Source organism: Lemur catta, chromosome 18, assembly GCF_020740605.2.
Source record: "Lemur catta isolate mLemCat1 chromosome 18, mLemCat1.pri, whole genome shotgun sequence".
NCBI lineage: Eukaryota > Metazoa > Chordata > Mammalia > Primates > Lemuridae > Lemur > Lemur catta.
Window position 1 is genome coordinate 9787933 of NC_059145.1, and position 143724 is coordinate 9931656.

At 48.8% G+C, this 143724-nt stretch overlaps 1 protein-coding gene across 1 annotated transcript; it reads right to left on the minus strand.

The window, feature by feature from the left end:
• Positions 1-17463: 17463 nt before the first annotated feature.
• On the minus strand, positions 17464-78498 carry LMCD1 (LIM and cysteine rich domains 1). Its single transcript, XM_045530981.1, has 6 exons — positions 78257-78498; positions 48796-48884; positions 44247-44502; positions 35955-36290; positions 19836-20051; positions 17464-18117 (listed from the first exon to the last, which is right to left on the minus strand). Exons 1-6 carry the CDS (start codon positions 78296-78298, stop codon positions 17959-17961), a joined length of 1098 nt encoding a protein of 365 aa, XP_045386937.1. The 5' UTR covers positions 78299-78498; the 3' UTR covers positions 17464-17958.
• Between the last annotated feature and the right edge of the window lie 65226 nt (positions 78499-143724).

Below are 143724 nucleotides of genomic sequence, written 5' to 3' on the forward strand. Positions count from 1 at the left end.
TTTCTGTCCTGGGAACCAGGGCTGTGTTTTGTGGGGCTCCCGGAGCCACTGGACAGTGAGGGTGGAGAAGTGGACAGGAGGGCTGGAGAACAGGAACCCCCAAATTCCTCATATTCTCCCACATGCCTGTGGCTGAACACTGAAAATGCATGTGCAGGGCAGATGAAAGCACCTGCTAGTGAAGGTTAAATAAAATCAACTGTATTTGTATATATTGGCAGCAAACAATTAAAAATGAAATTTTAAAAAATTACACCATCAACAACTTGGGAATAAATTCATCCGAAGGTGTCCAGAACCCCTACAATGGAAGATATCTACAAGGAGAAGAATGAAAGAAACCTAAATAAATGGAGCCATATATCACGCTCATGGACCAGAAGACTCAATGCTGTTGAGATGTTCAGTTCTTCCGAAACTGATCAGTTGACACTACACAATGCCAGTCAAAATTTCAGCAGGCTGTTTGGTAGAAATCGAGCTAATTCTGAAGTTTATGTGGAAATGCAAATGACCTAGAATCAACTAAGACAATTTTGGGAAAGAACAAAGAAGACTCACACTCTCTGATCTCAAGATGTACGGTGAAACCATAGCACTCTGGCACGTGTGGGGTATTGGTGAAGAAAAGACATACAGGTCAGTGAAGCAGAGCAGAGAGCCTGAAATAGACGTAAACACAGATGGCCAACTGATTTTCAACAAAGGTGCCAAAGCAGGTCAACGGGGAAGAAGGATCTTTGTGTTTTGTTGATGAAAGCAGGTCACAGGGCCAGTCTAGAGTCACGGAGCTGGGAAATAGACTCCACCTCTTGATGGGAGGGGCAGCAAACTCAGTCCACGGCTCACGGAGACCGGGGGACAGGAAGAACTGAGTCTGTTTTGGACTCTGCCACCTGGGGAACCTATATGAGCCTGGGGCCACTCATCAGGCCACTCTGCTCGTCCATCCTGGTCTCAGCTCAAAGTCCTCCTCCTCTGAGAACCCTTTCCGGATCACTCTACCTGAGGTGACCCACAATCCCTGTATGTTACACTGTCGCGTTCAATTCCCTTCTAGCTCTTCTACAATCTTGGTCATTTGTTTCTTCACTTGTTCACTGTCTGTCTTCTCCATTAGAATATAATTGCAATTCAAGAAGGCTTTGCAGGAAGTGAAAAGAAAAGAGGCTGGAACAGTAGCCAGAGGCCAGACCGTGAAGGGCCAGAACGTCCCAGTGAGAAATTTGGACATTATGTTGCAGAGAAATCAAGAATCCTAAGTTCAAAGCAAGGGCGAGACTTGGTGGAGTTGGTATTTGATAACAAGGTCCCCGTGGCAAGGGCACTGGAGTAGACTTCCCTGGGCCCCCGCGGTAGGAGGAGGTGTGAAGGGAGGATGGAGGACAGGGACAGAGTGGAAGTCCTCTGGAGACCGCTGTCACAGCCTGCGTGAGCGTGGACGGCCTGGCTGCACAGCGCGGTGGGAATGGGAGGGAGGTGCCTGAAGGCTGGTGTGGCTGCACCTCCTGATTTTTCAACACAGTATGGACGCAGATGTTCTGTGTAGACTCTTACAACTTTTCACTGCTGGCAACTAATGAAAACGTTTAAAATATGTTGCAGAGAGAACTGTGGCTTGACACGAGACAGCCTTGTAAATCTGGTGGCCTCTCTGATGACCATGCTAGAATCATGATCTCACAGGCGTTCGTTGTACCTTGACTTGAATGCCTGGGATCCAGGTCATTGCTCTGAGTGGCTCGTGTGTGCCGCCCCCGCACAGCAGCCAGGAGGCCCGAACAGGAGGTGCAGAGGCAGGGCCAGGAGCGACAGGGAGCTGTGAGCCCCGTGGGGAGGTGAGGCCCAGCTCCCTGTCCGCACTTGGAGGAAACCTGGATTCTAATGCGGGACAAACGGCCAGGACGCAGCTCCGCCTCTTCATAGCTCTGCGGGCCTGAGCAAGCCACTTCCTTACTCCTTGGAGCCCTGGTTTCCTCCTCTGCAAATTGAGAATAATAAGCCACACTTTTCAGAGCTGGTTGGTGGAGAAGACAAAAAAAATGCAGTTGCTTATGTGGTGATAACTGTATACCACGTGCAGTTCTATGCCCTTTGCCTGAACGAATTCACGTAATATTCACAGCAATTTTGCGAGGTTGTTATTATGTTTTCCCGTTTCATGTGGGCAAACTGAGGCCCAGAGAGGTTAAATAACTTGTCCAAGTCTACATAGCTAGAAAGTAGAAGATCCAGGATTTAGACCCAGCTTTTAAAATCTGTGGTTCCACTCACTACAGTACGGCCCCAGATGTGAAAGTTCCTGACACTTAGTAGGCCCTCAGTGAAGCCATTTGTTTATTCAACTGGTATTTATTACGCACCTACTGTGTGCTAGGCAGTGCGCTAGGCCTTGGGGTAGACTGGTGGCTCCTACCCTCCTTTGATCTTGGGGGAGTGTTTGCTGAGTGCCAGGCTGTGTGCTGGGGGTGGGAGGCCACATTGAAAGGTGGATTTTATTGTTATTCAGGTTTGGCGAGACCCGTGGATCAAAAAACTGTCTGTTACTCACGGTCCCACGAGGAGGCGCCCTCGCTGGGGGGAGGCAGAGGGCTGAGGGGGGGAGGAACAGGAGCCTGGGGAGTGGAGTCCGGACCGCAGGAGGCTGACAAAGCAGGCAGATGGGGACCCAGGATTGGCTGGTTTGCGTTCAGAGGTGAGCCTGCAGGCCAGGACTTCCCTGTCTCTCAGAATGGGCTGGCCCTACAGGGGGCAGCCCCCCCCTCGGTCAGCAAGTCCCCAGATGCCAGGGTTTCAAGAACACAGAAAATAAGAAAATATAGCTAATTCAGAGACACATTCTCTGGCACAAAATGCTTCTGCCCTTGAGAAATTTAGAGGCCAGCTTGAGAGGACAGTCCTGTGGGTAACGAAGAGTGACAAGCTTAAAAACGGGAATTCTCTCATTCATTCCTTTAGCAAATATTCATTCCCTCATCTGGCACGTATTTATTGATCGCCCACTACGTGCCAAGCACCTTTCAAGGTACTGGGGACTAGGGCACAGGCAAGGCCCCCGCTCCATGAAGCTTACCTTCTAGTAAGGGAGACAATTAATATGTCCTATCTTGATATGTTTCACAAAGAAAACAAAGCAGAGGGATGTCATGAAGAATGACTGGGACCAGCCTTTCAGATACGGTGGTCACGGATGACCTCTCCGAAGAGGTGACATCGGAGTTGGTCCTGGATGGCAAGAAGGCACCAGCCATGTGACCATCCCATGTGATGATCTGGGAAAGGAAGGAGCATCCCAGGCACAGGGACCAGCATGTGCAAAGGTCCTGAGGTTGGTACAGGGTTTGCCTGTTGCATCTCAGACACAGGAAAAAGGCCGTGTGGCTGGAGCACAGTAAGTGAGGGAGGGGGAGGGGGGAGATGAAGATGGAGAGGTTTGCAGGTGCCAAATCTTACAGGCCACGGTAAGGAGAAGGGATTTTATTCTATGGGGAGACATCACAAACCGGGAAGTAGAAAGACTGGAGCTGATGCTAAACATTAGCTTGTGGGGATAGGTCATAGGAGGCCAAGAGTGGAGACCAGTTGGGAGGGAACTGAAGTCGGCCAGGTGAGCAATGGTAAGTGTCTTCTGAGTGCCTAGTGCCATGCAGGGCAGTAAAGGTACCACAGTCCTGGTCCTCAGGGGCTCACAGTGCAGCAAACAGACTGCCAGGAAATAGCCCCTCACCTCACTAGGTCAAACGTGGGCAGCCTGTCTTCCCCTGGGCCAGCTGTCTCTCAAACTAGGCCATGGGTTCTTAAAGTTCCCAGCTTTCCTGCAGAGCTCTCCTGCCGGGAGAAACCAGCAGTGCCTCTTTGTAAGTGGCCCCAGCAGAGCCTCCTTGAGGACTCACAAAGCTGAGCTCTGCCTTGCAACGCCAGGGTTGCCTCTCCCCGGAACAGCACATGGCAGAAGGTCCTCGGCCCCGAGCTTTCCCCTCCACTGCTGTCTGGGAGAAACGTACAAGAATCCAGGGCCCGCAGTGTGTGCCTTGAGTCTGGGTCTTGGGCCATTGTTTTCCTGCCTCTTGTTACAGGTTCCCACTGGAATACTTGGCTTGGAAGTATGTCCCCAGCCCAGTCAACGTTTTAGTGTGGACATATGAGATTGGAGGTCTCATTTGTCTCTTGTGGCTCATCACACCACAGCCAGATTCTGGGGAACAGGGATGCTATCAGCGGGCAGAGACCAGGCTCGATATGCATTCAACTGATTGAGGTGGCAGCGTTTTTGTTTTTACGCTGAGAACGAACAGAGGGCCAAACTGCACTGCAGGCAGAGTCTAAGTGAAGAATTACAACAACACAACAAGAAAACGAGTGTTCAGAATGTTTGTTCTTTGCCTACCTACCTTAATTAAATCCTCCCACGAGAAGAACAGCACAGATGCTGATGATAGCACCATTAATACTTGCTGCGTGTCTCGCTGGTCCCACCACCACTCTTAACAGGAGTGACATAGACAGAAGTCAGGAGCGGGAACCAGGGCCACTGGGATCCAGCCCCAGCTCAGCTCCTCCGAGCCACGTGGCCTTGAGCAAGTCACATCTCACTCTGAACTTGTTTCCTCATGTATAAAAATCCCTCAACACACCTTACGATCTGTGAAATGCAGGGATCCCTTTCCTGTCTGCCGGCTGTCCCCCATGTGACCTTGGGCTGGCTACCTAACCTTTCTGAGCCACGGTTTCTTCATTTGCAAAGAGAGGGTTAATTGCACTGCTTCTTCCACATGGGCAAAACACGGCCACAGGAGGTCCCCGGGACACCCTCTTTCTAGGCTGCACTACTGACAGTAACTAACCTACTGGCTTCAACTGTCCTGACCCTTTCCCTCTTAGAATTTTCCTTTGCTCCACACTGAATACGTGGGGATCTCTGATGACGCAGGACAAGGATACAAACACAGTTGTTTTGAGCTTTGTTTTCCCAATGCCATGGGGACTGTCAGTTTGGGGAGAAAACAGGACTGAGCAAGTCCTCCCCAGTTGTCTAAGGCCAGGAGCTGCAACAGATCGTTTTTCATGTGTATGATCTCTGTCTCCCAGGCGGAGTCAGTTTGGTTGGGTAGAAGCGATCACCCCAGGGTTAGCTGGTTCTCTCCCTCCCTGACATCGGCATCTTGGGTGGGACAGACACCCATGTCCTCTGTCTGGGAGACCCTGAAATCTGGTCTGGAAACTGGCAGCTCCAGGGCCAAAATACTGCCCCGTCTGGTCAGTTGCTTGGTTAAGAAAAACAAAGTCGGAAATTTCCCCAGGTTCTTCTCCTATGCATCACCGCGTGGGCTGTTTGGACAGAATGTGGGTGGTGGTTGCTCTTGCGTCATGTGTGAAGAGAGGCTGGGCCGGGTGGGACTTGGAGGAGAATAATCAAATGTGCCTTGACGGTCTTTGCCCAAATCTCCAGCCTCATCTGTAGCCACTGGACTGTTCGCCGGCCCCCCAAGCTCCCACTGACACCCCCTTTCCTGCCTCTCTCATTTGAACCTCGCTGTCAAGTGCCTGCTGTCAGTCCCACCTTAAGGAACTTGCGGAGGGAGGAGGGCCTGGCAGGCCAGGGGGGACAGGGAGCTTCTGCTCCTGTCTCTGTGCATGAAGCAGTCACCAGCCAGGGGTGGGGGTTTCGGGCATGATCTGAGCTAGAGCTTTTCTCCTGGTTCCTGCGGGCCCTGGGGGTCTGTGGAGAGGCCTCAGAAGCTTCCAGGAGAGGTGGATGAGTAGGGGTGGGGGGAGTCTCTAGCTCTCTCTCCCTGCTAATTCTTTTTTTTTTTTTTTTGAGACAGAGTCTCGCTCTGTTGCCCGGGCTAGAGTGAGTGCCGTGGCGTCAGCCTAGCTCACAGCAACCTCAAACTCCTGGGCTCAAGCAATCCTCCTGCCTCAGCCTCCCGAGTAGCTGGGACTACAGGCATGCGCCCCCATGCCCAGCTAATTTTTTCTATATATATTTTTAGTTGTTCATATAATTTCTTGCTATTTTTAGTAGAGACGGGGTCTCGCTCTTGCTCAGGCTGGTCTGGAACTCCTGAGCTCAAACGATCCACCTGCCTCGGCCTCCCAGAGTGCTAGGATTACAGGCGTGAACCACTGCGCCCGGCCTCCCTGCTAATTCTTGCAGCCCTACCTCTATTTACTTCATATGTAGAGAGACTGTAAAATTTCATTGATATTAACAGTTCAAAAAATGTTTGAATGTGCCCGAATTAGCCCGTTAGTGCTGCTGAAAGGATGCCAGTTTCAAACCAGTTCACGGGAGCACCGATGAGCAGACGCAGGGACAGGGCTGTCTGCAGTTCACGCAGCTCTTGGCTCTCACCTGTCTGGTTTGGTCCACCTGAGACATGGGCGGGGGGATGGTGTCGTCCCACCTCACAGGTGAATATTGAGCTTGAGAGCCTCCTCGTGACTTGCCAGTGTGTGGCAAAGCTCAGATCCGAGCTCAGGCTTTCTGCCTTCTTGGCCATGGCTTCTTTTGTTTCATATCTGGAGCCCCCAAGAAGAACTGGGGAGCCCTGGGAGGCTGAAAGGGGACCCTGGCTAGGAAAAGCCTAAGCTACTATGCTGGCAGGGCCCCCTGCCAGGGCAGCGACAGGATGGCTGCAACGAGAGAGCATCAGAACGGTGTCCTGGTCTTCAGGGACCCCAGAAAGTCCCTCTCTCTAAGCGACACCCGGACTTCTCTGATGGGTCATTTGGTGCTGGGCTACAGTGTCTTCCATTTTTTCCTTCTCATATACCTTTTCCTGAAACACCGCCTGGAATGTGTGCAGGAGGGGAGGGGAGCCCAGATGTCTGGCCTCAAGTTAAGGGGTGCGTGTGTAACCCCACTTTTCCCCCAGAGAAAGGAGGCCTGAGGCTACAGGAGTCTCTAGCAGAGCAATCACCAGCTCAAGGTGCCTGCAGATGACTTAGCCTTTTGGGAAAAGCCACCACTAGGCAAAATAGCTTTGATTGTGCATCATAAACAGAACAGACAAGATCCAGATTACTGCCTTTCTTGTTTTGTTCTGTTTCCTTTTGCAAAATTTCCTAGCATGGAGGATGCCACCTTGTGTCATAAACCTTTGTCTGGAACTGGGTTTGCCTTTAAATCTTTGAGGTGGAAAGAAGTTTCCCAGAGTGAATGGTTCCCTGACCACTCCCCCCATGTGAAATCAGTCCCCATGTCACCCTTCATAGGAAACGGGTGGCCCTGGCCCGTAAATAGCACCCCATGCACATTCTCATGCCAGGGGATTCCTCTGCAAGACAATAGAAAGCCATGGGGATTGTGACAAAAGCTGGAGGATCTCACTCTAACTTGTGGATGAACAGCTAACAAAAACCAAACCAAAAACAAATGCAGACATGAACCTCATCAGAAGGTGCTTGCTGGTGACTCAGAACAGGAAAGAAGAAATGAAAGTCAAAGGATGCGCAGGCATGCTGAGGGCCACAGTGGGCTGCCAGGTGTTTTCCGACTTGAACGGCTGTCTTCTCACTGGCGACAGTGGCTGTCTCTGGAGCTACCTAAACCCCGGTGCAGTCGTTCCACAATACGGTGTTTTAGTTTTAGGCCGTGGGTGTTTCATCTATAATCTTCTCCACTTTCTTCTAGGCCTCTATTTTAACAAAACTTTCTTTTAAAAAAAAATGCTCTGTTTTAAGAATGTGAGTACACAGGTAGGCAGGTGTGCAGGTGCACTCCTGGCTCGCAGCCCACGCACCAGTTTGGAACCTGTGATTGTTCGCCCCTGCTGGACTGAGCTCCGAGAGTGGAGCTGCCGTCGTCGTAGTTGGTGCCCAACTTCTGGAAGGAAGCAGCAGTTTTCTGTCGCCGCTTGCAAGTGAGTCCCGGCCATTCGCCGGAGCAGGCCACGGCGTCTCTGCTAGACGGGAAGGCGTTGGCCGCCCTGACTTTGAATTCAACCTGTCGTATCCTGTCACGTTGCTGACTGAGAAGCCGAACACCAGGCTCCCTCCCGGAGGAGGCTGGTCTCTCTACCCAAGTGGCTTCACATTGACCTGACGTCTCTTCACGGCTGGCTTTGCGCCCGGCTCTGCACGCCACCCACTTGAGTAACAGCTCTGTAGGGGCCGGGGGAGAGACGCTGCCATGTTGAATGTGCAGTGACTTCATTTAAAGTCTACTTTGGAATTGAAGAAACAAGACAGTTAACTTCTGTCCTCCGTTTAACTCATAGAAGACAACCCTTTATTGACCTTGACAGATACAAGCTGTAGTTTTAAAATACTATTCTGTAAGTTGCACTTTGTATACATACAGACCACATTCCCCCCAGTTTGTCTAATGAGCCAAGGCAGGGGTCAGCAAACTGCGGCCCACTGGCCAAATCAGGGCCGCCTCCTGATTTTGTATATAAAATTGTATTGGCACACTGCCATGTCCGATCAAGTCTGTGTCTCCTCTGTGTCTCTTTCACATTACGACAGCAGAGTTGAGTAGTTGCAACAGAGGTCATGTGGTCTGCAAAGTCTACAGTATTTACTACCTGGTCTAAGGTTATAGGGGTTGCAAACTGGCTACCCAAAGGCCAGGTGTCGCCTACAGGCATGTTTTGCTGGTGTTTCAAACAGTGCGCTGTGCAAGCAGCCGAGCCCCTGCGGTTGGCAGCCGCTGCCTCCTGCACTCACCACCCTGCCCGGCTCCTGGCGGCGCTGGGACCCGACCCCTGGGTTAGCAGGTTCAGAACGGGTGTTGGCTTGGGTGTGAGGAGACCCGGGTTGTGTTCTTGGCTCTGCCTGGAGCTTGCCGTGTGATACTGATAAAGCTACTTCTACTCTCTGGCCCGCAGTTTCCCCACTTCTCAGGGGAGGGGTCAGATAAGCAGCCTTCTGACTAGCCCTTTCCACTCTAATGTGCTCCGGCCCTGCTCCTCCAAGCCTGGCCCTCAGACCACCGCTTCGGCGTCACCGACACCTGCTGGATCCGCATCTGCACTTCGGCGGGCTCCCCAGGTGGTTCTTACAGCCACTCGGGTTTGAGAAGCACCTCGCTAGAAGGTCACCTTCCTGGAGTGATGTTAGTGGCAGATGCTGGTCTCCACTTGCTAAACCGGAAGGCTTTGGAGATTTTAATTTCTGAGTTTTAATCCTAGGGTGAGTTAGGTGAGACATAAAACATACGGTCCTACTAGTATAATGTTTCCCCAGCCCCCTCCCAGGCAGTATCTTAGGACTTTGTGGGACCCTTTGTGGCTCTGAGGGTCAGTGCAGCCACCTGCCATTCTTCGAACATGCAAGGCACAGACACAGGACAGGCAATGCATGGCTTTGAGAAGGCAGGTAGATCTCATCAGGAAAGACAGAGCATGAGCACTCACACTCGGGCATGTGTGTGGCAGGATGCTGAAATGTCTCCGCGGGAAGTAATATTTGGGCATTTTCCAGAAGGTCTCAGAGTAAAGAAATAAATTGCGGAGGAATTTTGCTGATGGGCTTTAAGAAACATGCACACAATTTGTAATAAAATAGCTGTTTCCAAGAGTAGAGGAAATTGCAATTGAGTCATCTTCTTCCAGGGTTCCCTGCTGGGGAACATAAACAACAAGGCTAATAGCCAGTTCTTACTGAGCACTTACTATGTGCCAGGAGTTCTAAATTTTTTAATGTGCATAAGCCTATTTAATCCTCAGAACAACCCCATAAGGCAAAACTATTACTACCCCCATTTTATAACGGAGCAGCTCGAGAACAAAGTGACATGACTGACCTAAGGTGCCACGGTAGTCAGGACTGGAATTTGAGGCGTCTACACCCCATTCGTGCTGCTACTGATGAGGTTGTGCTGCCAGACGTGTTGGGTCTGTGTGGTGAGGACGTGGGGAGACCAGACCTGTGGTGCCTGTTTGCAGGAGGCTGAGTGATGCCTCGGGAAGGAACATAAGCTGGGATTCGCCATGTCTGAGTAGATAATTGTCTATTTGTTCTCCGCTGATAGATTGCAACCCCTTTAGGGCAGGAGCCACGTCTGCCTGGTCCACTATTGTATGTCCAAGGCCCGGGACAATGTGTTACTGAAACTGCAAGGGGGTTTCAGTCTAGGTTCAGTCACTTGTTGCACAAAGATCCAATTACTGAGACACGAGGATTGCCAAGGAAGAAAGGAATGTTTTAATACAACAGACATCTTGTCAAGAGACGCTGCCTCAAATCCGTCTCTCCCACGAATGGAGGCCATGGGCCTCTGAAGCAGGGGCCACGAGCCTTGGGGCCAGGTGGTGGGGAACTGTGAGTCGTCAGGAAGCCTGCCCACTGGCCTCAGAATCTGCGTGCCTTTGTCTTGCAGAAAAGCCACCATTTCTGGGAAACTAACCACTTGACTAAACAGGTCAAGCGGTTAGTTAAGGGACAGCATTATTTGGGGGTTATTGAAATTTGTTCAATGCGGGGGGCAGAGGGGGTGCTGAGTAAATACTCAGAATCAACTAGTGAGTGAGTTGCCCATTGTTTGGAAAACAAAACACAGAATCTGAGATAAATACAGTCTGGCCACAGATAAAATCCATCACACAGTCATTTGAGACTCTGAGAACCTAAAGGAGCATCTGCAGGAACCAGGGAGGGCTTCCTGGAGGAGGGAGAGCTAGTGCTGAGCCTGCCTTGAAGGCAGAAGCAGCTAGAAGGAAGGCTTTTCAAGCAAAAAGTTCAGTGTTTGTATGCTTTGGCCCAAGATGTCACAGACACCTTCACTGTGGCAGGGACCACACAGGCAAGGTACTGAACAGACAAACACTCTTCTGCTTGGCCTGCGGCTTTGGCTGAAGCACATTCTTCCTCGCAGCTCTGGCACCGAGGGTTCCCTTGTGTCGGCCAAGGAGGCCTGCCCATCTGCTCCTTCTCCACGTCCCCTTATCAGCTGGAGATGAACTCCACAGAGCTCTCCTGTCAGCTGGAGCACAGACCATTCCCTTGTAGGGCAAAGGCTTGCAATTCCTTGTAACAATATTTCATAATTTATATATTTGGTTAAAAGCCAGGACTTGTGCCAGCAGCCTGCATAATCTAACATGCTGGGATCATTAGCTGCCTGTGTCACTCTCCTATTTTAAAACTTTCCATATTTGAACTCATGGAAGTACATCCTTCACATTTATTAAACTTTTCCCATAAAAACAGTTTAGTATGTCTCCATCATCTTTCATAGAATTAAAAACAAAGGGCCACGATAAAACCCTTTAGACGTTGCCTTCAGGGAATACCATTTGATTCCGGCCTTTTAAAAACATTTGTCTTATCTTGCTAGTAATTTTTAAAAAATCAAGACAAATGAGAATTTTAGTGGCATTGTGATTACTCTGAGACGAGCTCTGGGCCTGGCTTTCCTCCCGGCCCTTGCTGCAGCTCTCCCCAGCCTCCTGCGGGAGCCTCCGCTCCCCAACCCTGTGACACAGTCTCAGTCTCTTAGATTCCTCGGGTTCGTTCTCCTCTAAGGCTGCACCTTCTCTGTGCTTGGCTCCTGTCGTTTTAGCTCCCTGGAATGCCCAACAGCTCTTTGGAAAGCTGAGCCAGGGCCACCTTGCACAGAAGGCTTTTCTTTTGTTACTTCTGGCTCTACAGAGGGCCTTTTTGTAAGGGGCCTGTTTCCTGTAACTGGGGTGTGGCTGTCTTTTCTGATTCCTCCCCCTCCCCCACAGCGGTTGGCCAGTTGGCCCAGGATCAAGGCATCGGCAATCAGAGTACCCCAGCCCGCTGGGCACAGGCTGGTCAAGGGCTAGGCACGTGTGATCCATGTTGAGCCTGTCAAAGTCATCTCTGGAAAGCCCCAGGAAGAGACATTATTCTCTGGGCTCACTGGCTGCAAGGGCGAAAGTGAGTACAGCTGCTGCTGGCGGCTGTGTTTGCAACAGCCGGGTGAACCTGCCTGAGAATGGAGCCATCTTGGAGGAAAACAGAGGTGAGAGATGGAAATAAGGAGCAGAGTTTGTTTGTTTGTTTGTTTGTTTGTTTTTCATCTTTAAACTCTTGTAGATTTGGAGAGTACAAGTGCACATTTGTACAAGTGCAGACACAGATATATTGTGTAGTGGTGAAGTCTGGGCTTTTAGTGTACTATAACCCAAAGAGTGTACACAGTACCCCACTGGTAATTTTTCATCCCTCACCCCTCTCCCACCCCTTCCACCTTTTGGTGTCTCCAGTGTCTGCTATTCCACTCTGTGTGTCTGTGTGTACCCACTGTTTAGCTCCCACGTATAAGTGAAGAAGCAGAATCTTAACTTATAATTTGAAACTGCTGGATCCAGCTGTTCCTGAAGCTGACACTTTTCTTGAACTTTCTGACTATAAATAAAATAGATTGTAGAATGCAGATGCCTTCTCATCTTTTCTTTTTTGTTTAAACTGGCTTGAATTGGACTTCCCTCATTTGTGACAGGAGAGACCTGGATAATATTTCTTCTGTCTGCAAGTCTAAATCCTTTCTGTCTTTCAGGAACCAATGTTGTACCAAAGTCAGAACAAAGAAACAATTTATGCTGATACTTGCAGTTTCTATCATAAAGAACTGAAGAAATCAGACAAGAGATCATTTTGCTTCGAACTGAATCTGACTGATGGCAAATTACCTGTTGAGAAAAACGAGAAAATGTATTTCTTCCCTCAACAGCATCACCCTAGTGTTGGCTGGTCAAAGGCAGAGAAGATGCCATTGTACAATGTCATCTTTCATGTAACTTTCTCATATTTGAAGCCAAACATTTGGAGCCAAAGTCTGATAACCCAGTGAGTCAAGCATTCATGTCACTCTTGCTTGGGTCCCCATGGGACAGACTTGATTGAAAATTGCTAAGACAGTAGATTTTAAATGTTCTCACCACACAAAAAAGATAAGTATGTGAGGTAATGGATATGTTAATTAGCTTGATTTAGCCATTCCACAATGTGTATACTATAAATACTATAGTGTCGTACACTATAAATATATACATTTTTGTCTGTCAATTAAAAACAAATCCAAATAAGCTAGGAAGTGTCATGGCTTCAGAAATGTGTAATTCACCCAAGCTACAATGTGAAACGTCTTGGTATTAATCCCACTGTTTTTGGCTCCAATTAACAAAATCCCCACTAATAAAAAACTGTATGATGATGAAATATATTAAGCAACAAGGAAATGTATTGCCCTACATCAATTATAAGGAAATCAATTGTCTCATGTAATAAGAAGTCCAGAGGTTAGTTCACTGTCTCCATAACGTAACCAAGGAGTGGGGAACCTGGGGCATCGGGGCCACCTGTGGCCTTCTGGATCCCTGAGTGCCGCCTTTTGACTGAATCCCAATTTTATAGAACAGATCATTTTAATAAAGGATTTGTTCTGTGAAGTTTGGCGGCGGCTGGCAAGGATAACACAAGATGAACCCGGAGCACTTTACTGTGCCAGAATGTAAAATGTGCTCAAAGAATGACGGGACTTGTCAAAAGGACATAGCAATCAGCTTAAGGAGCTTCCTTTGGCCAAATGTGGGGACAATTTAAGCATTAAAATAAATAAGAACAGTAATTGATAAGGACAGCATTAAATTATAAGCAATTCAACAAAAACTGATATAAATAAATGAATTAATAAATGGGGAGAAGATAGAGCTTATCCTTATAGTAGAATGCTAATAAACATTGAAGGAATGATTGAATTAGAAAAATCAGCATTTGGCTGTTATCATAGCAATAATTAATTCAATCAAGAAACAGCACTGGGTACTAAGCATCAATGGGTGGGATTTTGATGAGGAGTACTTACTAAATACAAAGGAAAAAAGAGTAAGCTTATAATGGAAAAATATGCAGATATTAACATGATCAAATGTTCAAAATTAATAACACTAATGGAGCAAAAGCAAATCCTATAACATCTGATTATATGCAATGAAAACATCATACTTATGTGGTATTCCTACCAAAAGTGCATAACTTGGATCTAATTATGGGGAAATACCAGACAAACTCAATTTGAAGGACATTCTACTCAATAACTGGCCTTTCATCTTTTAAGATGTCAAGGTCATGAACATTAAGGAAAGAACAAAGAACACTTTCAAATTGAAGAAGACTAAAGAGACAAGATAACTAAATGGACTGTGATCCTGGACTGGATCTTTTTGTTAAAAAAGACAGTATTGGGACAATTGGTGGCACTTGAAGATTACATGGTAGAAATGTAATCACCGTTAATGTTTATTTCCTGATTTTGATGGTTGAACTGCGGTTATGTAGGAGAATGTCCTTGTTTGTAGGAATTACACACGGAAATACTCAGGGATGATGGGGCATTGTGTCAGCAACACTGTCACATGTTTCTTTGTTCTCTTCTTGTAACTTTTTTTGTAAGTTCTTTTCAAATTCTACCAAAAGAAAACCAAAGTGGGAAGCAGAGCTATTTCCTCCAGAGCATCTCTTTTCATTAAGGAAGAGAACTTCTAAGTTGCTCCCCAATGGAGAAGCCCCATTGGCCAGTGTGGAGTCACATGACCACTCTCTAGCTGCAGAGGATGCTGGGAAAGCAAGTTTATATAGTGGAAAGTGAGTTTATATAATGGAAAGTGAGCTCTTCCCACAGGAAGGAGGTAGGGGTGGAGAATGGCAACGTGTAGGCAGCCATCGTGTGTGCCTCAGTCTGAAATTGTTATATTTGATCTTGACCATTTTGGAACACAGTAAGTGCCATCAGCAAAAGTGAACCATCCCAGAGCCCTCGGTTTATTCTTTCATTTAGTTGCCAGGATTTGTGCTAAGGGTTGGGGAATCATCCTTAAGAAGTTCAAAGGTGGAAGCTTGCATGCACAAATAATTATAGCTCAATAAAAGCAGTGCAAGAATGACTGTAAGCCTGGGGTATTAAAGCTTACCATACAGGGCACCTAAAACACCCCAAGGGGAGGGAGAGGCCAGGAGGGTCTTCCTAGGCCGTGGGAGTGGCAGGAACCACCCCTTTCCCTGCCACACAGGGAAAGAATCATGCCCGAGTTAGCACTGTGACATGTGAAAGCCTCATCCTTCTGATCCTGGTGCAGAACCCACTCAGCCACGGGGCCCCCTGGACAAGGCAGCACTTAAGCACAATGTGGTGAGTTCCAGGACTGGGAACAGCCTGAGCATTGGCACAGAGGCAGGGAAAGCAGGGGCACATACAAACTATCCATTTGGCTTCTGAGAAGGAGCAGGAAGGAAGGTGGGCTGAGGCCAGGAAAAGTTAAGAGACTTGATTGCGCAAAACTGTTTCACATTTCTCCTGTGTGTGCAACAGGGAGTCCCTGATTGTTCTGGAGGATGAGAGTGCACCAGGAGACGTGTTTCTGAGCAATTCATCTGGAACCAGTGCACGGAGAGGGTGGGTTCCTGGCAGGGAGACACCCTAAGAGACTCTTATCAAATTAGCCAGAAAATGTTCAAGGTGCGACATGACCTTGGTGATCGAGGGAGAGAGAGGATAGAGAGAAGGGATTGGACTGAATGACCCATCAGATAAGAAGCGGAGTGCTGGAGAGGATTTGGCTGCTCCAAATGCAAGGGGGGGGGTGTTATGCCTCATGGGATCTGTTGTGGGTGATCACGTCCACCCATGATGGTGTGACCCAGTGGAAAAAGTCAACCAGGCATCACGCTGGGGTTTCAACAGAGAAGAGATTATGTACCTGGTAATCTCCCAGCCATCACTAACTACTGCTTAAATCTATGTGAAGTGTTCTCATTGCTCCTAGGACAGAGACCAGACTTTCCTGTTGTTGCAGCAGGCTGGCCCTGCCCACCTTCTATGCCTCAGACCCCATCCTCCTCATCATGCTCTGCTCTTGCCACACTAATCTTCTTTCAGTCCTGTCTATGGGACATGCTCACCATTGTATCTCTCACAGTAATAGGCATGGAATAAACTGGCGCTGCTTCAACCACAGGGCCTTTGCACATACCATTCATGTATCCACCTTTAACCATTGTCCTTTCCCTCGGCTGACTCAGGGTCTACTCATCCTTAAGACATCAGTTCAAGTGTCACTTTCCCAGGGGCACCTCTCTGGACGTTCTTGACTAGGTCTAATTTATGTGCTTTATATTATGGTAACATGAATCTGTTTCATAGTATCCACAGTAGCTATAATTTTACATTAACTTATGGGAGTATCTGCCTGAGGCCCACTTCCCCCACAGACGGTAAAATGCATGGGTCAGGGGTCATGGTTCTTTTTGTGCATGCCGTACCCCCTGAATTCAGCATGGGAGCTGGAACTCTCTGGTGCTCAACGAATACCTGTGGAATAAATGAATGAATGATGAATGAGTGAATATTTCACTAGTGCTTCAGGGAAGGACCAGAGAAGCAGGCAATGCTTGAGAAGTACCTTATAGGATGAAGAGAATTTGGACAGACAGAGCTGGCCTTCAGGTCACCAGCCCATAACCAGCCAAAGCACAGGGGAGGGGCTTGAGCAAAGGGAGCTTCTGTGTGGCCAGGAGAAATAGGGAAACGGAAATCTAGGGAAATAAGGGTTCTAAGGCCAGACAGACACCCAAGCCAAGTTCTGGAAGGATTCCAGCGTCAGAGTGAGGACTTTGTTCTTAGCTCAATGGGCAGCGGGAGCTGTGGAGCTGAGTGAAGGAGAGGACCCACTCAAAGATTACCTCCAAGATGACATGACAGGGTGGCTGGAGAGGGGAGCTGGTAGCAGGAGGCCGCCACCTTAGGAGGACATCGCAGTGGCTTTGGTCAAACTTGGAAAGCACACAAAGGGGGTACTGTAGGTAAGAGACAGTGAGGGCAAAATTTGGGTGGCGAAGTTAAAGAAACTTGGCAGCAGATGAGGACGTTTAAGAAAGAAAACCACCGGTGACCGGACTGTGAGCTCTAGGACTTGTGTCTTTTTCATCCTTGTATCCCCAGTAGAAAAGATACAGTTTTTTTTCTTAGAAACTGTGGGAAGGAAATTAATTTGAGGGCTGAAAATGCTCAGAGAGACCTAAAAGGGAGATAAAATCTGGCCCAAAGATCTATTCTTTTTGGCTTATTCAATGTTCAGTTAGCAACATTTAAAAACTGAGAGATTTCTCAAGACAGTCCCACATAGCACTCAGTGGTGGAGCTTAGGTGGCCCTGTTTGGCAGCCCCCCGACACTGGTGTTATTCTCAGAGGGGTTCACTCATGACCTGCCTGGGCTCTGAGGACCGCTGAGTCAGGTCCCTGGAGGCCACTTTTGGGTGTACCATGAAACGTGACACGCATGTTACACCAGTGATCTGGGAGTATCTAGAACGAGGAGACAGGAGGAAGGTTCTGCCCCGAGGGCTGCGGTCCCACTGGAGTCTGATGACACATGGAGGGAGAGACTCATTAGCGTTGACGGTCTTTTCTGCCAGCACCAACATTCAGGGTCATGGGGTTAAATAGATGTAAAATCACTGCCATGGTGTAAAAACTCAGATAAGGGTGTATGTAGAATTCACAAAACTTTTATTGATATGTTTATCATGCCACAAAAAAGTTGTTTATTTAAAATTCAAATTCCACTTGAAAAAGAGGCAACAAGTGATATTTAGGATCCCAGCCTGCTCTCGGAGGAGCTCCACGTCCACAAAAAAGCACTCACATTCTATAGCTATGTGATGCGATCACTCAGAACTGCATTCTGGGAAATTCCTCCTAGAGCTCCCTTGCAGGGTGCCGTTTGTGTCTGTAGTTGGTTGCAGATGGGGAACAACAACAAAACCAAGAAAGCACTCCATCCTAAGACTTCTTAGAACATTTCTGGTTTTGAAACTACTGACCCTCCGGGATCCACCACCACCCAACCTAGAATATTCCCGCTGAAAAACAAATCGCTGTTTATGTTGCTTGCTGGCTCTTGCATTAGGCCCTTAGGATGGGGTCAGCACACCTGGCTCTCCTTCTTGGTGGGATCCTGTGGATTCTGGCTTCGGGGGGCAGCCGTTCAGGAGCGTTTGGACTTGCTGCAGGTTGGGCACAGCAGCTGCCCCTTGGTGATGATGTATGCCCGGCCGCTCAGCAGCTGCTCACAGCCCTCACAGACAAAGTGCTTCCGGTGCCAGGCCAGGCCTTCCACGCGCTGGTGGTCCTCGGTGAATATTATCTGGGGAGGGCAGCAGAGGAAATGCATGACTCAGGTTCGGTCCCTAGGTAGAGACAGTGTATCTAGGACAACTTACAGGGAAGTGGTTCATCCTATCCCATTCTTATTTTGACTTTTAAAAGCCTCAGTGGAGAAATCTGACATAAATTTGAGGCAGTAAGTACAGTAGTTGGCAAAGGTCACTGATGCATCTTAGCTTCTCAGATGGAAACAAAAATCCTCCACCATAGGCAGGTTTTACTTAGCCAGTGTCTGTGATACTCTTTGGGCCAATTCCAAAGTCCCTGTGTTCTGAGACGGGATTACACGCCCCAGCGAAGACAGCTTAAGGACAGATAAGCTGCCGGTGGCCAATCTTCAAGAGCAAGAATACAGAGGGTCACTGTGCTTGGAATAAAGTGACACTTTGGAATATACGTATGCAAGGAACCCCTTGGGCTCAGGAGGAGCAGAATAGCATGGTGGTTATGGGCCTTCTGATTTTGGAGTCAAACAGGAACTGGACAGGGGAAAATTAGTGCATCTCTCTGTGCCTCAGCTTCCACATCTGTAAAATGGGGACACAAATCCTTGCCATCCCGTAGGGTTTTGTGGGTGCTAAGTGACCTATGACATATGCAATGCTTAGAGTAGTGATTGACACAAAGTCAGTGCTGCGTGATTATCGTTGGCCTTTCTGAGCTACACTTTCTTCAAATGTAAAATGGAGACGGTGTGAGTCTCTCCTGAAAGAATTATTGTGAGATATTCATACATGAAGTATGTAGCAAATTACTGACCTACTGTAAGCCCTTAATGAATGATGGAGAATCATTACTGTGCATATACTGTTGTCCCCTCAAACATGAGGCTGAGGGGCAGGCCTGCAACAGTCCTTTGCCTTCTTACCATCACTTGATAACCTAGTTATTAGACAAGAGGATTGCAGAGTCTTAACTTCACATGGACACCAATATGTAGGTGGTGGTAGGAAGCAGACTTTGGCTAAACATGAAGAAGACATATCTGGCCCTCGTATGTGCCAAAGACGAAGGCAGTGCATGGCCTGCTACTACTAATATGTAGAGTCCTTACTGCTATTAATAGGTAATTAGTGTGGCTATTATTAATACACCTTGGAGTTCCTCTTGTCTCAGCCTGTATCAGAGTCTTGAATCCCTTCCATGGCATCTATAACTATTGTATTGTATTGTGTTGTATTGTGTTACATTAATGTCAAATCATTGTATTGTATTGTATTAAATCATATTATCATAAGACTAGCAGCAGGTACCATTTATTGGTTACTAGGTCAGGCCCTGTGCCAAGCATTTTCATGCATCATCTCATTTATCACTCATTTTACAAGTGATGGAACTGAGGCGCAGGGCTTAGGTAACCACATGGCTATACTAACAGATGCAGGTCCCTGTTTGAATGCGGGCAGTCGCCTCTGGCACACCTGTTAATGTGCTTCTGGGTACTGAGTGCCAGACGTTGTGTCAAGGACAAGGCTCGACGGCACTCTGTGTCTGACCCATCGCAACAGCCTCAAGGGTGAGAATTAGTATCAGCCCCATTTTGCAGATGAGAAAATGGAGGCTGAGAGCACGCAGTGAGGCCTGACCTCAGTTTCCCTATCTGTAGAGCACATTGTCAACAAAGCCACACTCCCGCTGGGCTCTGGACTCTCTCCCACGGCAGTGGGGGTCCCCCCCATCCAGCCCACTGTCTCCCACCTCATCGCAGCCGGAGCACCGGGGCCGCAGGCTCTCGCAGTAGTGGCGGCCGCACCAGGGCGCCCCGTTTTTCCAGAAGTAGATGAGGTCCACCAGCGGCTCGGAGCACTTGACACACACAAAGCAGACTGGGTGCCACTGCTTGTCGTAGCCTGCCCTGTCTGCGTAGACCACAGGGCTGTCGGCAGGGACCACTCCCTTGCAGAGCTCACAGACCTGGAAGGGTGGGGAAGGATCACAAAGACACGAAGAAGTCAGGAGAGCACAGTGACACGGGTTCGAATCCCAGCTCCAGCCTCTCTACTTTCTGGGTGACCTTGGGAAAGTTACTATACTTCTCTGTTCCTCAGTTTTGTCATCTGCAAAGTGGGATGATAATATTGCCTGCCTAACAGGTTGTTTGTGAGAACTAAATAAAGTTATTCATTTAGTGCAGTGATTCACAAATTGTTTGGTCTCAGGACCCTTTATACTCTTAAAAATTATTTGAGATCCCCACAGAGTTTTTGTTCATGTGGGTAAAAGTGATTGATACTTACCACAAGACAAATTAAAAATCGAGAAAAATTTAAGTATTTATTTATTAATTCATTTAAAATGGCAATAATAAACCTATACCATGTTAACACACAATTTTGAAACTAAAAATATATCTTCCAAAACAAAAAAATTCAGTGAGAAGAAAAGTTTAAGTCATTGTGTCACATTTTTGCAAATTTCTTTAATGACTCTCTTAAGATAGACAGATTCCGGGGCTGCTTCTGCACTCCATCTTTTGCAGTGTATTGTTTTGGTTGAAATGTACTAAGGAAATCTGTCCTCACAGTGATACATAGTTGGAAAAGGAAGGCAGGGGTATTTGAATAGCCTTTCAGCTTAACTGTGGATGTTCTTTGATACTATAACCAAATTCAACAGATGGTGCTTTCTCCTTAGGTGTTAGTTGCAGCGTGAAATCTGACAGCATGTCAATGAACCTTTCTTCCTTGGTTACATGAAAACCTGTTGGTCCACCTTGCACTTTGAAAGGATCTTTTTACCCAGGCGCAATTGTTTTTTAATAAGCTTTTTATTTTTGAGTAGTTTCAGATTTACAGAAAAACTGCAAAAGTAGTACAGAGAATTCCTATGTACCTCACCTTAGCTTTCTCTGTTCTTAACATCGTACATGAATATAGTATATTCGTCACAATTAATTAACCAATGTTGATACATTATTATCAACTAGAGTCCAAACTTTATTCAGATGTTCATAGATTTTTGCCTAAAGTCCTTCTTCTATCCCAGGATCCCACCCAGGATATCACGTTACATTTAGTTGTCAAGTCCCCTTAGGTTCCTCTTGGCTGTGACAGTTTCTCAGACTTTCTTTGTCTTTGGCAACCCTGCCAGTTTTGGGGAGTACTGGTCAGGTATTCTGTAGAGTGTCCCTCAGCTGGAATTTGTCTGATGTTATTATCATGACTAGGTTGGGAGGATCATAGTGGCAAACTGCTGCTGTCCTTGCGTCCCCCCAAGGCTGCATCCTGTGGCCATGACTGATCACGGTGGGGTTCGTCTTGACCTCCCGGCGGGTCCTCCACTGTAAAATGACTCTTTTTTCCTCCTTTCCACACTGTTCTCTTTGGAAGAAGTCACCATGTGCTCCGAGTGCATAGACTGCTCTACTTCCTCAAGGGGGAATTTATCTGCATAAATTACTTGGAATTCATGCATAATTTTGATCGCACAGATCCACCAAATGGACTTTGAGAGCCATGGATTGGCACATCCTCTGGACTCAGTAAACGTTTGCTCATGATATTTCTGGACGCCTGTGTGATCAGTTGATTTGAGTCCGTCTCCTCCACTAGGCGGTCAGCTGCAGAGGGCAGGGAAAGGCTGCTTGGCCACTGCTCTGACCCGGGACCCTCTGTGGGGCCCAGAACACACAGATTCCCCATCTGCAGTTGCTGAATAAAGGAACGCGCCACTTGCCACGGGGCCTTTGCACTTGCTGTTGAGGGCGCCTGGCACGTTGTTCCAACTCCTGTTTGCCTGGTTAACTCCTTTTCATTCTTCAGATCTCAGACTTAAAGATCTTTTGTTCTGGGAAACCCTTTCTGACCCTCCTGCAAGGTCAATCAAGCCTGTATTAAAGCTTCTCTTCTCGCCTTTCTCTGTATGATCGTGTGATGTGGGTTTTGTCCACACTAGCTGGAAGCACCTTGGGAGCAGGAGCCACACCTGATTACGCCGGCCTTCACATACACCCAGTGCTGGCACATGGTAGAGGAGCAAAGAATATTTGGTGACCTTTGCCCTCCAACCTCATACTTCCTACCTAGGCAACAACAGATGAGTGTGGAAGACACTAGCAGATGACTCACGTGTGTGCACCTTGCAGACAGGTTTGGATGAAGTGTGGCAGAGGGCTGGGCTCCAGAGGCAGTTATGTGCACAGCCTTTGGGAGCTTTAAGGGCACTTTTGCCTTTCAATGACTCATGTTTACTGAGCACCTACTGTGTGCCAACCCCTGGGCTAAGTGCTAGGGACACAGCAGTAACCCAGACAGATGAGGCTGGAGCCCTGAGGGAGCCTGGGACTAGGGGTGAGGGGGAGGAAGAAAAGAAATATGTGAACAAACAGATGAGATAATCACAGAGTGTGAGTACCATGGTAAGGGAATGGAGAGTGGGTGACTTGGGGGCGGCCGGCAGGGGCCACCTTAGCAGGAGAGGCCCCTCTGAGAGATGAGGGGTTAGAAGTCCCCATATCAACCCTCCGGGTAGGTAATGCGGGTACATAGGGGATGCACCCATTTCACAGATGAGAAAAGTGAGGCTCAGTGAGATGAAATAGCTTGTACAAGGGGCACAGCCAAGAAATAGAACTGGGATTCAAACTTCAGCTTTTTACTCTGTGGCTTTCTGTGGGAACCGAGCTGGGTCTGGTGGGGACACTGAAGTCGGGGGACTGTCTGAAGTGCTGAGCGGCCCCAGGAGAGTGATGTGGCAGAGGAATAGCACACCCAAGGGCTAGAGGGGAGGAGCAGCTTCCCCACAGGGCCTCTGGGCAGTTAACACAGCCCCCGGCTGCCTCTGGTCCTCTTTCCGTGTGGGGCTCCTGTGTCTGTGTTTTACTGCCAGTAACGCCTTCGCTGGCCAGTCAGGAGCCACGACAAGGTGGAGCTCAACTCATGTTGCTCCTTAGCTTTGGTTCTGAAAAAGACTTCCTGGGGAGGGTGAGCCTGGGAGAGCTGGACTGTGAGAGCCCAAGACTTCTCCCTTCCGCCTCCTCCCCAGGAGCAGAGAGAGCTGCTAATTGTTCATTCATCCCTCACACATCTGTAACTTGCCTATTCTCATCCTGCAAACAATGAGGACTTGACAGTCTCAACCCATAAAATCTTTTGGGCCGTGCTGGAGTTATCCCTGGCTCTTCAGAGATGATGGTGGTGGTGATGATGATGATGATGGTGGTGACGTGATGACAATGGCCATCTTGTCCTTAGGGCATGTCTGCAGCCAGCCCTGCACTCAGGACTTTGCACTCATTCCATACCCCTTACACACACCCGAGAGAGTCATTTCCCCTTCTAGAGTCATTTCTCTATTAGGGAAATCATTATTTTCTCTCCTAGATGTGGCAAAAGTAGGTTCAGAGAGATTCGGTGATTGGCTCAATACCCCACGGCTGATAGGAGGCAAAGCTAGGCCTTGAACACAGGCCAACCTGACCCCAAAGCCAGGTTCTTTCTCCTACATCCTGTGGCCTTTAGATCTGGCGTCAGCAGTCTGTGGCCCACGGCCAAACCCGGCCACTGCCTGCTCCTGCGAGGCGTGAGAAGGAGGAATGAATTTCACATTTGCCCTCCAAGTAAGTGAAATGTTTTCTCTGAAAAAAAGAACTCCATTTTTCTCATCAGTAGAATAATATTTTTTTAAAAAAACCTGTGATCAGTTATTATTATATTTTGAATTTCATCAATAAAAATCCCATGGAAATTTGTTTTCTGTCTTGTTACATGAAGTGCCCATTTAATATCCTGAATTTTGGCTTTTGACTCACAACTCCTAAAATATTGAGCGAGTGCCCTCTGCCCTTGGCCTTAGGTGACAATTTAAGCTCACTAAGCACTAACCATGTGTCAGCCAACATGGAAATATTTACTGCTCTGCCACATAAAGATGGGGAAGCACAGGTAGAGTCTGAACACCTACCATTCTTAACTTACACACTTAAACACATACTTAATACACTCCCATATGTTGAAGAGGAAATAAAAATAAAAATGGTGAAAGTAGGAAAAGAAAACCGAAAGACGAGGAACGTCCCCGGGCTGACAGCAGTTTCCGAGCGTCGTGGCTGGTGACTGAGTGTCTGTACAAGGAGTGTGCTTGGTTAGCTGGACACATCTTGAACTGGGGCCTGACGCCTGATAATGCTCCTCAGAACGTGCTAGATTTGTGGTTTCGGCCACGCCCAGGAGAGCGATGGCGAGAGTCCTGCACCGCAGTGAACCCAGCTGCTGTCCCGGGACCGGGTCCCCGGCGCCCTGGAGCTCACCGCGGAGGCCAGCGGCCCATCTGCATCCACTTATTGTCACCACCCCTTCGGCGTAGCTGGGAATCGTAAACTATTTCGCCAGGGCTGTTTGAGTACAAAGTGAGTTTCCTGTCTGGCTTCTTACGGAAAGAGATTTCCAGCCCTTTCCCACCCACACAGAAAGGCCTTCCTGTCGGTCCACCAAACGGCACCGAGTGTATCATCAAGACACATCCGTGGGGCTCCCAACTGCAAACGCCCAGATTTTGCTTCACATGGACGCAGGGAGAGGCAGAGGGGCAGAAGTGCACCCGAACCTGTCTGGGGAGCATCGGCAGGGCCCTGGCGACCCACAGAAGGAAGCACGGGGATGTGGGGTCAGAGAGGCAGCTTGGGGTGATCACGGGTGGCTCTGAACCCAGGTCACAGGTCGGGACTTCACTCTGGAGGCAGTGGGGAGCCATCACTGGTTCTTGAGCTGAGGAGTGCGATGTTCTTATTTGTACCACGGGGAGAGAACTCTGGCGGTAGCATGGAGGAAGGGAGAGAGAATCGTGCTCTTGGAGCTTGGTCTCAACCATCACATCTGTCGAAAAGGGTTTTTCAAGCCCCTCTTGTAGGAGTGTCGCCTCCCTCACTGTTGTCCCTGGCATCCCCGGCTCTGGGCCCTGTGACTATCAGTAGCCAGCACTTTTCAGCAAACAGTGTCACTATCATTTTATGGAAACAGATGTCCTGTCAACATGAGTCAGGAAGCAGTTTTCTCTGCTTGCCTCGGGGCTATTTTCTGTGCCCTTTTCCCAGTTGTCTCAAAGGATGAGATATCTGAGGTTGTCCTGATGTGTCAGCCTGGTGGCCTCCCAGCCACCGGGGACAGGCTGGTAACCAAGAGCAGAACGCCCAGCCTGCTTGGGGTGGTCCTGTTGTCCTGGCCTTGTCTTTCTCCGCACAAACTTAATCTCTTCCCACAGTCCTTGGTACTGAAGTTTACAATTTCTAAATTTCAATGGGTGACTGGGAAGGGAGATCTCGAGTCAGGCTGCCTGGGTTTGTCGCTGTGTGACCTTGGGCAAGTTACCTAACCTCTCTGTGCCTCAGTTTTTATTACCTATCACATGGACATAGTAATAATAGCAGCATAATGGGGTTGTTGCATGAATTAAATGAGATAAGGAAGTTTTTGGACTTTATAAGGGCTCAGTAATGATTAGTTAAAATCTCCTGTTATCCTTACCTCAGCCCTCCTCGTAGGCTGGAAACTAAGCTCAGAGGGGTTAAATCACTTTCCTGAGACAACGAAGACACACTGAAGGCAGGTTTGGAGGCCTGGGCTTCCCTTCCACGCCGCCACAAGCATGCAGACTAGCAGGAGGGTCATTCCGCCCACTGATGTGCTTCGCTGTGTCCCATGTCAGTTCTCTCGCTCTGGCCAAGGGCAGAGAATCGGTTTGTGCACGCTGCTTCACCGTCTGCCACCACTCCAGACCCAGCTCACGCAGCCCCGGCTCCGGGCCTGCTTCTCCCCCTCTCTGATCCCAGCCCCTCTAAGACAGTGGTTCTCAGGCTTGTGCCTGCTTCCTCACCCCATAGAGGGCTTCTTAAAACAGATTGCTGCCCCCACACCCCCTCCCAACAGTGCCCGATTCAATAGATCTGGGGTGGGGCACAAGGATTTGCAGCTTCCCCAGGGATTCAGGCAGGGCCAGAGTCCCTTACTTTGAGAACCAATGACGTAGAGTGTTTAAAGATGACCCTATACATAAGCTCAGCAAAAATGACATCAGCAATTTGGCTCAGTTACAACAAAGGCCATTGTGAATTCCTGGAATGTTTTAACTCTACACTATTTTTCAGAAAGCCCAGCGCGGCCATTCTCTGGCTGTCTCCTCGGAAGGGGCTGCTGTGGGTAGGCAGCAGTTCTTTGTGATTACAGTAAACGGCACGGAGAACAGTTTATCCTTAGCATATCAGTCGGCTCTTGTTTACGCTCCCAGCTGTCTAAAAGCAGAGCTTGCTCATGAGACTGTTTCTAGCATTTTCCATGTCACCTTGTTTGCAGACTGTTGTCCCCCTCGGGAGAGGAGGTGTGGCACAAACCTGTCCGAAGTAGAACAGATGTGAGGTTTCTCCCTGTGCCAGGCAAGTTTGCCCTGTTCCTTGTTCAAATAGTGCAAGATCCTTCATTAAAAAGGGTCAAAATGAAAGATTTTGTGTATTCCGTACTTGGGCCTTGGCAGTTTGTGAGCACCAGCCGAGGGAAAGCCGAAGAACATTTTACATTCAACTGTCACATAGGCTAAGACCCTGGTGTGGTGTGTGGGCTCCCTTAGTTCTGCTGTGTTTAAGTCATGGTGGCAAATTCCCGGACACTCTTCCAACCAACATGGAATTTAATTCCCTCTCTGCGACTGTGGTTCCACCGCAGTGACTCGAGTCCACAGGACAGGATGTGGCAGAAGGGAGGCGGCGTGACCTCCAAGGTGGTCACGAAGGCAGCACAGCCATCGCTGGGGCTCTCGGTGCACACAGCGTGGGAGCCGAGAGCGGCGGGAAAGACGTCCTAGCATCCTGCAGCCTCCACGCTAGGGCGACTGTGTGGAGAAAGCACGAGGGGGAGGGAGCGCCCCCAAAGGCCCTGCTGGTCCAGGCCCAGCTGTGTGTCCTCCAGCGTCCGGCCGAACACGCAAACGAGCATGGAGCATCGGATGACTGCAGCCCCAGCCGTGCGCTGCTCCGAATGACGCCGAGCGCAGAGACAGCTGTCCCCGCTTGGCCCCGCCCAGGGTGCTGATCATTGGGCCACACCATCACGCTGGTTTAGGCCGCTCTGCCTCGGGATGGTTTGCTGTGCCGCGTTAGGCGTCCAGAGACACGCAGAATTATTAAGGCTTCTGAAATGGAAGTAACCAAGACACAAGTGCTTCAGGCAATGGCAGACTCAGGACAGCGGCCAAGGGTCACACGGCTGCAGAACCGTCTCTAAGGGCTGCGCTGTGCTGGCCGTCGGAGCGGGAGCGGCAGACACGGAGAACGCTCGACACCAGCAGGGATCTCTGCCTCGGGCTTGCCAGAAGCTCCGTCCCAGTGGTGCTGTTTTCTTCTGGAAGGCTCTTCTCCAAAGGCCTGCCCAGTCTGAACCCAGAGGGCCTTGTGAAAATCTCACTATTACAATACAGTAAATATTAACACAAAGGCCTTGCATTCGGGCGCTGGGTTCTTTCCAACACAAATACTCAACAATTTATTTATAAACAGCATCTCCCCATCTCCTCTTATGGTGATTGTTACCATCTTCGCTTCGCAGCCTCCTGCATCCCAGAGGGACTTTTTTCTCTTTTCTGACCTAGCATCATTTCTGGCATCCTTAGAGCTCGAGGCTGCTCCCCCGTACTGTGGCCCCGGCGGTGCAGAATGAGCAGGCTGGGTGTGGAATGGTCAGGTCACGCATGGGCTTTGGAATGCGGTGCGTACCAGGCCTTCCTCGCTGGTGAAGCCCTTGGACAAATCCTCCACCCCTCTGAGCCTCAGTTTCCCCACCTGTAACACGTGGCAGGCCCTGGCTGGTAGCAAATGCCTCCCACTGCTGCTGGTGCTCACTGCTGTTACCCGCCCCTCCTCCCTGGGATTCTTCTTGGGGCTGGTACCAGTTAGGGGCTCTCTCCCAAGCAAGGTGAAAGGTCAGCACGTCTAACTGAGTCTCCCTCACCCGTTATGTGAGGAAGGGGGAGATGGAGCCAGAAAAGCTTCATAAATTTCCCGTGCAAGAGAGAACACAGTCTGGGCTGTTCTCGAACCCAGCTTTGATGAGCACGGGCTCAAGGACTGGCTTCTTGGAAAGGGTGCTGCTTGGTCCGCAGCTGCCCAGGGAAGAGTCGTCTTGTCACCTGCATCGCGACCCCGCACCCAACGCTCAGAGCTGTGCACATGCTGCAGAGAGGGGGCTCCTGTTACGTGGAGTCCGTGTGGGGTTTGGGGTGACGCAGGTGTGGGGTCCAGTTCTGGCTTAACCACTCGCCAGCTAGACAACTTCCTCAACTTTGCTTTCTGAAGTTTTTGTTTGTCTATGATCCACAATAGGAAATAAATTTTATGTCCTGATCCAACACACACACACACACACACACACACACACACACACACACACGCCTGAAACAAAAGTTTCTCCCCTAAAATTTACTACCCCTGAAACACTTTTTCTTTTCAACTTTTAAAAAAAAAAATTCTGATTGTAATTCACAACACTGATGTACTATCCACCCACAGGTTGTGACCTAAAGTTTGCAACACTGTTTAACTTTGCTAAGAATGTCTCTTAATTTCCTCCTCTGTAAAAAGGGGGATGATATGCCTTGTAGGATAATTGTTAGGATTAAATAACATGCAAAATCTCTGGCACAGTGCCTGGCACGACATAGGTAGTCAATGAATGGCAGGTGACAGACATCATCATCACCATCATCATCTTAACCTACAACAGCAAAACAAAATTGGATAAAACCAAAGTAATTAATAAAAAGCTAAAAATATATATACATATATTTTTACAATTCTTCTAGTTCAGGAGTCAGCAAACTGCATCCATCTGTGGGCCCAATCCAGCCCACCACCTCTTTTTGTAAACAAAGTGTTATTTGAACACAGCCAGGGTGCTCTGTTTAGATACTGTCTGTGGCACTTGTAATGCTACAAGGGCTGAGCTGAGCAGCGGCGACAGAAACCACGTGGCCACAAAGCCTTCAATATTCACTATCTGCCCTTTACAGATAAAGTTTGCCAACCCTGTTTTAGTCAATGGAACGTTATGCAGCCCACTCAAAAGAAGAAAAAAAATGCTTATGAATGCCATGTGGCAACATGGGAAAGTATTTATAGTATAAAAAGTGGGAGAAAGGGAATTTTCTTTGGAAAAAAATCTCCTTGAATGTCATTAAAATATCTCCACTGTAAAGAAGGGGGGAGGATGAGAAGCTGGTAACCATGGTGATTTTGCGGGCTGCTCCCAGGCCCCTGCAGGTAGGTGCCTGAGGCAGGGGGTGGCAGGAGTGTGGGGAGCAGGGGTTCCCCTGGCTGAGTGACCCCAGGTTTGGCCCTGTGCCTCCCACCCTCCTGTCGTTGTCCAGCTCAGACGGCTCGCAAAGGGGGGAAGGGTGGTGGCTGCAGATTCCCAAATGGGGCTGGCAGGAAAGCCAGCCAGCCAGCCTCCGAGTCCACAAGCCAAACATCTGCTCAGACAAAGGCTTGGAAGTCCCTTGCCCACAAATATGTCCCTCTGTTGGGGCTGGAGTCGGGCTGCGCTGCCAGCTGCTGTAAGTTTCCATCTGAGAGGCAGACCTTCAGCGGGAGGGAGGGGCCCAAGGCCTTCTGTCCCCCCCTCTGCATTCTTGTGGGGAAACGGGGCACAGACTGTGCTCCCAGCAGCGCCCGGGTGGGTAAGTTGGGGCCACACTCACACATCTTTAGGACTGCGAGGAGGAGGAGCATCTTCACTCTGGAGTTACTCCCCTCCTCCTAAGTTTGCTCTCTTTGGGGCAATCACTTGGCCTGGGATGGGGGGTGTGGGGGAGGGCAAGGCAGGGGGAGGCTCCTGGCAGAAGCGATACTTGCTAAAGAGTAGAGATTACATTCAATGCTATGTTCCGGTTTTCTTTCCCCTTTCTTCACAGTTACAAGTTTGGTGTGCGGGAAGGGGCGGAAATTCCTGGGCAAAATAACCATGCCCAGGAAATCTGTATATTTAATTTCTGAGAAAATATCCAGTAAGCTCCCTAAATGCAGGGAGACGGCTGTGAGAGCTGTTACCAATCAGAGCATTAAGATCATTGCCCACAGGGTGCCGGGGACCAGATTCCACCCAGGTGGGGAGTGCAGGGCTTGGCGAGTGGATAAGGGGCTTCAACCAGACGGGGGTGAACTGGCCCAGGTTCTCGGAGCCAGCAGCTGCCTGGCCAAGGAACCCTTTCATGCCCCCAGGACCCACGGGGACCCACGGTGGAGGGAACTGGGGTGGGCCAGGGATGTCCTTCCATTGTTCTTGGCATGCAGATAAGAGGCTTCCAGATTCTTCAGTGGGCTGAGCTGGAAGTCACTCCAAACCCTGCACTCGCCCCAGCAAACCTAAACACTCACACGCACACCCCCTGGCCCTGTTGGCCCCACCCTGCCTGGGCCCCACACCAAGGCTGCTCAGACTCCACACACCAGTGAAGCAGAAAGGCCTGGGGCTGACTCCGAGCCCAGCGCTCATCAGCAAGCTGGGGAACCTTGCCCTGCCTCGCCATCCTCATCTGTGTAATGGGTACAGCAACCCCGGGGTCTCGCACACCTCCCACAGGGTGTTGCAAAGATACAAGGGCGTTGAGACCCTGCAGAGTGCCCGCTGTGCCCAACGGCTGCCCTTCTCCCCTCCCTGTTCTCACTTCATCCCCCCCACCCCTACGCACTAGGGAGGGAAAGGGAGGCTAAGTGTTCTTAGGCTTTAATTGGCCTCAGAGACTGAAAAGCGCTTCTTGGGGAGTGACAGGAGGTGAGTTAGTATCTGGGGCTGGGATCTTTCTGGTCTGGTATTTCCTCTGGAAGAGGGATTGCTCTGACAGCCTGGTGGCTGAAGGCAGTTCCCATGGTGTCCGCCTCTCCTAACCCCGTGCAATAACAGCGCTTTCAGAGGACTGCCCGCGGTAGGCGTGGGCGGCCACAGCTCTTGGGTTCATTTCTCGAGTAGACAGAAGTGCCGAGGCTAATTTTAGGTTGCCCCGTCCTGGGCCTGTCCGTGGGCCTGTCTGAAGCCTGGGGTTGGAAAGCTGGGGGTGGGGTGCAGATCCGCACAACCGGACACCCCAGCCGTCCGGGGGGGCTGCGCTCCGAGGGCCTCGTGTCCTGCGACCTGGCTGGCCTGCTGTTAGCTGGGTTCACTCAAAGCACAGCCCTTTTCTGGAATTCCACACGGGCAATTTGCACAAGGCTCTTGGCAGTGTCGCTCGCTGGCATGGATGATACTTTCTACTGGGGACAGTTTGGTGGAGGGAGGATGCAGCGGGCTGACCCTGCCTGGGCTGCGACCTGAGCCCCTCCCGAGGTCCCGGAGGAAGAATGTCACCCCAGCAGGCTGGCAGGGCAGCGAGACGGAGCCAAGTGAGCCCCGCTGAGAGCTCTACGGAGGGAAGTGGGGCCAGTGGGCCTCCCACTGCCGAGACTCAGTGACATCAAGGACGGGTGGTCAGGGTGGGCTGTAAAGTGTGTAGTGGATTCCGTGCCTGTTTCCAGGACTCCCCATAGACAATGAAAGGAACAGGGGGTGCCATTCGGCATGCCCAAAGGTGGGGTCGCTTGAGGTAACCCCCAAAATAAATAAATACATAAATAAAGCCAGGAGGCCAAACAGATCTAGAAAATGCCCATGTTGTCATCTCCTGGACTCCCACTATATACCACCAGGCTGCTGATATCATTTTTGCTGAGCTCACGTCTAAGGTGGGTTTTAACACTCTTAGCAGTGGTCCTCAGAGTGTGGCCCCGGACCAGTATCAGCCTCACAGAGACGTGTTAGAAATGCAGATTCTCAGGCTCCACCCGCACTTACTAAGAAGGGACTCTGGGGGTGGGATCCAGCCTTCTGGACTTTAACAAGCCTTCCAGGTGCTTTGAGTTTAAGAATCACCTACTGAAGGCTCTGAGAAGTCCTGCCACAAGGCTCTGAGAAGTCCTGCCACAAGGCTCTGAGAAGTCCTGCCACAAGGCTCTGAGAAGTCCTGCCACAAGGCTCTGAGAAGTCCTGCCCATGTTGTTTTATTCACTCTTATGTCTCCCAAACGGGCCACACGACCCTTCTATGGCAACATATCGGTTCACGTTCCCAGGAATAAGCCTTGGGAAACGGGAAAGAACACGGATGTGATTTCTGGTGGACATCGTTTGACTCCCAGCTCTGAGGCCCAGCAGCCCGGGAGGTGCGGCCTCTTCACGTGGCCGGGTGGGTGGCTGTGAGCTGTCAGTCAGATACTGTCGTGCTCAGCACTGCCCTTGGCTCAGAGCGACACCCACTGAGCTGAGGCTGCTGACAGCCGCCATAACCGCTACTCATGGATAATAACAGGCAGGTGTTACCTACAGAGTTCTAGAATGTTTCACATGTCTCTCTTTTTGCCCTTCATTTTCCCCCATAGATCTCTGTTTGGTTTGGGGGTGTCAGGTTGAATCCTACAATTTCCTCCCCACACCTGCATTCTCAAGTTGAATGCCCCAACTATTTTATTACCTTTCGCCAGCAGAGCAGAAATTAGGCTCCCTGCCTGGTGCTTGGCTCTGGTGACGGTTCTACGCTGCCCTCTGATGAAGGAGAGGGGCACAAGCACACAGGACGGCTAGACACACGTCTGCCTAAGGTGGCCGCCCCTGGGGTACGGCAGACAGTTCGGGAGTGCGGCCACGCCCACACCTAGGGGCCTGTCTGCTACGTAGCTGCCTGTATCAGGATTTGCTCCCCTGCTTCAAGCACGTAAACAGGGAGTTAAATAAGAGCACCCTGTATTCTTTCTTCCCAGATCGAATAACTCGGCATCACATAGTACAAAAGAGTATTACCTCTTAGAAACTGCAGGACCTTGGAACAGTAACCTATTGGCTGAATCTTAGATTCCTCACCTGTCAAATGGGTTTGGTAAAATTCACCCTACCGGGCAACTGTGAGAATTCAAGAAATATCCTCACAGTGTGAGCATAGGGGTTGGGATGGAGCAGGTGCCTAATAAATGTGGAAGGGGAATCTCACTATCCTCCTAGGCAGTGTGGCCGTCCAAACTGATCCCATCTTTCAAGGCCCAGCTGAGTTCATTCATATGTTCATTCATGGATGACATATTTACTGAGCATCTGCTTCTTTATCAGTGACTCCTGCTGCGGATACAAAGCTGAATAAAACCTCAGCATCTAGAGGCCGTTACAGACATTATAACTAATTACAGAGTTACTCAATTAAAATTGTGGTTAGGGCAAAGGAGAAGTCTGTTTTCTGCAGCCAGCTCAGCCAAGCCCCAGCCATAATGCGCTTCCTTCGGATTTCCTACTTATTTTCTGACTGTGGAATTTACCATGTACTGTCTACTATTGTTATTTGAATTCTTCCCAAATGTCACAAGTATTTCTTAAAGCTGACCGTAGGTAAGAACTGGGGATCTCAGGCTGCCTCTGCCCCAGTTCCACACAGAACAAATATGCAGGGCTCAGTCAAGAACAAAATACATTTTCAGATCAGCATCTCTCTCTTGGCAATGGCAATGTGGAAATGTCACAACGACTTAGAGGTCTCCTTCCAACTTGGAATGATCAGACAGACAACTATTTGAGTGTGTACAGAAGGATAGAATTGGGATAAGGCACAGAAGACCAGTTTATGGAACATGGTAACTAGATCTGATTTTTTGTTGTGTTTTTGTAAAAATAGAGATGGGGTCTCACTGTTGCCCAGGCTGGTCTCGAACTCCAGAGCTCAAGTGATCCTCCCTGCTTGGCCTCCCAGAGTGCTAGGATTACAGGTGTGAGCCACCACACCCGGCCTAGATCTGATGTTTTTGTTTGTTTGTTTGTTTTTGAGACAGAGCCTCACTCTGGTGCCCGAGCTAGAGTGCTGTGGCATCAGCCTAGCTCACAGCATCCTCAAACTCCTGAGCTCAAGCGATCCTCCTGCCTCAGCCTCCCAAGTAACTGGGACTACAGGTGAGCACCACCACGCCCAGCTAATTTTTCTATTTTTAGTAGAGATGGGGTCTTGCTCTTGCTCTTGCTGGTCTTGAACTCCTGAGCTCAAGCGATCCTCCCGCCTCAGCCTCCCAGAGTGCTAGGATTACAGGTGTGAACCACTGCGCCCAGCCCTAGATCTGATTTTTTTAAAAGTCCCTAGCACACATGTTCTTCCTGAGAAATGAGTCTTTTCAACATCATTGTCAAATCTGTAGCACAGAAAAATAAATGTTGTTCTTTTGTCTTAAGAGTTCTCAGCTAAAACAGCATGAGGCCACAATTTTTTGGATGGCAATCCCAGGTTGTTCTCATGAGATGGGGGCTGGAGCTGGAAGACGCAGGGTTTGGACAACCAGCTTGAGTGCCTCAGAGGAGAGGGAGCCTGCCCTCTCTGGGCGTTCTGGCCTTTCCTTGGGTTGCCGGCTCTGGAGACTGAGCCTGTCCCAGCACGGCAGGGGATGTGCTCGAAGACCCCTTGTGTTAGGACTTTTATCTCCAGATGTCAAATACTATATAGAAAGAAATGAGGCCGCTTGGCTGATGGGGGGCAGGGGAGCAAAGAGTAAAGGGGGGCTGGGGGCCGGAACCGAGTGAGCCCCAGCCCCGTGTGGCACCATTCTCAAGCTGTTCCTTTTGCCTCCTGTGGGGCAGTTTAAGGCAAACCAATCCATGAGGCTGTCATCTCCCAAACACTGGCTGCTCTTTTGTGTTTTCTCAAAACAGCCTCCAGGGGTGCAGCCCCCCAGCACCTCACATTGCTGCTCGCTGAGGTTGGAACAGTCGCTCCAGAGAGGCGTGTTGAAACTTAACCCCCAAAGTGGCAGTACTGAGAGCCGGGCCCTTTAAGAGGTGATTGGGCTATGAGGGCTCTGCCCTTAGGGATGGATCGATCCACTTATGGATTAATGGACTAATGGGCTGTCACGGAGGGACTTTCTAAGGAGAGGAAGCGAGACCTGAGTGACCACGTGCACACGCTCGGTCCCCTGGCCCTGTGCTGCCCTGTGCCACCTGGGGACCCTGCAGGAGGACCCCACCAGCAAGAAGGCCCTGCCCAGACGTGCCCCCTTGACCTTGGACATACCCTCCGTACTGTAAGAAATAAATTCCTTTTCTTTGTAAATTACCCAGTTGCAGGTATTCTGTTATAAGTAATAGCAAACGGACTAAGACGTTACTAGAGGAAACTTTTGAAAGCACCGCTTGGACCCTGTGATCCCTCTGACAGAAAGCCTGCCCGCAGCCCTGAGAATGCAGTCCTACGTGCAGGGCGTTCTGCAGTTTGGGACCGCGTCCTTTGCTTGTCTGGTTTCCCGGGGGGTGGCAGATAATACAAGCTCCCCAGTATTTGAAGGATGAATGGATGGGTGGCATGGCTCTCCATGGCATGGCTCCGCGGCTACCCTCCCAGCTTTGTGTCCCCGGCTCCCAGGCAGGCCGGACTTCGAGTCACGTGGGACTGCTAACGCTCTGACTGCACCGTGCTTTCTCACACCTACGGCTTGCGTTGCGCATGCTCCCCTCAAGGCCGGAAGGCATGGATAACCCCTACTGCCTCTTCAGAGGCCAGCTTGTACCTGCCCAACTTCCGGAAGCATCCCCTCCCCTCCCCTCCAAGCAAGGCTGGGTGCCCTTTTTCTATGCCGTGACAGTTCGGTTGCCTGTGACCTCCCCTGTGCTATGCGCCTTTCAAGGGCAGTGACCTTGTATTATTTTCCACGGGACAGTGTCTGGCACAGAGCAAATGAGCAACATATATGTGCCGAATGGATGAATTCATGAATAAATGCACGAATGAAGGCACGAAGCCTCCCGGTGGGGCCCTGGCTGCCCAGGCCGGAGGCGTGAGGGACACTTACGTATTCCACTTCTTTGGACGGGTCTCCGAGGCTGCCATTGGTGGTCGGGGCGGCGGTCTCTGCGGCCTCTGGCTTTTCCTGTTGCTTCCCCTCCTCCTTGGGCAAGCCGCCCTGCCCCGGGAGGGCCACCTCTCCCACGCCGAGCGCCTCGCTCTTATATTGCTTGACAAATTCTTCCATCACTTTCAGCTCGTTCTCCAAAAGTCCGCGGCAGCGAGAGGGGTCCTGGTCGTAGATGGGGAGCTGATGCATGAGCTGGCGCCGGCGGTAATAGGCGCCCTCGGTGCCTGTCACCGGCTGCTTCTCCTTGGGGATGAGCTCCATGTACTGCAGGCCCTGGGGGGGGGGAGACGAGGTGATGTGGACGGGGCTCCACCCGCCACAGAGACAATGGCAAAGTCCACCTAAAACGCAACTTCTTCCAACACTATCACCTTCTGAAAGACACACAGTCTTTACTTTTTAACTTAATGTAGCTTTTGTTTTCAAACTAAGAAGGTAACGTCCGTCCATTGTTCCAAATAAGAAAACACAGATGAGAGAAGGAATGTAAAAAAACATGCGATCTCTATTTACCTTGTGTGTGTAGGGAATGTTCTATATCTTGATCCGGGTGACAGTGCCATGGAAGTGTGTCTGTGTCAAAGTTCAGCAGGCTGCACACATAGATGCACACGCTTTATTGTATGCCTGTTCTACAGTCATGTGCACGTGACATTTCAGTGTATGATGGACCACAAACGACAGTGGTCCCGTAAGAGTATAATGGAGTTGAAAAATTCTCATCACCTAGTGATTTGCGTTCCAGTTGCCTGCTGTGCTGTACGTGGTACGGTGACATCCCACACAGGTGTGTAGCCTGCAGCGCCAGGCTGTGCCGCAGAGCCCGGGTGTGCAGTAGGCTGTACCATGTAGGTTTGTGTTAGTAGGTTCCGTGACGTTTGCCCAATGATGAAACTGCCTAGCGACACATTTCGCATAACGAATCCTCGGTAAGAAGCCATGACTGTGCTTTGATTTAAAAAGCATTAAAAAATGATACCTCACTGGCCCATGGTGACAGCTTGATAACAGCTCTGTTTACCCTTCCAGACTATTTTCAATCTGTGTTTATTAGAACTTATTTGAATTTTGTTCTCTGTGTGTGTGTGTGTGACACTTAACCACGTCCTTGATGAGTAGTGCTGTTTCTCCTGTGACCGCCTGCGACAGTGCACGTTCACCATGTGGGACAGAGAACAATCTCGACACGTGAGAAAAAGCACTTCCGCCCATTTACGCTTTATTTGTTCCTTAACCAGCGGGGTCTCTACTTGCTAATAATAATTATTATTTTATTGCTTATTCCCCAAAGACTACTGTAGTTTGCATTTTTGGGCAGCACTGGGAAGAGCAAGGAGTCTTATTATATCTACTCATGGGCCGGGCTTTCCATTAGAATTTAAATGAGGGCCATTTTGCTCTGTTCTGTGACCTGCAAGTCATGGTAATGATTACCAGTTAGCCTCTATGCCCAGGGGAAAGCTGCTATTTCCAAACCTCTCCTCTGCTATCATTTGCTGGAGAGATGCCAATTGATAAAACTCTTACAGTAGAATGACAGAAGTAACGCGAGCTGGCTGACCTCATAAAACCTGTGCCCCACTTGGGACTGTCCTCTCACTGGCCCTGCACTTGATGTGCCTAATTTCTGCCTTCACGCATGGAGTTACCCTCCCTGGAAGAAAAAGCCCTCTTGCCTTTCCTGTTGGCATGAGCAGTACAATATGCTTTCGCCCCTCCCTGGTCCCTGACGATTCCTAGCACGTTTGAGTTAACCCTCCACAGGACCGGCCACTCCCTGCGGGCAGGCTGTGTCACTTCCACTTTAGCAGCAAGAGCGAAGCCCTGGTCCTAGGCACGCCAGCTGTGTCACCGCAGCCACGTCCTTCCCTCCCTGTGGATGGGTCCTCAGCTGTAAAATGAGGATCCTAAAACCTAGGGTGGGTGTGGGATTAGTTAACAGATCTACAGCATCTACACCGTATATGTTATCGATCGCCCCTTCCCTTTGCTTTTCTATCTGTGACTTTTCTGTCTTTTTAGATCTGTGTCTTCCGATAGACTCACCAGCTCTATACCTCAGAGCAGTCCTTCTCCAACGGCGTGGTGTATGACAGCCGTGTGGAAAAGCGACTAAAATGCAGATTCCCAGGCACCGCCGCCAGCCCCCATCGAGCTCTCAAGTCAGTAGCTGAGGTGTGGGGTTCAGGAATCTGCATTTGTAATGAGAGTCCCGGGTAACTGGTGCAAGCTGTTGGCCCTGGGCCTTGCTTGAGCTACTGTTTCAATAAAACCCCGGCAAGAAAAAGATGCGATAAACCAACCGTGATTCTCAGGCACTGGGCACAGATCTGAGGAAAGGCTGGTGAATGAGTCTTGGCTTCTTCAGGCTTTTGCAAAATCCAAGGATTCTCAAGGCAGAAATGCGAATTTTGGTAATGCCTGAGAGAGGCCTAAATGAGCTTTTCCTCTCCCCACTCTGTAGTCACAGATTTAGCTCTTGATGAGAATGGTGTGACTTAAGCGGATGTTCATTTTAGGTTTGCTGCCTTTGCAACACGGATTTTTGTTTCCTTTGAAACTGAATATTTTTACTTCATTTACTTCATGGGCAAGACTCCTTTAACTAAAAAAAAAGCCAACCTAGTTTAAAAATGCTTTCTCTTAGAAAAGTACAACTCAATCATTATGGGCATAAGGTAGTTCATGGTTTATCAATTTGAAAATAAGCGAAGCCAACTTCTAATAGTAGAATGAACAAGGTCTCCAGTCAGTGCCTTTCTCCGTCGATACGACTGGAACTGTCTGGATATTAATGTGCTCACAGGCAGCTGTGCAATTTGGCTTCATTTATTTATTTTCATTGAACAGAAATCTTCCCCACGGTGGGTGCCAGGGATGGGGAGATTAGGGGGAGGTAGAGGCCTGGGAGCTGTGAGAGGCTCATTGTTAATCCTGGACTAGCACTTTCCATTTCCGTGTGGACCTCGACCCTGGGCCTTAGTGTCAGGTTTCCTGATTCTACCCTCTTAGAACCCCCTGTCCCATAGCTTATCTCTTGGGGCTGGACTCATTTCGGAACTGTGGGAGTTCACACGGAAATTCATAGTGAAATTCATAATAAACAGTCCCACTTGTCTGATCCTCCACTGGGCACATGGACAAACAGGAGCCCCGTGTGTCACACCCTGACTAAACCTCTGGGAAGGGCTTAGTCCTGATGCCACCTTAGGAGACTGGGTTTTTCTCTTGATCAGGATGAAATGACAGGTGGCTTCCAGCACCGCGTCAGACAGGCAGGTCTGAAGAGCCTCGTCTCGACCTTTAGGGTGCAGGACTGTCACTTGGAGGCCTTTGAAAAAGCTTCTGGGCCACCCTTAGACTCCGATTTAGGAGGTCTGGAGGGAGCACTCGGACAGGTTCTCCCGGGCGGGTCAGACGCAGGACATCCCTCTCTGGGGACAGCGGGTGGAGAAAGGGGGAGGGCCCATCGGAGACAGTGGGCAGGGGCAGCCCAGCAGCCCACAGGCTGGGGCAGGGCAGAGGGCCCTGGGGATGGGGGTTTGGGCACAGCCTCGGGTGGGAAATATACCCACAGCACCCCCTTCCCAGCTCTTGCCCAGGGCCTGGCCTGCTCCCGGGATCTAAAGAAGGATTTTGGGGAAGTGGAAACAAGAGCTTTGCACACTATGCCAGAGAGGGCATCAGGCCTGGCCAACGTCTTACTAACTCCAAGTGTTGAAGCAGCCCCGGCTGCAGGCTGAGTCAGCTCATGGGAGAGCAACTGCTCCTCCTACGAAGACAGCCGGCTCCCCCAGGTCCAGCGGTTTGAGGAATGGCAGGAAAGCTAACTCAGGGAGTGCTCACTATGTTCCAGGCACTCTTCCAACGCACGCTAACCCGTGTAATTCTCACAACAGTCCTCGGAGGAAGGTACTCATGTTACCTACCCCTTGGGAAACTGAGGCACAGAGAGGTTAATCGCCTCCCCAAGGTCACACAGCTGGTATGTGACAGAGACAGCTTTGAACTCAGCAGGCTGGGTCCTGAGCCCCTCGGTACGGCCTCTCTAGACGATGGATGATTTTCAAAGAAGAAAATGTTCCCCAGTTTCTGGGGGTGTTTCCCTTTGTTGTCATTTCAGGGTGAGTCAGCTGTGCGAGCAAAACCTGGGGCGGGGATCCCCCATTCCCTAGATGTGTCTGTTTCTCTGGCCTTCCAGGGCCCACACCCTTCCCGCTCAGCTTCACAAAGGAACCCTGGGGCCGCAGCCCCGCCAGCCCCCGCTCAGGGTCCCTGCATTCGCAGCTTCCTTTCCGGGCTCTGTGCTGTCGCCGTGTCTGTGGCCGCAGAGCTAACCGGTTCCGGCCAGGGCCCTGGAGCAAGGGAGTGTCCCTCCTGGGACCCAGGGCTCCTGCTCAAAGCCCCCGCTCGGTGCCGCCTTGTCTTTGCATCCTCAGGGCCACTGCGTGCAGCTGCCACTGGTGTGTGCTTGGTCGTGCCTGGCCTGGCCTGGTGGCCTGAGGGTGCTGCCACGCTCCCTGTTCACACAGCCACGCAGGCTCTGCTCACCGACCCCTGATGAGGGTTTCAGAAGCCCCCTCAACACCGCCCACCAGGCAACCATTATCAACTGGCATAGACTTGGGGAGGGAATGACAAGGACAGTGGTTTGGGCCAAGTCAACCACTTGGTGCTGCTTTTGCCCCGTGAGAGGACCTCCCAGGTATCTCTCCAGGAAGCTGGCTATGGTCACGTTCCCATAACACAACAGGCGTTTTCGCAGACTGCTTGGGAAGATTGCTTTAGGTTTTAACTTTTCCCTGAGGACCCTGCCGAGTTATTTGGTGCTCTGCACTCTGGTTGGGACATCTTGGGTGGATAGGTTCCCAGAATCTGTCTGTATCAGGAGAAAAATAAAAAATGCATACAGAAGTGGAAGGGAAGGAGCTCTTTTATCCTGGGCTGGGCAGGAGGACACACCTGGGCTCTGGAATCAGAAGACCCAGTCCTGACTCCTCTCTTCCTGATTCTTGTCCTGCTGTCAGCCAAGGACAGTAAATGGGCTTCATCTCCCATGTCAACCCCAGTCAGTAGTGGTGAGCTGGAGTGCTGTGTTGAGAAGGATTCTGAGGGCCAATGAGGGCTCAGTGGGAAACAGTGCTCTGGCTGACCAGCCATGTCTGCACGGGTGTGGGCGCAGAGGGTGAGGTGTGAGAGCATGCCACCCCTGCAGAGGCTCCTCTCACACCTCTGTTTGCTCCCCTGTAAAATGAGCTGCAACATACTTAGCACATAGGGGGCAGCAAGACGTTGATGAGATACATCCACAGAACACTCAGTGGCTGTGGCTTCCTCCATCTTCTCCCTCTCTCCTCCCCCAAATCCTGGCTAGATTTCAAAGACCCATTCAAGCTCCTCCCTGTTCTTGACAGCCTTCCCTGGAAATGCTAAAGCAGGCTACCTGCTCCCTCTTGCCTCCCCTCCCACCTGCCAGTTCTCCTGGTTTGTCCCAGTAAGGAAGAGCCCAAGCTTTGGAGTCAGGGTGGCCTGAGTTCAAGACCTGGCTCTGCCACTTGAATTAGCTGTGGGACATTTGCCTAGTTGCATCATCTCTCTGAGCCTCAGTTTCCCCCTTTGTAGATGAGGGAAATATCAATAGTATAAGCCTGATGGTGCTGGAAAATTAGATGAGATTGTGCAGGGATAGCTCTTAGCACAGTGGCTGGCACACAGTAAAAACTCAATAAATACTGGCAATTAGGCTTATTGTTTACCAGTCTTTAAAGGCTTAAGAATTTCTCTAGCTTGGAAGAATGACAGATAGCAAGATTCAGTCCCACTCCCAAAATACACTCAGTCTTGATCACTTGGTAATTAAACAACAGTTGGGAGGGGGAGTGGGAAGGGGGAGTCGTCCAGTCTCAGGAAAGCGACTTGCTTCAGCACCCCAGGTGTGGAGCGGAGAGAGGGGCTTTTTACAGCTGTGTGGTTTTATGAGCCAGCATTAATCACTGCCTGACGGTGCCGTCCCCCGATTAGTCTGGGGTCCAAGCGTTTGGGATTTTCACCAGCCAGTTCCTGATGCCCACAGCCAATGCTCTGATGAGCTGCTTGCTTTAGTTTCCACTGACATCTTGGAGACCCACTCGAGAGCTTACCCAGACCTGGGGCTGGAGGCAGATCTGAGTTCTGAACCACCTGGCATGTCCTGGCTCTGCTGTTGTCTGATGCCACCCTCTGTGGCCTGGGATCAGCCCCTGCCTAGCCCCAATTAGCAATTCTGTGTTTCCTTACATGTAAAACAATTCCTGCCTCACGGGGTGGTTGACCCCATGAATGCTGACATGTTCCTTTAAAACATGCTTTATGCTTTTCAAAAAGTACAGATTAAGAAAAAAAAAATCTTAGTCTCTCTTCACTTTGTCTGTAAGGGATCCCCTCCCCCAAGCGACAGCTTGGAACTGTGCTTCTCTGACTCTCTGGTGAAGGATGGAGGTTTGTTTTCCACTGACTGCAGCATGATTTGTGGTCTCACTCATGTGATTAGAATGTAGCGCATGCCCCGTGAGATTCCCACGTGAGTCTGACCACAGCAGAATTCTGTCCAGTGAGATGAGGTCTCATCTCATCACACAGTTGCACGGCAAATTGCTAGAAAATTTTCCCAACATTTACTCGCAATTTCTGCACTTCTGTCATTGTGCACCAGTCACAGGGACTTTGTGGAAGGGCTCCAGTCCACAACCCACACTTAGAATATCTCTGGCTTGGAGGGTGACATGGCAGCAATCCTCATCACGCCTACTACGTGCCCTGAACTGTGCCGGGTGCTGGGGTGTCACGGCGGACAGGACAGGCAGAGTGTCTGCCCTTGTGGGCTTCATTCACTTCACCCCAGTGTAGAGAAGAGGTAAGAACTAAGCGCAGAAGTGTATAAGGTAGTCACAGCTTGCAATAAAAGCTTCTAAAGAATCAGACAGAGAGAAAACATGCAGTAGGAGGTCAGGTGGCATCTACTGTAAATTGAGTAGTTAGGGAAGGCCTGTTTGAGAAAGCCCAGCCATGCCAAAGAGCAGGGAAAGAACATTTCAAGTAGACGGAGCAGCAAGAGCAAAGACCCCGGGGAGGGCAAGAGCTTGGTGTGTTCTAGAACAGGAAGGCGGAAGTCAGTGTGTTGCAAGGTATTGAGCGAGCAGGGAGTAATAGAGCCTGCAGGGACAGGATGATGCAGGTTTCCAAAGGCTCTCCTTTTCTTCCAGTAAAGGTTTAATTAAATGCCAGGCTAGCATTTCTAAAATGGTTGAAGCTTTTATAATTTTATCGCACTGACTTTGTAGAAATCGTCTGGCCCCTTGTTACTCCAAGTGTGGCCTGAGGATCAGCAGCACCAGCACGACCTGGGAGTGTCAGGAGCTCAGAGTCTCAGGACGGCCTAAACCTGCTGGGTGCATTTTAATGAGCTCCCCAGGTAACTTATATGCATGTTGAGATTAAAGGAGCCCTGGATCTTGAAGGTGGCTGCTTGAGGCATTACCTGGGAGTCCTTCAAAATGCTCACATACAGTGATTTGTATTCTGCAATGTGGAGCCTCTGATTCAATGGTCTCGGGCAAAACCTGGGTGTGGGGACTGTGTACAGCTCCCGGGGATTGCAGGGAGCAGCCAGAGTGCCACCTTGTGTGAGTCACTTGCTGTCTCTGCACCTATGTCCTTTCCACTCTCCTCAGGGCCTCTCTGACCATTTGCCCACGACTACTCTGGGTGCCTGTACTCCAGGGCTGCATAAAACCAGTTTGTTCTTCCTTTTAAAGCTTCAGCTTTTAGAGATAAGAAAGGCCTGTTTCTCTGCTCTCCTACGGGCTTGCAAAGCATATATCCCAGGCTACTTTGAGGGAAAATGAATGTCTTACAGATGAGGACAAGGACTCTGAGAATTTTGAGTGATAAATCATCCTCTGTTCAGAAGTGAGGAACCCAAAGGGAACAAAGAATGCCCCTGTACTATAGTTGAAAGGCCCCTTAGAGTTCATATCAACACCTGCCCATTTCATGGATGTGGAAAACTGAGGCCCAGACAGTCTTTATTTCAACATAATATGATGTAGGAGCAGGGCTGAAATCACAGCCGTTCCTACCATTTTTGTGACCGTGACCTCCTGCTACCCCATCTTTGAAATTCGGAAACCCATGCCATAGCTAACATTTCCGAGGGTATGAAACTCACTTGGTTGGAGGAAGCTGGCTTACCAGTTTCTGGGTGACTCCAGGGGGAGCCCACTCGTAGGTGATGGTGTCAAAGGTGGGATCCTTCCCAGTGGCAATGGGGTTGGTCATGATCATCCGGTTCCTCTTGTAAATCCGGATGCCGTCCCCGCCTTTCACCCGGGCAGTGAGGGTGGAGTACTTGGAGTCCATCAGCAAGCGGCCAATTTTCCGATCATCTTCTAGGTCGGAGCTCAGGCAGTGGTCCTCTTGACTGCATCTGCAAGACTTGCATATTTTCCTGGGGTGGGGGGGGAGTGAGATCAACTTCCAGAAAAGAGGTAGAGGCTCCTGCCAGCAGCGACTACCCTTCTGAAAGCAAGTTCAGAGTTTAACTTTTAGTAACTTGGAAAGGGAAGCAGTAGACAAGTGGTAACTTGAGACAAAAAATGCCTTTGGGATTGGAAACTACATTTGGGAAACGCCAGTCGTTCTACTGGTCTTTTTGTGTGGAATGGGGAATGTGACTTTTATTGGTAAAAAGAGTAGCACATTTTTCCTCCTTGTGGTTGCCATGGCAGAGCTGGTTTATTCATTAGATATGTTCTCAACCTGGAGTCTGTGTGGCCCATAGCCTGAACCTGGCCCACAACCTGCTTTTCTAAATAAAGTTTTATTGGAACACGGCCATGCCCATTTATCTCCACATCGTCTATGGTTGATTTGGGGCTGCAGTGGAGGAGTTGAGTAGTTACAACAGAGACCATCTGGCCCACAGGCCTAAAATATTTACTATCTGGCCCTTTACAGAAAAAGTTTGCTAACCTCTACTCTAAAGAATTATTAAAATTGTCTCCCAAGATTCACGAGCCATGGAACTTCAGCAACTTTTAAACTCTGTAGCATGCACGATGAATACAGTGGAAATTTTCTCAAGAAACTGGTGGGGGGGCCGGAGGGGGAAGGGGGCTGGAGAGATTGATGCTGTGGGGAAGGCTCTGCCAGGACGCAGGGGAAGGAAACGCGTCCTGGGAGGGTTCACATTTGCTTGAAAGCCTCGCCACACTTCTCCTTGACAGTTAAAAAGAAGTGGCTGCTCTGTGTCATGCTGTTAAGGTTCAGGAAGCCAGAGTTCCACGGTGTGAGAGGAAAGCTGCTCCCCTCCCCTCTGGCCTGTCACCATCGCCGGGCTGTGCTGTGTCTCCGATGCTCTAACACATGCCGGTTAAGAGCTTGTTAAGTAAAGTAAGCAAGGTCAGGACCAACCGCAGGGATGGGGACGGGGAAGGCCGAAGCAAGGGAGACCTCTGCAGCCGCACGATTCCGTCATGCCCAGGCGAGCCCAAAGGGACCTCTTTGCCTCTCCTATCCCCAGGCGATGGGCCTGTTGGATGGTGAGTACCGGCTGTGGGCCAGCAGGGGCAGCCTGCATGCCTCTACATCAGTGGTTCCCAACCAAGGTCAGTTTTGCCCCCCAGGGTGCCTTTAGCAATGTCTGGAGACATCTGTGTCTGTCCCAGTGGGGAACGGGGAATGGCGTGGGGCTGGGGGTGCTACCAGCATCTAGCAGGTAGAGGCCAGGGATGCTGCCAAACATCCCGCGTTACACAGGGCAGCCCCACAGCAAAGAACGATCAGGCCCAAAATGTCAACTGTGCTGAGGTCGGAAACCCTCATCTAAGATGCAGAGAAGGAGGCCCTGTTGCAGCCTGAAAGGAGCTCACCGTTGGGGTAGGAGAGGAAGAGAAACTCAGGCAGAAACTGTACCATAAAGGAGAGTAAGTCTGGGCCAGAAGAGGGTTGCATGTGATCTGGGGTGTCCTGCTGGCCTGGCCCCGCTCCCCAGGAGCTTATAAGTGGCGCATGGAAATAGGCGCAGCCCTCACTGCTCATGAGTTTGGCAAACAGAGGGTTAAAGAAGATTAAACACCTTTCATTAGTGCAAGGCTGCTCTTATCTTTAATACACTGATATGCACCGTGGTGCTTGGAGCAGTTATCTGAGAAGCCTGAAGTCCAAGTTCACAATCAGCGGACTGCCATTTGAGAAACATTAAAGCCGATGATCTCGAGGATTCATTCTGGCAGCACCACAGAGAAAAGGCCCTAACCACGCTGCAGGGCAAGAATGAGAAGCCGCCTCCCTCTCACAAGAAAGGCATGCTTGTTTTGCAGAATTGGGGCATTTTATTCACGATCGATAATATTCCCTTGCCTATCCCGTTCGGAGCCAAGCGTGAGGAGGCTGCTTCTCTAAGAAGGTGGCGAGGGGTCCTGCCAGCGGCTTACACGTGTGGAGTGAGGGCAGGGAGCCCGCCGTGGAAGGAGGACGAGGCAGAGAGTGCAGGCAATCCCAGCGCGGACGCACAAGGAGGAGCCCGGACTCCAGGTCTTCCCTGTCCTTCCACGCATGGAACTGCATGAGGAAGCTGCCCTTTGCTTTTTTGGTTAATGTGGAGTCTCAGGATGCTATTAGAGTTGCTGGGAATGCAAACACTCGAAACAGAAAATTTTAACAAATATGACACATTCTTTGAGATTGTGTTAAGATTATTTCTCCTTTTATTCATGCTCTTTATGCTACCAGGCCCGCTGCTGGGACTTTGTAGATGAGGAAGACACCCTCTCGCCCCACCCCCACTCTTTCCAGGCACCCAGATTGTAGGACACAGACATACCCCAAAAGATTGTCAATGGTATTAAACTGGCTATTTCTGCAATTTGTCATCAACAACCTGGAACTGAATTCTGTCCTGTGATGATCAGTTGAAGGGCTTTCCTTTTAAGCCAAGCTGGATGGCACTTTGATCATTTAAATATCTTTCAAGCCACTAAGAGTCTGAAAACTGGAGCATAAAAATGGTTTAGCAGGGTTTCCCCCCTAAAGTTCTGTGATGTCACTGTTTCAGTATGGGTTGAATTGAAGTCCCTATGGGGATGACACTTGATATGCAAGACCTGCAAGGTACAATCTGCATTTCTCAAATACAAGTCCACTTGATGTTCAAATCATTTATTGGAGGACAAGGAAATATAGGGATTGAGACAATGCTAAGAGACTTCTGCTTCCAGCCTGAGAAACAGGATCCAAAATTGTCCTCCCTCCATAAACAACTAGACAACAAGACATGCTATGTTAAAAGGCCATGTTCAGATGTTGGACAGCAGGCAGTGCAGGGCTGTGATCCTTGAGGGAGGGAAAACGTGAGGGAATGGACTCGGTGGACGCATTTAGGGAACATTTCCCCCCTGCCTCGATAACTCTAAAAGGAGACACTCCAGATGCCTTCAGAGAGCTGAAGAGGAGTCAACCCTGTCCCAAGGCCCAAAGGGAAGATTCAGGACTAGTGGGCTTGAGATGATAGGGAAGTGGACTTTCTTCCAGGCCAGAAAGAGCTCAAGTGGCCAAAATAGAAGTGTGCAGAGTTCCCCCTCGTGGGAGTGTTTTGGTCATAGAAGGACTTTTTGCAGGGGATGGAAGCCTGAATTAGATGACCTTGAAGGTCCCTTGCACCCAGAAGACCATGTGAGCTGCTCTGAGGTCGAGGACTGTCAGAGAATGGAGCCAGAAGGACTGGTCTCTGCTTTGAAAGCTCATAGCCCATGGGACTGCAGAATGGTTAGGAGCATGGGATTGGGTTTCTTGCAGATCTGAGTTCGAATCCTGCCATTTAGTAGCTGTCTCCCCATTCCCCACCCTCACTGTCCTGATCTACAAAATGGAGATACTAATATTTAATGCTTAGGCTTGTTTCAACTTTTAAATATAAAAGATTTCACTCAGTTCATTAGTAAGTCATTACCATTGTCATTGCCAAGACACAATGGAAGTCAGCAGCGCTGAGGAGACACTTCCCAAAGTTTGTTCCCTTGTTGAGTGCCCAAGGTCAACGCTATGGCAGTGATGACAAAAAAAATCCTTCTTTGCTACGGGGCTGCAGGGACAGTCACACAGGCTGTGCCCTACACAACTCCAGGGGGTGCCATCCACATGGATGCTGACGTGAACACTGCCTGGAGTTGTGCGATGTGGTGGCCTCACCCTTGTTGTCAGAGTCCTTAGTGAATAAAAAGAAAGATAAACTCTGCAAATCCAAATCCAGCAGGATCTTAAGGCCCTCCTGTGCAGGCATGAAGACCAGGTCCTGGCTTTTAAGTACTGCGGACAGAATGACCTGTTTCCATCCCAGGGGCCACTCTAGACCAAATCCCACTAGCAGGGACAATGGCACAACGAGGGGAGATCAATCGCATTCCCCAAGCCCCAGGGCAGACTCTCCCACACAGGCCCCAGGCAGCAGCTAACCCCTCCCACGTCTCCCCAGAGCAATCCTTAGCGGGCCGGGCTTGGTGGCCTCCTCCCAGCGACAGTTTACGAAGCACTAAGCTCCATCAGATCTTTGCCCCCCCACACAAAAAAAGGGCTTTTTTCATGTTTCTGAATCGGGCCAAGCAGGAGTGCCTTCCTCCGCGGCCATCCCTCCCCGGCAGTGCGTGCACCCGAAGCCGTCCCAGCAGAGAAAGCAAACGGGGTTCCCGGAGAGGACAGCCAAGAAATGAAGGCAGGCAGAGTCCCTCCTGACAAAATCTGTTACCTCCATGAATGTGGCTCGAAGCCCGAACACGTCCCCTTGCATCCCAAACATGCCACACCTCTTGCTGACTGCAGCTGGCCCAGGGACATCTGGAAAAGGAACAGAAAAGAGGGTGTTTTCCTTCCAAACGTCCTGGACCAGAGATGCTTGACCTCTAAGAGACTTGGCATGCCGGCAAAGGGACTGTGGGGTTCAAAGGGCTGGAGATCAATAAGCCATCACCAACTGTTTACCAGGAACAGAGAGGACCAGACCGGAAAGTGGAATGTGGTCCCAGGGCAGCAAATGGAGAAGGGGGGGCCTTCCCGATGAGCATGCAGTGGGGGCTGCTGCTTCCCCGCCTCCGGCGCTGTCACAGAACATCCAGACTGGTTGGAGACACCCTGCTGTGAGTGACCACCTGCTGCTGCCCCACCTTGCCCATGCCCCCATCCACTTGTCACTGGAATGGAATCTTCCAGTGTCTCCTCTCCCTCCTTTATTTGTGATTTATTGATAGGGTGTGATTAAACCAAAGCTACAGGCACAAACAAATGTGCATGCTGTCAAATGTTTATAGCTCAAAGCATAACTTAAATATTTTGCTAAAACATTGAAAATCACATGAGCATTTAAAATCTCCTTTGGAAGAAGAACAATGCACAAGACAAATTTTATTACTTGTCACCAGTCAAAGGTAACAAAAGTGCATTGGCGGCTGCTGCTGCTGCGGTGTTTGGACTCGATGGTTCTCTAATGGCATCTTCAAACCAACAGCACCACCCAGGAGCTTTCCAGAAATACAGACCCCCGGCCCCACCCCAGCCATTTTGAATCAGAATCTGCAATTTAACAAAATTCCCAGGAGATTTGTATTACGTTAAAACTGGAGAAGGAGTGGGTTAGCATATGGATCCGCTGGCTGAGAAAGCTGCCTAACTCTCCACTGGAGGTGGGGGTGGGTGCCTGGATGCAGGGACGCACATTTACTGTGATTTTATCAGAAGCAGGGCTCAATCAGCTAGCAATGTAAAGGGATTCAACAAACACAGTGATTCATTTAACCATTTATTTGGCATCTACTGTGTACCAGGCACAGGGGATAGAGCGTAAGACTCAGGTGTGCCCTAGAGGAACTCACGGTCTAGGCAGGGGAGGCTGAGAGGGAAACACATCCACCTCCTGCTTCTGGAAGGGCTAAGTTTGAGGCAAGGGAAGCTGCCTATCATGTAGCAGAAAGGCATGGACTTTGGAATCTGAGAGATCTGGATTCCAAAGCCAGCTTTTCAACTTATTGGCTGTGTGGCCTTAGACAAACTGAGCCTCAGTTTCCTTACCTGCCAAATGGGTACAGAGATAACATATGTAAAGTGCAGGACCATATTAGGCACTAGAAATGGTAAGTGCTATTATCTTGCACACAGACTTTAGGAGCACAGAGGAAGGTGTTAATAAAGTTATACGGGAAATCTAGGGAGGCTTCCTAGAGGCAGTGACTTTGGATTTGGGCTGTGCAAGGTGGACAGGCAGAAGGGGGAGAGAAGGCAATGCCTAGCAGAAGGAATAAAACGTGCAAGGATAAAAAGGCACAAAGGCACACTGAGTAGGGGGTTGCAATCTGAGCACACCTTTTGGAACCGCACTAGTGTCTATTCTTTTAGGTTTTAAGAGGGGAAAAAAGAAGCAGTGGAACTTGTGAAGCCATCATTGTTAGAATTCAAGGAGAGACATGGAAAGAGACAGCTATACTTCACAGTATCTCTCCCTGCACCCCAAATCTTCCCACGATAACGCCCAGTTCTATACCTCCCACTTGGTGACTGCTGTTGACACAGTGTCTTTGCAGACTCTGCTGTTTTGTTTAGCACATACGTACAACACGCCTCTTCGGGGAGTAAGAGGCACGTCGCTCACAGTGGAGGGAAGCATGTTTATATTGGGGCCTGTTCAGTGCTACATTCATGGTAAATGTGAAAATTAAGACAACGCCCACCATTAACTTACCACCCTAAGCTGGGGAGCTTTATTTGCAGGCAGAACTTTGCTCCCTAAAGCCATTGGCATATGGCCTCGCTAATTTCCACCTCTCCTTGACACCTTCCATTCTACTAGTTGAAATATAGTGATCCTCCCACACTTAAAATTTGAGCGATTCAAAGTTTACTTTGGGAGGCGTACAATTTATGAATAAGGATTCATTGTTGGACCGTTTCAGATGCACCCAGAGGCCTGGAAACCAAAGAGATACATGGAAGCGCTTCGTAAGTGGCAGAACACCCTGCATGCTGGGGCACTCCTGCTCTTCCAGTGAGAGGCCGACTGAGCTGTCATCCTGCAAGGGGATTAATCCCGATGCTTGGCCTGGAGCGTGGGGCTGCAACTCTGTCTGTTGGCCCAGGGTCTGGTTTAGAAATAGTGATGTCGGGCAGCCCCGTACAGCAGGGCACTGGGCTGCGACGCAGGGGATGACCTTATGGTGCCAACTCTGGCATTTATTAGCTGTGCAACCGGAGACAAGTCATTTCCTTGCCCGGCCTAAGTTTCTCCTCCACAAAATAAGAAAACCAGCCTGGATCGGGGCTGCCCAAATTCTGTCCCACAGGATACTCCTTTTGGGAGGTGTTGCAAAGCGGTGCATGGTCGGGATGGCAGGGAGGATTTCGTGGTCAGATACAAAGGGAGGGAGCTGGGTGTGCAGAGGACTCCGGGCCTTTCCCTCGCCCGCCTGCTCTAGGCGCGAGCAGGGAGCGGAGAACATGCAGCTGTTTCACGTTTGGAGACCAGGCCTTGCGGGCAGGTGGGTCTGGGTATTAGGCCCATGTTTGCCCTTTCTTCTGCTGCGCGTGGGCAGGTGACCGGACTTGCCGGGCCTCACTCGGTGCCGTAGCCTACAGCGTGGGGACACAGGAGCCCAGCCCGCCTCACTGAGTGGCCACAGGGGCAAATGGGCTGCTGCACACACATGCACTGTTTGTCGTTGCTGCTGTCACTACGTCTTGTGAGAAACAGACTGAGAAACCCTGAATTAGATGTTCTCAAAAAAATTCTTTTCCTGTTTCAGAATTCAAAGGGGGGATTTCAGAGGAACTGTTTTCCTGGTTGCACACCTTGTATTCTTTCCTATCCTCCACTTTATTTCATACATATAAGACTTGCTTCTCTGACTCCACACACACGTTCCACACTTCATGATAAACTCATTAAGCGAAGCCACTCCTAGACCTTTGCCCTTACAATGCCCTGCTCCCCATCACCTGAAGAACATTGACATTAAAATCACAACAAGCACAAAGAAAGCCCAGTGTAGTCAGGCCGGTGATGATGTAAAAATTCTGGCCTTTTTGGCCAGGATGCCAAACTAAATGTAGGCTCAGGAGGCAGAGCCGGGCAGTCCTAGACTCCATCCTGCCAGGGCACGGTTTCCACGGTAACAGAGGGCCGGGGAGAGAAACATAAACGGCCTTGCAAGGAAGAAATAGATTTGGCCCCTCGCAGCCCATTTCCTGGCTGACTCCTAAGCGCAGTAAATAGTCATTTGTCTATTGCCTGCCTTAGTCCAGGAGCCAGACAGCCCAGCCATCTGCCACACTGAGAAAATGACCTCGTTTACTGAGCAGAGGAAAACATCGGCGGCACCAATGCGATACTCCAGTTTATAAACAGCAGCTTTCTCTGATGTGCATAGTCTCTGTTGAAAGACGGCACAGTGTCTCACAGTAGCTGGGAATAGACGAACTTAAAAGAAAACATCACTAAAAAAAAAGTTTTCTTGGAATGCAGCATCTAATCTGTCCTTTCTCCTGAGGGGAGGAAAAAAATGTTTTGACAATTTTCTTTGGCTCGGGTCAGTAGGATGTGGTTCTCTGACGGTGTCGTGGAACTGAATCGTGGCACGGCCTCAAATGGACTGAGGTCACACGAGGAGCCCCTGGGGATGCCAGGAGCAGAGGGCAGCTGTGGGACCACTCTCCTTTCAGCATTTGCCTTCGGGTGAATGGGGGGAAATGTCACCAGGCATGGGGCAGGACTGAGAGGAGAGGGATTCAAAAGGGGAAATGCACGTGGGCTCAGGAACGCCCACCCTTTGTGCCTCAGTGAGGCTGTTGTGAGCATCACCTAAAATTAAAAGGTGCTTTGTGAAGTGAAATAAATAAGTTGTTTAAAAAGTATCCAAAACTTGGACATAAGGCAGCAGGGTGGACGGCCCACCCTCGCAGTGTCACATAGTGGCAATAAGGTGGCCGCTCCTCCCTCCCCACAAGGGTTGCCTGCGAAATTGACTTGGCTCAGCTCCAAGACTTGGTAAAGTTGTTTGTTAACTTGCAGATCTTGGTCCAGCAGAGATACAAATAATTTCTGTCCTTTTGAAAAGGATAACCCCAAAAATTTATTGTCCTGGAAGACATTAACTAGTTCTGTAACTAACCCATCAATTTTGTCCTAACATTAAATGGCTTATAAATACTTTACTCCTCAAATGCTTTGTAAACTGGCCTAAACATCTATCTGGTTCCCTCATTAATGAGTAGAATAAAATCCTTGATAAATTTCACTTCAAATTCGCACGAGAGTCATGATTTTATCTTTTTTAGCAAGATCACATGCCCTCATGACTCCCCATGGGTCTGCTTTCGGAGGTGGCGTGCTCTGAATTGACATAAAATTCTACTCAGTGGAGACTTGTTTTTTACAGGTAAATTCTCTAAGCATAAGCCTGTGTGTTATTAAAGAGTATTGGTCAACATACTTAAAAACAAACTCTCCCCTAGGGGTTCCAGGAGAGAAGATGGGGTGAGATGGGTTGGGGGCGGGTAAAGTTATGAGAAAGTCCAGGAAAGAAGTGGGACTGTACACCAAAAAATGATCCGGAAACTACCCTACCACCATCAGCAACCCCAATAATAACAGCTTTAGAGTCCACAAAGTGATTTTGCTTACTTACCTTTTATTTAACAGAAACAACCTTTCTTTGAGGTATAATCATTATTCCTAGTCAACAGATGATGAATGACCTTGAGTCTGGGAGTGGAGAAGTGACTTGCCCATTCCTGGTCTCACTGAAGCTCCTTAGGAGGCAGCGGACGGGACGCGGGGCTCCTAAGTCTACCCTTATCCTGTCCTGGCCTTTACCTAAAAACGTTTTATCTTTTCCAGTGATTGCGATCATAGCTAATGTTTATTGTGTACTTATGTGCCAGGCACATGCCAAGCATTTTCATATTCCATTTAAGCTTCTTGAAAACCCTATAAGAAAGATACTTTATTAACCTCAGTTTCAGATGGGGAAACTGAGGCTCAGAGAGGTTAAGCCTCTTCTTCAAGATCCAACCGCCAGGAAGTGGGGGAGCCAGGACGTGGAACCTGGCAGGTCTTACACCACAGCTATGGTCTCCCCAGTCTGCTGTAGCACTTTCCACCAAGGGTGTAGCACTTTACAGTTTATACAGTATATTTGTACCCCTTATCTCATTCGGTTTTCACAACAATCCCAGGAAGTGGATATTTTACATTTTGCTCATGAGAAAAACAAGCTCAGAGAACTGACAGGATTTGATGCTAAGGGCGTAGCTCACACACGTCGTTGGAATCCAGAGCCTGGGATTCTTACCATACTAGGAGTCTCCAGACCCCAGACAGCCTCCTGTGAGTCTAGCCTCGACCCTGGGCAACGGGCCAGTTGAGTCCAGAGAGGAGGACAGCGTGCCTGAGGGGGCGGGAGGTCCTGAGAGGGCGTGGGCTAGGGGCAATGGGACAAGGTCTAGACACAGCCTCCGTGTTCCCAGGATTTTTACCGCCCTCTCCTGTTCTGCCCAGTGAAGCGTAGGTGTTGTGAATCAGAACCACGGGCAGAGTTTGTGAGCGAAAGCACCAGAGCCCATGCTTCGCTTTGTCTGCGCCTCCCTGGGAGCCCGAAAAGGCCACAGGCTGCATCTGCTTCCTAGCAAACTGAAGAGCTGGAACTCACACTGGGACCCAAGTTATGGAGATGCCTGCACGGACAGTGGCTTGGGGGACTACACGTTGGAAACTGTTTCCTAGAAACTGTTCTCACTTAAACAAATAAGAACAAAAGCCACAATAACCAAGAAGCAAGTCATTTCTGGGTTTATTCCCAACTCTTAATAGTTTGTCTAATTAAGGATACTAACGTCCATCTCATTTTGAAGTTACGCTGATCCACTTGTAAAGGAAGAAAGGTTGCTGGGTGTTAGGTGTCACTGGGCTCCCATGGTGCGGCCCAGCTTACCTGTCCAAATGTATCTCTATTCCCATATTATCTACTCTTTCGACCTAGATTTTCTTTCCAATCAGATGGGCCTCTTGTAGTCCTAAATCCACACCATGGGCTTCTGCCCATGCTCATCTCACCTCAGAGAACTTCAGCCTCACCCATAGGGACCAGCTCAAGTCCCATCTTTTCCATTATAAAAAGAAATAAGAGCAGCTGTAACAAGTACCAGGATTTGTGGCTTTCCAGGCACTGTGCTAAGCCTGACCTCATACATACCTCACAACCACCCTGAAAGGTAGATACCTTGTGGTGGTTCTCAAGGTGTGGTCCCCAAGCAGCAGTAGCACCTGGGAACTTGTTAGCATTGCAAATTCTCAGGCCTCCCCCCAGACCTAGGAAATCAGACACGCTCCAGGTGGGGTCCAGGCGTCACTGTTTACAACCTCCAGGTGATTTTGATAAATAACTCAAGTTTGAGAACCACTGATATGTTGTCAGTACCCCCAACTTACATATGAGTTAACTGAAGGGTAACTCCCAGTTTGCCCCAGACTGTTTAGTGCCTTGGATGTAGGACATTTAGCACTAAAACCAAGAAGGCCTGGGACAAATCAGTAAGAGTTGGTCTCCCTAGTTAAGTGGAGTTCAAATGGGTCAAATTAAAGAGCTTGGATTTGAACATAGGTATCTGAATTCCAGATCCACATTTTAATTTAACCAATGCACTATAGTTCCATGCCAAGAAGTCTTTTCTTGATATTTTGGGGCCTCACACTTTCTTTCTCAAATAACTCACAGAAATGTAGAATTACAAATGCAATGAGTGCTAAAAGAAGGGGAAAAGCAGGGTGCCAGGAGATTGTCCTTTAGGGGATTTGGCACGACATGGGTGTGTTTGGAGAGCAGTGCCTCTCAAATTAGCCAGATGCTCTGATAAAGATCACCTGGGGTCCAGCTCAAATGCACATTCCGGTTACGCAGCTCTGGGGCAAGCCTGACATTCCATAGTTTTGCCAACCTCCCAGGGCAAGGCCATGCTGTTGGTCCAAGGACCACAGTGCGCAGCAAGGGACTATGCCAGTGGTTCCCAGTCCCGTCTGCTCATTAGAATCCCCTGGGGATCTTTTAATACTTTGAAAGCCCGGGCTGTACCCCAGGCCAATTTAGCCATAAGCTCTGGGGGCTGGTCACAGGCATCAGTATTTTTGGAAGATCCTCAAGGGATTTCAGTGTGCAGACAAGTTTGTGAATCACTAGGTCTCAGCCTCATACCCTCAGCTGCTTCAAGTTGGACTTTAAGGCCCTCAGCTCATTGGTTTAATAATTCCCCTTCCTGAACACTTGCACACTTGGGTGGAAATGTAAATTGGTACAGCTGTTACGGAAAAACAGTATGAGGTTCCTCAAAAAATTAAAAATAGAACTGCCATACAAACCCAGCAATCCCACTCCTGGGTACACAGCCAAAGGAAATTAAACCAGTGTTTTGAAGAGGTATCTGCATTCCCCTGTTAGTTGCAGCATTATCCACAACAGCCAAGGCAGGGAAACAGCCTACATGTCTGCCAGTGGATAAAGGGGTAAAGAAAATGTGCCACGCGTGTGGATGCACACACATACACGTGCACGCACACGCACACACACACACACACTGGAATATTGTTCAACCTTTAAAAAGAACAAAATAATGCCATTTGTGACAATATGGATGAACTTGGAGGGCATTGTGCTAAGAGAAATAAACCAGGCACAGAAAGACAAATATTGTGTGCTCCCACTTACAGGCGGCATCTAAAATAGTCAAACTCATAGAAACCCAGAGCGGAATGGTGGGCGCCAGGGGCGGGGGTTGCAGGAGGCGGGGGTGGTGTCGGCCAAAGGGTGCAAAGTGTCAGTCATGCACCATGAGTAAGTTCTGGAGCTCTAAGACACAGCCTCCTGCCCGCAGTTAACACCGTATTGTATACTTGAAATCTGCTAAGAGGTGAGATCTGAAGGGTTCTCACTACAAAAAAAAAAGGTAACTGTGGTGAGGTGAGGGACAGGTTGTAAGCCTGATGACTTCACAATGTATGTGTGTATCAAAGCATCAAGTTGTGCCCCTTAAATACATACAATTTTTATTTGTTATACCTCAATAAAGGCAAAAAATTCCCCTTTTCACACTCAGCTTGTGGTACATCATTCCCTACAAGGAGAGTTTTTACAGGAAATTTGACTTCTGTTATTGTCATTTCATTTTGGTCACGTCTGCCCTGGCACAAGCCTGCCCCACAAGTTTTAGTGCCAAATGCAGTAATTTTCTTAACAACCAGATAGAAGGGAAACCACAGCCCTTCCTCTTCCTCTAAATTTTGATGGCTGGCTGACTCCTATCTGGGGCTCTAATGGATACTGAGACCCTCTGTCCCTGCAGAAGCCAGGGATGTCCCCAAACCCTCCCCAACTCCAGGCTGAAGGGGGGGAACTGAGGAACCCTGCTAGACAGAGGAGCCGGATTTGGGAGCCCGACCTGGGAAGGTATAACACCCAAATGGTTGCAAGCTGCACAGGAAGTCATTGTTTTTTTTGTTTGTTTGTTTGTTTTCCTTAAGAAGTATAATCTTTTGGGGGAATGGCCTGGCTAGGATGGCTTTTTTCACTCACCCACTTAAGAACTCTGGGGTCTTGACAAGGACGTGCACTTCTTCCACTTTTTGAAGCTCCCCAACAATTGCAACAGTGAGATGCAAAAGACAGGGTCATAGGATCTGAACATAGTAACAAAGTCGATACACTCACCAATACAATCGCTATCTGTCCACAACTTTAAACTCCACATTTGCCGCCCTTCCTGAATGTAAACCCTCTGCCCAACCAGCTCCTTCTGGGACAGGTCCTGTGTGCCACCAGAGGCGGTGGCCGGGGGGCGGGGAGCCCAGGGATGCTGGGGGAAGGCAAACAAAGACCCTTTCCTGTCTGTTTGCTCTTAAACAGCTGGGTGGCTTTTCACATCTGATTCCATAATTATGTATTTTTTCTATTATAACGTAAAACAAATACGCCTTACTTTGTTCCCTCCAATCTTAAAGCAGAACTCTTGCTCTGTGTTTACTGCCCCTGGCTTCTTGCTCACTCACCTCCCCAAGCTCTAGGAAGCCCCAAGCTCGGGCTTTAGGCTGTGGCCAAGAGAATCTTGCTTTCCCGAGTGTGAGCTGAAAGAGTGGGACTTGCAGCCCTGGTCCTGGAGGGGTCTAGTTTTTATCCCAGGCAACGTCAAGACGACTGGCTTAGAGTGTGATGGCAACAGGCAGAGGGGTGTGCAGAACTGGCTACTGTCCTTCTCCTTCTTGGAACTTTTCTCCACCATCTGACCTATGTTCCCCATGGTGACAAGGAATCTGAAGCACATCCTAAAACCACTGCGAGTCTCACGCAGACGAGAGCAAGGACCTCGTCTACATTAGAGGTCATATGACATATTCTTCAGGGCTCTGTGTATGTGCGTACGTGCGTGCATGTGTGTGTTGAAGTGTCTGTGTGTTCAAATCTTCGGATTCTACCCTGGGCTTGCTCCTTGGGCACTTCCATTCCTCTGGACAAGCACAGATATGAAGCGACCCTTTGATTTAGATCCCCTTTTCCTGAACTGTGTAATGACAGTAAAAACGCACAGACTAAACAAGTTGAGATTCAGCCCCAGTGATCTAGTACTAAGAATTCTATGGATGGGAAACTTCTTTTGTTTTGTTTTGTCTTTAGAGATCATCCTATTTACAGCAACAGAATAGGAACACAACTGATGAGTGGTAAGCTGGTGGCAAAAGTGCCTACACCGGCAGTGTTAGGGTAAATTATTTTTCCTATCAAATGGTTTGCGTGTGTCAAATTTATCCCGTGGACTGGCTGTAGTTGAAAGAGTCAGATGGATCTATCTCGTGATGTTAGGAGTTTCTGGTGGCCCACACAAAGTTTTAAACAAATGCTGACCAAGAGAACACTTTTTAGTCTAAGAAATGATATTTTCTTTTTAATTTTTTGAATTAATTAATTCAGTCGTTCATTTTTGTCTCTCGGGAGAGTTTGCCCAGGTTTAACTCTAGGAGAGTTTGCATTTGGGGCAAAATATACCATGGTCTCCCTCCTGTCCCCCTCTCTCAACATGTCATGTTCAATGGGTGAGACTAAGCTAAAGTGCAGGCGGCCACACAGGAGAAGTGACTTCCTGGCCGCCCAGCATGCTGCACGGGGGCAGGGGGGAGCGGGAGGGATGCGCGAGGCCCCGGGCCCTCGTCAGGCCCGGTGAAAGGGGACGGCTGCTCCTGCACCGGCTGTCCCTGAGGTTGGTCCTAATTACTGTGTCCAGGCTCCTCAAGGAACATGTCCCTGGGGCAGTTTTGGAAAAGGCCACTTCCTCAGGGAGAATTGTAGCTTTCCTGGACTCGACACGCTCCGTGATCCCCTCACCACCGCGGTGGCCCTTTGCCGAACACTGCTATTTGCATAATCCCTGGCGTAGCTCCCTCTTCCCCTCCAGGGAAGGAGTAACTGGAGACCACCAAGGTTCACATCATCTGGGAACAAAAAGGGTTAATCTGGCTCTGCAAACAGAGCAGAAAAGCAAATCCATATGTGGAAAGGAAACAGAAAATGAAAGGTTTCTCTGTTTAAGACCCTACCCCTGCGTCCCCCTCCCCACCTTGGCGAGCCAAGCCTCACTGATTGCAGACCAGTTTCAGAAAAGCCAGGATGCCCAGCCCTGGGGCATAAAAGGGGTAAGCAAATGAAATCCGGCTCTGGGCTGGCTGACGGTGCTGCTTCTAAAGCTGTAGCCCATCTCAGCAGGTGACCCCACCCTCTGCATCCTGGACGTTTCCTGACTAAAGCACTCTTACAGGCAGTTCCCTTGGCCATCTGGTCTACTGACGGGTCTCCTAGTGCTGCCTGCCCCTTACCACGCTATCACGTGCATGAAGGGACAGGCACCGAGCGCTCCGCCAGCCAGCACAGGGGACCGTCTACAATCCTTCCGTCTGCCTTTTGGATACTTCCACTCTTTCGTATTTTTAGCACTTTCATCAAAATATAGGCAAAGAGGCGATAAGACTCCAATCAGTACATTTTTCAGGGATTTGCAACTCTTGGAAAGGCCTGACACGAGGGGCGTTTGGACACAGGAGCTGCAGCAATTCTGTGAAGTCACGCGCGTGGCCAGGCTCCCTCTCCCAGTTGGCACTGGCCACAGCTTTGAAAAGGGGAAGCCTGGAAACAGTCACAGAATATCTCCTTTATCTCTCAAAGGTGGTGGGGTTGGGATCACTTTGAAAAAGGAGTATGGGACAAGCAAAAAGTTCCAAATCCTAAACTGAGCATTGCGTCGCCGGGTGATTGGATCTGTGGGGTGGCGTGCGGAAAATCTGGGAAGTTGGCGGTCCCAGCCCAGGACGCGGACTCTTTTGTTTGACGTTCTGTTGGCAGGGAGAACGCGATGGTGACCGAGGGCAGGAGGAAACCAGCCCCTGTGCTGCCAGCTCCTTGCTGATAGCCGGTGTCTGCACGCCGCTGTCGCCAAAGCAGGCCCACAGGCCTCACGCGTAAGGGACCTCGCCGGGCTGAAGTGACAGGATTTTTAAGACTGAACTAATATTTTCCTTTGACACCAGCTCCCTTTGAACTAGCTGCAGACGCTGCCCAGGCTCATGCGAATAGTGAATTGTGCAAAGGCAGACGCACAAAGCCAGCCGAGGGGGCAAAACCATTCTCTGCTGTTTGTGTGAGAATCGCCCAGGTTTCTAGAACATGGCCCGTTATTTGAGGGGCTAACTGCTTAATTGAGTTGGTCAGTTGGTCCTATCTCCTTTTCTCTGAACTTTCTCTGGATCTTTCGAGACTGTGGAGATCCTCAGAGGGTGGGCACGTTTTAGTCGTCTGTGAAAAGGATTCCTCTAGAGCAAGAGCCGACCTGGCATTTCTTGCCAAACTAAGAGCTTCTAGAGGCTCCAATACAATCTTTTTTTCTTAGAGTTGTCTTTTGCCTTCCTGAGATACGCCCTCCAGCTTCTGGGAAGATGTAGTGAAGCCACCAGCCTCTCTCCGAGCCTGATGTTATTCAACCCTCCTGGGAATCTTATCCAAAGATTTACCAAGTAACTTGGGGAGAGTCAAGACAGAAGAAAATCGAGTCCCCTGGGGACTTGTTACTCTTCCCCACCCCCTCACCTCCAGTTCCAAATGAGAACAAGCTGTTGGTGTCCCCGGGCCTAGTATCCTCGGCTTACACTTGGAAATTCAAATCTACTTGGTTTCATGGTTCTTAGATTTTGGCTCCTTCTCAAGGATAAGTCTGTTAGATGGAGGCCGTCAGTGCCTGCTTACCCCTCCCCAGCTTTGTCAGATACGCCTGATTTTAGCAGCCTGATGTCTTATGAATGTCGTCCTACAAGAAAATCATTGGGGGTGTGTGTGTGGCGGGGTGTGTGTGTATGTGTCTGAATTCTAAACCCGCAGCATTACAGATCTTTCCAAGGATAACACACTTTCTGTAGGAGTTAATTTTGGAAATAGGGGAGACTTAGCACACCAAGCTGGAAGATTTTTAACCTTGTCTGTCTGAATCTTAATATCGTAAAAGGAAATGTGCTGTATAAATGTACTGCACTGTTATTAAAAGCCTGAAGGCTTTGCTTATGCTAATGCTTCCTGCTGGCAATCTCATGCCTGAATTCCTAGGCTAACTTGTGGGACAATGGAGGCATTGACACACACACACACACACACACACACACACACACACACACACGTGCACACGGAAAGGGATTTCCTTCAACCAACATTGCTGCCTTGATAGTAAAATACCACTTGTGTTTAGTGTAGTGCCTCTAGCAAGATGTTTCCCTGGTTTAAAACAAGCATCCTTCTTATAAGTGACTCTTTCTTCTCTTATGATACTATATGTTTTTAAAACTAACATTAAACACACTTTTTAGTTCAAATATTTTATCCCTTCCTGATTTCATCCCTGCATAATGACCTAGTTGTACACACTATATGTAGTTGGATTCTGCATGTAAGAAAATCATAGATCCTTAGAACTGAAAGGACCTTAAAGAATATTTAGGCCAATTTTTTTCTAAGCTCAGTTTTATGAAACAGAAATTAGCCAATGGTCATTCATTTTGTAAATAATTCACTTTCCAAGTCTCACTTTTAAAACTTATCTGACATAATTCAAATGTAAAACAGAACTAGAGAAACCAAGTTACTTCACAGAAAATTATCTCTTGAGTAAATTTAGAGTTACTCATGTAACCGTATGCCCTAGGAAAGATGCCAAAGTCCTGCATACCTCTGAGCCTGGCCACATGCAGTTCCCCTGTTTGGACCATTTCTCACTCCCTTCACCTGAAAAACTCCTGTTGTCCTTCAGATACCCCTGTCACACGGTCCTAGAAAACCCCGTACCTTGCACTTCTTTGTAGTACCCATCATGACGGTAATTATTCAATCTTGTGCATAACTTTTTAATGTCATTCTTCCCTGCTAGACTGTAAGTTCTAGGAGGGCAGGTCCCGCTGTGTCTAGTTCATTGCTCTATTACCAGTGCCCAGAATAATGCCTTGCACACAGTAGGTCCTCAATAAACATTCGTTTAGATTCTTTTATAACACTTGCATTTTTGTCTATCTATGCTTTGTGGCACATCAAAAGCTAACACTTGTTAGACATTCCGCATCTGAGGCTGATGCCTGTTGGGAAAATCAGAAGGAAAAGGACCCACCCTGATTTCCTGTGCCCCTGGTCACCCTGACACCTCTGGCCACCTGCTTCTCTGCCCTCCTCAAGACTCCTTCTACCCCTGTCCCAAGGTTTTCGCATTGGACCTTCTCCTCTCTTCTTGGAATATACTCCAATAGTTTCAACCATTCCCTGCAGCTCTCACCTTTATTCCAGGAGTGCTTTCAGCTCCTGGGGTCTCTTTGTGGACAGACCAAGGGAACTGCCAACTCACTTTCTCTGCCACCTGAGCCCACTGGTTCTCCTCTGGTTGTGGTATCCCTGCCTGTCCAGTCACCTGGACCTGACGTGTGAATCCCAGTCAACTGCTCAAGGCAAGGAGACTTGGAAAGAAATGCTCTTCTCTCTGTAGCAGAACTCAGCTTTTCCCCATCGCCTGGTCTGTTTCTACTACTCTCACCCCGTGTGGCGTACCCAGAAGGCACGAGATGCTCCCCCAATGGGACAGCCCATTGTTTCACCTTCTGGACGGTGAGTCATTAGAGAAAATCAGACTTTAGAGAAACTCCACCGCAGGCTTCTCCATGAAATAGAATATATATAAGCACCAGGAAATTGTGAAAACTCAGGCCAATCGGTGAGAGTCATTAAGCTTTACAGACTTTCCATGGCATTTCTGGTCTTGGCTCATTGCTTTGGAATATCCCTTTACCCACTCCTGCCCCTGCAGTGATTTGCTGACGAGGTGCTGGGGAGCTCAGTGCATGTGGGAGCTTAGAGTTGAACCTGAGCTCTGGCTACATTTTCACTACCTGTGTGACCCCAACAAGTAGTTTCTCCTCTCTAAACTTTGTGGGTTTTTTTCACCTTTAAGATGAATCATAATCCCTACCAACTTCATGGGATGGCTGTGAGAATCCAACGTGATAACGCATGTAAGATGTTTTGAAGACGGCAGAGTGCCGTAGAGATCAGGCATAAGCAAACATTAGACACCTACGAAACCTCACATTCCTCCTTCATGCATTTTGTCCTATACATGCCATCTGGGTGATCACTGACTTATAGTTTTTCTTTAAATATAGCACTTTAAAAAAGCTTATTTCTTGAAAAAAACTATATCCTTAAAGTGTATACAAAATTGAAAGTAATCATAACAAATTATAAAAAATGTGACTCATTAAATTCTAGCTAGATATGATCATGGCCTTTTAAAAGCTCTGAGCCTGGGGGCTGCTTCCCTCTGTTTAAAGTGAAGCTGGGCAAGTGTTTGAGATGTTAAAGACATGTTAGCACCGGATGGAGACTTTCTCTTTGACATAATCAGAAAGATGAAAGAACTGAAATGAGAGGAAGATCTTGACTGCCACTCAGTGCTGCTAACACACACCTGTGACCAAGAAGTCCATGCCCCACGCTTCCGGAATACCGTGTGCTAGGTATGGAGGAGAAATAGCACAGGTTGACTAGCCCTTATGTGAAACGCTTGAGACCAGAAGTGTCTTGGATTTAGGACATTTTTTCAGGTTTTGGAATATTTGCATAAATATAATGAGATATCTTGGGGATAGGACCATGAAAAACATGAACTTCATAGATGTTTCATACACACCTTATGCATATAGCCTGAAGGTAATTTTATGCAATATTTTAAATAATTTTGTGCATGAAACAAAGTTTATGTACATGAGGTCAGGTGTGGAATTTTCCACTTGTGGCGTTGTTGTCACTCAGAAAGTTTCAGATTTGAGAGCATTTCAGACTTTCGGATTAGGGATACGCCACCCGATGAGGGCGCTGATTAGGGAAGAGGAGCTGTGGACTGAACGGCCCGCATTCAATTCATCTGCACCGTGACTGTGCAATTTACTTAATCCCTCTGGGTCTCAGTTTAATCGCCTGCGAACTGGGGCGGTTGTAAAGAGTAGGGAGAAATGACGTAGCACAATGCCTGGCATGTGGCCTACGCTTGGTAACTGACATTCGCCTCGTGCAAGAGCATGGCTGTAGGTCAGCCCCGCACACCAAGGGCGGGCCTTGGTTGAAGTTTCTGTTGTTTTGGTTCTGAGGAGCAGAGGATGACTAATGAAACTAAGGAGAAAATTTGGGGCCATTTCTCTTACTAGCAAAGAAAAGAGGAGAATTAAAGTGATTCATTGGACATTCAGATTTTAGAAATATTTTAGAAACATCGACCAACAAAGCAATTTCACCCAGAAAGACTTTGAACAGACTTATTCACTCCTTCAAAAGAGCGTTCATGGTCAGCGTGGTGTCCAGGGCTTGGCTAAAATTATAAAGCAACGGGAGGTGTTGATATTAAGCGCTTTCAAAAAGGAGAGCGCCAACTCTAAGTCTTCAGGATAAGAAGAAATATGATGAGTCCAGGGCCTTCTCAGAATTTCTTGCACTTCAAAGAGCATGTACTTGGCAATGATTCCGGCACTTTCCTGAGTTTGGTCAACGTGGCTGAGGAAAGGCAAAACTCTTAAAATCTGCACTGATGGAACTTTTCCACTGGCCCTATTTTGGTATAAATATTCATCAAGGACTAGAAACTTAAAGTAGATATTGGTCTGAGCTGTGAGTGGTTTGGACTAGATTTCAGCCAGTTTCCAGGCGTCTCTGGCTCTTGTCTCGGGGGCCAACCCTTCCGAGATGCTGCTGCTGTTGCTCAGTGACCTGGGCCAACTGCCTCCCCAGACCGCAGCAGCCATGGGAGTTAGTTCTCAAGAGACTTCCAGCCAGAGAGAGGGGGCCTCAGGAGGGTCAGATGCAGGTTCGAGTTAGTTTGAAAAAGGAGAGTGAATCAAGGCTGGGCTCGTCCACCATCCTAAAGCCAATCTTTTTTGTAGACAAGTTTGAAGAAGGGGAACAAAACTTGGGAACGTACATCAAAAATTCAGGGTCTGGTTTGGCATGCTGCCTTCCCCCATTCCTCTACTTTCATTCCTTTTTTCATCTTAAGATTCCTTGTTAAAGCTACCAAGGAGTCTCCCCAGCTCCCCCCCCATACTCTCTCCTATGTCGGCCCAGGTTGGAGGCACCATGGGTGGGGCCCCACTGAGGGTCCGACGGGTTGATGGCGACTCTACTGCACGGCTGTTTTGCGTCCTCCACTCGCATGTCCTCTTTCCCTCCTTCTAGGCCCTCAGGATTCTCTGTCCCTGTCAAGAAGGAGTTCAAGGCTGTTCTTACCTCTTTCAATACCTTTCCTTTGCTCTCCCACTTCCTGACTCCATTCCATTCCCTTTTCCATCCATTAATATTACTGGGCCCTTAGTGCCTGCTAGGCTTTCAGGACACACACAAAGAGGAATAAGGGATCGTTCCTGTCCTCAGGGAGCTTGCAAATGAAGAAGTGCAGCATGAACAGGATGTGATGGCAGAAGGGTTAAACAGGCAAGACGGCAATTGCAGATTCAGTGGAGAGAGACCTCGGTCGGAACCGATGGCTGCATGGAGGAGGCACTAAAGGAGTGGGTGGGATTTTGGCCCATGGAGAAGGAGACCCTTTCAGCACGTGTGCAAGAAAAAGTGTGTCCAGGGAATGCGTGACAGAGTGGTTTGGGGGAAGCAGAACACTGTAGTGGAAGATGTGGCTGAAAAGGGGCCCATCACATAGAGACTTTAATGCCAGACTGAAGTCAGTGGGAAGACTTGAAACAGTCCTAGTGGCAGCTCCTTGGGATAGAAGTTTCCCTTAACATGATACCTCCGTGGGCCTGCAGCAAGCACTAAGCCCTCTACTCCTTTGTCCTCACGTCCTTCTGCTGCTCGGTTGCATATGACTTTCCCACTGTTTATAAAATGTAGTCTTTGTTATTTTCTAACATTATATTCAAAGTAAAATTTACATGCAATAAATATCTCAAGTATTCACTTGATTACTTTATATGTCTATCCCATGTGACCATCATCCAGACAAAGATACAGAGAACACTGTCAGTGCCCCAGAAAGGTCCCTCCTGCCCCTTTCTAGTCAATAAACACCTCTTCGTCTAAGGGGGTCACTATTGTGATTTCCTTCACTTGGATTAGTTCTGCCTGCTTTTGAACATCAAATAAATGGAATTATAGACTGCGTACTCGTTTATGTCTGGCTTCTTCTTCCATCCAACATGTTTAAATTAACCTGTTTATTGCATATACTAGATTTTTTAACTACTAAGTAATATTCTGTTATATAAATATACAACGATTGGTTTAGCCATTCTCCTGTAGATGGAAATTTGAATTGTTGCCAGTTTGGTGTATTATGAATAAAACTGCTCCAAATATCCTTAAGGTTTTTTTTTTTTTGTGAACATCTGTGCTCATTTCTCTTGGATGAATACCTAGAAGTGAAATTGTTGCGTCATAGGGTAGGTATGTATTTAACTTATTAGACACCACCAGTTTCCCATCGTGGTTGTATCATGCTACATTCTCTCTGGTAACGTATGTGAGTTCCAGTTGCTCCACATCCTCTCCAACACTTGGTATCATCAGTGTTTAATTTTACCGTTCTGCTGCATACGTAATGCTACCTCACTGTGCATTTAACTTGTATGTCTCTGATGAATAATGATGCTGAGCTCCTTTTCCTACACTTTTAGCTATTTACACATTTTCTCTAGTGACATGACTAGTCAAGTCTTTATTTTTTAAGAATTGTGCTTTAATTGATTTGTAGGAGTTATTTGTACATTTTGGATACAACCCATATGTGTGTGTGTGTGTGTGTGTGTGTGTGTGTGTGTGTGTATACTGTGGATATTTTCTTTCTGTGAATTGCCTTATACTTTCTCAGTGGTATCTTTTAATGAATTCAAGTTCATTTTGATGGTCAGCTTTCATATTTATTTATTGAGTACTCTCTCCAGATGGAAAAGTTACAAGGATGCATTCCCTATAATAAGTGATGACAACTTCATAAATAATTTTTTTTTTAAATCTTGGATATTACCTCTATTTGTCAAGCATTTCTTCTTTGCCTGCTTAAGCTTCTCTGATTTTATATACATATCCCTTCCCCTTCGTGTTCTTTAAAAACCAGATGCTTTCCATGGGGAGCAGTGCTGATTTTCCTTCTGTTTATGACATGGACTTGCAGTTCTTCACCTGATGCTCTAACGTTGCCTAGTCCCTCTCTCTTGCTGAGTTATGCCACTTTAACACATGAACTGCCATGAGAATTGCATTTAACTCACTCTAGTTTTGACTCTAGGGCAGCGTGAAGCATATATAAAATCTTGTTGATATTCTTATTGTTACAATGAATATTGACAATTTAATTCTAACAACGTGGATTAAATGAATAGAAGTCAATAAATTTTGTTGTTCTATTTACATTTACCTTCAAATTACACTTGAAGTTTTTATTCTATTTTCGTAATAAAACACTGTGGCCCCACGGAAAAGTGTCTGCTTTTTGTATGTGGCAGTCAGTGTGTTAAAAATCCTCTTCCAAGAAACAGGATAGTTTTGGTGGCAGGGAAGTGGCCTTCCCAACTGGGTGAGGATGGGAGGAGAGGGAACCAGCCTGGCTGGGGGTTGGCACGAGTCACAAAGCTGATCCCTGAACACACACTGGGGGATGTCTGCTGCCCATCTCACTCGGCTAAAACTGACACTAGGTTCCCCTGAAGGTGGGAAGGAACCCAAGAAACAGCTGCTCTGACCTTAATCCTGACCCATAGGTAGGCCTGAGTGGTAAATTGGAACTGGAACTTTAGGAAACTAGTGGCCATTGCATCCTTGAACCTACCAAGGAAACAAAGAGAACCAATGGGGAGGAGAGAGAAAGAGTTAGTTTAGCTCAAAATAAGAAAGAGATTTCTAATAATTAGAGGAGTTAAAAAAATAGACATCCTCAGGAGTGTTCCTCAGTGTATTCTGACAGCTTCCGGCTGCCTGGTTCATCTCACTTTTGAGGTTTTGGGTGGAGAAGTTAGACAAAATAGAGTTTTCAGAAGTCTTTCTGAACTTGAAATGCTATGATACCCTGGATTCTAGTCCTAGCTCGTTCACTGACCAGATCTGTGACCTTGAGCAAGTCATCTAGCCTTGCTGGATCTGTTTTCTGATCTGTTAGAGAATCTCTGAGGCCCTTTCCACCTCTTCAAAATTAATTTTAATTGCTGAAATGTAGGGGGCAAACATTACTCAAGGAAGCATCTGATGATTTCCCCTGCGACGCTCCCACGGCGCAGCGGTGGGTGACGACAGGTGTTTAATGAGCTGTGAGTCTCGTTACAGGCTCTGTCTTCCCAACGGGCTGTTTGGGCCTGTTGGCTGCGTAGGAGGACAGACTCGAGGAAACAAAGCGTTTCCATCAAATCTTGCCCTTTCTTCAGGTCCTCGCAAACACAGGGATGTTCACTATAATGTTATTTCCCAGAAAACTGGGGGGAATCACCTGGGATTGTTTTCTCTGTTTCATGTACCATGTGCAACTGGCAAAAACCGAGCCCGAGCTTCCCGGTGGCATTTCCACATGCAAACCTGTGCTTCCTCGCAAGGGGCCACCTGCTCTGGCCCACACGGCGGGAAGGAACCCGCGTGTCCGGGCTGAGTCAGACATCTGAAGTGAGAACTGTGTGAGAGGAATTGTTTCGATGCAAGATTCTGGATCTTGTTAATCAAGTTCCCATGTTTCAGAACGCTGAGTTGTTCCTCACGGTTCATCAGGGGATTTCTTTTCGTCTCATTATCATTTAAATGCCTTCAGAGTTCCAAGGTGAAACCCAGGGCGCACACACATCCCGCGGTGCTCTGAACGTGTGTCCACGCTCTGCTCACACGTGCAGGGTGCTGGGTCTTACCGAGGTGTGTGTGTGTGTGTGTGTGTGTGTGTGTGTGTGTGTCTTCCTTCCTTTCCATACACATTGCATAGCCTCAGTTATCTTTTTTTTTTCTGTTGTCACAACATGAATCTATATCTTCCTGCAAAAATTCAAACTCAGTGGGGGTGAGTGTGCTGGGACTCCAGTGCTGGGCTTGGGAGAGCCTGAGCCAATGCTGTGACAAGTTTTCTACGTGCTCGCTGGGCCATCCTAGCTGCTGCCATCCTACCACCCCAAAGGGGTTCGGCTCAGAGGAAGAGGAACAAGTTCTCTAATGAGAAAATAAAAGATGTGCATCTGTGGATGGATGGAGACATTGGAATGTATTTCTCCACAGGCCAAGAGGGATGATATCCCCCAAGTTGGAAATCAAATAGGAGGGAGAATATGAGTGTCAGATTTGCAAGGCATAAAACTGGACTGTGACCCGATCCTGACAGCTCATTCATCCTCATCTCTCAACACTTAGTTCAAATGTCCCCTCCTGGGGACGCCTGCCCTGACCTCCCCAGGTAAGATTAAGTACTTCCTTTTCTGATCTCCCTCAGTCCCACGTGTGTACCTCTGGTCAAGGTCTTCAGGCACTGCTATGATTTTTTCATGATTTGATTAGGCTGTTCCTTTTCTTAAACCATCAGATTTGGGGATATCTTTCCTTTTATTTCTCCATTTTCCCAGCTCAGTCCCTGGCATATAATAATTGTGTAATATGTTTGAACCAAATAAATTCTTACAGTTGGCCAAATCAGAGGTGGGTTAAAAAAGTTTCATCAAAATAATGTTTTTATTCTTTTTACCATTTCATTAGCTCTTTTAATGGTGATGATACCCACGTTTAATATTCATTGATTACATGTCAAGTTCTGTGCTAAGAACTTAAATAACTGTCCAGGCATGGCTGCTCACACCTGGAATCCTAGCACTTTGGGAGGCTGAGGTGGGCAGCTTGCTTGAGACCAGAAGTTCAAGATCAGCCTGGGCAACATTTACAAAAAATTTAAAAAAATTAGCCCAGTGTGATGGTGCATGCCTGTTGTCCCAATTACTTAGGAGGCTGAGGCAGGAGGATCACTTGAGCCTAGGAGTTTGAGGTTGCTGTGAGCTATGATGCTGCCACTGAACTTTAGCCTGGGTGACAGAGAAGGAACTTGTCTCAAAAAAAAAAAAAATTGAACTTAGATGATTGTGAGTACAATAACTTTCAGGTCCATTTTATTGATGAAGAAACTGAGGATCAGAGGTAATATGACTTGTTTGAGGTAATAGGAGACAGTGGCAGAGCTGGGATTTGAACCCAGTTTGTTTAGTCCAAGAGCTTCCAATCTCAATCCACCATAGCTGCATGTGTATGCATGTTATGTTTATATGTGAACATATGTGTATATTTGTGTGTGTATGTATAACACTTTTAAAACTTTATCTTTATGAGGGGGTCTTAATATTTTTGGGTTCTTTAGGCTGTCTGACATGAGAGCATCTCTTCTCCGAACAATATTTTAAAGACATAAAATAAAATTACAAAGAAAATCAGTATTACTGAAACAGTACAAATATATAAAAGCAAATCTGTGATGCAGTACCATGTGTCTTTATCAAAGTGATGAATAAGATCTAGCAGTGGATCTAATCACTGTCATTTCAGAGCAGGGATGAGTATAAATGATATGTTAAGGCCCTATCTTAGCTTTAGTAGGAAACACCTGACTTCTGTTGGCATCAAAGGTACGGGGGCTGCTAAACTTCAGGGCTTTTGCCATCACTCATAACAGAAGTAAGTACCAAATTTCAGTTAGAGGTTAGAGATATAAAAGATATAAAGATACAATATTTATCCTCATTTAAGTTCCCCAACACCCTCAATTCTATCCACAGATCCCTGGTTAAAGGCCTCTGCTCTCTTCAACTAACAAGATTTCAAAAAACCCCCCTCTCATACTTTCTCTAAAATAAGAAGCCCCCAAATGCTGCCCTCTCCTCCCATGTGGGCCAGATCCCCTTACCAAGGAGACTGGCCGGCCACAGACCGGGGCTGGGGCGGGAGCGCAGGCGTGCCCTGGTGACTGGGGTGGCTCTCCTCCAAGGTGAGGCCACGCTGGAACCCCCTTTCCCTCCACTTCTTCCAGCCGGCAGATGCCCAGGACCACTCACCTGGCTGGGCGGTCAGCTTCATGAATCAGTACCTAGAAACGCCACTGAGTCATCAGCCCAAATAGCTGCTCTCTTCCTAAGGGCAGCTTTCTTACAGGGCCATTAGTCAGCCAGAAGCCCTTTCCCTGTGCTCCTGCCCTTGGGTGTCCCTGACATCAACACCATGAAAAATATAGCCTGGGGCGTTCAGCTGTCTCTGAAGGACGTTATGCTGAGCACAGACAACTGGCCTGCTACTGCCTCTGTGTCTGCGAGAAAGCTGAAGGGGCCGCTGGTCACTGGTGGGGCCTGAGAGCTGCCAGCCGTCCCCCTGGCCTCAGGCTTCTTTTCCCCCTTCTTTGCAATTTGGTGGTTTCTTCCCAAAGGCCGTGTTTAAAATATGGTAACTGGGAGAACTAGCACGCTCATTTCCCTGTTATACTGGGAGAGGCTGGAGTTGGGATGCGGCTCTGAAGGTGTGTGGGACATCCGAGGGGGGTGAGAAAAGGAAGGGAAAGGTATGCGAGTGTGCTGGGGAGGGGGGAGGTCAAGGAACACACAGAATCATAGAATCCTGACATTATTTGGCCCTTCTCCTGACTTATGAAAAACGAACTCTATCAGACTCAAGCTGACGTGACAGGGGCCAAAGCTTCCTTTGTCTGGTGTTCAGACAGGTGCAGATGCCTGGTAACATCTGGAAAATGCTGGGCAGTTTCTGAATCGGACTGTCAGCGAGTTCAGTGGGTTGGAAGAGCTGGGGTGTGAAGCTCACAGTAATAATCTCAGTCCCTCTGCACTAGATTTCTGCTTCTGACTAATGCCTTCTTGCTTCTTGTAGAGTGGAAACAGCTTAAGTTTTGGAATCAGGGAGGCCTGAGTTTGGTACTTAACCTGTCATCATGTGACCGTAGGCAATCGTTTTAAATTGCCTTAGTCTTAGTCTTAATTTCCTCACGTCTAAAATGCACAATAATGTTTTTGCGTGGCAGTCCTTACAGCTAAATGAGATATGCGAGAAAATGTCAAGCATCTCTGCACCCTCAAAGGATGTCTTTTCTTCCTCTTTTGCCTGTCTCCAAACTTGTCTGTCCTAACAGAGAACAGATAAGTCTGCCGGGAGGCAAAAGTCCAAATAGATGATAAAAGTAAGAACAAACACGTCCCGAGAAAAAATGTGAAGGGGTTTGCTTCTGATATAAAAGAGCAGATCAGAGCCAAGGAGCTGATTTGAAAACTTCACAAAGCTTTGTAATTGCGTTATCATTTCTGTCTTTGCGAAAACAATTTCTGCATCAAATGTTTATGCTTAGATACCAAATATACATTTCAGCCACTAAAAGAGTGTCAGCGCACATACGAGATCCAACTCTGTGTTACCTCTTTCTAAAAAAGTTTCGTAGAAAGCATTTTCTAGAGCTTTTGCAGATCCATGCTATCGATAAATGTGAAGCTCCAAGAATGGTTCAGGACACCCCAAATGTTCCACGTGAACTTAAGGAACTGCTGTGATCTTGAGAGACTTCCGTACAAGTGGCTGGTGGCCCTGCACCTGGTGAGACCGTGGCAGCTGTTGGCCAAACCCTCTTCCTGTTATCAAATCGTAGAGGAGGTAGGGATGTTTCCAAATGAAGGCTCTTCAAGAGCAACAGCTGTCCCTTCATTTTTTTGGATGTCCTGAAAAGCTGCTCCGCAATTCTGCTTTCAGTGGAATGGAGTTTTAGGCCTATTTTGCCATAATCATTTGCTTTCTGGGAGATGGCCCAGTATAAAGGAAAGGTCAGTGGGCTGGAGGCAGAAGGAAGCCTGGTTCTCATCCAAGTTCTGCCACTTCCTAGGAAAAGTGACCTATCCAAAGTCACGCAGTGACTAAATGCCTGTGGTTATTGTAATGACTCAGCCCCCCTGCCAGAAATCTGTTCTTAAAATAAAGATTTAAACGGTGTTGGATGAATGGAGGGGAGATAAGAACTCTAGGCCTGTTACTTATCATGGTAAATCTCCTCTTTATTATACACAAACTGTTTTGAATGTGCAAGTTGGAAAGAAAGGATGATTCTCTTTCGCAAAGTCACATCGAATACCTCCCCTAGTTGGCCCCTGTGGGTGCTGGCAGGAACTGTCCCTCACCTCTCTACTCTACCTTTTTCTTCACCAGAAGTGGCCAGAAGATAGGGGTAGAAGACAGACACATAGAGGAGCCCGTGTGGCAGTCCCTCTTTCCTGGTCCCCAGCCTTTGCTGAATTCAGCCTATTATTTTTCCTTCTTGCCACCTTTGGTCAGTTAACGTGGAGATAAGATCAAACTAAGGATCCTCAGAGGGGAATGCCCAAGTCATCCTTCCACTTTCCTACCTGCAGGGGACTCGGTAAGCTCTGGGCCAGTCTCCTAGCCTTGGAGCTGAGAAGGCCGAAATTAAAACCCAGAGATGATCTGTGATTAACCCTCTCCCTGCCTCCCACCACCACCGGTGGCAGATATAATGGGGAAAGTCAACTGTCAGTCCCCAACCCCACATATTCAGACACACCTGCAGACTAGGACAAGAATCTGCAATTTACAAAGTAATGTCTTGAGCATCTGTTTTTGGAGATCCTTTAAGAGAAACTTGGATAATTTATTTCTTTTAAAAAAAAATAAGGCTTGCTTTTGGGCTAAGTTGCTTATATACCTATGGGCATGTCTCCAATGTCTTGGCTATTAAGGTCTTTAAGTGACAGTTTAATATGTTTTTGAGATTGAGGGAGCCAACGACAATTCTGGAGGAGCCGTGTTTACGTTGGACCGGCTCGCCTGGGTGGTGTGCCAGCAGCTTTGCACACTGCAGGAACTGGAGGTGAAAGCAGGAAGGGCTGAGTGCAGAGGGAAGGACTCGCCTGAAGACAGGAAAGCCAAGAGGGATGTGATGTGGAGCAGTGCGGAGAGAGACGCCCAGCCGAACCTGGCAACGCACTTAGAAGTACGATCATTTAATGCTCCTGGGGCACTGTGCTGAGGGGCGAAAAAACAGCCCTTTTGCAGCAAGTCCATTTGGCACGTGCCCAGTCCACAGTGAACGTGCTCCTAGATCTCTCTGTTCTAGTCCTTACTAAATTCCTGCAAGTGGCTCCTTGACAGTCCAGGGGTCTGTATTCTTGCAGAGCCTAGCTGGCTTCAGTGCAACTTCTCAGAAGCCTCTGATGATGAGCTGGACCCCTCTGGGCCTCAGTTTCCTTATCTAAAAGTGAAAAAAGAACTCCAAGTCCCTTTCCAGGCCAAACATTTTGTAACTCCAGAGTGAAATGCTCACTGACTGTCAATCCATGTGCGAGAGGAAAGACTGTTGATGCAGCACACTGTGCATCCTTTGGGTGAGAACAAAGGCAACATCAAAGTCACAGTCCTAGCTTCTCAAGGCTGAGCAACTAACTGGCTTAGGTTTGGCTGAATGAAAGTTGGTTGCTCTTCATAGGGGACAGTCATAAATAAAAGTGTGTCCTTCATTCACCAAAAGACTCCTTTCAGCATCCATACACCCACTGAAATATACCACCACCACCAAGGATGATAAGCACTAACTCAAATGAGTGCTCAAGTGCTAAGCCCTTTGTATATATCATCTCATTTAATTATCACAGCCGCCTTGGGGGGCTAGATGCTGCTATTGTTTCCTGAATTTTCCAGTGAGGTGTTGATACCAACTCAAAGTTGATTAGTGTGCCCAAGAGCACACAACTAGTAAGTGGTAGAGCTGGGATTTGAACCTGGATCAGAGGCCAACGCCTGTACTAATAACCAGCATCCTTAATAAACAGTAGAAGATCAAATCCATAATAGTAATTGGTGTCACCATGACATGGGCACATTAAAAGCCCAGAGCCCACCACTGTACAACATATCCATGTAACAAAACTGTACTTGTACTCCCCTAAATATATTGAAATTAAAAAAAAATGACATTTGGCCTTCAAGGCCCTTTGTTGACAAGGACTCTTGGCAATTTCCCCATTCTCTGGGAACTCTCTGTGCTAGGAAATCTCTCTTTCCTAGTAGAAAAACAAACGATGGCTCAAGAGCAGACAATGGGTGCATGTGACTTCATAAGGATGAGAAAAGTTGGGGACCCTCTAAGCTCTGTAAGTATTTGTGTATGTGACTCATAGTGAGTCCCTTAGCCTGTCTGAGGTTGGTTGATGACCTCTAAGGCTGTTCCAGTTTTTGGATTTTATGTTCTCTGTTGAAGATCTTTTCATGACTTTATAGTTGCTAGGGATTCCCACCCCCCTTCACCCCTGGAGGCCAGGGCAGTGGAGACAGTGCGTATGCCATTTTAAACCATTTCGCATTTTGTAAAAAGGTCCCTTGCACCTCTTACAGTCTATGAAATTGTTTCAAAATGTCTAAGTGTGATTACGCACCCCAAAGCCAAATGATATAAAATGCCCCCACTGTTGCAGATTTAAGAAGTAAATATGCAGTAAAAACTTTTCAGCATGCTGCTGCTACGACACAGTACTAAATCACTTCTGTAACGTTCAGTTCAGCAGGGCGAGCTTCTTCTCAACCCTCTCCCCTGCCCTAGGCTTTCTGAGTTGAAGGCATTGGTTAATCTGCAAAGCCATGATCTTTCTCCTGATTGCTGCAGTCCCAAGAGGTAAAAAATATCTGCCCTTTCATCTCTACCCACCACATTCTTTCTCTAAGCCTGTAATTGGATCTAAATGGAAAATAAACCCTTTGCAGGCCAAGGAAGTTGGCACCAGAGGGTGACAAGAAGAAAATGTTCCACCTCTAATCTGGATAATCATACTCCCCTATGAAAAGGAAAATAAAAACAAGGCTTCCTCCAAGCATAGGCCCAGACCTGTGGTGAGGAGGGGCGGTTTCCATACACCTCATCTCACTTCACATGTGAACCATCAACCAGCTTAGATTCAAAATACCCAGAAATCATTTTACTTCCCAGAGGACAATGGAACTCCACCTCCTTAGCCCTGAACTCTTCTACTTTGACAGAATTTGGGGAGGCAGTCAGATACCCAAATATCACAGTGCTACAACAAGATAAAAAATAATAATGCATAAAATGTATCCTACACAAACACTACTGTCTTAGCTGGACAGATATTCTCAGTGGTTCACTCATAGTTGAGTCCTGCTGTGTGTGCTGTCGTGTGCTATGTTGGAACAGAGATGAGCAAGAAAGGTTGGCCCTTAGGAGTTCAGGAAAAATGTGTAAAGAAAGACAAGCACAGCATGCAAAACTCACTACTAGGTAGAAATTAGTAGGTATCTTCCAAGGGTCTAACATGTATGGGAATTCCACAGAAGGAGAGATGACTTGATTCTGCAAATAGTCTGGCAAATGCCACGAGGCATGGGACATTCCAGAAAGATGCCAGATTAAGTCTGACTGGGTGTACACATTCAGAAAGATCCAGTGGATTCCGTGTGGAGGTTTGGGGCAGGTTGTCTGTAGAAGAGCACAGCTATAAATCAGATGGGGAATGCTGAGCCTCTAAGCGGCTGGCTTGCATTTTTATTTTGATCCTGACATAGTCTTCCCCACCCCCATTCTACCCTGCAGGTAATGGCAGATGTTTAAGGATTAGTCTTTGCCCTGCAAGACTAAATTCCCTGAGATCAGAGTTTAACAATTACTGTTTTGGGAGGAATGTGACACCACAGTGTCACTATTCCCCCTACTGTGGATAGGGGAGGAGTGGGGCCTGTCATTCCCACGCTGGAGACAAGGAAACTGAGGCTCAGAAAAGTGACTTGGTCAATATTGGGCAGCTAAAATGTGGCAGGGCTGGGTCTGAACGCCTAAGGCTTTCCTTACGCTCTGCTGCCTGCTGGAATAACTCTGTCACCCTGGGCCTCAGTTTCCCAATCTGTAAAGCCTAGGTTGTCTCTCTGTCCCCTCCCCATTCACATATCCTCTAAGTGTCCAGCCTGTACCCTCTGCCAGCTGCACTCAGGTAAGCGCCCTGCCGGTGTTGCCGCTACGGCGGCAAGCCCCTTGTGCAATAGTTTAACTGTGACCTTCTGGGCTCCAGGCCAGCCCTTTTTGAAAAGGAAACGTACAGACCGGGGGACAGAACTTCGTTTCCTTGTGCTGGAACTGCAGCCACTGCCAACATCACCAACTAAAGACACTGGTTTTATGTGTGTGTGAGAATGTGTGTATGTGTTGGGGGAAAAACACAAAACAGGATGACAGCAAAAAGGGAGACTCCTTGTGAGTGAACATTACACACCTCCAGTCCTCACCTCAATCACCTGAGGGGCAGGGGAGGGGAAGCTAGGGTTTCTCACTCAGCAGACCATAAGATTACAAAGAAAAAAAAGTTTTATCTTAATTATATTTGAACTAGCATCACCAAAGACCTTTGCAAATACTTTACGCGGTTGCTTAGAGAGCGCACGCTGAGGTGTGTGCCTGCTAGCCCAAACACGTATTCCCACCCATTCAGTGTTCCACGCAGTCTGGGATTTGATGAGTTTCCTTCTCATCACCTCTGGGTAGCCTCCAAGACAGATGGGAAGGGGAAGCAGGGAAAAGAAAGAATCTGGATTAAATACAGACAGGTCTCCGCTCACCTTTTTAACTCCCGGGTTGAGGTCCTTGGCCACCTTTGCCATCTTCTCCTGGGGCTCCGCGCTGCTCAGGCAGGGACCGCGGGGACTCAATGGCCAGGTCCGCACGCAGGCGGGGGCAGCTCTGCGCGCAGCCGGCGCAGCCGGGCCGCTTTAATTGGAGAGCGGGACTCCCTCTAAAACCTCGCCAGCCAATCCGCGGGGGCGCTCGCGCGCGGCCAGCCAATCCCAGCACGCGGCCGTCCCCTCCCTCTGGGTGGCCTCTGCCGGGAGGGCGGTGGCCCTGGAGCCCTGACGTCAGCGCGGCCCGGGCCGCCGGAGGCTCCTGTCCCCACGCCCTTCTCCTTTAAAGGACAACGCGCCGAGGGTGGGGCGGGCGCGCGGCCCGCGATCCATTCAGGTCAAAAGGGAGAATGATCAAACGGGAGGGCCGAGTATTTTTAGTGAGCCGGCTCCAAAAATAAACGCTGAGCTGTGTTCCCCTGCCCACCCTCCTGCCCTGCCGGGGGCGCGGGCAGGGGCGGCGGGGCAGGTGGTTCGCGGCAGCCCTGCTCCCCGCCGGCCTCCCCAAACCTGCGCGCCTTCTCCGGTCTCCAGGGAGGAGACAAGATTCCAGTGCGTTATGATTTTTTTTTTCTTAAACTTAACATTTGCAAAGTATTAAGCTGCTTTCTCATAACTTGCTTTAACATAAATCCTCCCTCTTCTGCGAAGAAGAGAACTCTCTCCTGATTTTATAGATGCTCCTGTGGACACATTTTCTCTGTCATTATTATGAATGACTCCAAGCTGGCAGAAGACGAAATGATCGGATAGGGCAGCTGGCCCACCTGAGAGAGAGAGACTAAGAACGCACCTGGGGAGCAGGGGCACAGGGTGAGAAACTAGAAACTAGGAAATCAGTAATTTTTAGACAAATGGGGTCGAGCAGGCCTGGACAAGCAAGATTTCATCTGATTTTGCACATCCTTCGAATGCAGTGTCCCCGCAACATCTAACAGCACCACTGTCATCGGGCACAAGTGGCCAGGCCCGACCCCGCACCCCCAGGCCTCGCTGCTTGCCTGTGAGGTGAGACAGCTCCACAGCCGTGCATTCCCAGAGGCATTTTAGGCCCCTGCCCTGGCAGAGGATTAAACACAAGCCCTTTCTATCCTGAAGGGATACTGCTGCGTCTGTGGTGAGGTTTCCGTCCTGCGCCCACGGGCCCGCGGCAGCAGTGCTCCCTGCCAGAAACCGGGACTCCCGTGGGCTAACATAGAACTCAGCTGCGCGGAGACCGCAGGGTGGTCTCAAAGGACACCGTTTGGGACAGCTTTGGCAGGCCTGGGGGGCTGCAGGTCACACTCTGGGGTTTTCTCTCTTATGGGAGGATTTTTTCTCCTTAAAGCCTCCTCCAATTCAGTTCTCATCATCTCCAGCGATCTGAAATCTCGACCAGGGATCCCGAATTGTGGTTCCTTTTTGTGCATTCCTGCCAAGGGCTTTCCATCTGTGGCTTGTCTTTTCCAAGATGACGGATGGCCTATTTCTTCTTTCATGGATTTCTGCTCTAACTAACCTCTGTCTTGCTTGATCCCAGCTATAGCCTCAAACACCTGGCATGCGGTGGAGGCTCAGCGCACATTCGGGGCATGAATGGAGGTTGGGTTCTGGCTTTTATTTATGTATTGATACATAACGATTGCACATGTGATTTTTGATACATGCACACAGTGTGTAATGATCGCATTAGGATTTCTATCACCTTGAACATTTATCATTTTTTTGTGTTGGAAACATTGCAAATCTCCTCTTTTAGCTATTTTGAAATATACAATACATTGTTTTTAACTATAGTCACACTACTGTGGTATGGAATACTAGAACTTATTCCTTCTCCCTATTTGAATGTTTGTTCCCATTAATCAACCTCTCTTTATACCCCACGTCAATCTCCCAGTCTCTGGTAACCGTCTTCTACTTTCTACGTGCAGGCAGTGAGCGGGCAAGGTGAGAACAGGGAGGGACGGTGCAGTGGCACACCCAGCCTGGTTTGTCCAAACTTCCAAGGTGGGCTGCATGTTAAACCAGCATGTAAATAAACAGTAGCCCACAGAAGCCTGGCCTGGGACAGGAGGTTTCCACATGAATAGTCCTTTCAGTAGTAAATCCTAGGAACAATAGTGCTAGACTGGGATGTCATGCCAGAAGCTTTTAAATTTCAGAGCTAGGGGAACAGAAGCCAGGAGTACAACAAAGGCGAGCCTTATCCCTTTCACACTAGGCAAAAAGCCTACCCAGTGAAGTCACTTCCCATTCCCCTCCCAGCCACCCTCCTTGCCCCATCTTGAAACATCATTGTTCCACAGAATAATGCTAACTTTATTAACTTTCACACTGTTTAGCTCCAACCACAAGACTCCCTTTCCCTCTCCTTGTTTTTACCCTTGGATCTAGGTACAACTGGGGAGGCAGATTAGTGTGACTGTTTCTCAGAATGTGAAAATCAGGAGCTGCTGCTTGGGGTGGCCCATTCCCTCCTTTCTGGAAAAAGACTTTTTGCTGTAGGCAGAGAGGTGATCTCTGCTGGAACTTGTTGTCTCCGCAGCTGAGGATGCTCACTCTGGTCCTTTACACCCTGCTCTCAACCCACTTGTTCCAGGGACCTGTAGTTAGAGACCTGGCCAGACACCTGGCCAGACAAGTACAACTTGGGACCATTCAGGAAAACGGGGGAAACGTGGTCATTGCACCTGAGCTCTGCAGTCCTCATCACTTCTCTTTGGAAGGAAATGAGGTGCCTTTTTTCCAGGTTGGAAGAGTAGAGCAATCTGATTTCCACAAGATTCAATGCTTTGTAGCTACTGGGGCTTATTAGAAGCATTCATTCACCCATCAAGGAGTTTTGGGGCACCTGCCTTAAGCCAAGCCCTGTGAAAGGTGCGGGGGACACCCAGGAAAATCAAACAATCCTTCCTCTTGGAGAATGTCCTGGTCTAATAACTAACATTGAGGCTCTCTGGTCTACCAAGCTCTTTCTTACTTGAACTTCAAGACAACCACTCTCAGAGAAAATGGAAATTCTGAACAGTGTCGAGCTTTATCCAAGGCCATACAGCTAGTGCGTGGCAGAGCTGAAATTCAAGTTCAGGGTTTCTAACTTCAGATTGTGTCCTTCCAGCTGCACCACACTGCCTCCCAGAATGACTGCACAGGATTGTTTATAGGCAAAGAGTAAGCACTTGGAGTAAGAGGATCCTGTTATCATCATTGTCACTGGGTTTGTCCTACCTAGGATTTTTGACTCTGAGTCATGTGCTCTTTTGACCGTTCATAAATTAGTTAATTAAATGAACAAACATTGGGCTGGGAGCTGCTATGGGTTAGGTCCGGAGCTGAAGATGCAGCCGTGAATAGACAGAAAGGTCTCTACCCTCACACAGCTTCTAGTCTACGGGTGGTGGGAGAAAGGCACTGAACGGGTGAGCAGATAGCTAGATGAGGTAGTTGAGGATGGCAGGCGCTGCCTAGGAGGAATCAGTGAGGAGAGACTTCCTGGATGAGGTCCCTTTAGATCAGGTGGTCCAGGAAGGCCAGCTGAGCAGGTGGCATGTGAGCTGAAACCTAAAGAAAGAGAATGAGTCAGCTGTAAGTAAAGTCGCTGAGGAAAGAACATTCTAGGAGGATAGAGTCATGAGTGCAAAGACCCTGAGGTGGGCACGGGCTCGGTGTGTCTGAGGTCAGTGTGTGGGGACAGGGAGAACGGCATGAGGGGACCTGGGTGAGTTAGGCAGGGGGTGGATCACGCTGGGCCCTATAAGCCACTATAAGGAGTTTAAATTCTTTTCTGAGACAGTGGGATATTTGACATGTGACATATTTGATAGTGCCTTCCAACTGGAACATACTGTGAGCCATGTATGTAATTTTATAATTTCTAATAACCACATTAAAAAAAGCAAAAAGAAACAGGTGGGATATTTATTATATATTCTATTAACCAAAATGTTGGCATTTCCACTTGTGATTGATATAAACAATTGTTGAGATGGTTTACATTTTGTGTGTGTATGTGTGTGTGTGCTTCATGTTTGAAATCTGGTGTGTGTTTTGTACTTACGACACGTCACCACTCAGATTAGCCACCTTGCAAAAGCATGATAGCCAACATGGGCTAGTGGCTACCACATTGGACAGGGCAGTCACAGAACGTTTTAAGCAGGGAAATAGTGGTGTCTGATTTACTATGTAACTCACAGCAAGGACATCACTAGATACTAATAGAAAGCTAACTGATAACTAAACTTGTGTCACATTAGGGGAAAGAGGGAGGGGCTGGGAACCAGTAACTGATTGATCTACTATGGTTTACTATGTATTTAAAACACTGTGTTGGGAGGGACAAGTGATTTGCCTAGGCTCACAAAGCTAGAAAGGGGCAGAGCAAGACCTTGAACCCAGATCTTTTGATTTCATGTCAGATACTTTCATAAATCTGTAATAATCATTGCTCACAATGATGTTTTTATTGTTACAATATAGCAAGCATGGCCCAAGATGTTTCAATGTGCAAACATGAGTGATGGCTGCTATTTGGTTATGATTTTTTTCTTACACATTGTATTCATTAAAAGTTCCTAACAATAAAGGTTGGTAGATATAAATAATCCATAGGCCACATAGTATATTTTAATTAACTGATATAAATATACATGAACCCTTAATATATTTTAATTTGTATCAACTTGGACCACCATTTGTACCATATATATGTGAATTGTTCACAACTTAAATTTTTTTGGTTTCTTTCCTGTCATTTTCATGGTAATTTTAATTTTAAAATAACTATCTAATCTTCTCCAGATTTTTGGATGGCCTCCTAGATCCAGAAAGGCTTTGCCTATAAAGTTAAAACATCTGGATAAAAACAAAACATGATTGTTGGACCCAAAGCAGTGTCTGGCCCCACAGTCTTCGACTGGGGCAGTGAACGCTGTAAGGAGAATGTGCCCTCTACGCAGGAACAGTGGACCGGGCATCGGAGGCCTGCGCTTGGATCCTGGCTCTGCTAAAAGTGATGAGGCTGCCCATCATCCTGCAGCTCAAATGTATGATAATTTCCTGGGAGTGAGTGATAAACTTACCCTGGACGTCAGCTGCACATCCCTCCTGCTAGTGCAGTGGAGCCACTCCCAAGCCACTCCCTTCTGTGACAGGTCATCATGGAAGTGGAAAGAGCACAACATTTAGCCTTAGAAAATCTGTGCGTGCGTTTCAGCCCCATCACACGGGTGAGCTGGATGATTTGGGCAAGATATTATGCTTTAGAGTTTCTGAGCCTCTGAGAAATGGAGACAGTGATCTTTATTTCCCCTGGTTGCCAAGTGTGCCCACTGGCTCGTCTGTATCTGTAACAGGCAGAATTCTAAGGTGAACCCCCTGACCTGGGCCCTTGTACCCCTCCCCATGCCTGTAACTTGCTCCTAACTGACCGAACACAGCAAAGGTGTTGGGATATCACTCCCAGGGTTATGTTGTGTGTTACGGCAAAGGTGAAGGGATTTTGCAGATGTAATTAAGGTCCCTAATAAGTTCATCAAAAGGGAAGTTTTCCTGCGGGAGCTGACTTAGATGAGCCTCTTAAAAGACAGTCTAAAAGTGAGAGACAGAAGTCGTCTCTCCTTCTCTCCTGGAGCCTTGAAGAAGCAGAAGCCATGAAGTCTGCCATCTGCAGGGAAGTGAATTCTGCCAACCGCCACGTGAACTTGGAAGAAGACCTGAGCGTCAGAGGAGACCTCATACCTGCCTGACACCTGGGTTACAGCCCTGTGAGCCCCTGAGTGGAGGACGCAGCTAAGCCAGGGCTGAACTCCCAACCCATGGAAGTGATGAACAAGAGTAGTAAGGACATTATTTTAAGCTGTGAGCTTTGTGGTATTTTGTTACACAGCACAGGAAACCAATACTGTCACCCCCACAATTCTCGGATCTGTTTTAAAAAATTAATTCTGTGCTACTTCTTGCAGTAAAAGAATCGGGTAACTCCTTTTGAGTGATAGACCGGTGTTCTCGATTCTTACAGCTTCCTGGGGCAGTAAGTCCCATGAATTGAGCGTCTCCTTTTTAAAGCATTTGCTCTCGCGCTGGCATCAAGAAGAGGATTCTGGTTACGGTCCTGGAGGATTGACCCTATGACAAAGTTAATTTAACCGGTTGTGATGCCTCGTGACACATTCAGCCTGTCCGTCCTCGGCGTGCGCGTGCGTGAGCGAGTCTCCGTCACCCTGTTGCCGGCAGTGGGACCGGAGCGACCCCTCTCGGGGTGGCTGGAAGGAAGTGAACACACGTCTGGTATTTCCTACGTGCCACGAGTGTTTTATGAGATTATTCCTTAAACGACCCCAAGGGACACATGTTGTTATTCCTATTTACAGAGGAGAAACTGAAGCTCCCAAACTGGGCCTCACAGCTAATTGGGATCCAAACCCAGCCCGGGATCACTTAGCAGACCCCTGGCTTCAGATGAGGACCCCGCCTGGGCGAGGGCAGGGAGACTGGACCCCCAGCCTCTGGGAATTGTCCTGGATGTTCTCTGTGCCCTGCAGGTTGCGCTCTGCTCCTCTGCTCTGTGCCCGGAGGCTGACCCTTGGGCTCCAGCCATGGGCCCCTCCGCCATCTTCCCTCTGGGCTATGCCAGCCAGTGGCCCCCGTGGGAGATCACAGGTGGGTGCATTTATTCTCCCCACTGCCTCCCTGTTGGGCATCCCCTGCCTGTAGCCACACAGCCCCCACTGGTCTGATGACAGCTCTTTCCCTTGGTCTCTTCAGGTCCCGGGTGCTTCCGCCTTCTTCAGGGATTCCTTGAAAGCTGTCTTCTCCTTTCTAAAGAGCCCCTTTGTCGGACCCCTTCAGCCACCCCTTCGAGTATGTCCAGCCAGATCACTGACCCCCGGGGGAGCGGAAGTGAGTGTCAGAGGTGCTCCTGGGCGAGCTGGCTGGCTCAGAGGTAGACTTCCCTGGAGGCTGCCTTTGCATTCTCTTTGTCTGCTGGTCTGTGCATTAATTAAAAGGACTTGAGGCTTGGGAATTAATCAGAATAGGAAAACCAGTTCGACCTCCTGGGAAAGCAAGGCAGAAACTGGGGGCCTTCTCTTAGGTTGGTCTGCTGGCTGCGCTGGGGTCGTGAGGACACTGACCGTGTTCTCCTTCGGCCCCCGACAGTGACTTTAGGCACTGAAGCTCCCGAACCTCGGTCTGCTCGTCTCTAAAAGTGGGGCTTATTCAAGTATGGGAAGGTCCTTATTGAAGAAACATGAAGGACGTGAGAGGCAAATAGTCACCACCACTGTTTCCATGGGGGCATGCAACATAGCACCAGGGCGTCTCTCATCGGGCAGTAAGGTGACAGTGGGCAGATACTTCCTGGGAGAAGTTTCCTTCTCCTTCCACTTTGGCCTTCTCCCTGGGCTGAGAACTAACCTGATCCCAGGCCATCCGGCTTCTCACACCCAGGAAAGCCTGCACATAAAACTGGCATACACGTTGGGGATGCAAGGAAAATAATTGTTATTAAAATAATTGTTAATAAAAATTGCTTCTAAGAAAATGGGGCTTATTGTGAGGAGGGGATGTGGGCTGTATGCCGAAGCATGGTTTGAGCCCCAATGGGCCTCCCACGTGGGAAGCATCCGTGGGCCAAGGACCAAGTCACATCGGTCTCGTCTTGACTCTTTGGGGACTAGGCTCGGGTGTGAGGCAGCGGGAACCTCGGGCGATTTGCTGGCTGGACCCTCTTACTGAGCTTGAATTGCTGTACTTTGCTGACCTTCATGGAGCTGGCAGCCAAGACGTGGTGAAACACTTGTTAGGTTCCATGTGGCCCGCCGGGGTGCAGTGTGGGGATGGCTCACTGAGGGGAAGGCGAGTGGGGCAGGATTCAGGGCAGTGCTGCAGTTTCAGGTTCTTAGTCCAAGAATCATTCTGATCCTTGGGGGAAAGGGAGGGGTGGACTAGCTTGATGAGCAGAAAAGGGATAATACGGCTACAGCGTGGAGTAGGACACAAAGGACGAGGACACTAGGTCAGAGTGGGATGCTCGGGCCAGTCACTCAATCATGGAGGAAAGGCAAGAGTCGGGGAGGAAATGGCTCAATTCAGACATCACCTCCTGCACAAATGAGCCTGACTTTGGCCAGGGTCAGGAGGTGGCCAGGTCATGGATTTACAGTGGCCTGTCAAAAAAGGGACTGTCCCGCTTCAAGGGACATGCTCAGGATAATTGGTACCAAGTGCCATTTCTGAGTTGCCACCAATGTGACCTTGCCAGGCTCTAGCCAACAAAATTTCCTTGAATCCTCCCAACACTCTGCTGAGGCAGGAGGTCTTATCCCCATTTTGCAGAAGGGCAAACTGAGCCCTGAGGACATTAAGTAATTTTCCCAAGGTCACATAGGTGGTTGCAAAGCCTGAAGTTGAACCCACATGTGTTACACTCCAAAGTTAATGCTGACAAAAACTACAGAACTAAAACACGGGCCAGGCGCGGTGGCTCACGCCTGTAATCCTAGCACTCTGGGAGGCCGAGGCGGGAGTATCGCTCAGGGTCAGGAGTTTGAGACCAGCCTGAGCAAGAGCAAGATCCCGTCTCTACTAAAAAAAAAAAAAAAAAAAAAAAAAAAGAACTAAAACACAAGCAACCATTTCTTGGGTGTCCACCATGCGCCAAGCTATGCTACGCTATGGGACCTGGACTCCTGGCATAGAAATAAAGACCACTTTCTCTCCTCTCTCCCTACCACTCGACGTCTGGGGGCTAATTGTAAGTGACCCTCAACAACGTAATTATGGGGACTATTTAGAATAAAGTTCCATTTTAGAATAATGTTCTATACACCAGATAATGAAGGAAACTGGGCCTGTTCAGCCCATCAGGGAATCTCTAAGCAGTGAAGGGAGGGGAAGTACTGTAGCACCTGTTTCCCAGGAGAACTGAAGCGACAGAGGGAAGATAAAGATCAGTATAAAACGTCATTAGCATCTTTTCCCGTGACACATTTTCCATCGTGTTTGCCATGTTGGCACTTTAATTTTCCAAAGCCTCCTGAAACTGTGTTACCTGGTAACATCTCCCCATGGGATATCAAAATCACTTTGTTCTCCAGGGAAAAGAAATGGTGAAGATGTTTCTGCATGTTACCTGCTTCTGAGGCCCTGTGGGTGAACCTGCATCACTGTGACTGGAAACCATTTCCGTGGCTTGGGTTCAAGGCCAGAGTCGGGCTCCGTTGTGCAGGAGGTGATGTCTGAATTGAGCCATTTGCTCCCCGACTCTTGCCTTTCCTCCCTGATTGAGTGACTGGCCCCAGCATCCCACTCTGACCTAGTGTCCTCGTCCTTTGTGTCCTACTCCACGCTGTAGCCATATTATCCCTTTTCTGCTCATTAAAACTTACTATCCTAAGTCCTGCCCTGACAGTCCCCTGTGCAGCCCTCCCTCACTCGGTTCGGCAGCGCACTGTTGAGAAAAGAGTGAGGTTTTCAAGTCAGGCATATCTGAGCTTGAACCTGGCTCTACCATTTGGTAGCTACGTGGCCATGGGCAAGTTAGTGTCTCTCTTGTGTTGTTTTGGCTGTAAAAGGGAAGTGATGAGCCCTCCGTCAAGGGGGAGGGACCCAGCTGGAGGGAGGGAATGTGTGTACAGCGCCCAGCCGGCTGCTTGGCACAGGGTAACACCTGCAGTTTCCTCCCTCCCCCAAGATTCCCCTCTTCCTAATGTCCACCCAGTTCTTCCTTGTGTATCACGTGGAGCTGCAGCATAACGGTTCCCATGTTGCTTCCTCTATTCCCAGGGAGAAGAGACCGTCCCATCAGACTGAACCTTCAAACATTCTTCTACATGCATGCCCGCAAGGGGTAGTGGCCGGGTGCAGGCAAGGGTAAACCTCCTCAGATGGTTCGTGAGCATCTACCCAAAGCAAACAGAGGGCCTCAGCGGTATCCCACCCCCACTGCCGTGGCCCCCCGACAGGATGTGCAGCCCTCTGCTTGGATGCTTTCTGTGTCAAAGAGCTCATGCTCTCACCAGACAGTTCCGAGTGTTCTGCAGACAGCTCTAGTTGTTAGAATGTTCTTTACCTTGGGCTGACATCTGCCTTCCTGGCACTGTCACCCATCTGTGCTTTTCCGGCCTGTGGGATCTATTTGAAGGGCTCTTGCTTTCCCACATAATGACAATTAATCTGTGAGAAAACTATGATCATGTGCTTAACAGTTCTTCTCCAGGCTTTAGGCACTCTTATATGCCACCTAAGTTCTAGTCCACCATTATATTCCACTCCGTGGCTGTGGTCCTTTCCCGCATCTCAGTGGGCTGTGGTACAAACTGTAGAGGGGTAAGAACACCTGCTTTGGAGTCAGACAAATTTGGTCACATCGCTGGCTGGCCAGTTACTGTGAGCCTCAATGCCCCTGTCTGGAAGATGGAGGCAGTGCTGCCAATTGCACGGCACTGCCATGCGGATTAAACGACCGGGGGTCTGTAAAGCATGTGGTCTAGTGCCCAGCATGGAGAACGTGCTTGGGACCCAGTACCTGTGTCATTACTATTTGCTAATTGCCAGGTAGGTAGTCATCATGTTTGGTTCTCTTAGAAAATCTTCCCAGTGACCTTTAAGGTTTTAGTCAGCCTGGATTTGGAAGTCCTTTCTTCCCTCATTACAGGAAAATGACATTAAATATATGTTCCACTTATATCATTACAATCGCAGATTTTTAGGAGGAGAATTGGATAGTCAACATACTGTTCAGTGGTCATTTTAAGTATGTTCGCTCAAGGCAGGTTATAATTTAAAAACATGATGTGAGCCTTCTGTGGCTAACCATGCACATCCTAAGAGGCCCTCTGGGAATGCAGTGGAATGTCCAGGCAGCCATGGCAGAATTCCAAAGCTTCTGAGGGATGAGTGTGTCCGTGGCTGATGAACAAGGTATGAAGACACCAAATCCCCCTGATGAAGCCCAGCAATGCCGTGCCGCTGGTCAGCCTTTCTGGAAAGACTGGATGAGCTCACCCAGGAGAAAGGGGTGGGTGGGAGATTGCAGGAAAGATTCTTAGTTATCAGAAGTTAGGCAGTGAAAGATCCAGGCCTTCCTGTTGATTTCCCCAGTTGTTCTCACAGCCCAAGACACATGGCTTGGCCATGATGTCATCTGACCAGGATAGACACGCTGAGGCCAGAAGCTGTCAAACAGACCCTGGATTACGGCAGAGGGTGGGAGGGCTGTGCAATGCGAGGGCCACATGAGTGTGCAGTGAGTAATGCTTTGCAGAAGGGCATTATCACGTATCCCATCACTGATGGGAAACAAAAGAAAAGAATTGAATTCTTCAAGATATTCAAAAATAGTTACTATTATCTATGCCCCCAAAACCTTACTGTTTCCAAGATAAGATCCAGTATTTAGCAGTTCCACCTGTTCTCATGCTAGCAAAGTACTTTCATATAATGCTACTGAATGCAGATGGCCAACTTCAATCATGTAGTTCATTCATTCATTCATGGAATCACTCCATTGGTCATTCTGTCATTCCATTTGTCCATTGGTCGTTCAGTCTTTCAGTCATTCAACAAATAACTATTGCACGTCTCTTTCTGTACCAAGAGTTATTCTGGGTTCTGGGAACGCAGCAGTGAAAAAAGACACACACACGGGACCCACTGTCCCGGGGAGACAGTTATTAAACAAGATTACAACCAAAGGTGATGAATGGGGGCACTATGACAGGAAAAGGATGGGCCCTGAGGCAAAAGGAGTTGAGTTTGGCCGGAGCTTACAGCTTTCCATCACCAAAAGCATCAGATTCCAGTGGCTTAACTTCTAGGGCATCTGAATAAATAACGCCAGGCTCTCCTCTATTAGAAAGAGTAAGAGCTGACATTTGTGGAGCTCTTGCCATGTGGCCAGGCACTGAGCCAAGCCCTTTGCAAAGACAGTCACACTTAATCCTCTCAATAATCCTATGAGTTAGAGACTCTAAATAGCCCCATTTCACAGATGAGGAAGCTGAAGCTCAAAGAGGGTAGGCGACTTCTCTGTAGTCATGTGCAGCTAAGTGGCAGAACCAGCAGCCGAACCCTGGTCTGTCTGATTCCAGAGCTCATGATAATAACAATGAATGCTTTTCCTCCCCATGCCCGGGAACTAGAAAACCTATGACAAAAGTCGCTGAGAAATCAGGGTAAGGAGAGTCTCTGGACCTTCCTCATTTACTCTCAAAGTGCTGGAAGCCCTGAAGTGAGGCTCAGACCCCAGGGGAACGAGACCAAGAACTTGGGGTGACCAGGTCAGAGAGCATCTTGAGGTGAGCTATGCTCCGGTATCCCAGAGGCATGAGAAAGCTTTGCAGGAAGTTGCTTGTGAGAGTAGAAAGACCTTAGGCAATCCAGCCCAGAAATGAACCAACCTTACACTCACATGTGCATTTTGGATGTAGCTAGAATAACATAAACAGAATTAGAAACCTAATGTCCACATGACATCTTTATTTGGTTCTAAAGCAATCCATTACACCCGCTCTTTTCCTTTTCAATGATAAAAAAAAAAATAAAGTGAGTCAGTCATTTTTGTAAAAATAGGTTCTGTATTTCAAAAGAAAATAAATTGTTTTCTCAAAGAACACAGGCTCCTCTCTATTTTTTCTCACTCCTGTGTTCCCTCCCCCTAGCTCAGTGACATGTGCCTTCTGTCCACATGTTAGATCATTTTGAACTAATTTGGAAATCTTCACGTTTAATTTAGGAGTGATTCATCTACAAACTGAGTAGTACCTAAGTTTGGCCAGAGATGGGGACAGTTGCTAATGCTGTTGATTCAGGCTTGCCAGGAAGTGACCGGCCTTCTATCTTCTGAGGTGTCCCTGCGTTGCTGGGATGACTCAGGCGGAGTCTGTACAGCCGTGAATGCCATGGCGAGCTTCCTCGGCAGCGTCTCTTGGTGTCCCCGTGCGGTTTGGGATGGCTCTGTGCTCGCGGGCTTTGCTGACACAGTGCCACCTATTCTAACGGAGGCGTGAGCGATGAGCGTTTCCTGTGTCTCCCGCCAGTTCTACTTGGTCATTCTGCAGTTACTGCACGCTTGGTCCATACGTTGTTGCCTTTCCCAAAGGGATTCTTTGACCCGGTATCTCAGGTATCATTAAAGATGACTCCCTGCCTTCCAGACTCAAGAGCAGTGAGCCTCAGAGTCCAACCAATCTGCCTCCATGTCATACCGCTACATACTACTACCTCCTCCTGCCAACAACTAGTACTGCTCTAGTGGAATACAACTACTGCCACTGCCACCTGTGTTAATACTAATAAGCAACATTCTGGAACACTTACCATGTTGAAGGCACTGGATTTTCTTTCTTTCTTTTTTTCCCTCTATTAAAACAGAACATGCCATGGGTCAAGGTCTTCATATGCTGTATCTCAATTAATCTTCATACCAGTTATGTGTGATAGGTGCTGTTTGGATCCCTATTTAGTTTAAGAAGAAACTGAGGCTCAAATAAGCAAAGTACTTCACCTAAGGTCTCATTGGCAGTCAGCTGCAGAGGCGTTACACAACCCAACTCAGCTGGCACAGGAACATCATTACTTTCTATGTTCACAATCTTTCTCACCACCTCCTATCATCTGTGCTATTACTTACTTAACAGCAAGTGCCTGGCACACCCCACACTCCCATAAACAAGGCTGCAAGAGTGGACAAGTCATTTTGAGCATGCGGTCCTTTTAACCTACTGATATTTCGACTGCACTCTGCATCATCCATCAAAGCAAATCCCACGAAGGAAAAGAGAAATCCCAGCATTAGCACGGACTCAGAAGGATGAGTTTTGCAAGCTCCTGGTCTCCTCTGTGGTGGATACTTTTCTTATCAATCTCCAGATGTGAGAGTCATTCTCTAAGTGGTTCTTCCCTTTGCTACATGATTTCATTTCTCTACTGTACAATGTTTCATTTCTTTTAGTGAGAACCCTAGTTTTCTAGAACTAGTCTGAGGGCATTTATAACGTTTTGTGCAGACTTCATTTCTCTGAGTTGAACAACTCTAACCTCTGCCTCTTTGTACGTTTGGAAATTGGAAATTATTTCAGGGCTTCTAATTGCAAGGGGCCTCCAGTGAGTGGTGACTACCAGTGTCACCTTTAGACCCAGGCAAGGGGCTCCAGTGCTGGGGACCCCACTCCGGCCCTCGTCTGGCCATCTACTCCTCTGGGCCAGGCTTTAAGTGCCTGGACCCCAGAATTCCTTGTTTGAAGGGTCTTAATCCCACTTCCAGAGCAGAGTGGGCCTCTTCTCTGGGTCCATTCCCCTCCAAGATGGACTTTGTAACAGTTTACCACTTGGCCCAAGAAATAACCAAGAGCTGGGTGTTAACAGGGTGTGAATGGAGTTTCAGCATCTGCACGAATGTGAGCAAGACCCCTGAGGTGTGGGATGGAGCTAGGATTGGGAAGAGGAGTTGGAGACAGACCAGGGTCCAGAGAAGAGCCCAAGAACTTGGAATTCAAACCTGACCTTCCAAGTTGTTTCGAAAACATTTGTCATGGTAGGAGGACAGAATGCATTTTTATCAAACGGTGTGTTAGCTTGATTTGTGACTGTTACATATTTAGACACACACTGTGTAGGCCCCATTTGCACCCTTTTGCTCTGGATCCACCAAGTGGTAGGGATATGGGCTGTTAGCTACCACTAGGGCGACCAGCTGTCCTGGTTTATCTGGGACTAAGGGGTTTCCCGAGGAAGCAGGATTCACAACGCTGACAGAGAAAGCCCCAGGCAAACCAGAGATAGTTGAGTAGGCCACTCTAGGTAACCCACCGTCTATAATATTAGTGACTGCTATTGATTTGTATAACTATGGAATCCTTCTTGCTGGGGAAAAAGGGGACTTCTATTTATGATTTCACCATAATAGGCTGCTAGAAATTGTTTAATGATAGTTCTTTTCTCAGAGTCAGGAGATAATTAAAGGTCATTTAGCCGTGGGCGGCCTCCTGTCTTCAGGGCAGGATGAAGACTATTAGCAGTGGCCTTTGTGAAATTGCCACCAAAGTCAACCGTGAGCCTTCATCGACCACTGGAAGAAGAAGTCTCTTCAAAAGTCAAAATAAATATCTATACTCTGGACTGTCTTATTTCCCTAAGAACAAGGAGGCTGGGGATGGTCACGTGTGACATTATTCCTATCAGTACCCAGTTCAGACTGCTACGATCATCCAAAGTGACACCTTTCCAGGGAGCTTACAGATAACTCAGAGCTGTGGATATTTTGAGGTATTTGATAACTGAAAAAAGATTGGGCGAAAACATCTTTAACCAGACAACTCTCTAGGCCAAACTGAGAAAAAAGCAAAGTTCTTCAACACCTGTGCTGCTCATTCTACTTTTGCCACCAACTTGTTTCCTGAGCTCTTAGGAACAAGATGGTCATTCACTCTCTCATTAACTCACTCACTCATTCATTCACTCATTCATTTAGTCACCCATTTGTTCACTCACTCACTCATTCCCTCACTCATTCATTTTTTCTTTCCTTCAGCATATTAGGCCAAGAGTAGTAACATTTCAAGCAAAAAGAACTGCAAGAGCAAAGGTCTGGTGGCCACATACTCACCTGAGGGCCCCAAAGCAGACCAGAGGGGTGGGCTAGGGGGCTGGGAGAGCAGGGAAGTGGAACCAGATGAGGTCTGAGAGGGGGACGGGAGCCAGATTGATAGGGCCTGATGGGCCACGGTGAGACTTTAGATTTTATTAAGTGTAACAGAAAGGCAGTGTGGAAAGCTGAATAACAGTCTCCAAGAGGGATCTGCGTCCCTGGAACCTGATGTGACAAAGAAACGGGCTTTGCAGATGTGAATAAGTTGAGCATCTTGAAATGAGGAGATTGTCTGGGGGGGCCCTAAGTGTACTCACATGTATCCCTGCAAGAGGGAGTGGCGGGGAGTCAGTGCGGACAGGGGAAGACAAGGCAATGCAACCACGGGGCAGAGATGGGAGTGATGTGGCCACAAGCCGAGGAATGCCGGCAACTTCTAGAAGCTAGGAAAGGCAAGGAACAGATCCCTTCTCGCCTCTCCAGAAGGAGTACGTCCCTGCTAACAGGCTGATTTCAGCCCAGTGTCATGGATTTTGGACTTCAGCCGCCGAACTGGTACCCCATACGTTTCTGTTGTTTTAAACCATCATGCATGTGGTAGTTTGTTACAGCAGCCAAAGGAAACTGGCACAGGCAGTTCTTAGCTTCAGGCTGGGGTACGACATGGTCTGATTTGTATCTTTCCATGGGCACTTTGAGAGCTTCGTGGGGCAGGGACCAGAGAAGACAGGCGCGGGAGCAGAGAGACCGCCCTGGAGGTCCTTGCCGGCACACGGACAGACACGGTGTGGCCGTGGACGTGGAGAGAAGTGGAGTATCCAGGATTTTCTCCGGAGGGAAAAGAATCACCGTATTTGCTGGTGATCGCCGCGGGAAAAGCAGGCTCCGAAAAGCCATCGACAGCTTAGTCTGAGTGTAAGCGTGCTTTTCATCTCAGGAAAAGAAAAAAAACTTGTATATTTTTAAAAAGAAGCACAGGTTAAGCCAGTGGTGGGATTTTAGGCTCTGTTCTCCTCCAGATGTGGAGGGGGTGCTCAGTGGGGTGTGAGGTTGTGGAGTTTCCCTAGAACATCCTGCTATGCTCCGTAGCTGGTCACCTGCTCTGTTTAGAAGCTGTCACAAATCCTTTTTCAGAAGCAGAGAGACTGCAAATCAACTGATGATGTTGTCCATGTGCTCTCAAAGGGGATGTTTGTGACACTCCTGGGGGAGACATATGAAAGATGGACTTTAAATGATGCAACATTGACATTCTTAGGCTACTTCAATGGTTTCCTGTACTGGTTATCAAATTTTACTATGTTTCTGATTAATCTGGTGAGCTTAGGAAGTACGCAGATTGGAGAAAGGTGGCTCTGGAGTCTCTGACTGAGCCGGTTGGGACAGTGATTCTAAGACTTTAAAGCCATCAGCCGGGGGCTAGTTCAATGCAGGCTGGGATTTGGTGGGGCTGGGTGGAGCCCGAAGTCTGCATCTCTGGCGAGCTCCCAGGCGGTGCTCACGCTGCTGGTGTGACACTTGGAGAAGCGAAATAGCACTGAAATTCGCAGGGATCGTTCTCAGAGCTCTAAGCCCCCGTGTGGCAAGGATGAGCCTGTCTCCGATGTGGATGTGATACCACATGTCCCAGAAAACAAAGGCAGCCCCGGCCACGCTGCCAAGCCCCCTGTGCGATGGCCCAGCTGTGGTCCTGGTGCAGCAGCAGGTCCTCTTCCTCTCTAAACCAGTGACACTGCATTCCCCAGTGCTGAGATCAGAAATGTCCCCGTGCCAAACCCAACAGAAGCAGCTTCCCAGACCGGGTCACGAGGCTGCGCTTTGCCAGGCTTGCCCCTGCCGAGGTGCCAGTCATGGGCTAGACGACTTCCTCAGCCCAGTGGCGTCTGTCCCGCTCAGAACCCATGAGGGCTGCACAGCAGTCAGCACGCCGTGTCTAGCACGCAGTCCTGCCCGCGCTGCTTCCCCACCCCAGCCCTGGCCTGGCCCACGGCCCTTGGGGAGGGTGCAAGTTCACTGGCCTGCCCACCAAGCCCCACGTCCCCCCCAGCCTTTACCACCCGCAGTCCACCCATATGGAACCACGTGCCCGGGGACTCACTGTTAACCCGAAACCATCCTCATACTGTGGGGAAGGACACACGGTGAGGAGAGAGGAGCAAGGTTTGAGAGGCAGTGCAACCTAGTGGCTAGGAGCACAGGCTGTGGCATCAAGCCCTCGCTTGGTCACACCTCCGCTGTGTGACGCTGAACTGTCCCTGGGCCTCAGTTTTCTCATCTGTAAAATGGGGGAAATAAAACCTTTCTCTCGGTGCTGTTGAAAGGATTCAATGAGATCATGTATCGAAGGGCTTAGCTTTGCAGCGGGCACGAAATAAGCCTGAGATTAGCAATTGGTGTCTGTCACTCCCTTCCCCTCTCCCTTCTCCACCTCCTTCCTTGCTCTTGCCCTCAGGGTCACGGGGCCTTCACAGAAGTGCAATTCCTGGCATTGTCTCTCCGTGAAGTTTCACAGGACTGGGAAGAATTGATTATAATCCAGAGACTGTTTTTGATAATTGGGTTTTGAGCTGTCCACTCAGCTACATTATCAGGAGCACTTGAAAAGGAAATGAATGAAAACAGTCATCATTCCGGCCGTTAGTCCGAACTTGGAGCAAACAGGAATCTCTAGATCCACACATTTCCCCTGTAAAGCTTTGTTGCCTTGGAGACCAACACTGACACAACCCGGTTTCAGTATCAACAGCATGGCAAGGCAGGCAGGTAAGGATGGCGGAAGCCCTTTATAAGCCCAGCGTCCGGGGCCACAGCCAACAGCTTCCTTCCTAGAGTGGGAAGGGCCGCTTTGCTGTAGGGGATGGGGGATATTTCAGGGTCACTCCTTTAGATTAAATATTAGTAGTCAGCAAGTGACATTCCAGATAACCACATCTGGAATGTAATGTCAGTGCAGATAAAGTCCAGAGATGAGTATTTGCTAAGGTCCAGCCACCTCCACTGCCAGTCAGACAAGCATTTGTCTGCGGGTCACACTAAGAAAAGAGACGCAGGACTTTGCTGGATCATTCATCCACTTAACAAATGTTTCCAAGGACCTAGTGTGTGTCAACCACTGTTCTAGATGCTGGCGATGTAGCAGTGAAGGAAACACATAAAAATCCTTGTCTTCCTGGAGCCCGCCTTCTAGTTGGGTACATTGATAGGTCTATAAACTGTCTGCTTGCCTCAGCCTGAATTCAGAGACATCAAATATTCCAGGTCGTGGGGTTTGGTGGGGGAAGGAGACTTAAAGACTACTGTTGGTTCATTATCCTTCTTAGGGTCCCACACTTCTTTGAGAGCATTATAGAAGCTGTGAACCCTCGGTCGAGCTATGCAAACTTTCACCTTCAATTTCAGAGAGTTCATCCTCGCCACCGCCCCAGGTTGGAACCTCTGATCTGGTTCTACCATCTTGGGAATGTTCCTCAGTGTCTTTGCAGAGAGGGACTTAGTGCAAGGTATGGATTTTTTTAAAGATGGGGAAGTTGCTCCCTCCCAGACAACCCATTTCATCCCAGAGCTCTGGCTACAGACTATCCCAGTTTCTTTTTCGACTCCGTTCCTGGTCTCTCTCTCACCCCTGAGGCTGCGATCTGGTGCAAATGTCTGGCGTCCTACTCACTGGCGTTTCCATTCTTCTTGAAGGTACAGAGAGAAGTGCCTACTTCTCCCACCCTCCTAGGTGCTGAGGCTCTTACAGGCTTGGTGACTATTCTTTCCCTGAAAGGGCAAGATCTCAGCACCCTTTCTCCTCCCTGCCTCTCTGTAAAGACGCTGGCCTGACACAAGCCTCCTCAATCTCCCCACCCTCTGTTTACCTCCTTATCTGAAAATATCAGTGGATTTGCCAATGAGGCAAAGGAAACAGAGACATGTTTTCAAGGCTGGTGACTTGCTTTTTGAGCCTGCCAGAATTTATAAAGCTTAAATGACTTCTCTGTTCCTTATGGCACAGGGAAGGAAAAAGAAAACTCTTACCTTCAGTAGGGTGGAACAGCCTTGTCCACGAGGCATCCACACCCTCTGCGGAAAGCCAGTTTTTCTTGTAAGCTGAAGTCCAGGCCAGGTGAAATCCTTCGAAAGGACAGGGCAGAGGCCAGACCGTGAGAGCTCTTTACGGAGGGAAGGATGGTGCAGACACATCGGAGCCCCTGAAGAGGCTGATGTTCAGCCCAAGTCTGCTGCGGACTTGGAAGTAATGGGTCCTATAATCCACCAGACAGGAGCTCTGCGATGTTTAAAATCACGGGGTCCGCCGGAGTGGAGAGGTTGTATTTATTCATAAAATCGGCCGAGCCGCAAGGTTGCAGGGGCTGGGGGGCTGGAGTGAAAGGATTTAATTTTCTTCAGCCCACTTCCAGCTGTTTCCGAACACCCACAGCTGGTGTTGTGGGCCTGCCGCGTACTGGGGAGTTGCGTGGGAGCGAGCTGCTCACATCTCGGCTAAGGAGGAGTAGCCTTTGCTGTCACAGGCCCGCAGCGTCATGGAATTAGAGGAACAATGATTCTTAGTTCATACACGCACTGAAAAGTTCATATTTAACAATGTAACGAACACTCATGATCTTGAATTTTAAACAAAACCTGGGACTTGGACAGTAACCCGCATGTCAGCATAGGGTCCCGCTGCCCGCATCCCGCCGCCCCCATCAGAGGTGGTCACCGTCCTGAATCCCGCGATCGTCGCCCCATTTACCTCTTAGATGATTTCACTGCACCTGTCCATGTTCATAAATACATGTGCATATGATAAAAGGCGATTACACTTGACGTGATTTTAGGGACTGAGTGTGTCTACTTACCACGTTGTAGAGAGGCTCCCTCGTGCTGCCGTGCAGGGCACTCACGCAGGCGCTCACCGCGGTCTGTGCGGGCCCCTGCGCCCGGGGAGGTCCCGCCGTGGGAATCTAGTCATTCGCTCACCCTCTGTGGGCTATAGGGACATCACCAGACTTTTGCTCTTGTTAACAGTGCGGCCTTCAGTGTTCTTGTGTGTCTCAGTTTTCCAAAGTGGTTGCAACAATTTACATGATTAACGGAAACATACAAGAGAAGTTTACATTCGGTCCAATGTTTGGAATTGTCAGATTTCATTTTTTTTCCTCGCGCTAATGGACATAAGAAACAAGTGTTCTTTCACTGTGGTCTTGATTTGCATTTCCTTGACAGCTGACGATATTGACTAACTCTCTCTTTCTCTCGCTCTCTCCCCCCCATTTCCTCTTTTGTGAATTATCTGTTTGTTTCTTTTGCTCCCTTTTTCCTATTGAATTGTTGTACCTTTTTTTAATTACTGATTTTTTTAAAAGAGGTTCTTCATATGTTCTTGTTACTCATCCAGAAAGAGAATTAATATCTACATTTTATCCATGGAGAAGCTGAGTGTCGTAGAGGGTAAGTGACTTGCTCGAGTCACATGGCCATACACGGAGGGCCAGCATTTGCTCCCTGCCCTGTTTGACTTGGTGTGTATCCGAAATGCCTGGTCCATGCTGTCTTCCTCCTGAGAAGTCTGTGGACCTACAGTGTGAGGTCTGGTTCTTGTCCCCGTTATACCACGGATGGGCTGCAGAGCGTGGGATTGGTGCCCATGTTTTGGCCTTCAGTTTCCTCATCTGTACAATGACAGATTCTTTTCTGATAAAGCTCTGAAGACCTGTCTCCAGCTTTTCTGATTCTTCCTGCTACTGAGTATCAAAGTGGCTGATGTGCTGGGGGAGGGAATGGTCCCCATCAGCCCCTGGTCCATCTTGTCCAGTCCACAGTGTGGTGTGCTTGCTCTTGGACGATCAGGTCTCAGCCAGCAACTCCAAGTGCCTTCCTCGCTTGGGGGTTGGGGGGCTTGAGTGAACAAAGATAGTTCTAGCTTCTCCTTCACTCTTCCTTGTCTATCGTTTGCCATGATACTTGGTTATCATTTCCTGGATACAGTAGTTTCCAGGAAGCCATTGGTTATGCATAGTAGAAGAGAAAATTAAGGAAAATCAGCAGGATAGCTTTCATGTATTTTGTCCATTCAACAAATAGCTATTAAGCACCTACAATGCATTGGGCACACTGGGCATGTCGTGCTCTTACGTGTCAGATAGACTTGAGTTGAATGCCTTGCACTAGCTATGGGGACCTTGACCAAGTTCCTTAACCTCTCTGAGCTCTAGCTGTCCCATTATTAATACGGGGGCTAATATCCAGGTAGTGGTTTTAAAACATGTCGGCAAATCCTCTCCTCCCATCCAGAAGTAGCATTGATATCTCCTCCCCTTGAAGCAGAGTGGGCCTCTGTGGCTGCTTCAAGGAGCAGAATGGGTGGAAGTGATGCTGCCTCACTCCCAAGGCCCCATTAGAGGAGGCCAGGCAGCTTCTGCCCATTGCTCTGGGGACACGCACTCTAGAGCCACTATGTAAGGAGCCTGGGGATGCTGAGACCCCATGTAGGGGGAAAACAGAGAGTGAAGGAGGCCCAGGGAGCCCCATTCTTGCAGGCCCTGCTGCTGGAGTCCTCCCAGCATAGATCTAGACGCACGAGTGAATACACCTTTGAGACAGCCCTGCCCCAGCCACCGTCTGACTGCGCCCCCACGAGAACTTGATGAGATAGATGGCAATTATAATCTGCATTTTATAAATGAGGAAACTGAGGTACAGAGTTTAATTAACTCACCCAAGTCACAAGCTGGTAAGTGTTTGATCTAACATTGGATTAGGCCATCTGGCTCCATGGTACCACTAAACATGAGTGAAGCCAAATCCTTGTCCTTGGAGAGTTCCTGTGTCCTGAGACAGATGTTCAGTGTAGTCTGATTGAGAAGCATCTGGATGGAGTCCTATCAAGGGCCGATGTTTACCTCCAGGGAGACAGACGGGGTTGAAAGGGGGGAATTTATCTCACTTTTTATCTCATTCTTACATGTATTGCTAGGATTTTTTCTTTTACATTGAACATCTCTTACTTTGGTAATAAAAAAGTCACTGTCTGGGAGAATCTAAAACAAGGAAGAGTGACAGCAGTGCCAACAGAGCCGTGGGCATCTGGAGGAGGTGGCACCTCACTCTGAGAAGAGGGATTGCAGGCAGCTAGGGGTGCACCGTATGCAGGTGAGCAGAGAGATCATTCCAGTAAGAAGGAGCACTTGGGTAGAAGCAAGTGTTGTTGTCCTCAAAGTAAGAAAAGTGTCAGCCCAGGGTGCAGGGTGCGGGGGTATTCGGTTAATATTAGATTCCCAGTTCAGTGCCCCAGGACAGAGGGGTGACTGTTTGGGCCTCTCTCCTGGATTCTCACTCATTAATATTATTTCAGTGAGGAATTTTTGGTAGCCATCGACAGAGAACCAAACTGCGTTTCTCACGCTACAACCCTGGCCACGCAGGGAAAGCTGAGGTTACTGCTGGCAAAAGGGGCACACGCAGGCAGGGGTCAGCCTCTGCCCACCCAGCTGTCGGATTCCTCTCGGGTGTAGCAGCCCTCGCTGTCTCCCCGTTCTGCACCGGGGAGAGGGCAGCCGTTCTTCCTGGGAGCTCCCCCAGAAGCCTCAGCCTCCTCTGAGTGAGCTGCCAGCCTGTCCTTGACCCAGTCACTGTGGCCAGGGCAATGACATGTGCTGACTGGGGAGACCTGGCCTGCCTAGGGCCCCCCACCCAAGCCCCATGTGCCCACGTGGGAGACGGTAGCTCCCCTCTAGGAAAACTAGGGCGATGCTCCCAGAAGAGAGCACAGGTGTTTGGCAGGCAACGTGAAAACAAACAAAACTGAAAAAGCATAATTTTAGAACTCAAAAGATGGTTTTATTTATTGTGATATGAGCTCAGGTAGGGAGCCCAAAATGTCCACGTGGAAACTCCTCATTGTCTCTCTCTCTGAGTTTATAACAGATTTGGATTAACTGGGGCAAAGCTATCATAGAACAGGGTTCTTTCTGTTTCTTTCCTATTTTTCTCTCTTATCTCCATTTTCGGTTATTTTCAAGTCTGGGGAAATGTGATGCTTTGGAACATAGTCTTAATATTGTTTCTCATCCAAGAAGTGACTTACTTTCATAGCTGCTCATTCAAATCCACTGTTGTCATTGTTTTCAGTCTTGGTGTTTCCAAAGGTGGGCTCCAAGGCTAGGTCAGCACAGTTGTGTGAGGGGGGAGGGTTCATTTCCAGAGTATTTTTAACGCTTCAAAGCTGCTCTGGATGGAGACCTTAGCAAGGTCACATGTCACTAAGAGATCTAGCATGCTTATCGTGGCTCCAAGAAAGCTGTTCATTAGAGTGTTCCCTTTTGTGACTCATACATAACCTCTTCTCAGCCGGTGTGATTGGGCCATAATGCATGGATCCCCCTACAGCAGAACGAATGGGCCTGTGATTAGGGATTCAGGCTCTGGAATCAGAGCTGTGTTCAAATCCCGGCTCTACCACTTCTTACCTGTGTGATCTTAGGCAAATTACTTAAGTTCTCTGAGCTTTACTTCTTTTCGTCTATAAAAAGAGGGTAACACTAGTATTGAGAAGACTAGATGAGACGATGCAGGTAAACTTAGCCCAGGGAGAGCACAGACCCACTCCTGCCCTCAGGTAACTAGTAATGGAATGCACGAGGCCCTGTAATACATCATAGCAAAGATGCAAATGTCGGCTTCTACATAAGTCTGGATTCCAACCCTGGCTTTCCACTTAGCATCTGTGTGAGCTCAGGGTAAGTTGCTTTACCTCCCTCAGTTCTACTATCCTTATCTGTAAAATGGGGATAAAGATACAGCCTCACAGAGTTAGGAGGAGAATTAAGGCACAATGGCTAGCACGTAGCAAATGTTCAGTGAAAAGCACTGGATTCGCCCCCCTTTCTCGCTGAGGAGCTGGGCCAGCCGGGATGCCCGAGCCGGGGTCGGGTGGACGATACTGTACAGCACAGGCCAGCTGAACTGACCGGGGTTGGGAAAAGAGGCTGTTTCACAGGGTATCTCAGACACTGTCACTTTCGTGCTGAAAATGCCTAAAGCTCTGCCTCCGGGTACCCAGAAAGTGCTTATTAAATTATTTCTCCTTTTGATAGGATTTGACTTGCAGGACAAATGGCTCTACTGTGCCTGTAGCAAACATTATTCAACACAGGGAGGCCAAGTGCCAGTGGCCAGGAGTGGCCTCAGCCGTCTCTGCGTGGGGCCAGGCTTGTGCCGTGGACGGCCAGTGCAAACCCATGCTGCTTCTCTCCCGAGTTCTTAGGCAGCTGAGTGGAAGCATGTGTGGCATTTTACTGCCATGACCCCAACTCAGAAAGTGCTTCAGGAACAATTAATTGCGATGTAAGAATCTGGGTGGGAGTGCCTGGCTTCCAGAGTGAATAATTCACTGAATAATTCACTGAACTAGTACCCAGCCACCGCCCACCGAGAGGATGCCACTCTTCACCCTGGCACTGGGGCAGCTCCAGGCTTGCTCAGTAAAAGGAAAATCGGGTGGCAGCCATTGTCCGAAGCAAGAGTAATAAAGATGGGCTTGGCTGGAGCTGAGACACTGCAAATCCCCTTCGGAGGCCATCAGCAGCAGTGAGCGACAATGACATAGGACATGGTGCTTGTCGCCGGTCAGTCACTTTCTTCTAACCCCAACCTGTTCTCGCTTTTCTGCTCAAGTCCATTCTTGCCTTTCCTTCCCTTCCTGTCTCCCACTCTGTCCTCAGTGTCTTTCTCATTGTCTGACCCAAGAGTGACTCTCAGGGCAGCCCTGCTCACAGTTGGCTTGCGAGAAGCGAGAGCTCCCTGTCCCCACAAGCTGATTCCCTCTAAAACATGTTCCTCACTGTCTCCTTGCGAGGGCCTGGAAGTCCTCCTCTGCCATAAGGCACTGGGCTTTCAGGAGGCCCATCTTGTGGGGGAAATGGATCACTTGCAAAATTAGCACTGAAACCCATGGATGCTCAGTGCACTTGTCAGCTATTGCTGGATAACAAACAAACCCAGAACCTGTGGTGTACAACAATAGGTTGTTTATTTTGCTCAGAGGTCTGTGCATTGGCTTAGGTGTCTGGGTTGGCTCTGCTATGACACTGGAACCTACCAGTGGCTCCCTTATTGCTAACCACCCCCTTTACATTGGGGTCCATGTTGTGCACAACAGATTTTTTTTCCTTTCTTCCTTTTCCCACAAGCCCAGGGTCTCAGCCCACTGTGTTCCCTTCTCAGTAGCCACCACTGCATACCCCGTCCTTTGGGACCTTCTCCTCCCAAGCCTGGCTGGGGAGTGGAGCAAGGCTCCTGACTCTCTTTTCCTGTCACTCCGGAAGACAAGTTCATAGGGACTTTTTGCTTGATTTAATGCTAACTGTCAGGGTACAACACAACCTTATTGGCTATTTTTGACATTTCTGGACTGCCTCTGAAATGGTAGATAAAGCATCATGGTCTTTATCTTCTATAAATTCTAATTGCTTCTGACTTGGCCTTAGTGCAGACATCTTTCGTGAAGGGGCTTTTTTTCCCCTGTAAATGAATGAACGATTTTCATCTCCTCTGTATTGGTTTTCCATTGCTGTGTAACAATGTGCCACAAAAATAGCACTTGAAACCACACAAATGTTTACTGCCTCACAGTTTCCTGGTTGCAGTCTGGGCACCGCTTACCTGAGCCCTCTGCTCAGAGTCTCACCAGCCGGCAAGCCAGGCGTCGGCCAGGGCTGCGGTCTCATCAGAGCCTCGGCTGTGGAGAGAGAACCACTGCTGAGCTGCCTCGGGCTGTTGGAGGAATCAGTCTCCTGTTTTGTCTCTCGTTGTCAGCTGGGCCACTCTCAGCCCCCAGAGGCCACTTGTGGTTCCTTGCCACATGCCCTCTCCACAGGCCACGTCACAGCGTAGCAGCCAGCAGCAGAGTCCCCTTCACCCCAGTCCGCTGAGATGAAGTCTGACGTAGAGTTATGTCATCTCGGGAGTGAGACTTTCCATATTCACTTTTGCCATATTTGATTGGTTAGAAGCGAGTCACAGGTCCCGCCCACACTGGGGGGAGTCGGGGGGAGGAAACTGCTGGAAGGGGTGACCAGCAGGAGGGGCTGTCTGTCACATCCTCCTCCCAATCTGAGGATGTAATGCAGGCAGGGTGGTAGGCACCTCCTGGTCCCTCAGATCACCCAGCGTTCCTGAGGACCTCCTGCTGGATGTCCCTCTGTTCCGGAGACTCCTTACTCCACTCGGAAATGAAAGCACAGAACATTCCCACAACGATCCTACCATTTGGGAAAAGGACGCCAAGACCCTCAGACGTGGCCTGGGTGTTGTCCCCACCGCGTATTTCATTCTCAGCACTTTCCGTTAGTTCCCTCAACTCATGTTGCTTGAACACCTGTGGGGCTGGGCACCATTTCAGACACCGGAGACAGTTGCGAACACACAAGGTCCCAGCTCTCGTGGACTCGCATCCCAGCCAGGGCAGAGAGACAATGAACAAGCAAATGAGGACGCGCCTAACGAGTGACAAATGCTATGACGACCATAGACCACGGGCAGCGCGTGTCAGAGCAGTGCTTTAAAGGGACGGCCAAGGAAGGCCCTCTGAGGAAGTGGTGTCTGGGCTCTGCCTTGAGTGATGACAAGGTGCCAGCATGTCGCCATTTGGGGAAGAGAGCATTTAAGGTAGAGAAAGAGCAAATGCAAAGGCCCTGAGGCTGAAAAACCACTCAGCCTGTTTGAGGAACTGCAGACCCCGTGTCTGGAGCTGAGAGAGGGAAGGGAGCTGGCGGAAGGGGGGCTGGAGACGGGCTGAGGGCTGATCTCTCAGGGTCTCACGTGCCGCGCCAGAGTTGGGTTTGATTCTTGAGTGATGGGAAGCCACTGGGGGTTTTCGCTAAGGCGTAATGTGATCCAGTTTATACTTCGTAAGGCCCACGTGATGGGGAACGGGGCTCAGGGCGGCAAGAGCAGAAGCCTGGAGCCCCATGCGGGGCCACGGCAGCTGTCCAGGGAATGGTGCTCCGGGCTTGGACTGAGGTCGGCAGTGGGGGTGGGAGGCGTGGCTGGGATGGGAATACAGTGGGACTTGCCTCATTTTCCTCCTGACCTTGTGAATGGAAAACTCTCTAGTAGCTCACTAGGTAAAGAGATTGGTCCTCAAACCCAAAGTGATCCATTTCTTAGCTGTGTGAATGTGTGGACATTTCTCTAGGAGAGAGTTAAAAAGCCGGGTACCTCTTTCCCACACCCCGTCCTCGGGCAGCCCTCTCGGAGGCCCCAGCTGGCAGCTCTCAGCAGCACGAGGGCTGTCCTGGGAAATAATCAGAATTTCGCTGATTGAAGGATTCCACATGCTAGACCCTAGTGCAAGCTGACTTCTGCCCCCATGGTGCAACTGTAGGGCATTGAGAAATGTTTTTTAAAAGTGCCACTAAGTTCCCAGGGCGAAGGAGGGGGCTGCAGTTTGTGTTGAAGCTTGGAGCAAACACTTCTCGTTAACACAGAGGCAGAGTCTAGCATCATCACAAGAACCCAGAGTCGGGAGTGCCTGGGTTTGAACCTCTGCTCTGCTGCATGGCCCCGAGCAAGTTACTTAACTTCCCTGTGCCTCAGTTACCTCATCTGTAAAGTGAAACAATAATAACAGTGCCTCCCAGGCTGCTACTAGCAGTAAATTAATTAACACTGGGAAAGCACTGTTAGAGAATAAGGGTAAATGCTGGAAAAGTGTTTGGTAAATTAAAGACAATAGGTAAGGTTTGATTCTCTTGAAGACCTTCACGATAACACAAGAAACCTATTAAAAATGCAAGTTGCTTCCCCTTCCTTTACTTTATTGATTTAGAGAGACAGGGTCTCACTCTGTTGTCTAGGCTAAAGTGCAGTGACTTAGTCATAGCTCACTGCAGCCTCCAACTCCTGGGCTCAAGCAATCCTCCTGCCTCAGCCTCCCGAGTAGCTGGTACTATAGGCATATGCCACCACACCTGGCTAATTTATTTTTTGTACACACGGGGTCTAACTATGTTGCCCAGGCTGATCTTGAACTTCTGGCTTCAAGCAATCCTTCTGCCTTGGCCTCCGAAATTGCTGGGATCATGGGTGTGAGCCACTGTGCCTGGCCTCCCTTTACTTTAAATGTCAGCATATTTATTGTGGCAAACCCCACCCCCTGGGTTTGGGGTCACGCGGACCTAATTTTACCCTCAACTCTGCCATTTACTGGCTGTGTGACTTTGGTAAGTCAGTTAACCTCTCCAGCAGCATAATTTTCTTTCTTTCTTTTCTTTTTTTTTTTTTTTTGAGACAGAGTCTCAGTTTGTTGCCCGGGCTAGAGTGAGTGCCGTGGCGTCAGCCTAGCTCACAGCAACCTCAAAATCCCGGGCTTAAGCAATCCTCCTGCCTCAGCCTCCCAAGTAAATTTTCTTCATAAGTAAAATAGAAAGAATAGAGTGACATGCTGGTAAATCATTACTAACTGGCTTTCCATGGAAAAAGTGCCCTTACTTGTAGCATTTGCTGACTTCTGTGGTGTCAGCATATCCACAGTAGCTGATTTCAAGCCACCTCCGTGATGTCACTAAGTGCAGTTGGGAAGAAATGCACAAAATCTTCCCTCTTGAGCCCGTATGTGTTGGCTTCAGAAAATTCACCAACAAAAGAAATATCCACCATTTACCCAGCACTTAGTATGCATACAGCACTGAGAAAACCTAAGTGAAACAGAGTATTTCACTTAATCTTCAAAGCAACCCCATGATGAAGGTATTATATTGTCCTTGTTTTACAGTGGATGCAACCGAGGCAGAGACAGGTAATTTATAGCAGGAATGTAAACAACCTAGTTCAGTGCTCAGCCCCCGGGACACTCAGGAAGAGGTAGATGTTGATATTGTTGCTTCTACAACAGGAGGAGAGAGACTTCTTAATATTTATCCATTTCTATAATGTTCCATTGGTTTTCATAAAGTTCACCCTCAATTGTCACACTTCTAGAGGAACTAAAAAATTTGGCACTTTCCATTAAAACGAAGATGAGAATGTGAGGTTCAAAGAATCACTCCTTTAGTTATTTAGACAAAAGCTGGGGATTCCACTCTGCTACAATTTTTGTTGAGTACCTACTACATGCCAGGTGCTTCATATGCATAACATTGTTTAATCCTCCCAGAGATTGAAAGAATTATCCTCGCCCTGTCCCCCATGTGACAGATGAAGGCTCAGAGAAATGCAGTGATCTGCCCAACTTTACATCACTAGTAAAAGTGGCTATGCTGGGATTTGAACCGAAAAGAATGGGCAGAACTTGGTTCCTTTCATTGCGCCATGCGCCACGCTTGGGCTTTCCTGTGCTCTGAACTTTGACCAGGCGTTTTTCTAGAACTCAGGTCGGAACTCTGTGAAATAATGAACAGAGGCTTGCTGACCACGGAGCACCTCTTGGCAGCTGGCCCGACCCGTCTCCCTCTGACCACCATCCACAAGAGCAGCGGCACAGCCAATGTCACGGCCGATGGCCTAGAAAAACACGGGGGCCCTGCCGAGGGTTTCCAGGCCTGTTTATATTAAACTGCCCAGAACATGCCCCTGGGATGCCCAAAGCCCTAGCCGGTTGTTAAGAAAAAATATCAGCCAGTGCTCCGTTTCTGGTCACCAGCTATCCACATTCCAAAAGACAGCAGTCCATTTTAGTGCATAAGCGAGTTAACCGAGAGGCTGCGGTGGCCCAGCCCAACCTGTTAGTACTCACGCTCATGTCATTGGCTTTGGGTCCAGCGCCTACATTCAGAGCAGTCTTGACTCTGACTTCTTTTCTGCGTGTTCAGGGGACCTAACTGGGTGAGATTACAGGGGAAGGAGCCTTGGTAAACACTGACAAAAATGTGGCTACTCTGCTACCCTGGGTTTTCTGACCCAGCAAACTGAATGGGAGGGTGTCTTTAATTCCTGTTTTAGGTAGATAGCAGGCCAGTTTATTTTTCCAAGCCTTACAAGGACCCCTGGAATATCAAAATGGAAAGGGTCTTCATTCACTTATTCATCCAGTCCTTCATTCATCAAACATTATTTGAGCATCTGCCATGTTTCAGAAACTGTTGGGTGTCCAGGTGAAAAGATGCACTTCGTACGATTCCCATTGCCATGAAGCTTATGCTCTCACTGGGGAGGCAGCGTGATAAAACAACCCAATAAATACACCTAAAATTGCACCTGTGAAAAATAGTATGAAAGATAAGTACGTGGTCCAAGGCAAACTCTTAATGAGGAGCCTGACCCCGACTGGGGGTGTCACAGAAGCCTCGCTCAAGGAAGCGCCATTTGCGTTGTGAGATGGGGAATGAAGGTGGGTAGGAGAGAGAATGCCAGGTAGAAGAACATGTGCAAGGCTAGAAGGTCGATAACGTGCTTTGTTTAAGAGTGGGAAGAAGGTAAGAGTGGCTGGATCACTGAGTTCAAAGGAGAGGACGGGGTAAGAAGAGATTGGAGAGGTGGGCAGAAGCCAGGCCCAGGCGGGGCTTGTCACCAAGGGAGAGCAATGGGAAGGCACTGCAGGTGTCTAAGCACCGTGATAACACGATTCATGCTGTCGTTAGAACAGAGGTTAATGCAGAGCATCTTCGGAGCCCAGTGTGGAGGGAGGAGAAGGCAGGTGGAATTTGGGGCTAGGGAGTTCAGATGTGTCATTTCAGCAGTCAACGGGAGAGATGATGGTGTCTTGCCCTAGGATGGGGTATTGCAAATGAAGAGAGAAGTGGAGACATTTCATTCTGGGGAGATTCAGAAGGTTGCACTGACAGGGCTTGATTTTTTTTTTTTTTTGGTTGGGAAGGGATAAGAGGCACTGGAGATGAATTCCAGATTCCTCACTTGTGTGAATAGATGGATGTTAATCTCATTCACTGACATGGGAACATTGATAAAAGACCAGGCTTGTGCAGTTCGTTAGTCAGCCTGGGCTAAGTTATGCTGAGATAACAAATGACCCACAAATCTCAGTGGCTTATGTAAACAAAGTCTGATTTCTGGCTTGTGCTCTATGGCCACGTGGATCAGCTGTCTTTCTCTTCCTCATCATCTTTACTCTGGCATCGTGGTGTTGGGGCAGAGGTAATCCACGGGGCAGAGGGAGAAGAGAGAGGGCAAACCACAGTCTGGTTCTTAAAGCTTTGCAAATGACATGCATCACCTCTTACTTTCCATAGGACGAAGCAAGTTACGTAGCCGTGGCTGAGTGTGTAACCCTCCTACAGTTAGAGACACCCCAGGGTGGGTGACAACTATTTTGATTCAAACTTTGAATTCAATATCTTGAATTCAAACTTCAACATCATCATCTGTAAAATGAGGATGATGATAGTGTTTACTTCATAGGATTCTTCTCATGATTAAATGAGTTAATGCATATAAAGTGACTAGAGTATTCACACAATATACCCTGTGGCTCAGAAAGCAAAAATAGTTTGCCTAGTGATGCCCATTGATGTATAATACCTGCTGTACCTAACTACTGATGCGTGGAAAAAATAAAATTCCATTTGGCAACATTTTCTAAGCATATACTATGTACCAGGCACTGTGCCAGATGGGAAGACATTCCCTTTAAGATAAAGGGAAATAAGACAAAGAGATACGTCAGTAAGTACAAAACCCAGAGGTCATGGACAGCGCTAAGTCAGGGTGGCCAGCTCTGGACTTTCATTTTTCCTTCGGATGAGGTAACATGTCTGAAATCCACACGGTTTCTCAGAAGTGTTGATTCTTGACCTGGGTCTGAAAACCTTAAAGGTTTCATCAGCTGGGCAATGTGGGAAGGGTCTTCCAGGAAGAGGGAACACTGTGTGCACTCATGGGGCCGGAGCTGCCTGGTACCTTTGTAAACCGCATGTGATGGGCTGAGCTGGGCATCGGGGCCCACCTCCCCAGCGCAGGCCTCACCAGGAAGGATGGGTTGTCGGGGTTTACCTGATGACCTGGCTGCACTGAAACCTCTCAGCCAGCCACCTGGCTCTCATTTTATTCAGTGGGCTATTTGGGCTGAGGGAGGGGTGGGGAGAAAGAGTTAAAGTCAACTGGAGAGCAGTTTTGGGATAAAGAGGGGTAGAGAGACATTTAACAGTTATTATAGGGAAAGGAAATTTGAAGAAATGCTTCAAAGGGAATTTTTAAAGGATATCCGGCGAAGTGATACTCAGTGAAATTCCTGTCTTCAGTCTTCACTCCATAGACTTTCAGTAAAATTTTACTTTATTGTCCAAATACTATAGGAACTAGATTTGTGTGTCTATGTATTTATGTGTATGTGGGTGTCAGTATGTGTGTGTTTGAAAGGAGGAAATATGTTGAACTTGACCGCAATGCAACGGCAGGCTGGCCAAGAAAGTCCAGGTACATTTGAGGCACAGATTGAATGGCTCAGTATTGTTAACATGCAAAGTGAAATGCAGGAAGGGTTAGGATGTGGGAATACAGAAACAGGCAGGGCAGTGTGAATGGCTTTGAACATCAAGTTGAGAACTTAGACTGGAGCCCTCAAAGTTAAAAACTATTTACAAGTACATAGGACTAATGTTGTATGGGGGACCAGACAAGGACAATGACAACTCCTTGGTAAAGGTGGCTAAGTGTCCTCACATGCTCTCGAGAGAAACGGCCAACAATGGTGTGATTGTGGAATGAGAGAAAAGGAGGAGAATTTGGCTCAGTTTCAACGTAAACAGTATTGCTTAAACAAAACCAAAAAATAATAATAATAAAACCCCTGCCATATCTCTATGCGGTGTTGCCATGGAAAGAGCTATTTTCATCAGATGTGAGAACAGGAAGCCACATTAAACAGACAGAAATGGCCAGAATGAGAGCTTGAAATATCCCTGGGCGGCCCTAACTTAGTAACATTTTTAGAGAGGGCAGTTTCTTCGTGTTTATGTGCTAGGAATGAGAAAAATGAAAGATTGCGAGGACCTATTTCTTCCATTTTCCCATTGAATGAGAAAATATGCCTAAAATCCATGGAACGGGGGAGATATTCCAAGCAAATGACAACTTGCTGAGTGAAGAATGGTCCCCGATGGAGAGTCTGCGACCTCCCGCCCGTCCCGCCCTCTCTTCCCAGCTCCTCTGTCATCTTTGAACGATGAAGCATATCTGTTTGCCTTCCTGTTAAACGTATGCAATAAAAGTATTTGGTAAGTTGTATTTGACTTTTTAAGGGCCATATTATGCTCTAGTAAAGTCTGAAAAACTGTGATGAGGACATACAGATCTTTCCAACAAAAACATGTTTTAAAAAAGCAGCACATTCATAATGTTGGAAAACATAAAGCATAGCCAGAACTTGGAATGAGACGCTGGAGCCACCTTAGCTGTCTGATAAAATGATTAGCGCCTGGGTGAGTGGTGAAGCTCTGGGTTGGAACAGGAATGTGTGCAGTCTTGGGATTCTGGGCTGCTGGTCCGATGCCCCAGAAACCAGGGAAGAAAATAATATTTTGTTAGCGTGTCTGGCTCCTCTGTGGCCCTGTGGTCATGACCTTAAAGTTGACACAGTCTCTGAGGCTGAAGAAGGGAAGGATTGGCAGTTTTGGACAGCAAAAGGCTAGGACATTAGGTCTTGTGTTTTCTGAACAACTCGTGGGGAAAACAGGTCTCAGCTTGAGCAGCGGATTTGAAGACGCACCCATTTCAGGGAGAGACGTGAGGCTCAGATACCAACCAAATGTTATTTCCTGCCTGTTCTGTGCTCTGAGTAACCTCTTGATTGCTCACATTAATAAACACGGGTTACAAGGGCAGAGTGCACAGACTAGAACTTGACTGAAAACAATTCGGTTGGTGTGGGAATGTGGGGTGTGATTATTTTCTCATGATGGCAACATTTCTTCTTAAATTTTTGCTTACACCATGAGCCATGTGGGTTTGCCTTTTCTGGGTAGCTGCAGGTCGAGGAGAAGGGGTACAGAAGCCACCTGAATGCCCGAGTAATGTTGGAATCACATCCAGTTTAATTCAGCACATGCTTATTGAGCATCTACTATATTCTAGGAAAAATGCAAGACATCATGACAGAAAGAGAAGCAGCATGTAGTTTCCCCCCTGAAGAAGTGACAAAACCCATTGGTACAGACACATCCACACACAGCTGGGATTAATGCTAGAATCCTAAAACAATGGTGTGAGGTGCAGGAGCTGGGCATTTCCTATGTATATGATCTCATTTAGTCCTCACAGAAATTCTATAAATTGGTGCTATTATGATCACCATTTTTTAGATGAAAAAATTAAGGCTTAGAAAAGCTAAACATTTTATTGAGCACCCATAGCTAGTAAGTGCTGGAGATAAGATTTGAACATGGGCCCGTGTTCTTTCTGTTATGTTAAATACTCTGTCATGGGCTGAGCTGGGGATCCAGGCAGGCTACAGAAAGGAGGTGACACGGGCCCTGAAGAATGAATGGGATGTGTCAGGTGGTCCAGTGGTGTGCGGGTGGATCAGGGTGTGCATTCCTGGTAGCAGGAACAGCCTGTGCAAGGCGTCTGCTACAGCTCGAGTATGGGCTACGGGGCAGCGAGAAGGGGCCAGAGAGAATTATTCAGCTTTTCCACAAATATCTGAGTGCCAGTCATTGGTGGAGGCACTGGCCATCTACTGGGGACAAAGATTGGACCAGGCTCTGCCCTCATGGGTCCATCCTGAGCCATGCTGTAATCATTTCTATGAACATGCCAATAAAAAGTACATATGATCTTGGAACATGCTGAGAAATAAAATGGTGCCATATGAAGTAGATTGTGGGGTCACTCCTCTATGACAAGGTGGCATTTGAGTTGAGATCTGAAGACCAAGGGTGAGCCAGCCATGCAGAGATCACAGAGAAGGCATTCCAGGTGGGGAGAGCAACCAAGGTGAACGTCTTATGTTGGGAAAATTGGGCCCTGCGATGTGTCCAGCCAAACTTACATGGCACGTGTCCTTCGGTTTGTCATGCAATCATTCCAGGGGGCGTGATGTTTGATGCTCCTACAGGCTCTTGCAGGAGGGCCCCATTCTGCAAGCGCTTCTGAAGTGAGTGCGTTTACCGTGGCTCTGAATTACCTGAAAACCACTCATGCGTTCAGCCCTGCTCCCTTCCAAACAGATGGGCGGCCTGCACCTTCCTCAGGCCGTGCACTGTTACCGCGTGCCTGCCCCGTGTGCTCTGCTCTGGCCCGATCCCCCCACTCCCCACCGGAACAAAACTGCCACCGATCAAATTGCCACATTTTGACCAAATGACACCAGTGACACTTCCCCTTTATTTTCGCTGTGGCCATGAAGAATGAAACTTCACTAATAATCTCCGAAGTATTCCCTTTCTTACCCTAGGTTAAAGGAAGTTTTTATCACTGACATTGTTTTGTGACTGTCAGCGTCCATTAATTAGACATGAGTGTCTTTCCGCATCCACCCACCCCGCTCTTGGTTTGGGATGATTCTTGGAAGGCGTTTTTGTTGTTCAGCAGGGAGAGGAGACTAGGAAATGTACAGACTTCTCAGTTGTTTCCTCTCTGCCAAAGAAAAATCACGCAGGAGCTGTGACAAAGAGGGCCAAGTCACATCTCTTTCAGCTTCTACCTGCCTCCTTCTCCTTGCCCCTGTTCGGCCTCCACATCCTTTCTGCTAAGTTACCAGCTCAAGAAACGCTCCCTGCTTATCCCTTCTCCTGCTTCCCTCGCCCGTGGGGGCTCACGTGAGCTGGACTGGAGGGGCACGGGGTCCACTGCTGCCCAATCAGCCCCCTCACAGCCACAGCCTGTGCTTCAGGGACAGGCACATGATCCGAGCCGGGACTTCCACTGGCAGGTTGGAAAAGTCAAGTCCTGGTGGGCTTGTTGGGCTGGGAGGACACAGGCCTGCAGCTGCTGTTGGCCATCTTGCAAAACGCAGTGGCAGGAGATGAACTGAGACAGATTCTGGAAAATGTTATTTGAATACCTGGATCCAGGCAAGCCTGAAGCCAGTGTAGTCCTGGGCTTCTCAATTACGTGAACCAATAAATATAGTTTCTTCTTCTCTGAAACTAGTTTGAGTTAGGTTTCTATTTCTTGCAATTCAGGAGGTTGTGTTGAATACACGTCCGCAGCCACTGTGTTGCCCTGCCTCTCGTAACCATCCCAACTTGCTTGTTCCTTTCTCTGATTCAGAAAACGTTTATTCGTCTCCTACTGAATGCTGGGTAATGGCCACTGTAGCAGACAATGAGGCACGTCCATTTCTCACCCACCCCCACTTTTCCTGGCTGGCAGAGCCCCTAATCACTCAGCTTTGCCTTTCTCCATAGAGCCACGGCCAGGTGTGAAGCTTTCTCTATTCTGCACTGTGGATCTCGTCCAAGAAATCCTCTTTTTCCCTTTCTTTTCTGAAACCAAATTTTGGCTAGTTAGAAGGGGCATGTGATCAACTTTTGGCCAGTGAGGTGTGACGGGAATATATGCCAGGGGCACTTTTGGGAAGAACAGAGCAGGAAAAGTCTCCTTTCTTCTAGTGAGTATTATCTCTGTTGAGACCCTGGAACTGCAGTGAGGCAACGGAATAGAAAACACCTGGTACTTGATGACATCGTGGAGCTACTGGATTAACCCACATGGGGTCCTTTGACTGTGAAATCATAAATTCCCTTCCTGTTGAGACTGAGTTGGTGTTTTTGTTGGTCACAGTCAGCAGGACTCCTGCAGAGACAGATGCTCAGTGAGCGCTGACCGTGGACGGGCAGCACCGTGCCTCTGGGCAGGCCACCCACCTCGGCCAGCCGGGTCCACGCAGAGTGAGGGCACCGTGTCCTGCGTCTGGTTTTGTGCTCTGTGGGCTTGGACACGCAGGTGACTGGGCTCCAGGGGACTTGCTAGTAATAGCCAAATCCACTCGAGAGTGGTAAGAAACAATTAGAAAATCAGTTTGTGAATTTGCACTTGAAATCTGACTCCTGTCTCGACCTTCTCTCCCTGTAGATAAGTCATCATGGGAAGCCAATGACAGCTAGAGGGTAACTGGGTGAGCTGGCAGCTGGAGCCAGAACTAGGAGACTGAGTTCTCAGTGGCCTGACCATAGTGGCTCCGGTCACCCAGCCACAAAGGACGAAAGCCTCCATCCCCACCATCGGAGTGTACATACAGAGTCCGCAGCTCCCCATCCTCCTCTGCCCCCTTTCCTCCAGGCCTCTGTGCGTGCTCTGCTCTCTGCCCCGCACACTTCCCACAGCCAGCTCCATTCACCTGGCTGACCTCCGTTTGTCCTGCAAATAGCGAGTTAGTGGCACCTCCTCCAGGAAGTCTTCCTTGACCTTACCCTCCCACCCCTCAGGCTGTATCTGGTCTGGTCCCCCTTTTGGATTTTTATAGTTCCTTTGTGTTAATCTTAGTGTTTCATTTTTCCCACTGGCCTGCAGTTGCCTGTTGACTGGCTGCCTCCCCCTCAACTGGGAGCTCCCGCAGGGCAGGGGCTGTGTTGGCCTTGGGTCCCGCTGTGTCCTGGTTCCCGGGGCTTTGCTGCTTGGCCTGCTAGATCCCCGGTACCTGCCGAATGAATGTGAAGATGCCCACAGAGCCCGCACCCCTCACCCCTGGCTCTTACTCAGGTGGGTGCGTCCGGTGACTTCTCGTGACTGTCTTTGCGGGTCAGTTGCTGAATATTCACTCATCTAGAGTTTTCATTTCTTCCGGAGTTACTTAAATTTCCTCAGCTGGTAACTTCCAGCTACTCGCAGTCAGTCTGGGTGTCCTTGTTTGGATTCAGACAGACCTGTGTTCATGAACCCTCCGTCGTCCCTTCCTGTGTGAACTTCGGTGATTTTCTTAGGCCTGTGAGCTTTAGTTTCACCACCTGTAAAATGAGACTGACGCTGACAACCCTTTCTCGTAAGGTTATGGTGAGAATTAAATGAAAAGATGTGTATAAAATGCTGTGCGCACTGCCGGTGATACACTCATTGTTCAATCAACATCCTCAGTTATTATTACAACGCTTTGTGCCAGCCCTTAAGGGTGGGGCCGGAGAGGGAGTGTTTCTCCTAGGGGAGTTGGGCTGGCACCGTGTGCCCTTCATCACAGAGGAAGAAAGAACTCAGGGCTTCCGCCTTGCATTTCCAATAATTATAGTTTTCCATAAATAGTTTCTTTTTTAAAAAACAAAATGTAAGAATGTTTGAGTCCAGCCCAAGAATGTATGCTATGTTCTTTAAAAAGAAAATGTCAACAGAGAGTTGGGTGACTACCAGTCTCGTGCTGATCTCTCAAGCCAGGCGAAGAGGGCATTCCATGGAAAGTATCTGCGAAGGGCCTCCTCGGACGGGAGTGGATTCTAAGTCTCCTGATTCAGAGGGGAAGGGGGTCAAATAACTGGATGTAGCAAGACTTTCCGAATGAGCATTGTAAAAGTTGAAAGGACACAGCCACTCCCGCGGAACACTGTGTGGGTGGCCTAAGAGAGGCAGCCCGTGTGGTGGGGCCCCGGGTCCAGGCTCCACCACCTCCCTGCACAGGCTGATTTCTCCGGAGCTCGGTTTGCCCGTCTGTGAAATGGGCATAACGGTAGGTGGCTGGCCAGCAAGAGCGACATGAGGACTGAGTGCACAACACGCACTTGGTAACATCCTAGATGCTGGTGCTTTTCTTCCTCCTCCTCCTTTTCTTCTTTGAGGACAACTTCCTTTATTACTACTGCCACTTCTTCTGTCATTACGACTTCTATTACACCTTCTGTTACCACTACTGTTTCTGTTACTACCAATCCTACCGTCATTGTTAGTGCTATTACAATGACTTCTATGACTGTGACTGCCACTATTACCACTGTGATTTCTTCTGTTTGTTCTACTTTTTCTACCACTGCTATTTCCTCCCCCCACGACTTGTATTCCTACTGCTACTTCCACTACTACTTCTATGATTACCTCTTCTAAGACTATTGCTTCTATTATTACTTCTGCTATGACTTCTATTACTACTGGTACTTCTACTACCACTTCTTCTATTACTACTACTACTACTACTACTACTACTACTACTACTACTAGATTTAATCCAATCAGCTCATTTTATGAATGGGAAAAAGAACCCACCCGTGAACAGAATCAGAGAGAGGGCACCAAAGAGTGGATTTGGAGGGGGCTGCGAGGTTGTCGTGTCCAGACTTCTCACATCACAACAGAAGAAAGTGAAGCCCAGGGAGGTTCATGACTTTGGGCCAGTAAGGGTAACAATGACTCAAACTGGTGGAGAAAAATGTCCTTTCTGGAGCCAGCCTGCAGGGGTTTGGATCTTGCCCGTGTTGCAGACCTGCTGTGGGACTTTGGGTCAGTTGTTCGGCCTCTCTGTACCTCATTTCCTTGTGTATAATAATGGCACCTCGTTCACGGGATCAGATGAACATGAAATGGTCAACAGCTGTAAAGCACACGAGACAGCACCTGGTGTGTAGTTAGTGCTGTGTAATTGTCAATTGTTACAATTGCTATTAACTGTTGTTATGTCATGGAACCCTCACAGAATCCTTTTATTCTACTTGCTCAGCTTGGCCAAGCCACCTCTGGAGTACCACGCTGATACAGATTGGGTTTTCTGGAAGCAGATCCTGAGATGTTTATTATGCGCGCAATGCTTGTTAGGGACCAACTTCAGTGAAAAGGTGGGGAGGAGGAGGGGCTGCGCAGAGAAGAAGCTGAACTGTTACGCATGCCTGACAAAGACCTTTAACCCAGTGTGGGGCTTAGGAGGCAGTACTCCCTGTCAGAGTTGTCCCATGTGGTGCAGAATGGCACCTTTGTACCCCCACCTCACTCAGTTGCTGGATATGGGCTGCTCCCCAAACGCCATGACCTTGGGTGGGGTGGCTCTCTGCAGACCCCAGAGAGCCAAGAGCTGGAGGCAGCAAACCCTTCCCTGAAGGAAGATCTGGGAAGCACAGCTCTTGCGCTCCTGGGACACAGGCCTCTTGCATTTTTAGGTATGCAAGCTCTATTGGTCATTTTAAAGACGGTTCCTCCTGAGCCACTCTTCCAAGACAGACTACAGAATGAACACCAGAGCTGGAGGAGAGCTTGCAGACCTTCTCGTAAGTCCCCCTTATTTACTGATAGGGATTGTGAGGTCCAGGGAGGGATGCGACTTGCCTAAGCAAGTCACCGAGCTGGGAATAGAGCCTAACGCAACTGTACAACTGAGTTTTAGATTTTATTTTACTGTAAACAATTAAAATTTAAATATCCTACGTGTAGCTACTGGCTATTGTATTAGACAGTTCCATAGCCTTAGAAGAATGTATCCTCAATCTTACTTAAAGCCCTTAGTGTCATTACCGAAACAAGAGGTTTTCTTTTTTCTTCTAACTCCTTTTCCCTTCCCAGACTGAGACCAGATTTCTGCTCCTATTTTAAGTGTCTTTCTAAGACCCTTTGATTTCAATTCGTTTGAAGGACTGTGTTTGCAGATCTGTGAAAACTGCTCACTCTTCTTTGCTCTTCTCAGCTGCTTGCAAACATCTAATTTTCTTATCTGCAGACTAGTAATCTCGTATACTTCATTCATAAGGCATTCACGTAAACTTTGCGTTTCAGCTGCTCAAATTTACAAGAAACTAGCAATTCAGCTTCCCAGGAGTCGACACTTTGGTTTTTCCCCGTGCCTTTCCCCATCTCATTTTTGTGATTAAGCATCATACTTCTCCCTGTAAATAATCTCTTCCTGTCCAGATGAGTTGGCATTTGTGGCAGGAGGATTCTTTGTGGTAGGGGACTGTCTTGTGCACTGCAGAGTAATAGCAGCATCCTTGGTTGTCACAACCCGCTGATGCCCCCTGGCTGTGACAACCAAAACTGCTTAACACTCACTCCTCAGGGTGAAGTGCCTTCCTCTGGTCAGAGGAGGGACACGTGACTCAGCTGCAAAGATCAGACTCTTCCCTGCTTAAAATTTAACTCTTTACTGAGGGAAACATTATTAGCATTGATTAGTCAAGAACACTGTATCCTAAAGACTGGGGGCTTGGGTTCTTCCTACCTAGATGCTCACAAATGCCCTGGTTTCTAAATTTCTGAGGCCTTTTTAAAAATCGAGTTTTCCTTTGAGTCTATGAATCACCCCACATCCTTCAATAAATTAGTGGTGCCCCACAATGCCCGGCTAATTTTTCTATTTTTAGTGGAGACAGGGTCTCGCTCTTGCTCAGGCTGGTCTCAAACTCCTGACCTCAAGGGATCCTCCCGTCTTGGCCTCCCAGAGTGCCAGGATCACAGGGGTGAGCCATCACCCCCAGCCAAGAAATCCTCCGTCTTTGCTACTTCACCAAGTGCTGGCGATGGAACTCTCTATTGCTTCAGGGCACATCATCTAACTCAGAGAAGTAAATCTGGATTTTTCTTCCAGGGATTTATCTTTTCCATGTCTCAGATAAGTTCTTCCTCTCCAAAAAAGGAGTTATTCATTTTTTTGGACTTGGAGAGCATCCATTCTGTTTTCCTGGGGAAGCTATCTAACTCTGGAATTGTTCCACTCCCAGAGATGCGTAGTATGGACTAATTTGGATGTTGCTGATGGCTGTCCCAGGGTGTGTGCAGTGGATGTGTGGAAGGCCCTTGGAGTCCTTCCCCCCAGACTCCTGATATACCATATTCTCTTAGCCATCGCTTGTAGCTTTCTGAGTTTGCATGGGGCTTCCCTACTGTAAAATGTTAGGGGAAAAGCATTAATGGTAGGCTGGCAGTTCTCAGAAAAAACTTATCAAATCCATATGTTTAAATCATTAGGAGACATTTTAGCCACTTAAGAATGTTCTTTGGGAACTTGCCATTAAGAAAAAAAAAATCCTTTCTTTCTTAAGGATTTAAGAATTATTAGTCCTGATACTAAGAATTATATAGTGTCTCCTTTTTTCCCTCTAGCTGCTAGGAAGCTCACGGCCAAATCTGATGCTACTCATTAATTCTGTGTTATTTCTATGGTCAGGTCTCATATTTTCTCTCTCCTCTTTTTCTTCATCTGAATTTACCATTCCTATATTTATTTTAATAAACTTACTATACTCTTTATTTTAGGCCATTCCAAAGCCCTTTTGAGAAAGCACTCAGGTAGAATGAACAAATAATTTTTAGTCAGTGGTTGCTCCTGTGAGGTTGATGCTATTCTGCCAGATGGAATATTCAGGGCTGTTGTATTCCTGGATTCTAATCTTCCACTACTTCTGTCTTTGGGTTTGGCAAATGGGCAAGCCCCAAGCACATAACAGACACTCACTTAATCATGTTTCCTTTGTTTTGTTCATTTTTGATTCTTTGTATTGGAAAGGATCACAAACCAGGTCACTTACTTCATTTCAAAACGAGGGAAGGGACACTTTACATAGGAATCATAAACGAGTGGCTTGGTGAAGGCTGTCACAGCCCATGGAAGAGTTTCCTTTGCCGTTTTGTTTCACCTGTCCAGTGTTTTAATAGACAACATAACAAGGCAGAGGTTACACTTGACTATAAAACAAGCAGCTCGGCCCTAACACCTTTCATTCCTTTGGGTTCGAATTTTGTGTTACCTATTTGACCTTGTGGTTATTTGCATTTGACACATTTGCTTTATGGTTATTAATGCATTTCACCTGTAGGTAATATATGTATTAATACAAAGACAAAAATATGTTCTGAATTCAAGTATTAATAAATGTCCATTCTTGAAGTAATTCCAGATCCCCACTGAATGGGCACCTATTTTATATTATCTTTGCAAACTCTTACCCCAAATTTTAATGGAAATTTTTCAGTGCTGAAAGTCTAACTTTGAATGCATTAAACTCTGTATTATAGATGTATAGATGTATTATATCTTGATTTTTTAAGAAAAGATAACTTTCTAAGGGTCTATTTTATCCCTTAATATCCCAAACATAAATGGCATCATATGTGTGTGTGTGTGTATGCTCTTGTATGTACATGTGGCGTGTTGGAGGAGTGAACTGAATGTTCTCTAAGTTCCTTCCAGTACTGGTGAGTTTCCATGAGGACTTGAAACAGCCATTGTAGCTCTCTAAACCTCAGTTTCTTCTGAAAGCCTTTGCCAGCATGAATTATAAGTCCTTGCCTTTGTGAACTTTTGTAGTACTGCCATTGCCTTGGAATTTAATCTTCAAAAAGGTAAAATTAACCAAGAGAATGAAAAGACAACCCCAGAATGGGATAACATATTTATAGATCATGTATCTCATAAGGGTCTAGTATCAAGAATGTATAACTAATTCTTACAACTCAACAACAAAAAGGCAAATCACCCAATTACATAAATGGTCAAAGTTCTTGAATACACATTTCTTCAAATAAGATACACGAATGACTCCTAAGGATATGAACAGATGCCCAATGTGATTAGTCACTGGGGAAATACTAATTAAAACTGCAATAAGATGATACTGCATGCTCATTATGATGGCCATAAAAGAAAAGGAATATCACAAGTGTTGGTATGTGGAGAAATTGGAACCCTAATACATTGCCGGCTGAAATGTAAAATGGTGCAGCTTCTGTGGGAAACGATTTAGCAGTTCCTCAGTGAGTTAATCAGAGACTTACCATATGACTATTCACTCCTAAGAATATACCCAAAATAATTGATAACAGGTGTACAAACAAAAACTTGCACACAAATATTTATAGCAGCACTATTCTCAATAGCCAAAAGGTGGAAACAAACCAAACATCTATCAACAAAGTGGATAAACGAAATATGGTCTATTCATGCAATAGAATATTATTTAGCTGTAAAAGGATGAAGTACTGATCCATTGCTCAACCCGGATGAACCTTGTAAGCATTATGGTACGTGAAAGAAGCCAGACACAAAAGGCCACACACTGTATGGCTTCATTTATATGAAACACCCAGAATAGACAAGTTCATAGAGACAGAAGTCAGATCAGGGGTTGCTGGGGTCTGAGGGGAGGCAGGAATGGAGAGTGGCTGCTTAATGAGTATTGGATCCTCTTTTTGGGGTGATATTAATAAAAAACGTCCTGGAACTAGATAGTGGTGATGGTTGCACAACATTGTGTGTGTGCACTAATTGCCCACTGAATGGTACACTTTAAAGTGGTTAAGTTGGTAAGTTTTAGGTTATGTGTGTTTTACCACACACATACACAACCCCCAAACATCTTCCAGATTACAAAAGGCATGGCCATTTTTGTTTTAATAGGATTTTTATAGATTCTTTATATGTGGGTGTATTTTTAAAAATCTAGAATAATATCTGCTTTACACCAATGCTGTTCAAAGTGTGATTTGCAGACTGGCAGCGTTTACACCCCCTGGGAGCTTGCTAGACATATAAATTCTTGGATCCCTCCCCAGACCCAGTGAGGCAGGCATGGTGGAGGCGGGCTCAGCTCTGCTTTAACAAGCCCTCCAGGCAGCTCTAGGTGCCAGGTGGGAGGAGCTCTGCTTTACAGTTCGTTAGGTTATCGGCTGTCCGCCTCTGGTGTGGATAGGACCACCCGGAGAGCTTGTTACACGTGCTGCTTCCCAAGTCCAGAGATTAGGGTTCCTTCGGTGTGGGTGATGCTCAGAAACCTGCATTTCTGACAGGCAGATTCAAATACAGGTGGTCCAAGAACCAATTTTTAAAATGCAGAAATAATGGAGATAGAATTGATTTTTCCAACTTTCTTGGGCATGAATATCACCCGGGAAGTCTGCTAAAAATGCAGGTTTCCTGAACCTGCTCCCAGGTGTTCTGATTCATTAGGTCTAGGATGAGGCCTTGGAACCTGCTGTTTTAACACTCATCTCAGTTAATTCTGATTCAGGGAATCAGGAGACTGCGTTTTGCAAGTCACTGCCCCAGACATCAAGCTCTCTGAGGACAGAGGACAGCTTTCAAATGCTCTTGCTAGACCAGAGCTATGGCCTCAATCTAATAAAATGGGATTAACTGGGATCATTGCTATGTTCAGGACTTGAACACAGATCATCAGTTACACCAGTAAAAATTCCAGAGAAGTGACTTGCCTGCAGTTCATGTAAAAAATAAAAAGGGAAAAAATCACTTTGTGGTTGTATTCAGTGGTATGTACTGAGAAAGCTAAGGCAGCCTTAGGCTTACTTAATAGAAATATTGTATCTAAAATAAGAGAAGTAACAGTACCATATGTGGTGTTCAACCTGCAGGTAGAATATCTTTAGTTCTAGATGCCACACATTATATACACACTGGAGTGGGAAGTGAAACTAACTTTTATTACCAACTACACATTTATCTCATTTATTAACCTATTTTATCCCATTGAATCGCTCACAATGATCCTGTGACATATGGATTATACCCATTTTAAAGATAAGCAAAATTGAGGCTACCACAAAGGGGAAATAACTCACCCATTAATTTCCTATTTCTCTCCAGGGTAACTTGATATCTCTTTTGCCACCAGCACTGATAGGCTACGTGTTAGATGTTCGTGCAGTCATCCCTAGATATCCTAGGGGATGGGTTCTGGGACTCCTGCAGATACCAAAATCTGCAGATGCTCATGACCCTTACATAAAATGGCATATTTGCGTGTAACGTAGGCACATACTCCTGTGTACTTTAAATCATCTCTAGATTACGTATAATAGCTAATACAATGTAAATGCTATGTAAATAGTTATTATACTGTATTTATATATATATTATTTTTATTGTTGTACTGTTATTTTTATTGTTTTTTTCCCCAAATATTTTTTGATCCACAGTTGGTTGAATCCCGGACCTGCAGACACGGGGCCAACTGTATAATAAAATCCCACTGTAGCAAGGTGTTGCGGTGCCCCGTCGTAAGCCCTGTTGGACTGGGAGAACATTCTCTGTAACTTGGGAACCAAGCCGCACAGTCCCTGAGTTCAGCATTTCCTCGTGGAACTGTTCCAGCACCCCGCAGGGATGACATGCTGTTTACTTTGCGTCTCTGGTGTGTGCCTGGTGTAATATTCACCAACGGGTCGGCTCCGTGGACAGAGCGGCCACGGGACTGTCTGTGTTTGCCCCACTTGGCTTCCTGGCCGGGCCCGTCTCCATGGCAATGGCCTTTCCTGCCAGCAGCCCGGAGGGAAGGTATGAAAGAGCTCTTGGGACTGCTGTGCGGGGCCCAGGGGGTTAGGTTTTTCTCTTGGATCCTGAGCAAGGAAAGAGGAGTAAGTCCTTCTCTTAAGCATTTCCACTTTGTTTTCCTGTGCCGGGAAGACTGTTGCTACCGCACTGCGGTTTCCGTCAGCTGGGAAGGTTAGACTACGTGATCTGGCGGGGACTGGGGCTGGCGCAGGAGGAGTAGATGTTTCCCCACAAAGGTCGTAATTGAATTGTGTGGGGGGCTTTTTTGCAGTGCAGTGATCTGATTTTAACTTGTCAGGTGTTTTCCTTCTCTGCATTGTTCAGACCTAAACACCCCGTCTTAGGAAGTTGTTAGCCCTCAGAGTGCACCCCGAGACCATGGCTCTCCCCTCCAGTCTACACCGCCTAGGGTGTTTCCAAACCTGCAATGGAGCACATTGCTCCTCTGCTGTGAAATTTCTGGTGACTCTCTGTTGCTACAAGATGAGCCCCAAACCCCTTACGAGGGCATTCGTTGCCCTCATGCTCAGATGAGCTCAGTCGGTCTAGTGGGGATGAAATACAAGCCGCATACGTCGTCTTCAATTTTCTAATAGCAGCCATGACAGCCACCACGAGCCTTCTGAAATGTAAATCTGATCACGTGACATCTGCTTCCTTTTATGAGAAGGCCCCATTTCTTAATATGCTCTGTGTCCCTAGACTCTCTGTTGGGCCTTTTCCCTGCAAATCTCCCCGTAACCCGACTCCCTCTGATGCCCCATTCTCCAGGCACCTTGGGCCTCCATGAGCCCTGCTTCCTCTGGCTTTAAAACTATATCTGCTTAACACCAACTCATTCCCTTAGGAGCCTACTTTAGGAGCACCTCCTCCAGGAAGCCTTCCCTGATTCACCCAGCCTGAATTAGGAGCCCCTCCTCTGTGTTCCCCCAGCCCTCTAAAATAAACTCCCCCATCTAAAATAAACTCCAGCACCCAGTATTCCCTCTCCCACCACCCGGCTTTACTATCTTTACTTGGGCCTGTGCTACCTGAAATCGTGGGCTTGTTTACTGATGGTCTGTCTCCCTCCCTGGCTCTAGGAGGAGGGACTCTGGCCTTTCTGGTTCCTCGTGTCCACAGTGCCCACCATGGTGCCTGGCACAGACACGTGCGCAATGTGAATGCATCAAATGCACGAACAGTGACTTTCAGGGAAGTGCGTGTGTGTGTGTAATTTAGAAAGGCAGTCTTTGAAGGACAGGTGGGGTGGGGGATAGGTTACTAGAGCTGGGGCACACCTTGTTTCCAATCTGGCTCTACCCTTCACTAGCCGGCGACTTTGGGGCAACACCTTCACCTCCTGGAGCCTCCCTTTCTTGAGCTGAACCTTGAGTCCGCCGTCCCCTGGCTCACTGGACGGGGTGTCCACTGAAGGAAGAGGTCGGCACCCCGTCAGCCAGGATGCTCGGAGTGGTCCGTCCCTGGGAGCGAGGCCAAGCTGCACCGCCCGCCTTGCCCACCTGGTGTCGCTGCGAGCGTGCTCAGAGAGACAGCCAGCAGGGATGCTCCAGGCGGGGGACTCTGAGAGGGCCAACCGCTGCCGAGAGTCAGCCTATCCCAAGGACCCTTCAGACCAGGGCTAGGGACAGCAGGCCCAGCAGGGGCTCCAAGCCAGGACCACCAAGCCAGGACCACGCCGCGTCCTTCCCTTCTCTCTGCACCCCACTCCCCCCCTAACTGTCCCAGGTTGCCAGAGAAGGAGCTCCGGGAGCCTGAGGGTCCCTGAATATTGGGTGGTGCTAGGGCTCTGGGTGGCGGTTTATGCTTTTTGCTAGTGAATGTCCTTCCCTCAGAGCACCTGTTCTCTGTTGCACGGACCAGCCCCGCCTGGCACCTGGGGACCGTCCAGTCTTTAAGAGAGGCAGTGTCCACGCTTTCATGTGCAGAGTTCCTCTCTTGGTCTGGGAACTGAGCTCTCTGGGAGTGGCTCAAGAACTTGGGCAAGACACACTGGGGATGATACAGGCCACTGTCCACAAAGTCTCAGCTGGGCAGACGCGAAGGCCAGGACGACTTGGTAGTGGACTGCCAGGATCATCTGGGGGCACCTTCACCCACATGTCTGGCACCCAGGCTGGTGACTCCAATGCTGAACTCCCCTGGGACTGTGGTCTGGAGCACTGACACATGGCCCCTACCCATGCCTGGGCGTAGGTGCGTGTGACAGAACCTGGCTCTCCCACCTCTAACACCTGCCTGCTGAGTGCCTCCCTCCAGGCCTCAACCTCAGCGAGACTCAGTCTCCAGATACATGAAATGGAAATGATGATTTCTGCCCCAGAGGGCTGTTTAGGAAGTTCGCATGAACTGATGCTTGTGGCAGGACCCGCCGTGCTGCCCTGGCACATGGGAGGGAGGACCCAAAAGGTCACTGATGCACTGTATGCGTATTTGGGGGCACCTGCTATGTAACAGGTACTCACCCTGAGCGACATCTTTGAAGTGGCCCAATCTATTCATTCAGGAGCCCCTCAGTGAGCCAGCGGTCGGCCTCCCTGCCCTCAGAGAGCGCACAGCCTCACGAGGCAGGCGGTAAACAAGTGAGCACTCAAGTTAAAAACGACACTCACGTGAGAACATTCCAGAAGACCATGAATAACCAAGAGTATCAAGGAAACTGAACAGAGACTGTGTGGAAAGTTATCAGGGTGGGGAGGGCAGGGAGGCTCCCTTAGCTGGGGTGGTCAGGGAGGTGACCCTTGAGGTCACAGGAATGACAGCAAGAAGGCAAGCTGGCGACGATGAGGGGTGAGGGAGCTTCCAGGGACAGGGCCAGCCAGGACAAAGGGCCTACGGCTGGGAGGGGCTGGTGCGTGGCGGGAGCCCAGGGAAGAGGGCAGGAGCGGTCCCGTGTGTGCGTGGAGGGCAGTGGGTCCACGTCATCTCCAGGTGTCACTGGCACAGGGGAGCCCATTCCTGACAAATCCCAATTCCAGAACCGCTTCCCGCAGCGGGGCCCCGGGGTGAGGGGCTTGCCCCGTGGCCGGCAGCGGCCCCCAGTAAACGGAAGCTCCTGTTATTATAACCTAAGTGAGGCACTGGGGGAGGGGTCTTCTCTCTAAAAGTTCTCTTGATGAACTTTTGGGGTTATCTTGATATTAGAAATGACACCACCAGCAGACCAGATGCCCGGGAGTGACGCTAGTGCCTCTGTTTCCCTTGCACCTTCCGCCTCCCTCCCCGACCCTCCCCGTCCGTCAGGCCCTCAGCTCCACCTGTGGCCCTCCCCCCGACTGCCACCAGGCCAAGCCGCCACCACCTCTGGTCTGCCTGGTCCCCTGCTCCTGCTCTGGCACCCCCAGTCCTTCCCCACATGGAGCAGGGCCATCGGGTCACGTCAGTGTCCTGCTGACAGCCCTTCAGTGATGCCGCCTGACGCACCGAGAACATTCCGGCCCTGAGCCGAGCCCTCCCCCCGGGCCCTCCCCCCGCCCAAGCCCCGGTTTTGCACCAGCCTCCACGGTCTTTCTGTTCCTTGGACACTTCAAGCTTGTGCCCCTCCTAGAACTTCGAGTTTTCTGTTCCCTCTGCCCAGAATACCCTTCCCCGCCGGGATCTTCCCCTGCCGCCTCCTGGCCATTTGGGTCCCTGCTCCAATGTCCCTGCCTCAGAAGAGCCCTCCCTGAATGTCCCAGCTAAAGTGGCCCCTCCCCACCGCCACACCCTCAGTGGCCGTCCCAGCATATTCACTTTCATCACAGTGCCTGTCACTGTCTGCAACGGCCTGTTTTATTCACTTGTGACACCTGCGGCCTGTTTTATTCACTTGTGACACCTGCGTTGTCTCCCTCCATGGTGCCCCGGGGGCACACCTGCCTCCCCGCGCAGTGCCTGGCGGGACAGGTGTCCCACAGTTACCTGTGCGGGGACGCGTTGAGGAAGGTGGGACTCTGGTCGGGATGGGCACACGCCTCCTGCAGGCCGGTCACGTCCGCAGTGGGACACGTGTACTCCACGGGCAGGCGGGAAGGAAACACCAAGACTTCTACTTACAATGGCTTTTTAAGCTTTCTCATGATAAAACGTACTCACAGGAGAGTATGTACAGCATACTCGAGCCGAGTTTAGTAAACGAGCGTCCGTGTGCCCTTCGGAGGCGCCTGCGGCAGGGAAGTTGCTTTGACGGTCTCACCGCAGGGGGACTCCTAGCAATAGCGGGTTTCTTTTGCATGTTTTTGAACTTCATCTCAGTTGAATCCTACCACAAACTCAAGGAAACTTAATTGAGTGACTTGCTTTCTTCACTCAACATAATGTTTGTAAAATACATCATCTTTTTGTAGTTTCTGAAAAGGAAATCAAGCTTCGCTAATATTGAATACATGCATTGATACAAGCGCCTACGTGGAATTTATCAATTTATAAATGAATATACATGGGCTGGGGGTACAGGATCAAAAGAGTTGGGAGACCCTTGCTGGGGAAGTGGGGTGGCCAGGGATGGACCCCTAGGCAGGGTCTCTCGGCTGTGCCGCCCACCTTGCTGGCCTAACACTCCATCTCCCTGTGTCTCCCCCTGCAGGGGCTTCTCCTCGGTGGTAGCTCTCGGCGTGAGCATCGTCTGTAACAAGCTCCCAGGCCTGGCTCCCAGACAGCAGGCGATCTGCCAGAGCCGGCCGGACGCCATCATCGTCATTGGAGAAGGCTCGCAGATGGGCCTGGACGAGTGTCAGTTTTTGTTCTGCAACGGCCGCTGGAACTGCTCTGCAAAGGAGCTCAAAGTGGGCATGTGCTCACCCTAACACCCCAAGCAGGGCCTTAGAGGCTATGGGGAGACCAGAATACCCCTGGGAACTCTCTGGGACCCCCTCACCTGCCCCCTGCTGGAACGTCCCTCCATATGGGATCCTGTAGGTGCCATGACTTGAATTCAGGTCTGTTAGGGAGGGTCGGGTCTCTGCTTTGAGTCCATACCACCCCAACTGGTAGAGCTGCAGAGCAGCACCCAATGGCCCCAGTGCTAACCTGCTGATACAGTGCTGATGTTGTGTCTTAAGGTGAAGCCCAAATTTAAAAATCAGTTGTTTCACCTAAAAATATGAATTTCTGGCTTCTTTTGAGAAGTTGGCAGGTCTACCGATAGTTTACACGCGTGCCCACATGGTTGGAATGGGCTGGAGCTGAGGACACAGCTTCCTGTAGGTGGAGCCTGGGCAGCCCACTCACTGCCGCAGTCCCCGCCGCTCCCCGCGGCTGCCCGGCCCGCACAGTCTTGTTGCCTGAGCCACTGGAGCCCTGTGGCTTCTGACGCTGCAGCCCGTTTTATGAGAGTGGTCTGTGTGGTCTATGTGGGCGTACACACACAGCCACACACACACACAGAGTGTTGAGCATCACATTTGGCTTCTGAAGCAATTTTGACAAAAGCCAGGTGGAAGGGGTATGGGGACAGCGATGTTGGTCTCCAAGATGTCCTGGTCCGTGAGGGGAAGGCCGCGCCGTGTGTCTGACCGTGTGCACCGGGACTCGGCCCAGGGACGGCGGGCTTGCTGCTGCACTGCGAGCTTCCCTGCAAGTCAGGGCAGCCTCAGGTCTCTCTGGGCTGGGGTGGGTCACCTTCCCGCACGGCTGCTCCAAGGGCACCCTGTGTTCTCGCTCTCCCTCAGCCCCAACATCAGCACGTCCAGTGGGACATTGCAAAGACCCGCCCCAAATCCAGCCGCTTCTCCATATGCTCACTGCCTCCTCCTCGGGTCACGCTGCCTCACGTCTGGGGCCCCACACTGTCCCATGTTCCCACCACCGCATCCCCTTGCCACCCCCAGCCATCCTGCAGACCCTTCTGCACCCAGCGTGCATGATTGTCCTTGTGAAATGGAAACCAGATCGTGTCATAACCCTGCTTAAAACCCTCTGGGGGCTTCCTCCCATCAGAAAGAAGTCACCAGGCGCTGCTCTCTGGCCTCTGCTGCCCCCATCTGCCCCCTTCTGCTTGCTCACTCGGCCTAGTCCTTTTCCCAAACACAGCACACGGGTCCTGCTTTGGGGCCTGACTCCGCACATTGCTTCTGCCTTAGCTCCTTTCCACAGCCCGCACCCCTGGCCCCGCTCGGGTCTCCTAGAGCCTCCTTGATCCGCCCATCGAGAGTCCTCTCTCGCCTCGAAGCTGCAGCCCATCCGCCAAGCTCTCAGCCGGTCTGCATCCGTTCCTGACCCCCTGGGAGGGTCAGCTTCACGGGGGCAGGGCTCCACGCCCAAGCTCACCACTGAATGCTTTCTTCCCTCTTCCCAGGCCTGCAGCAGGCCTGGTTTTGTCACCATATTCTGTAGGCGCCTTCGCACTCCCCCCTGAGCAAACTGCAGAGCAGGACCCGAGGCGCAGGGTGGAGTTGCAGAGAGGGTGGTGTGCGCCTCTTGCGGAGCCCCGTCTGCGGGCGAGCCTTTTCCAGCATCTGTGCTGGGCAGAGTTTGCCTTGCACCTCCTGCCCTCCTTCTCCCCTTCCCCACCCCAGGGCTCAGCTGTCAGGTGGGAAACTGAGGCCCAGAGAGAAGATGGGACTGGCCAGTTCCTGCAGGGAGATGGCATCATCACTGACACTCTCATTTAGGGCACCAGCATCTCAGTCTCGTGAGCCTCTCCTGGCTTGTCTTGTCACCTGTTTGGTTTTTCTGTTCTCTCCTAGTCAAATCTCCTCCCTCTCTCTATCACACATGCACACACACGCCCCATTCTTGGGACCCAGGACTAGACTCTGCAATTATTTTAAACTTGTAGCTTTGCTGTTATATGAGATGTTACAGATGGGGAAACTGAGGCTCAGAAGGGACTTGTCCAAAGTCAACAAAGCAGAGTGCCAGGGTCTCCCAGGGCTGGGTGCGTCCCAGCACAGCTTGCACTCTTGGAGTAGCCAGTGCATTGGCTGGCGTTGGAATAGTGCCTGCGGGGGTGCAGCAGGAGGGCTGTGGGCACTAGGACCTGGGCAAAGAGCCCCCGCTGTCGAGCAGCCCCCAGCTGGCCACCGTTGTAGAACTGAGGCTGAAGAGGAGGGACACTCCCAGTTTCCACCAGGGAGGGACGGAGGCCAGTGGCAAGAGGCCTGCTATTGGGCTTGGGCATGCGGAGGTGGCCGTGGGGAATTCCAGCAAAGAGAGGAGCCCAGGAAAACCCATGAGATGGTGACGCCAGGGCAACCATCTGCGGGCCCGGAAGGGAGTGGGAGCTGGAGGCAGGAAGTGTGTGGGGTCAGTCTAAGGAGTTTGAATTTCTAGGTGGTGGAAGCTTGTTGGAGGATTTTGAGCATGGGCATGACTGCCAGAGGATAGGAGGAACCTGCAAAATGATTTTTGAGCCGCAAAAATGGCAGCATTGTATGATTCAACCTAATAGGAATTCTGGAAGAAGATTCATTAAAGGTTGCATACAAATTCATTCATTCATGACATCATTCATTGATTCATTCCCGCATTCACCAAATAGCTGTTGGGTGGCCACTGTGGCTGGAGGCTGCTGTTCCAGCATGTGTGGCCAGGAAAGGCCTCTGGACTCATGAGGGAGGTGAGCTCTGGGCAGGTCTGGTGGAAGAGCAGGCCAGGCAAAGGGAACAGTAATTGCAAAGGCCCTGAGGCAGGAATGTGCTTGGTGGGCGGCTTGAGGAACAGTGAGGAGGCAGCGTGGCTGGAGCACAGTGAGCGGGGGAAGAGGAAGGCTCAGACAGCCCGGAGCTGGATGTGCAGCACCTGTTGGGCCAGGTCAGGAGATATGAATGGGGAGCCCCTGGAGGGGAGAGGGCATGAGGGAGACAGCATCCAACTTTGGATTTAGCAGCAACGCTCCGGCTGCTGGGAAGAGAATGAACTGCAGAGGAGCAGGGGGGCAACCCTGTGCCGTCGCCCTTAGGGCACTTAACCACTTTGGGAGGTGACTTTGCCTATTTTGCAAGAATGCGTCCAGCATGAGTCTTCTCCCCCACCCTGAGGCTCCATGGAGCCCGGACCTACCAATCGTCTTCTCCCTGGCCTAGCACCTGGCCCGGGGCCCAGCACACAGTAGGTCCTCATGGAACCTGTGAAGAAGTGCATGACCCCGGGCAGGTGAGCTCCTTTCTCCCTATGTGTCCACAGTTGCTCTGAGTCCTGCGGCACAGGCCTGAGCAGCACCTCACACAGGGGCATGCTCGGTGCTCTCTGTCCTGAGTGGGTACAAGACTGACCCAAAATACAAGACAGACACTCATGTCTGCACGTTGTCTTTTAGATCCATTTTAGCCAAGCATTCCCACTTGCCAAAATCTGTTTGAATGTTGATTTGATCAGCTACTGTGTTAGCTCTTCTACCTTTGCATTGGCTTCAAATGCGGTAAAGTGTGGGCTTGGTCAAGGCCTAGGAAGGATCCCTACAGCATGAGTCAGAGGAGCTGAGCCAGGGTCTGCCAGCCAACCCCACTCCCCACTCTCCACCCCACCCCACTGCCAGCTGCCCTGGTGAGAAAAGGAGGTTCCCTAGAAGATAAAATGGGGGAACTCAGCGTGTTGTTCTCCGTGCTCCTAGACAGTCAGAGCACCCACCAGCATATTTAAAGGCTCTGAAAAGTCCTGCAGACAGGAAAGCAGCTTGAACAGCCTTGGTCTTGAGGGCTCCCTCATTTCCAACCTTAGACTCACTGACCGTCCTGTGGAGCTGCTCTTCAAGGGCACTTACACTGGGAGCCTGCTCTAGAGACCCCACAGATGGACAATACTCAGAATGGCGTTTCTGGACCAACCTGGAATCCACCAAAAGTATCTCCACCCACCCTGGATATCAGTATCTGTCCCCAGGGGTACAGAAGAGGGACATCCTAGCTTTTGCCTTTGACATGGACAGTGAAATCTGGGCTAGTCCACATTACCCTTAAAGTCCCTTCACTCAGGCATGAAACCTGAGTTTTCTATGCAAGTGCAGGGAAACATTCCACATAAATGTAGAATATATATACAGTGATGCACTGTATACAGTGAAGAGTACAAATCCAAAATATGAGTACATAATACTTTTTTTCCTGGTGCATTTGGTTAAATTTATGTAAGTTAAATGCTCATGGGATAAGCCCACCATCCCTGACCTGTATGTCCACCCATGTATCCACTTCCGGTCCGCAGGTGTTTACTAGAGTGTCTGGCAGTAACTGCTGGGGAACCACAGAAGAATCGGCCCCAGGCTGTGCCTGGGGTGCTCGCTGTCTGATGGGGACAAACAGGGAAGTTTTGGCTGAAAAGTGCTCTGGGGACCTGGTGCAAGAGGAGAGGACACTGGGAGAATGAGCCCAGAAGCTGCCTGCACGGTCACCTGGAGTAGGGGCTGCCGCAGCCTGGGGGGAAGGGGAGGAGCAGCAGGAGAGGCTTGGCCGTGCAACCAGATGGGAGCCCTGGGCGTCCAGGGCAGCTTGGCATGGAGACTCCAGGGTGTGGGGTAGAATGAGGGGGGACCAAGCGATCCTGCAGGGTTTGGTGCACCAGACCTGGGGCTTGCTTGGCAGGGGATTTGTCAGAGAGATTTAATCAGGAGAGAGACAGATGTAGGAAGATGATCAAATTCTTTGCACACACAGAAATTTGCTGAGTCTCCAGCACTATCATCGGCAAAGAAATGGTGATTTCCTGCCCTGTGCTCCTGGGGACGGCTGCATTCTTTTCCGCATGTTCACGGCCCCCTGTTGGGTACCCCTCCCCCCACCCCCACCCCCGCTGGATTTTTTCCAGGGATGGGCACAGATGACTAGGATTCAGCCCCTGGAGTCCACCCTTCTCTGTGTACCAGGAAAAACTGATGCAGTTGTGGGCTCTGCTTCCATCAAATTTGTCACCATTTCTCTTGGGCAGTCACTTGAGGATCTCCCTCCTCTCCCTGAGGTGACTGACTGGGCTCAGGGTCCCACGTCTGGGGATCCACGTGCCACAAGAAGAGGGTTCCATCTTTGTAGCCGTCTGGGGCTGTGAGCACGTCCCGGAGCACACGTCTGGGGAGCTGATGAGTGCTGGCGAGGATGGACGTGGAGACCTTCCCAGCCAGAGAGACAGAAGCAGGGGCGCCGGCTCCGCTTTCTCCCTGCCGCTTCTTAACAATAGGCCATCTTGCCCAAGCAAAAGACCTGTTCTTGCTTAGAACACAGCGAACAAAGGACTTTTGTCTTGCTTGCATTTTTTTTTTTTTTGCAAGCCTCAGTTCTTCCTGGGTTTTGGCTGTCCTGAAATTATTCTTTGAGATGAGTCGTTTATTATAATGATATAATTCTTTCCAGCTTTCAGATGGTAGACAGACGCGCATGCAAGCCGCGCACACACTCTCACTGGCTTTCACACGCACATTCATTCGTTCATTCAACTGCTGAGGTTTCACAGATAAATAATTCAAGTCCCCATAACCTCGTGGGGAGAAACTGATAATCCAACTCCATACAAAATGACGATGGATAAGGTGCTGGCCCACAAACGGAGGGAGGGGACATGAGGGAGGCCCTCAGAGGGGACTTGGGAGCCGTGGCTTGATGGATGTGGCACTAACCAATAGTGCATCTCATAAGAGTTTCCCAGGTGTGGGCCAAGCCTGTTGTGCACACTGGTTTACTTAATCCTCCAAACAACCTTAGGAGGCAGGTATTTTATTATTCCCATTTTACAAATGAGGAAACTGAGAGGTGAATTAACTCACCCAAGATCTTGCTGCTGGGAAGAGGACCCAGGATGTGGACCCGGGCTTATTGGCCTTCAGGGCTCTGCTTTGAAACTACCTGGGCAACATTCACTGTCCTCACCGGGCAGGTGGGACAGGAAGGGCATTTCCAGACTGGGGCAACAGCATGTGCAGGGGCATGAAGGCAGGAAGGGGCAGTTACTGGCCACTGAGGGACGGTCAGCAGTGTGCTCTGGCCTTGTTTGCTGGGAAGAGAGACCGCGGGATGGACAGAAGGGCAGAGGCTGCACACGCCCCTCCCCCAGTGTCCATGGCTGTGGGCCTGTGACCTTTCCAGGCTCAGCCCAGACGCGGGCTCCCTGCACCCCCAAATCTTCCAGTTGTTCATCGAGAGGCTCCCTGGTTCCTCTAGACAGAGACAGGCACATGTGCCATTCTGAGCCCGGAGGGGCTGTGAACTGCCATGCCATGGGGCTGGCAACAGCAACCTTTCTCCATCTGTGTATTTACCAAATCATCATATATTTCCGCGTGTGTCACTGCACATTGCTTGCTCTCTGACCCCTTGGCTTTACATAGCAAAAGAAAAAAAACACAATGCACTTTGTTGCTTACAGTAAGATACCGTAAACACACCCACATAGTATTCCGGCGCAGATGCGGCAGTGGAATGGGATCTTTCGGACAGGCTTGGACACCTGCTCATCTCCTCTGTACCCACCCGCCAGGGCTGTTACGGAGCTGGAACCACGGAGGGCGCCGGCTGGGCTCCCCGCTTTCATCTCAGTGAGAACATCCGTTCTTAATCGAGCACCTTCTAGGGGCTCTTGACACATTGAATTTTCACGGCAACTTGACAATAAGGGCTCCTGTTTCATAGATGGGGAAGCAGAGACACGAGAGAGGAAGAGTCCTTGCTCAGCGAATAGGACTCAGCTGAATGGAACTGGTTCCTGCCTGGGCTTTAACCCCAGGACGGCAGGGAGGACTTGTAACCTGACAAACACTGGATTCAGGAGGCCCGTGGGCCAGAGGGCAGCGCTCACTGCCTGCGGCACCTCGGAGTCGCTCCATCCTGGGTCCGCAGGGGTGTCCAGAGGCCACGGCTACAGCTCAGCTCTGTGTCCTGGGCAAGTCAGACCTTTCTCTTGGCTTCAGTTTCTTCCACTGTCAGTGAAGACAAATGAAGACTTCTACTCTGTACCTCTGAACCCTCCCGTAAGAAACTGTTACTACTGTCATCAATTATTAATAAAAAATTATAAAAACTCTAGTATTTGGGGCCACTTTCTCATGCCAACCTCTTAGCTAAGTGGTTTGCCATTGTTAATTCTTTCTAGGCCTCTCAACCACCCTAATAAAGTGGCTACTGTTGTCACCTCATTTTACAGTGGAGGAACTGAAGCACAGAGAGGTTAGGCGACTCACCCAAGGTCACACAGCTAAAAAGCAGAGGAACAGAGACTTCTCCCCACTCTCCAGCTGGGTGTTCTTTTTGCCGACGTCCTTGAGGATCTGATCTTGACGTTGGCTGTGTCCCCCAGTGTTTTGTTTACTTGTGTGTTGGCTACTCTGGCATGTGAGCTGGTGTCCGGGCTGGGGGAGCCTTTCTCTTTGCTGCTCTGGGGTCTCAGGAATCACTAGACTGGGGTGAGGCTTCCCGCTTGCCTGGAGTCCTTGCAGTGTGCAGGGGGCAAACCTGAGCCTCCACTCTGTGCAAAGGCAGGAGCGAGGCCACCGATTTCCGGGAGATCCTGGATCCCCCCGGCCCCCGCAGCCCCCAGCTCCTGCTCTGGCTGAGACAGACCTGCTGGCCTGTCTGGCTTTGCTGGGAGGGTGAGGGTGTGGATTCTTCTCCTCTGCCCTTTCCTTGGCGTCTGTCCATCAAGTTCTATCTCTTTTCCAATGTCTTGCCTCAGTGGGCTCAAGGCCTGGTGTCCTGTCCCCTAGTGGCTTTAATCTGAAAGCTCCCTCCTTTGCAGAGCCCAGCAGCACAAGGACGGCCACAGTCCGTCCCTCCTTGCCCTGCCCCCGGTCCTGTCTGCAACACGTGACCTCGACAGGTTCCCTTGTCCTCCTGGGGCCCCGCCCAGCACTGGTGGATCTTATATAGCGTATCTCCATTTCACGTAATAAAAGCATTGTTGGGTTCTACAGCCGGACTGGAAGTTGAGCCTGTGTGTGTGCCCTGCAGGGATCCCCGTCCCTGCTCTGTGCCAGGCCCTCAGACGGGCACGTGGTACTCAGAGATGTACTCACCCAGCCCAGACCTCACTCCCGGTCTGTCCCTCACAATCCGCTCCTGCCTTCATCCCCCTCCCCTGCTTCAGTAAATAGCGGCTCCATCCTTCCAGTTGTGTAGGCATTGGCATGGACCCTTCACCTTCTTTCACACCCCACATCCAACACGTCAGTTCTACCTACAACTTCTATCCAGCATCTGCCCCTTATGCCAGCTGCACCCCCAACCCAGTGGTCTAAGCCACCATCCTCCCTTCCCTGCAGTGGTACAACCACCCCCTGACCCGGGTCCCATCCACCAGGATCCTTTTCCTGCAGTAGTGCAGCAGCCTCCGGACTTGGCCCCCTGCAGTCTTTCAAATATAGGTCCACTCTTGTCCCCCTCTGGTCATAACCTCACGATGGCTCCCATCTCACTCAGAGGAAAGCCCAAGTGGCCAACAGGGCCCCTGTGTGACCTGGGTCCCCATGCCCCTTCTCCTTCTTCTTCGCTCACTGTGCCACCCACACCAGCCTCCTCACTGTTCCTCATACACACCAGCTATGTCCCTGCCTCAGGGCCTTTGCACTTGCTGTCCCCTCTGCCTGGATGCTCTCCTCGCAGCCATTCACCCCTCACCTCCTCACGTCTGTGCTCAAACGTCACCTCTCAAAGAGGCCTTTCCCAACCACCCTATTTGAAGCTGCCCTCCCACCTGTCTCACCACTTCCTGTTGCCACCCATGTTTTAGTTTCCTACATAGCCGTCCTGACCACCTGACATGCTATTGGTAGTTTGCCAAGTCATCCCGGCGTGGCTGGGAAAAGTCAGAGCGCTTGCTGTGGAAGGCGTCCTGCCAGACAGCACAGGCTCAGACGGAAGCTTCCTTCCCACCTTCTTAATTCTGTTCCAGTGGGCTAGCGGTGAATGAATATTTTATTTTAAACCCTGTGTGTAGCTTTTGAATTACTCTAGGCACTCTTCTAAGTACTTCATATATATTGATTCCTAAGATTCTCAGAAGAACACAATGAGGTAAGCACTTTATTTCCCTTCCACAAGTGAGGAAACTGAGGCACAGAGAGGCTCAGTGACTTGCCTAAGGTCACACAGCTAATACGTAGAGAGCCAGGCTATGAATCCAGATCTGGCTCCAAGAGTCTACACACCTGCTATCCTTCCTCTCTTTGTGCATTCACTCACTCATTCATTCATTAAATATTTATAGTGTCTTCTCCGTGTCAGATGCAAGACTTTAGAGACCAACAGATGACCAAGAAATGGCACCACGGCCATCTAGGAGGAAACGCTGAAGAAGTAAATAAGGGAAAGGGAGAAACAAACTCATTCAGCAGACAGTTGCTGACACCTACTATACGTCAGCTCTGCTTTAGGCATGGAAATCAGATAAATAAGACACAGTTTCTGCTTGCGAGGGGCTCACATTCTGATGACAGAGGGACAAGAGTGAATCACTGCACATAAACATGATGGCATGAACTGGATTTGGTAGAGGACAGTGTAGGGACTCTGGGCCCCAGAATAGGAGGTCAGAATTGGGGGGTTGGTTTGGATGCGTGGATGGCTGAGTGGTAGGACGGACGGCTGGATATGTGGATGGATGGGTGCTGGGTAGATATTGGAAGTACAGATAGGTAGATAGTATTTGGAAGGATGGTTGAATGGTTATAGGGATGGATAGATGGATGGATGGATGGATGGATGGTTACATGAATAGATATTAGCAGCTGTTTTAGGCTCTGGGATTAGACATGGTACTTGCCTTTATGGAGCTGACATTCTGGGGGAAGGCAGATGACAAACAAATAATAGAATGCATGTAGAATCTATTGTCCTAGAGTAATAAATGCTAGGATGAAAAAATAAAGCAAGATAAGGGCAGAGATGGCAGGAGGAGGCATTTTATTTTGAGCGGTCAGGAGGGGCCTGTCTGAGAAGGTGAGTTTTGAACAGGCAATGAGGAAGTGACCATCTGGGGAGCTGCATTTGAGTCGGAGGGAAGAGCTAGTTCAAGAGCCCGGAGGCAAAGAGGCCAGTGGGGCTGTCAGGGAGGAGGGAGGTCATAGAGAGGTGTGTGGGAGAGTGGGGAGTTTGGGTTTGGCTACATCCTGCACATTGATGGAGGACATTGAACCTGGGCCGATCTGCCTTTGGAAAGGCACCACCTCCCTGCACCCCCTCGATGGGGCTGGGCTCCTGGCCCTGACCCCTCCTGGCTGCTTCACAGCTGGGAGGCCGTCAGCGTTTTAATTCAGCTCCCAGCTCTCAGTGGTTTACAGCTCAACCATAACACAGGCCTGGGCTACATGTGGCACCTCTGAGTGATTTACTTGCTCACCATTTCTATGTTTAGTGCCACCAATGCTCACTGGCCAAGTTTTCAGAGAGAAAAAGGAGGAGGAATTGGGGGTTGGGAAGTTGCTTAAATTTTGTGTGTTTTTTTTTTTTTTGCGTTTAAAAACACAGACCTCTTTTTCAGTTGTTGTCTGAGATGATTTCCCAGCCCTTAAAAGGTTACGGGGCAGCTGTCGGTGAGTTCTGTGACAGCGCTCACTTCTAAGCAAGAGAGCCTGATCCCTTGCAAAGCTGCCCTCTTCTCTTTGCGGTGTGTGCACACTTCCTGGTGACAGGGCTGGTTTCAAGGACACCCCAGGCTGAGTGTGTGACTAAGGGACAAAGGCATCAATTACTTAATATTTCCCACGATACGGGCTGGGCTTCAGGCCAGGTGTCCCCACCCCCTCTGCCTGAAGATGGGACCCCTCTGAGACCTCCAGCCCAGGGCCCTGCAGGCTTCTCAACCTTCAGTGTGTGCAGGAGTGACGTGGGGAGCGCGTGGAAATGCAGCTTCCGAGTCCGTGCACGGGGCCCGGGTGGCACCTGAGACTCTGCGTCTCCACTCAGTTCCCAGGTGATGCGGCCGCTCCAGGAACCACACTCGAGCGCCCGGGGTTTCCACCGATGCCGTGCCACCGAAATGTTATATAATGCAAGCCACACACGTCACATAACATTGCCCAGTTGTCACATCGAAAAGGTAAAAAGAGATGACATTAAATTTAATAAGACATTTTATTTAATCTAATTTATGCCAAATAGTATCATTTCAAAATGTAATCAATATAAAATACTGAGCTATTTTACATTTCTTTTCTGTAATAAGTCCTTGAAATCTGGTGTTTGTTTTAGACTTACAGCACATCGCAGTTCAGATTAGCGACATTTCAAGCAGTCTTGTGGCCGGTGGCTCCCAGTTTGGAAGGCACAGATCTAAATCTGGCTTGAATACCTCTGGTGCTAGGGAGCTCACTACCTTGTGGGAGGTCCACTCCACAGCTGCGTGATCTGAGTTGAGAGTTGCCTGTAGCACTAGCTGGGGAGACCTAGCTTCACTCTCTGGGCCCCCAAGCCAGTTGGCTTTCTCTGTGAGTCAACATCTCACATCCTCGGCCTCAGGTAGCCCCACAGCAGCCCTCAGATGGTTTCTGTGGTTGTTCTCAGTCTCCACTTTTCTTGTTGAAGATCCTGGCTCAGGGACGCTGACTGATGTCCTTGGGGAGACCCACCCAGGATGTGGCAGAGCTGGGACTTGAAGTCAGGACTTTGAAACCTCTTCTCCCTCTGCTGTAAGAGGCTCTGGTTCCTTCAGTGTGACATGGTTTCAGGGGACCGTCCAGGTCCACGCATGCTCCTGCAGTCACACTTACTTCTGTTTATGTGTTGAATGACATTGACAGATTTGAGAATGTTGAACCATCCCTGCATCTCTGGCATGAAGCCCACTTGGTCCTGTGGAGTATTTTTTGATAAGCACCTGAATTCAGTTTGCTAGGATTTTATTGAGCATTTTTGCATCTATATTCATAACAGATATTGGTCTATAGTTTTCTTTTTTTGTTGAGTCCTTTCCTGGTTTTGATAACAGTGTGATGCTGTTTTTGTAAAACGTTTGGGGAGGATTGCTTCCTTCTCAATGCTGTGGAATAATCTCTGCAGGATAGGACCTGTTCTTCCTTGTAGGCCTCGTCACATTCAGGTGTGAAACCACCTGGTCCGGCACTTTTTTTTAAAGGCAGCTTTATGATTGTGGCTTCAATTTTAATACTTGATACTGGTCTGTTCAGAAACTTTATTTCTTCCTGACTGAGCCTAAATAGGCTGTCTGTTTCATAGACTTTGTCCATTTCTTTCACATTTTGAAGCTTATGTGCGTAGAGATTTCTACAGTATTCATAGATGATATTTTGTATTTCCATGATATCAGTAATAATTTCCCCTTTTTCATTCCTGACTGAACATATTGTAGTCCTTTCTTTCTTTTCTGCTTCTGGTAAATCTAGTAAGAGGTGTGTCAATTTTGTTTAGCCTTTCAAATAACAAACTTTTTGTTTTATTAATCTTCTCCATAGTTTTTTTATTATTGATTTCATTTCGTTCTGCCCTGATCTTGGGTATTTCTTTTCTTCTGCTGGGTTTGGGATTAGTTTTCTTATCCTCTTCCAGTTCTTTGAGATGATTCATCAGATTGTTGATCTCTGATCTTTCTGCCTTTTGGATGTAGGCAGTTATGGATATAAGTTTTCCCCTCAGGACTGCTTTAGCTGTGTCCCACAGATTCTGATAATTTGTGTCCCCTTTTTCATTTAGTTCAAAGAATGTTTTGATTTCCATCTTAATTTCCTCCTTGACCCAGTAATCCTTCAATATTGGGTTGCTTCATTTCCATGACTTTGTGCAGAGCTGAGTGTTCCTGTTGGAGTTAAGACATATATTTTCATTACCACAAAGGTGCATGACAACTTCAATCATCTAAAGACCTTAATCAAGCCTGCGGCTTCACAATAAGCAGCCCTTCCTGTCAGGTGTTGATGACAGTCACTCCACAGTGACATTCTGGTTTGAGGTATTTGTGAAGGGCAAATTCTGACTGGCCTTTAGAAGAAACCTATAGCCATGACAAGGAGAAGTCAGGTTCTACCTCTAGTATTTTCTGTTCAATGAAAATCCACAGAATCAAAATTTGAAATACTCTGATTGTGCCTCGACTTACTAAAGCACGGCAGAGCCCCAGCTTGAGATGGTGCTGAAGTCACCATGATCCCTGGGCGTAATCAGACTTGTCAAGAGACCCAGCTGGGCTCCTAAGGGTCTATTCACATGGGCATCCAAGGAGCTTTGGTTGGAGGTTAGAGGGAGTGAGTTATGATAGGAAGACCATGTTGGAATTTGGTACTTTCTTGCTTACTCTCACAGGTGGTTGGAGCACAGAAAGGCTTGAGGTCCCCAGAAGCTGGGACAGGATTCACTGGGCAGAGCAGGCAAATGGTAGCAGGCACGAGGTAAAGGGGAAATGTATGCTAAATACCACCAGTGCTAACCTCAGAAAGCAAGAAGAGTCTCAGTTAAATAAACCCAAAGAGAAGGGACTTAAAGAGAAGTTAAATACAGCAAGGAATAAAAATGTGCTCAACATCGTGAGGGAGACACACAATGAGATACCACCACACACACAGCAGAATGGCAAACATTAAAAGTCAGCAGTTCCAAGTGCTAGTGAGGTTGTGCAGTAACTGGAACTGTTATACACCACTGATGTCAATGGGTACAAGTGCTCTGGAAAATTCCTTGGCAGTATTATCATAATATGCATATGCATATACCTCAGATCCCACAGTCTCATCCCTGGGTAACAGTAAGTGCATATTCCAGTTTCCAGTCCAAGGAGCTTGGGAGTCATCACTTTGTCCTAACGATAAGCCAAAGCTGAACTAACAAAAACCAACAACTCTTCCTATATCTGGCAGAGAAGTGAGGTGACAGGGCAAAGTGTTGCCCCCAGACTAGAGACAGACAGACAGGCAGATACAGAGATCACAAGTTA

Bases quoted from the DNA above. Each gene is read 5' to 3' on its own strand.
- LMCD1 (XM_045530981.1), bottom strand. From the start codon at position 78,298: ATGGCAAAGGTGGCCAAGGACCTCAACCCGGGAGTTAAAAAG. The intron at 20,052-35,954 runs GTAAGTGTCCCT...CCACCCTTCCAG, and splicing joins CGTCCAAAGAAGTGGAATAC to GTCTGTGAGCTCTGCAAGGG. The intron at 18,118-19,835 runs GTGGGAGACAGT...TGCCCTCCCCAG, and splicing joins GGTGCTCCGGCTGCGATGAG to ATAATATTCACCGAGGACCA.